Raw genomic sequence first — 118,186 nt, 5'->3', positions numbered from 1 at the left:
ATATTAAATAACGGGGATAGGAACAGCGCTCCTCCTACAGGCTACTCTGAAAAAAGATGCTTCTGGAGACTAAAGGCTTTTCTAAATAAGATTACTGAAAACTATTAAACCCACCCCTATAAAATAAATTAGTCAGGCTAATTAACATCCTATTTATTGACGTTTTACCTCATGTATTTGTCTGTTAAATGTGCACTTTCTTTTTTACTGTATGCCCAGAGCAGAGAGCTGGATTGAGTAAAAACAGCACACATACTAACAGACAAAAACACAGTACTGTGAAAAGGGAGAAGGGAGTCTTTTGGCAAGAACTTGAGTGGCAGTGCTTAATTTAATTTATTGTTGCTGGACATCATGAGCCAACCTGAGGTCTTGGTGGGCTGTTTTAAAATTGCTTTTACATCAAATGTTGTAAAGTAGATAATTTCCTCTATTATTATAACCACATATAACCTCCACTGTACAACGAAAAGCACAAGTTCTTCATTTACCATGGAAGAAGGTAATAATGGATTAATAATAATGGATTGGATTTATATAGCGCTTTTCAAGGCACCCAAAGCGCTTTACAATACCACTATTCATTCATTCTCACATTCATACACTGGTAGGTAGTGTTATATACAGTTGACATCTTCTTGTCTGGTTAGAAATTCAACTTTGGGAAGATTAATTTTGGGAAGATTTTAAGTCTCGATACAATGCTACTCAGATCCTTGGACCTTTTTTGAGAGTGAATTTTTACCCTTTTATCTGATAAATGTTGAATAGATTTGGAATTATGACACGGGCATTATGGAAACTGTATAGACTTTGCCTTGTAGGGCAGAGATTCTGTAAAATATGAGCTGAGTTGTCTCTCTGAGATGCTGCAAGAGTAAAATATCCACACATTGTGAACCGTAGCACCCCTCCCATCTTTTCTCCCCAAGGAAAAGACCAAACAATCGGAAAGCCATGTATAGATGCTTACCTAACTGAATTTATTCATGACGTTCCGGTGGAAAGTCAAGGGAATAAATCACTTCTTTCTAAGAAACCGTTCTCTTCTGGTCCCCATCTCCCTTCATTTCTCAGGAGTTTTCACTCAAAGCAACAAGAACTTGTGGAGACAAAAACAGAGGAAAGCAGAGGGGGGGAGAGAAACGGCACAATTCACTGCCCCAGGAGGTGTAAACTCAAAGTACAATATGTTTGCTCAGTGGTGCGTTAGGAGAAAGATGCCGGTAACGCTTCTTTGAGTGGACATAATCACCTAGATGTAGAGCATTCAGATATAAGAAAAAGACAAATAGCTCAAGAGTCTTCAGTTGCTAGGCAAGATCACCATACAAGCCAGCATTTCAAGTCCATCCATCCATCCATCTATCGATCCATCCATCTTTGATATATTTGATGGTCACACTCTGTTAAAAAGAAAAGAAGTTTTGTCTCAGTCGTGGGAATGCTCCATTAAGACACCACACTTGTACCACAGATTCAAACTTGGCTAAATCTACGTCATTACAACCCACCACTAATCCTTGATCATTGTGCCTCAATGCTGTTAAATCTTTGGCATCTGAAAAGCCAAATGTTTGAAACATTTAGGGGTCTTTGTCACAGTAAACGTTTTCCTCACTCCATCTGGGTTGGAGCAGGGTTCAGAGGCCATCTGGCTGACTCTGGCTAAACCCCCTTTCCTTGATGCGCGGTGTCCAATAGTATATAACTTCCAATTGCCAGTTAGGAGGAATCTGAAATGCATGATTAAGCCTGTGAGAAGCCATCTGTGTGACCGCCTCATCTGTTCTGCCCTGCACTGGATCCAATTACCACAAGAGGATGGAGAGGCTGGTGTATTTAAACACAGATTGTGGGTGACGGGAAGGAATGAAGAGAGAGAGTGCAGGTCTTCAGTGTGGCAACATGTAATCAAATGTATGTCAATGTGTGACTTGGTACCTGTCTAATAGGCAACATTCCCACAGTCTCCTTTCCATTCAAGGCTGACTCTCTTCTCAGTGTCTCCTTTGTTTTAAATCTCAGCCACTGTGTCAGCAGACATTGTGAGAATCGAACAAAATGCAAGTCTTTTTCTGAAAAAAGTGACACAGGATATGACCACAAAAATTAGACATATTTGTTACAAGTAATGGGAATAAATATTTGCTCACATCCTTCTTTCATTGTATTTTCCTCCCCACTGTTGTAGATAGACACACCAGTTGTACATTTTTCAGTCCATCTTTTCTCATGCATTATGTCATTAGAGGAGTAGGCTTCTCCTTCTGTGCTGCCAGTCTTCTACGTGAATTTCCTCCGGGACTTTGGTATAAGCTCTAACAAGCACAAAGGCAGGAACAGTATGCCAGCATGAAGGTCCCTGTAGGGCAATGGCGCCTGAGGTCATAAACAAAGAAAAAGTTGGTGTTTGCAGCCTAGAAAAAGAATAAAGAAAAGAAAAAACAACAACAACAACAGCGAGCTAATGTTAATACAGTGTCAGCTGAACAAAGTATCTCAGATGGGACACTCATGAGGCAAACAAACTTCCACATGCTCTTCAACACCAGTTATTGTCTGCCACAGACTGATACCAATGACCCATGTTGCAAAAATAACAACCAGTAAGTCTGTCAGTAACAGCTCAGATCAGGCCATAACAAATATACAACCAAACTGAAGAAATGAACATAAGCTGGTTCATCTTTAGGACAGTGAACTTTGTTTAAAATATTAAACTGTAAACTAAGAATTTCAACTTTGACCTGGATCCTCTGACGAGTAAACTTGCACCACACTGTTTTTAACATCACACATTGTAAGATTTTGCATGGCAATAATTAATCAATAGAGGGACCCCCAAATATTAATATCTTAATATATAATTAGAAATCTGAACTGAACTTTTTAGTAGAATAATAAAATTACTTTTTCAGTCCCCCAACATGGTGGTATTGAGGTTTTTTTTTCTGTTGAGGTCAATAGAAGTGATGGTCAGCATGGAGAAGGAGGCTTATCTATTGAGGATCTTTGGTGTTTTTTTTTCTTTTTCTGCAGACTGATTTCAGAGCACCATTTCGACTTTTACAGTAGAGTCATAAGACGGCTTGACGACAGATGTGACAACACACTAAACTGCCATCACATTAATTTATAGGAGTGTCGCTCTGCGAGGTGGTTACACAGTGGTGTTCTGTCAGAGCCAGCAGGGAAGCAATGTTTGTCCAGAGAAATATAAAAATAGACATTGATTAAAAACCAAAGCAAAAGTGATCGCTCTCCCCATATGAGTTATGTATTATATGCTTCTCATTGCCTGTTTGCACTGTCCTTTAAATTACTGCCATCTTGGAACGAAGGTTGCCTGTTGTCTCTGGAACCAGGAATAACTCTGCTTGCATCTGAATCCTTTGGAATGTGCAACTTTCTATTTAATGTCCATGTCCTGTTGCATGTTGTAGATAAAACTCTGGTCTTTGATGGGAGATTGATTGATTGAGACTGACGGAAAATCAGTAAAAATCTATGTGTTTGTGGAAACAGAGCTGACATTAGCAAGTAAAAGAATCCACTGTGATTTGTCATCTTAAGAGACAAGTTTTCTTATTGCTCCTTTTGCATGTTTGTATTAAAGTCTCGACAAAGGAGAGGAAGCAATTTCTGCTAACTTCACCGTTCCTGTTTAATAAAACAGGAAAGTTTTCTGAGAAGTCACTTTCGGATGAATGTACTAAATTAACCTATCTGCTTTGCTCATACAGCACCTATTTTTTAAAATTATTTTTTTATTGCCTTATAGATATGGACAGTTAACCAAGTTACACATTGCTCAATCCTTTTATTTCAACTGTGATTTGTAAAAATTATTATTTTTTAATCATTAATGATATATTTTAATATTATTTTAAAAAAAAAAGCATGTGTAGATCTGTTTTACTGAGCGGATTAAAATCTGTGTTTTTTGTTCATCGTCTCTAGTTTCCTTTCTGTAAATTGACCACACAACACTGGACACTGAAGGAAATTGAATGATAATGGCGGAAAAGCTTCCTGACTTTGTGGTAAAGAAGTTACCAGTTATCGCTGTATAAAAACTAACTTTTTGATTTGCGTTCTTCTCAATTGGGAGCTCTGCTCAGGAAAGAAACTGCTGACTTGCACCATCATTTGCTCTGAGAGGTTGACACAGAATTGGGAGTTCAGCAATATGACTTGCTTGCAAGTCAACAGCTCAACTTGAATAAGATTCCCATGAATAACCCATCAGCAGAAGCCATGGTATGAACAAATCTCTTCCTCAAACTTCCCTCTTTGCAGAGTCAGGGTGAAACCTGGAGGCAAGACACGAGGAATGACTCACCTTCTTTGCTTTTACTGTAACCTGGAACTGAACTTCAGGTAGTTTCCTCTCTCGCTTCTTCCACAGTTGCGTGTCAAAGGCCCTTGAGAGATCAAATGTACTGGTGAAAGAAGTAGTATCAGAAGAAGAAGTGAGAAAAAGAAGATATATTTTAGATGATATTGTGTGTGTGTGCATATGAGTATCAAGAAAAGAGGTAAAGGGAGACAGCAGGGCTCTGGCTTTCATCATCAGTGTTGAGGTGAAGAATGTTGGAAGGGCCATGAATGTTGTTTGTCTTGACAAACAAGCCAATGATAGGTGCCGGTAATCACGTTTCCTTTATTGTTTTCTGTCACACTCTGCTTCTTTCTCTCTCTTTCTGCCTGCCCTCTGAAAATCACTGACTGTTCATGTACAGCGGGTCGTCTAGACTCAACACCCTGCTCACTAAGTGAAATACTGCATCAAAAAAAAGATGGAGTTACTTTTTACTTATTTGTTTTTAAACTGCAATAGAAAGATCAACCTTCAATAGACATATTAATGTGGACTTCCGCTGACCTTTTTATCATTTGCTTTTGAACGAATCCTAAAATATAACATGCATCCAGCTTGGCGCTTGACTGTAGCTGCTCTCTGTGTGTCTCTGCTTTTTCTTGACAGTCTGTGTAGGCGAGCTCCATTTACAGCTGTAATCCACTGTCAGATTAAAAGAGTAAAAATCCCTCATGATGAGAAAAACAACAAAGGTCTTTTCTTCGGTCTGACAAAAACGACAACTGGGAGCCGTAGTGAGGGAAGAGACGGAGAAAACTGATGCAGCGTTACTGTGACTGGCTTTGCTGCACTGCAGTGCAGTACATAGATGTAGTATATAGATGGGTTTATTTTTACGAGAATAATACATCTTTAGTACTTTTAACTAGTAAAGTAGTTTAACGCAGCGGTCCCCAACCCCCGGGCCTCGGACCGGTACCGGTCCGTGAGTCGTTTGGAACCGGGCCGCGAGAGTAGAGGCTCAGGTGTGAAATGTATGGTTTTCAGGGTTTTTATCGGTTTTTAGCGTTATTTTGTCATCGTTTTTATCGTTAACTCAGTTTTCCTTGGTCTTTTCACACGTATTATGAATAAATCTTCTTTTTTTTCGGTACCGGTACTAGTTTTATTTTGTTGTATTTATCCGCGACACCTTAAAGGCCGGTCCGTGAAAATATTGTCGGGCATAAACCGGTCTGTGGCGCAAAAAAGATTGGAGACCGCTGGTTTAACGTTCTGGACGTGCATATAATAGTTTCTAACATAAACCACCATATGGAAGACAGAAGACATGCAGGCCTTTAGTACACTTTCCCGTAACACACAGTTCTGCTCACGCCATGCACTTTCTTTTGGTAGTATGTGAATTGTACCACAGAAATGCTGCCTTAAATTGAACATGGTGTGTTATGAACTTACCTGAAATTGTGTTTGCAATGTTTCACTGAGATTTCATGCTAGTTTCTGTATCTTGGTGTGACTCTTACCACACAGCTGCTTCCATAGATGAGAGTTTAACATAGATGAAGAGCTGCTGTGGTTACAGTTGTTTTTGGAATATCTAGGAGGGAAGAAATTTCCCAAACTGACTTGTTGCAACGGTGGCATCCTGTTCCAGTTCAAACTTTAAAAGTGAGCTCTTTAGAATGAAACATTCATTCAAACACTTTTTGCTATGCACCAAGATAAGGAAAAAAAATCCACCACTGTCCTCATAGAGCACTTCAGGTAGCCATGCTTGTAAGTGTGGATGCACTTTCTACTCAAAATAGCAAGTTGAAAACATGCAATTTAAGAAAAAGATGTGGTTTATAAAAGGTTTACAAATAGTATAAAATGAGAAATATGAACTTGTCTTCATGTAGTTGGTTTCTGAGATACGCTCAAGGGGTCTTTTGGTGCCCCAGTTTCAAGTTGGTGTCACATTTTAACTGACCCGTAAGTCTGCACATCGCTGTAAACGGTGTGAAGGGGTGTATTTTAATCCAAATCACAATCTGTTCCTAGCCCCAACTAAGTAGTTTTGATGTCAAATGTGAAATGAAAGTACACAGCAATGAAAATAGGTTTTTTTGAAAATCAAGTACAGGAGGGTTGTACAGTGTTTCTGAATTTTCTCTGGTTGCTTTTATGTTACGGTTCTCCTGCAGTCTCTGTATTGGTTGTGTGCATCGAATGTGTATCAGTGCTACAGCAATGACTCTTATTTATTTGAAATGTAGAAAGAAAGAAGAGGTGATCAGCGCAATGAAGTGGCAGAAAAAACAAATTCAGACCATTAATCATGACAGCTGATCGCAGTCTGCAAGGCAAACATCTCAAATTGCTTTCCTGTCCCAGACAATCTCATTAACACTGGTCTCCTTTTTCTGTCAGTCTTTTTCTCCTTCTTTCAGCATCTTCCTTTCCCCCCTTGTTCTACTTTCTTATGTGACTTGGAAAGAAGAACCCACTTGTACTAAAATACTATAAATCACTGTCAGTGTAGTTTTTAATGAGTAATTACACATGCAAGCGAAACTTTGAGTGTCATCTGCCTCAATGCTAATAAGATGTCCGAGTACAGAAAATAGAGCAGGTGTTAACAAGAAGAAAGCTTTGATTTAAAACACACACACACACACACACACACACACACACACACACACACACACACACACACACACACACACACACACACACACACACACACACACACACACACACACACACACACAGGATGACCTAGAAAAAGACAAAGCTTGCCATGATTCAGAGAGCACCGCAGGTCAAAGCAAGGCCTAAAGCAAACAAAAAAACAGCACAATTTGACCGCATTAAATGTTAATCAAACTAAGGCAACGAGGTGAATTAAGTGAAACTAGATTTACTTTGAAGGGTAATTTCCTGAAACTAGGTGACAGTACAATTGCAGCACAGCGCAAAATGGAGAAGAACCAGGGTTACTACTTTTATTAGCTAGAGTAATAGAGTACTTAGATGTGGGTGACCTTGAGAAAAAAACACACATCACATCAGCTTGGTAAGGTGCTGTGTCTAAAGGAGCCTATTTCACAGAAGCTGCTTGTGTGCATGGGTAACATACAAATCACAAATGGAGGCTATAACATGTCAATGTTCAAAAATCAATTTGCTGACAAATTAAATTTGCAAATACACGGCTGTGTTTGTGTAGGCTGAAAGTCTGAAGGTGTAATGGGCATAAAAAGCTCTCTGAAAGCCATATTTTTAAGAAACAGGAAAAAAAAGTATGTATGTAGAGAAGAGGCCAGAAGAGACAACAGTGAGTGTTTACAGCCATCTGTAAAACATGGCAGCGGCTCTGTCATGGTTTGGGGCTGCAATTCAACAAGTGGTTTAAGGCAACGGTCCCCAACCTCTTTTGCACCACACACCGGTTTAATGTCCAACAATATTTCCACTGACCGGCCTTTAAGGTGTCACGGATAAATACACCAAAATAAAATGATACGACCAAGACAAAAACTGTGGTATTTTGTAAATATAATAATAAATGCAAATTCACTGTGTTACTGTGTAACCTTATTAGCAGCGTCCTCCTGAAATGTGCCAACAACACTGAGAGTAACATCCTCCTCTCTGCCCCTTAATGCTCTGTGGTCACTATGGTAACGTGTAAATATTTCTTTCAAAATAAGACACACAACTACAACACGGGAAAAGACCCAGGGAAACCGAGTTAACGATAAAAACAGTGAAAATCATAAATTCCCCACCAGAGCCTCAACTCTTGCGGGCCGGTACCAAACGACTCACGGACCAGTACCAGTCCGTGGCCTGGGGTTGGGGACTGCTGGTTTAAGGGATCCTGTCAAAATTTCTGGAATGTGCAGTCAGATTTTGAGCCACCATGCAATACCATCTGGAAAGCATTTGAATGCAGCAGTTTAATTTTCCAGAATGATCCCAAACACATTTCCATAGAAAAATGCGCAGTGGAACACTATCAGTCATTGACTGGCCTCCCCAGAGCCTGGACCTTAACATGACTAAAGCAGTGTGAGATCATTTTAACAGAGGACAGAAAAAAGGCATCCAACATCCAGAGAAGAGCTCTGAATGTCCTTTATGATGCCTGAAGAACTATTCCTGAAGATTGTTTAAGGAAGTTACAAGAAAGTTCAGAGTTTTTTGAAGAATAAATGTGGTCATACCAAATATTGATTTTCAAGCTGGTTATAAATGCACAGTCTATGTTATTGCCTTATACATTTTCATTTTATAGTTCCACATTTTTTGATAAATTGCTCCACCTATTTCCCATTTTCCTCAGAAAATATAAAGAAATGAGGAGTTGCCCAAGGCTTTAGTGCAGCATGTGTCTTATTACTTTTAGTAAGTTATAGTTTGCTCACAATAATATCTCTACTGCAAATACCGTGGAGAAGAAAAAGCACACAAATATGCACCAAGACTGATAACTCCATGCAGTATCACACATATTGGACAGAAAATATAATTTTGTTTATCTAGTGGAAATGTGGTTTTGGTTGCTACTAAAGAAGTACAGTCAAAAGTTAACGACTAAACATAAATGTCCCGGTAACTGAGACACCAAGAAATGCATGAGCTGTAACCATATCGTCATTTTCCTGATTACTTTCCATGAAAAATGATGTACAGGATGGCTTGTACTGTGCAATGGAGCGTGCCTGGGATACACGAACCCCCACTGTGAATCACTTTACTTTTACATTTACCCTCCTGCACAGAGGCTTGTCTTACAAGCAACACATCTCTGGGAAAAGTGTTCCTATATCCTATCTGGCAATTCAAGTAATGGAAGCAGAGATAGAGGGAGGACAGAAATGAATTTAAAACAGGCAGCTTTCTGTTTCACAAGTGTTCAAGGAAAAAGTTTACCACCGTTCATCCCTTTCCAATGCAAATTCTTTCTTCATAATATATCACAAAAAACAAACAAACAAACAAAAAAAATAAATGGTTGCAGCAGAAAAAGTAAGTATCACACTTTTCTTGCTTCTGGAACTGCAATACACACTTACTAAAAGAAAAACAATGAGCAGCTGACACATCGCCATCTGCCAAATTAGTATGGCAACCAGTTGCAACAATCTTAGACATCATGTAAGTTAAAAAACAAAACAAAAAACAAAATATGGAGAAAATGTAGGAGCTTGAGGAATACTTCCAAAAACAACTGCCTCTCCACCCAATTAGCTTGTATTGCTAAAAGTCATCATCTTTGCAAAGTCGCTGACAGTCTGCAGGCTCGTGAATCGTGAAGAAACAAACCTTAAAATGCAAATCACTGTCCTCATGTGGAGGAAGGAGGAACGAGCTTCAGAGCCATGAAAAAGAAGACTCGACTGGAATGAGACCGGCTCTAAACTAACTACATTCAATTTGGAGGCTAGGTTCTATTTTTACGTCCTCTAGCTACAACATGTCTCCAAAGTTTTCAAGGACTTAATTTTCACAAAGGAATGAATGAGAGCAGTAATAACCCTGGTTACACGTGGATCCTGTATGACAGCCGCATTCAGTCATTCAGATTGCCTGAGCCTTCAGGTGTTTTCACACCAGCAGCTCTGCTCTTGCTGGTAACTGTGGGAGCAATTCAAGATTGAAAAATGCCAGCCAGTCTTGCAGTGGGAAATTGGCGCAGTGACAAGAGGTGTTTTATGACTTCATATATGTTCAAAGTGTTACCTACTAACTGATCACAAAGAAAGAAGAGGAGTGATAACATAAGCATAACCAGCTAATGCAGCAGATCATGTAGTAAAATGACTACAAAGAAGCACGGGAGTCAAACTTATTTTACATTATAGTTCACATACAGCCCAGCTTCATTCATTAAGTGGAAAGGAAAGCTTAAGTAAAGAGTAAACCCAACACCCCATGAAGAAAACAACTCCAAATTATTCTCCTTACTTGAAGTGTAAAGAACTTAAATAGAATCCGTCACACGACTAAGAAAGAAAAGTGCAATTTCAGCAATAATTTTTATTGTGTGTAAAAGACAGAAATTTCACTGTAAATAGTGAAAAACTGGGAGCTTTAAAAACAAACAAACAAACAAACAAACAAACAAACAAACAAACAAACAAAAACGGGGACGATGATAACAAAAACCCCCCCAAAACAAAAACTGCCCACATGATTTATTATTATCGAATATTGTATTTATTACTTACTTTGGTCTATGGCATACCATGGTCTATGTCTTTGTCAGTTAGCGGCACAAAGATTTATTTTCCACAGCCTTACACTGGACACCGTGAACTCCCTAGAAACAGCCTTTTTAAAAGCTCGATGTCGACTTTTATCCTACATCTAATTCCTAATTAGAACCACAAAAAACTCCTCAAAAAACTAAATTTTGAGTTGGTTTTGTAGTCAATTTCCTTTGTTTTCATAATTGTGATTTTATATATATTTTCTCTTCCAGTAAAGACAGTGGTTCTGAATCAGTTAAGGTGCTAAAGACATTTGGTGACGATAATTCATGATGTGATTCTCCTGTTCCACCACATCCCAAAGATACTCTATTAGATTGAGGTCTGGTGCCTGTGGAGGTATTTTGAGTAGAGTGAACTCATTGTCATGTTCAAGAAACCAGTTTGAGATGATCTGAGCTTTGTGATATTGTGTGTTATCCTTTTTTGCATACCCTGTTTGTAATGAGTGGCTGTTTGAGTTACTGTTGCCTTATGTATGTGTGCATTTCAATAAAAGGAAGGAAAAATATATATAAACATCAACTTAATTTTTTAGGTCCTTGAGAAATTACCTATGAAACTGTGAGAGCCATGCCATTCAGAAATCTGATATGAAGTCACTCACTCATAATAACATTCATAAACCATGGGACTTGAATGCTCAACCACAGACCAAGTAAAAGTTCAAAAGTGACGACTTTACTGGTAGAAAGAAAATGGGTTCAGTACACTGGTGTTCAGTCAAGCAAGGCAAATTGAACCAAAGGGAACAGGCAGAAACTAGGAGAATAAAAACAGGGTCAAGTGAAAAAGGAGAGAGCATGCTGGAACACTCGACGCACGGTACAAAGATGATGTGGCACAGAATAAATGCACACAGGACGGAGGGCCACACATTAGCTAAACGTGGGGAAAAACAGGAGGGCTGTTTTTTTGGTACTCAAACTGGACAAGAAAAGTCCAGGAAAACATGAAGAAAAATACACAACTTAGAACTTACCTAATGTAAAGCACTTAATTGCAGAATTTGTGCTTGTTGATTGTTATTTTAGTCATTGTTATGGTAATTGATGAAGCTGTGGCAAAGGCACTCAAGTTTTCATTACTCGCACTTTACTCTCAGAGATAGTTGCTCCTTATCATCAGTACTTGATACATTTGAGATTGTTTAACTGAGCTTTCCAACAGCCTGAGGACATTTTCCAATATCTTGAAGTACAAGTAATAAGAGAGTAAATTCCAGCCCGAAGCAGCTCCAGCGGTGTTCTTATTATGTTTGTTTGAACCCATTTTCAGCCGTTTTTAGAGCCTTTATTTCTTTGATCCTTGTTGTAATTATGACAGCGGATTCATCGATTTGTCACGGGGAATGTCTTTTTGTTTGTAATTCCCATTTTTGTCTTTGCGAGACAAATCAATCTGGGATTTCATTTCTTTTTATGGGCACACAACCTTTTACGGGCTGTTTTTTTTTTGCCAGTGCTGACTGTATTTGGGTGTAAAGTCAATTTTGAGTGACGTCTGTGTTGATATCCATGGATGCATTGGTATTTTTGTGTGTTGACGCACATTGCTTGATGCATATTTGGCTCACGCATTTGTTGCTGGATATGTGACCTCCTTGTCGTTGCAATATTAAAGGACTGACAAAAGTTTTCAGAGTGAATTAAAGTAGCTGTTTGACTTGTAAATCAAACACTGCACAGTTTGCACACATAAACAGATACATTCAGTTGTCTGAGGTGATCCTTACAGCTGTATTTCTATTCTCTTGAGTGAGACAGCAGAAAGGATCTGTTGTTTTCTTTCAGTTGCAGCTTGTCCAGAGTTCAGAGTGTCTACAAACAAAACCCAGAGCTGTAAACACAAAGCCACACTGACTGAGAGCTATCTCATTAATTGGAAAGTTTTGGTGACCTGTCATTCTGTTTTGCACAAACTCACATGGGAGAATCAAAGCAAAGTTTGATAGACAGGAACTCATAATCTGTAGTGGGAGGATTTGTTTATCTTGACTGGTGTTCTGACCAGCAGAGAGCCAAAAGGTGAAATACCAGGATAAGAACATTAGTCTCCAATAGAACCAGACAGTATCCATCACAAATACGAGAAAAGCAGGGAAGATATTGAAATATACAGAAATGTTGGACAGGGAAAGAAACCAAAAGCACAGTTTAAAGAGATGTGATCTTTAATGGCTTCTCCATCCATCTTCTTCCACTTATACTTTTCAGGGTTATGGGGGCCTGGAGCTTATCCTATCTACCACAGGACAAGAAGCAAGGTAAAACCTGGATAGGCTCCCAGTCTCACACTCACATCTATTGGCAATTCAGAATCACTAATTAACCTCAATAACTGAACTGTGGGAGGAAGCCAGAGAACCCAGTGGGAACAACAGACAGGCCCCAGCCACACGGTGGATTTGAACCCAGGACCTTCTTGCTTTGAGGCAAAGGTGCTAACCATCATATCATCCATCTTCTTAATTGTCTTTTCAATTCATGGTCATTGGTCAAGAGTCAGGATGCAACTTGGCCAGGTCAACATGCAGATAGCAGGCCAGCATATTTAAACCTTCTGTCTTGTTAATTGTTCAACTGATCTCCTTCAAACTTAGCAGGTGTATGTTTCTGGGTTCTCCTGTGTCACTCTCTCTGAACCGGCACTGTAATTTTAAAAGACAGAAAATGGTAATTTCTATAAAAACCATGAAGGAAAGTGTGGATGTTCAGGTTCTCATGTCTGGTGCAGAGAGAAATTCTTGGACTCCTATGTGGGATTAACAAAATAACCACGCCACGAATGCAGAGCACAACATAGAAGAGCTGCCTCAAGAGGCTACGAGTCAGCGGTAGAAATACACCTAAAGGGCAAAGGTCACTCTTTCGAGGGTGCCAATGTTCACATTTTGGATCGAGAAGGCAGAATGTTTGAAAGGGCAGAAAAGGACGCCATCTTTGTCCACTCCTAGCACATCATTGAACACAGGTGGTGGCTTACGACACCAACTAACAGTCACCTGAACAGCTCACAGTTGTCTCACCCTTAACCCCTGGTGATTGGTAATTACCCACATCTTTTTCGCACTTGCTCATATGATAAAGCACATGATCAATACCAGGTCAACGACCATCTCCGAAGGGGTTTAAAACTTTAAACTGTTTATCGGAACAGCTGCTTCTGAGTGTTGCATCAAAACACAGAAAACCGGCATTTGCATCTTCATTAATGCCAGTATTTTTAACCATGTATCCGCTCTATTTTGATTTTGGAAAGAAATGATGCAGGTTGAGGTATGTTCAATTACTCCACCATATATAGACAGCAAGAAATTCATTTTTAATCACCCTTTGATCTTTTTAAGGAGCCGTTCCCCTTTCTAATCCCTGGAATTTAAAGGTTAAGTTTGGTTCACCATGGAACATCCTTTTTTCCAGATTTCTTTTAAGGATGATGTTAACATAATCTCACAGTCGTCCACATTTGCATTTCACAGATTGCATCAGTCTCATTTTGGCCTTTAAAGTGTCAAAATCTGGCTGCAAAATGCTAATTGCTGTTGTAGGCAATTTGATTGAAATTAGGTTGATTTTTTTTTGTGATTTCTCAGAGGTTTTCCCAGTTTGATAACACAGGACAAAGCTTTCATCTGACAGCAGTGTGGGTGTGATAGCCATCAAGTCACCATACAACAAGCTTTAAGTCAGCATGGTGGCCAAATAATCAGGTGGAAGAGAAGTGTGGGAAGAAGAAGAAGCAGCCCACATTCACCTCTGTGGCGACCATAACCAGCTGTTACATAACTGCCTCTTTCGATCGCCTTACAGTTTCCAGAGAACGACGAGTTTACCACAAATCAGACGCATCGTGTTCATGATAGATTGAAGTTTAAAACGATCACACTTGGTGAAAACACAGTCTGAGTCTGCCGCTCTGGGTTGTTTAGCATGTAATTAATAAGAAGCTGAATAAAACAACTAGTCACTGGGGTTATCACTGTTTGTCCGGTGAGAGGCTTTTCATCTTCACAGAACAAAATGTGCCACAGAGAATCCTCTGGTGTTAAAGGCCAAAGGAAATTTAAAAAAAGTAAAGCTCAGCTCTGCTATACTGCAGAGAGTCGTTTTATAATATCTTGAATGTTTATAGCATAAATTCTCATATTCATAATAGCAGTGCATGTTTGGGGTAAAACATCTCAGTTGAGGGCACGAACATTAAAATTCTCTTAAGCGTCTGTCTCCTATAGTGCACAAGGTTAACTGCCCTAAATATTTTTCCAGCTGACAGAGGCATACAGGTTCAGGCCCGGGGCAGCTTTGAGGTTTCCGTGGGAAAAAGAGGGAAGCTTTCAGCTGCTATTATCACTCTTCACTGAAGATTTTTACAAGGATTCACAAAGTCATTCTCAGCAGAATCACAAAAACATTGTTACCTTTATAAAATGATCTCTTCGGTCTCACAAAGGTAGACAATACAAAGCACATAAAAAGGATATTTTAAGGCTGCTTCACTGAAGTGCTAATTGCATGCTTTTACTGGCAAAATAAAAAACAAAGCAACAACAAAAACCCCAAATAAAAGGCAGATAAAAAACATACTATATTGTGTATGACAGGCTAGATGCTCTTTAGCAGCATCCGTGTTTGCTTCTTTCCCCACTTTTATTAGAAAATGTGGTGGGACTTTATAATACAACTAAGGTTGTAATTTGACTTAAAGTGTATTTTATCTGCAATTACAATGTAATTAAACTTTCCTACAAATGCTTACTGATAGATTCACTAGAAAACGGGATTAGAGATTCAAGTTTTTATAGTGAAGAAGAAATAATAATAATATTTGTTCTGTCTTGAAAATTGTATTGCAATTATGCATTCTTGTGGTTTGCATGATGGATTGTTGACTATTCAGTTACATTCTCTTAATATATATACAAATGTGATAAGGACTGTTCTGTCTTTCCATCTTATAATAAAAAATTTAACTTATCCTGACAAGTTAGAAGCTTTAGTCACTCCACAATATGCCCTGTCTGCCTAAAATACTGCGTATTAACAGAATAAGTTGTATTTGTTTTACACTAAAATACAACTACTTAAATAATTCATCCTATGTTAAATCATATTCTAATACATCTACCAGTAAACATTTGTAGATAAATGTAATGATATTGTAATTTCAGATTTAATACAATCAAATTCAATTTAATTCTAGGGGAATTACACTGTTACTGGTGAGATGTATTATACAGTCCCATATTGTCAATAACACACAGCTGTAGATTTTTCTTAAAACAAAAACCACAAACTGTTTAATTTCATAAGAAAAAAATCTCTAAGACTAAAGACTAATTGGCTGGTTTTACAAATGTTTGTGGCTCCCAAAGGACTAATTTACAATATGTATTGCAGAAGGTCTGTGATCGAGTTAAAAGATAAAAAGCATCATAGAGGATGTTTTTCCATCAATATAAGTATTTACCATAAATTCAATAGGACTGTAGGTGTTGCAAAGCTGCCTTTAAAAGGCTGTATCAGCTCCTGTTACTGAAAATTTTGTGGGTTTTGCTGTGGACAATAAAACCATTATGTGAATGATGGTTTTATTGTTGCATGTGATAAAAAAATAGAAAAGGGAGTATTTGACTAGAGAAACCAACTCTCAGCAGTGTTGTGAGGCTGCTGAGCTCACCTCTCCCTGAATAGCTCACTCCTGCTCTAGTAGGTAATCAGAGCACATGAGATCAGGACATTCACTTAGTACACAAAAACATGAACACATAAATAAGCCTTTTCCCTGCAAAATTTCAAAACAAAAAGAGACGATGGCAAAGAAAAACTCTTATTCTCCTTTATATTTGAATCCACGTCCTGCAGCACTGCACACATTTTTAATAAGATGTCATCTATTTCTTTCCATGATGTCCACAGATCAGCAGTCAGTTAATTTCCTGTAGGGTGTGGTGTAAACAACACACACACACACACACACACACACACACACACACACACACACACACACACACACACACACACACACACACACACACACACACACACACACACACACACACACATTGGAGAATCATATAAACAGAAGAAAATCTGAGAACAGGCATCTACTTTCTATATGCAATGCTGCACTAAGTTATACTGTATGTGCAGTATCAAATCCATAAAGCCTGCTGAGTGAATGCAGAACAACCTGCAGCGTAGTTACCATTCAAGGATTATTGAAATTTTTTTTCCATCTTCTCTCCCTACATTGCATTTTAAACTGTGGTAAAGGCTTGGAGTTATCTGTAAACATAACCCAGTCAATATATACACATATTCACTCTTAATTTTTGCTTTGCTTTTGGTCTCCACCAGCTCCAGAGGGAAAAGTTTGGCTCCTGAGCAGCTAAATATGACTCTGTGCTTGCATGCTATGTTAACCAAACCATTACAGTTGTGAACTGTGAAGCAAAAGCTACATATAAATTATATGAGATGTAAAATTCTTTGCATTTTTATTAACATAAACAACAATGGGCCCTTTGTTTGTCTATCAAAATAAAACTTAAATATTTAGCAGGCACTTACCATAAGAGGGATTTTAGCAGGTGTGGGGGAACCCTAAGATCAGGTGTCATAATGAGCTACAGTAAGTCCTATAATAGCCTGTATCATGAAGCTGTAATCAGCTGATCTTTGCTGCTACACTGATAGTCACAGCAGTGGATTTAGCCAACTGAATTCAACAAGATACAAGCATTTGTTTTACAAGCTATTTCCCAGCCCCTATACACTATGAAGCTATTATAAAAGTATTTGGGCAGTGAATCTAATCAATATCATCACTTTAAATGGATATCTGCTGCCCTTGATGTAACCTAATGTTAACCAAACTAACCAATTTAACATGCACTCCTGCACCACTGTGATTAGTAGACTTACAGTATTTTCATTCAAAGCTTGAATCACATAAAATAAGCATACCTCTATTTGGCCTGCAAGATGTTTCAGTAAAATATGATTCAGAAATACATCATTTATAGATCCCATATCTGATTTGAAAAGAATCAGGACAGTAAGATTTAAATTTCCAGTTTAGCAAATGTCAGTTCTTGAGCAGTGCTGACCTTTGAAAATAATCTCATCTTCTTCTCTCTCTCTCTCTCTCTCTCTTTTTTTTTTTACATCTTTCTCCAGCTCTTAATGCCACACATTGTTTTGTTTTTTCTCTCTCTCCCTGTGGAAAACAGCAGCTGTACATTAGCTAAAAGACACATTTTGTGATTAACTGTGCAGAAACGATTCGTGTGTTTGGTGATATTTGTTGAGCTGCCTTTAAAAGTTTTGTTTTTCAATGACCTGCAACCTAAAACAAGCTCTCTCCTCTTCTGTATCACTTGCTAGATGCTAAAATACAGTAACCACAACTTTACGTCAGCATCATGAACGCATCACAAGGATGAAGAAACTGATGCATTAAAGGTATAAGCAGGTAATGGGATGACGTTATTTTTTTTATTCATGAACAGGTATCTCCATGCCATTACTGGAAGCAGCGCCGGGGTACAGCACATGAAAAATGAATTCATTCAACAGTAATTTGCATTAACCTGCCTATCAGATTTAATTGCTCATTATCTGAAACACCGTTCTGGATCATTCCAGACCACTTTAACCCCTGGTTACAGCAGCTGCACAAGCTGCTCCAAAAGCTATTCTTTGATTTGGCACCTCAGGCTTTTTCATGCTTTTTTAAAAAAACAAAACAAACAAACAACTTTGCTTCATGAAACATTTATGAACTCACAAAAGCAGCAAGTAAACTTCATACTCAATATAAAAGCAAGCATTAAGGAATATGTGCATGTGTACAGTATATTAAATATTACTGTGGCAGATGTCTGCTCTGCTGTTGATCAAACATTTATGCTTGTTTTCCAAAAAAACCCCCAAAAACCGCAACAACATTAAAGTGGCTTTAGACAAATAATAATTTAGAAGGTAATGACATTACACCTAATGTACAAAATGGCAAATAATGCATTTTAGCTGCAATAATGTTTCACATCAAACATACAGAAGTAAGCCATACCCCCATACTCCAATCTGATCAGACAGAGCAATAGATCTGCTAAACCAGGATATTGTTAATGAAACTGCTCTTAATTGAAGCCAAGCATCAAACCTGACCAGTCTATTGTCTTTCTGTCTATCTTTCATTCAGCAATCAAAAGCATTAAGTAAAGCCTCTTAATTTATACCACTTCAATCAGGGTGAACTCCAAAGCAATCATTATTATTTACTTTTCATTATTCTTTTTTTATTTCAGTTATTCATTATTCTTTCCTACACTCGGTGCTCATACATGTACATGTGTGTGGACAGAATTATGGTCTGTAATCTCTTTTGTGATTACTCATGTACACTGATCATCATGTTCCATATTTATTCATCTGAGCTGGTTAAACTGCAATTAATTTGAACAACATCAATTATATAAAACAGGTTATATTTTAAAATAATGCAAGAAAGTAGACTTGGAACTTTTTCCAGCTGCTGCTGTAGCTGGTTTGGTCAACTTTGTGTTCACTTGCAGTGGGATTAGCAACTGTTTTTCTGTATTTTTATTTTTATACAACCTTAGCTTCACTCCCACCCTCACAACACTTTGCTTTGGTATTTGCGCCAGTGTCCAGTATATGTTGCTTATATACACCAGTCTCACCCATTGCAAGATCTTTATACACCAAGTTCTTGCCAAGCACAACACACACACTTGATCCTAATTCTCGTGCCTTTCAAAAATTCCACTTTGATTTGATGCTGAGTTGTGCTTTCAGTTTTATTGGACACCTTTTTCCAAACTCATTTTGAATTTCAACTTTATCATTTTTATTGACTTCTAAAAACAGCATTGTGTCCTGAGGTCTGTACAAAAATGTAGGATTTCGTCTTATCCTGTTAACTTCAGGGTAACCCCAAATTTCTCTACACTAGGAGATGGTTCACATGTTACTCTAGTATATCTACTTGGCAGGGTGACAGAGTGTAGAACAAACCTGATGACACTACAAACTCACAGAAAGCTCAACAGACGTTACGAGCAGCAGCCACTGTAACCACAGTATAAGACACTCTGTGGGAACTTTTTGACAGCACCCACTGTGGATCTGCTGATGGAGCTGTAGAGGTCAAACAACACCCCCTGCATTTGTTCAAAGTACACATGAACCACTAGTTTAGTGACAGGAACAATGTGTTGTACATTGACAGCTTTATATTTTGTTAAAAGAAAAGAAAGAAAACAAAGCAAAACCTATGTTTACCAACGAGTGTGCCGAATTTTGAAGTCATAATTGATTCCTGTCTTAAAACAAAAATCTTTACATATGACAAATATGTAAAGATTACATGTACATTAACACAAAAAGAGAGGATAGTATTTGCTGAAACAAACTGTTCATTACAGCTTCAGTCTCAGTTTTTCTTGCTTTTTTGCATGGGGAATTCACCAAAACACTTGTTGATTATAATTATTAATTGTCTGGTATAGTATGTAGCTATGTTTAGAAGTAGGCAACACTTTATTTATCATTATTAAGCAAAATCATCTAATCATGTCCAGCAAGTATAGCTGTGGAGATGGGTGTTAGATTATTTTGAAACCCTGACAATTCTGGCACAACTGCTTTGAATATTCCATCACTATTTTTTCCCTAGCAACCAAATCTTTGTATTATGTCCAGTAATAGTAGACAACTCTTGAACAATATGCACAAGACATCATGGCCAAATGATTGAGGGTCTTTAATGACCTACAGTGAATTAAAGTATAACATGAATGTTATTAGAAAGAACAAATACTTCACAAATGTACATGACTATCTCCCAGCAGTTTATATCAGCACATTAATGGCTAATTCCTTTGTGATAAAGCATCCTATATATATTCTTTTGAGTCATGAATGCAAAAGAATAGATGAGTATTATTTTTAGTACTGTTATATTTTATCATATATTTACAAGTTCACTGAACATGAAAAATATGGGACAATATAACTGTGCAGTCAGTCAGTGAGGAAAGTTGGAGACCTTCGTGTCTGCTTCTATCAAGCGTCATAAATTTTGAGCCAGTTCTGATTGCTCAGCTCATGGCCCACAAAACTTGTTGAAATATTGAGATGTGCTCATTCAGTGAATAAGTCACACTGTCTCACTGGCGGTTAAAATCTTCAGCCTTGCATGACAAACCTGCCACAGATATAACTAATGACTGCTGCCTACCGGAGGCCCGAAGTCCTTTATCATTAGAGTGCTTCTCTGTTAACCCCGGATTTTCTTACTGGAAGCTGTTCTGTTTTGAAGCACACAGTTTTAAAAATTCATAGTATCTTGGAATAATTAATCGAAAGTTAAACATTCTCATGGAAAGGCTGGATTAAACGGCACAAAAAATCGCGTGCTTCTAACTGTTATTATAATGATTTCATAATATACAATAATAAAAGACACTTCAGTGGTCAACAGTGATATTCCTTTTACTAAAGGGCTTTATTAAAATTGTCTAAGCAATCATTATCATAAGTATATCCTATATCCTATTATGCTAATTAAACATATGAGTTGATGACAAAATTAATATTTTAACTTATTTTACAAATACACAATTAAATATTGTAGATTATACACTCACCAGATATTTTAGTTGGTATACCTTACTAATATGAAGTACCCATCAAAAACATGCTTATGCACTGTTCCAAAAAATAGTAATGTCAAAGTATCTTACTGTATATTTTACAATTTTGTACTGTCTTTCTAGAATATCATAAAATTTACATAAGTAGACTGTGATTTTACATGTCAAAGGTAAAATAACATAACATCACTGTAAATATAGTAGAACACAATTTACTTGTTTTTTAAATATATTTTTTTGTACATATTTAGATTGTAAAAATACATTCAGAAATGTATCATAATTTCACAAATATTTGTCTGTTATGTGAGAGAATGATCTGTTAAATTCAAATGTAATACTATGGAAAAATATATAAAATGATCTAACATTAATGAGAATAATCAATAATTAAAGGAGTATTTGAATTATAATTTTGCTGAAAATGTCATGTCATCTAGGTCTGATTCAATAATTCAGAAGTAACAAGCGAAAATATAATTAATAGGAATAAAAACTAAAAAAAACATACAAAACATTGCACGGCCACGCTGTGCTAATTATATATTTTAAAAAATAAATGTAGAGGTAGGAATTGATTGATTTGAAAGATTGAACTGTTGAATTCAAATGTAATGCTATGGAAAAGTATATAACACGATTCCTATAAGCTTGTGTTACATCACATAAGTATTATTATTTTTGCTGTTTAGGGTGATTGTGGCTCAAGAGTCTGGAGTTCTCCTTGTGATCAGAAGGTTGCCGGTTCGAGCCCCGGCTCGGACACCCTCGGTCGTTGTGTCCGTGGTCAAGACTCTTCACCTACTGGTGATGGCCAGAGGGGCCGATGGTGCGATATGGCAGCCTTTCCTCTGTCAGTTTGTCCCAGGGCATGCAATCCATTATTATTCAAACCAACTGTTAACTATATATTTCTGCACATTTACGTATTATGATTCATATTGCCACATTCATTGACTTTGTTTATAGGTGATTTCATTGTTTGATCACGTTAAAATGTTCCTAATTTAATGTTAAAAGCACTTGGAAAAGGCAGAATCCCATGTAAAATTAGCACAACAAACTCTATTTTCATTACTGAAAATAACTGTATTTCTATGGGACGGTTATTTTCTGTTATTTTACGGTAGTATTTTGGCATACCATACCAAATCGCCCCAGCTGCTGAAAACGGTAATATTCCGGCAGCTGGGGCGATTTGGTATGTGTGGAGGTCATATGAGTACAGTGAACTCATTTTAATGTTCAATAAACCTTTTTGGGATGATTTGGGCTGTGTGATGTGCTGAAATGCTTGGGTGGTATATGTATGTGTGTTTAAATCGTCCTATATACTGATCTACTTAGATTAAAGGAAAGTTCACAGATTAACCAATATAAAGTGTGAAATGCTGATTATGGACAGTTATTTGGACATTACTTCCAGTAGTGTTAATTATCACTTTGCATTTAAAGTACTTAAATTTTAATCAGTGAGCATCCACCTCACTTTTATGCTTGCTGAAGCACACATTTCTATTACAGTTGAGAAATAAAAGCAGGGAGAAAAAAGTGTGTAACTGGTGATGTAAAGATTAAAACAGGTGATTCACACATACGTCGACAGTGCTTCAAGATAAAGTGCCAAACACTGAGCAAAATGCAATTGCTTCCAGTCTGTGCAGGGTTGTATGTACTGCCAAAGATGCAAAAACAGCAAGTTACAAACAAAACATGATGCATTACTTAGCTTCGACAGCTACTTGTAGCAGAAGCGGGTCTGAACAATGAGGTAACATGTTGTCAGTATAACAAATGGTGAAACTCCAGTAGCTTGCAGGTTTAATGTTCAGATAAGTAAATAGAAGTACAGATACCACAGATGTACATTTAAAAATGAAACTGAAGTCCAAAACTTGTACTTCAGCTGAGGGAAAATAGCAGCTAACAGCAAATAGACAGAGTGACAGCTGTACAGTGTGATAAGCATATCCACTTCAGGCAAATTATTGTTTAATGGATTAATGCATTGAATATTTATTATCCTCGATTAAGAAGTGATGTGATCCAGTTGAAAAGTTGTATGTTTGCAATTAGGGTTAAAAAATACACAAGTATCAACTTGTACTCAGAGCAGTACCAGACCAGGAGCATTAAAACGTAGGCTGCAACCAGAGCCGACCGCATGTTAGAGAGAATATCTGTAAATTTCTTGGCAAGCCAACCAGTAGTTGTCAAAATAATTTGAGCCATGTAACTCTCCTGGGAGAACTAGACAAAAACTCACAGCTGCACTGAAATATGTAGGTTTCATTCTCCAGGGACTACAAATGTACAGTGTGTGTGTCTTAGCTCACCAATCAGATAGTTGTTGATACTGTTGTTTGGCTGGACAGACCAAGGGACAAACTGAGTCTCACCACATTCACAAAATTGTGTGATTAGCTATATTACAGCCACATCTTATTGGTCACAGCACTCATTCAGCAGCTTAGTGACAGTGAAGGATCAGGTATTTGAAAGAATAAAAATGAAAGCAATAGGAGCAGTGAGAGGCAAACTGTGTTGACATCAATACATCTCATCTAGAGGGAATGGAGTTGGTGGTCTCTCTGTCACTTCAGGCGTGCAATATGGGATGTGTTTCCACAGACAAGACACTAATGAGTTTTCTGTCACCATATAGATTATAAATAACTGGAAAATTAACCAAGCCTTTCTAAGGTGATGAAGGACGTGATTTTTTTATGGACTTGAGTGAGAGTAAGAGGTTGGTTATTTGGTCTCACTGGCTTTGACATGAAGTGTTGTTGCTGTGCTAAAAGAAATTGCATGTCTCTGAAAACTTCACCCATATTTGGTCTGTATAAAGTCTTGTTGCTATTGTGGAAATTAAAGCACCAAAACACTAGCTCAATTGTATTTTGAGGACTCGCACACAGCCAGACACCTTTATCTCTTAGAAACTTTCCACTCCAAGTTATGCATGACTGTACAGTAAATCCTAGTGAGGTTCTTTCCCCCTCACTTTGCCCCGGGATAATGCTGTTTCCACATGGCTCACCTGTCTGATTTGGTTAGCTCTGGCGAGTCCACTCTCTCATATACCCATACATTCATGTGCACACACATGCCCACACAGTGCACTAAGAGAGCTCCTTACAGCTCTCTTGTGTGGTGGAAACGATCGAATCAGGATCAGATCATTAATCCTTACGCCTGATGCCAGTGAAAGCCCCGGAACTTGAGTCTTCACTCACGGTCTGTCAGTTTAAATCCTACCAAGCATACCGACCTTTAAATGCTGACTAGACAAAGGTTTGGACGTAAGCACGGCCTGGAGTTCATGTTAAAAGTCATCATAGTGGAACGTGTTGCAGTGCTGACCTGAACAATATGTGAGTGATAGTGAGCTCCATGGTTTGTCTACTGCATCTCTGCTGCAGCTGTAAACCTACCCTTATGTAAGAGGACACGCAACTGATTCTTGAACCCTTCTTACAGGTCAAAACATCTCAGCTCTAGCACCATGTTGTGAAATAAAATAATAATATGAAAAAACTGAAATTCAGCCCCGAGAAAACCTTTAATCCAAAAGTCAATTGTCCAATCATAGTAATTATACACAAGGATTCTTGCTACTCATCAAGTATGCATGGGTCTGTGCAAGAAGGCTTGTTTACAACATTTTCAAATTTAGGACTGAAAAATTACATCCAGGGTGAGAGGTTGGTGTCTTTTGGGATTGTTTTGAGGCTGGCTAATAATACAAGCATAAAAAATTCTGTGCTTCAAGTTTAGTGAGCGAAATTATACTGTTTTATTTTTATGGCACTTCACGCTAATGAGCAGGTACTTGTATCTGTCTAATGTCACACAGTCAAAGAATGCAGAGAAAAGGTGATGGCTTAAATTCAGGCTTTATAATGTCTCTGAGCAGACCATTACATGGAGTAATGCTCTCTGTCTGTTTTCTTTAATACCCAATCAAAATCTTAGTACTTAGAGTACAAGACCATGGATGTTACCTGTATTTCATGAAACACAAATTGGGGAAAAAAAGTAAAAAAACAACAACTGCATAATAATCTACTCCTGATAATTTTCTGAGCTGTTTATATGTCATTAACATTTGAAAAACAAGCAGTTGTAAGTAGGGTGGAACAGTCTGTTATGACAGATGTTCAGACACCTTTAAAAAAAAAGGGTGAAACTGTTTTATATCCAAGTATGAAGGCATCAGAGTTTTAGTTTATTTCGGGACCAGTTAAACTTCACAAATACATTTGATATCTATACTCACCAGCCACTTTATTATGTACACTTGCTGAGATTTTCCCACAAAACAATTTCTAAGATTTAAAGGTCATGATTTCAAGCAAACAAACAAACAAACAAACAGAGAGCTGCAGTTTTCTTGGCAATAAATCTTTGTTGGTGAAAGAAGCCAGACTGCTAACACTAACCCCAATTCAGTTCAATTTAATTCAATTTATGTTGCACCGCATCAAAACAGCCGTCACCTCAAGGCACTTTATATTGTAAGATAGAGACCTACAATAATACATACTGTAGAGTACATGGCCACTCATTATAACATGCAGATACATGTCTCTGAACACACATCCCTCCTGTCAGCTAAGAACACGATAGTGAAGCTACAGTTCACATTGGCTCACCAAAATCAGACAACAGAATATTAGAAAAAATATTACCTGGTCTAATGAGTCTCAGTTTTTGCTATGACATTCAGATGTTAGGGTCAGAATTTGTATCAATAGTTCACATTCACACATCCTGTCTCCTTTTATTGTAGTTTGAAATAAGCATTTGTCATCGAACGTACACCAGGAAGAGCAGAATGAAACTCACAGGTCAAAGTTTGCATTTTTGGAGGGAGTGGGCATCTATGACTTCTGGAGATACAATGTTAATGATACACACGTGGTTACAGTTGGGTTGTTCATGTTCACTGCCCTGATTGCTTGCGTGTGCTTGTGTGTGTCAGCTAATGCCTTTGTCAGCAGCTGTTCATTTTGTCCATGTGCAGCACTAGCTGAGCGGTGGGTGCTTGACATTTAAGCAAACAATCTGCTCTCAATAAACACTCAGCTTGTGGTGTTTTATGCTTTGTGGTGTTTTATGGAGCGACCGTGGCTCAGGGGGTTGGGAAGTGTATCTGTAACCGGAAGGTCGCCGGTTCGATCCCCGGGCTCTCTGTCCTGGTCGTTGTGTCCTTGGGCAAGACACTTTACCCTACTTGCCTACTGGTGTCGGCCAGAGGGGCCGATGGCGCGATATGGCAGCCTCGCTTCTGTCAGTATGCCCCAGGGCAGCTGTGGCTACAACTGTAGCTGCCTTCCCCAGTGTGTGAGAGTGAATGAATAGTGGCATTGTAAAGCGCTTTGGGTGCCTTGAAAAGTGCTATATAAATCCAATCCATTATTATGTGTTTTATGCTCCAAAGTTACAAATGAGCCTAAATTAGTATCTTTTCAGATTGCGGTTCCATCTGTGCAATGTGTATTTTATTTAGGTGGATTTTTGTAAACTGAATAATATTTACTAATTTAAAGAGTACCAGAACAGAAACCTTGCACAAATACTACCTGCCCTTATTATAACCTTGCCTACATCATATTCAGTGTGGTGATGTACAGAGATAAATTTGTGTCATCACCCAAAAACAAAAGGCTACCTGACTATAACGCTGAGCTCGAAGGGCATCTTTACAGACTGCAAAGTTCACTGTGTCATGCTCATTAATACAAATCCACAGCATCTCCTCTTTAGCCTGGAATTAATGCTACCCATCATTTTTGAAAAGAAAGAACAATTTGTATTTGTCAGACTACAGATCAGTGAAATGAGCTCTGCTGATTATTCAAATTCCAGTCCAACGTTAATTCCAGGCTTAAACAAAAATTGCTGAATGCCATCTAAATGCAATCAACTGTGCTTTCCAGTGAAACATGCTCTAAAATGATTCATGAATCTGTGCTCTCGTCTGCAAGTTTCCAAGTAGCCTTATCTTAATATCAATTACTAATTAGAAAAAGTCTTTTGCACCAACATCCTATGCAAATCTTACTTGTGCTTTGAGATAATACTATAGCTTCATAAACCAGCAGATCAGAGCTGGAACTCAAAAAATGAAATGATCTTCTGCAGCTGCAGATGTTTAGCATGCTAAACTATGTAGGCTTGATTTACTGTCTCTTACATAAATATAAACAAGAGCAAATTTAGTTTTCTTTCTAAATTATCCTCTTTTTCAAAATTCAGCATTCCTTTGCCCTTGGAAAAGCCTGTAATCTCCCCTTGAGACATGCCTGCATAAAGAAATTTTGCTGATCGTAGTTCAGTGCAAAGGATAGATGATTTTAATTCCACTCAGATACAGAACACAGTAAACATATTGGCTTTTTATATTTACTTTTCTGTCCGGCTTTCCACTTTGACTTTACTTCAGGTTATGTTAACTAACCGAGCAAATGTTTAGTCAGCAAAATGAGATTAGCCAAATTAAAAAGGTTTTCTCCTCCCATTTAAATCAGAAAAACCACCTCGTAAGGCCTCACCCAGTGTGGGCCATTCAAGGTTCTTATCTAAATCAGTCATTATGGTGCCATTGTGTTGCCTAGCAACTGACTTAAATGACCTGTTTATAAGCCTCCATACACTCATAGAACTCCATTAAAGCATCCTAATGTATAAATTTCAAAATAAAATCTAATTTACATTCACAAATATTACGCATTCTTAGCAGTAATTGCCTTGTTACATTTGTCAGTGTGATTAAATATATCAGTTTGCCAGCAACACAAACAGGCCAAACAATACTGTAGCATGATGAAGTGCTACTTAATATAACATAGCATTACACGAACCACTATAACATAAAATACTGTATTTCCAGGACAGCACTGATTCATAAAAACACATTCAGAATTCAGAGTAAGCACTGAACTGTAGCAAGTTCTGATTTTAAATTTTGTGAAACATACATGTGGCAACTTTAACAGGACACCTGAGGGGTAAATCACATTGTACATCATCAACTAAAATATTACCTTTGTACCGATTATTTAAAATAAGATTCAAAACATGCAAAGACTGAGCGATCTCAGAAAAAAAAGGAAGCCTCGTTTGTTTTTAGAAAAAGCCACTCCTTTTATCAGATAAGAAAAAACTCAACCGTTGTTTCTCTACAATTGTGTGAATTCGTGTCATAAATGTTTTAAAAAGGTCTAAAACTACTGTAGCAATTTAGCAAATGACTTGCAAAGAGGAGCAGCAAAAACACTGTAAGTGCAAAGGTGCATGTCTAACAGAACTTTACTAAAGGTTTGCTGATTTTTAAAGTAGTCTGTTAGTCATAAAAACAGCAGCAATAGTCTGTTTTTATACAGGGAGTGAGATTGTTCTCTTTGGCATCACTAAAGTACTACTTAGCCTAGTCTCAAACCAGTGTTTGTTTTTGGTCTTTTGTGGAATTTCGTAATCATAAGAAACATAAATCATCTTCAGTCTGATTCTTTTTAGTCTCATTCAAAAACAAGTACTGACACAGAAACAGCCACAGAAAGAAGTGCAAACAGGCTCAAATCCTAATTTTGTACCCAGGTACACTGAAGTGCACGCTTCACTACACCAGTTTGCAGAGTGTAACCTCCTGTCACGGGCAGTTTGACTCAGAGGTACAACTGTGGATCCAATTTCACATGGCGTTCCCCACTAATAGTGATACACAAGCACTATTATGATGATCAGTACTTATTATGCTTTTTTTACAATGTACCAGTACAAATACACTTTGACATTAGTGAACGATGGTGCCAGAGCTTTAAAGCCCTCAGTATAAAATATGATACAATGTGACAGCTGGACACAGCGGGCAAATAAAAAGTAAAACGTTATTATATAAAACGTATTAAAGTATTTAAATGTGAAAATGTCAAAGAATTATTAGTAATCCGAGTTTGAACTGCAAGATTAAAATTTAATGAGAGGGCAGCTTTAATAAGACTACGCTATTTTTCACCTCAGAGGTGGGTGGGGGTGGTGTGGGTGATGTTAAGTTTTCCTGTCAGTGAAGTTTATATCAGGTCAAGTATTTCTGGACTTAGCAACATCTTGTGCCTTTTCCTTGCAGCTCACAACTGACGTCACCACTACACAAAGGAATGTAAATAGAGCTCTGGAAACAAGGCAAGAAGCACAAAAACCTCCTCCGTAAATCATTTCAAATAGTTGCCTCTGAATGTAAATAAACAAAGCAGCCCCTTATAACCAATATGCATGCGTATACTTTAACAAAATTAAGTTATTATTATAAAAATGATCACTGAAGGACTTGATAGCTGTAGCTCAGGTGGCAGAGCAGATCAGCCACTAACCAGAAGGTCGGTGGTTCGATCCCAGGCTGCTCCAGTCTGCATGCCAAATATCCTTGGGCAAGATTCTAACCCCATGTTGCTCTCCGATGCATCCATCGGAATGTGTATGAATGTTAGATACTTAGAAGTGCTTGCGTGAATGGGTGAATGAATTAGTTGTATAAAGCGCTTTGAGTGCTCAGACAGAGTAGAAAAGCGCTATATAAGAACCAGTCCATTTACCATAGCTTTGATCACAGTTGTGAAAAAGCGACGTGTCTTTACAAGCACCATCTTTTAGTGCTGTAGAGCATAGTTCTGCTTCTGCAAGCAGTTACATATATTTTTATCTTCAATTTAATTCTCTGCATATTCTGGTTCAACTGTGATAGACTGGTGACCTTTCCAGGGTACCGAGGCTTTCACCCTATGACAGCAGAGATAGACTCCAGACTGCCCTGCAAGTCTGAGATTGATGGATGCATGGACTGATTGGTGGATGGAAGGACAAATAAAACAAATAAAGTCAAAAGAAAAAAAATAGGCCTGCTAACGTCACAGCAAAGGCACAACTTTAATAATAACAATAATAATAATCATGGATTGCATTTATATAGCGCTTTTCGAGACCCTCAAAGCGCTTTACAATTCCACTATTCATTCACTCTCACATTCACACACTGGTGGACTTTAAGAGGCCTGATCTGTTTGCCAGTTTGATTCTGTCTCTTGTGTCATTGTCTAGAATCAGGTTTAGAGGCAATAGTCTAAACAAAGTAATCCAGATCTCTGAACCCTGGTCTGGATCCCAGTGTGTTTCCAAGCCAGAGGGCATGCATAATCCCTCTGGTGCAGTCTTTGTGTGACTTGTGATCTCCTTCCAGTTGGATTCCCTGAAATAAATTCCAAGGAGGTGATATCCTGGTCAGATGCCTAAACCATTTTAGTGGATTCCTTAAAATTTGAAGCAGGAGCTATTCTACTCTGGGCTCCCTCTACTATAACTACTTCTCACTGTGTCCCTGGCTGTGAGCCTATAGACCATGTACAGATGAATGTACAGACAGCCTTGTTTTTTCAGTCACAACTTAGAGCTCACGACCACATTGATAGTAGGAATGTAAATAGACTGGCATTTTGCTTCTTCCTCCACATAGACTGAAAATTCCAACTTACTGATTGTGTGTTTTCCATGTCTGCCTTCAGTTATAATTTGGATCTCCAGCTACTTGAAGTCCTTAATGTTGGGGCAACATTTCTCCTTCCACATCAGCCGACCACTGTTACACAGCCAAGATGGACAGTTCTCCTTCTAAAGTCAAGGTTTTATTTAAACCACTCCACTCCAACAGTGAAATTCAGGAAACTACATGAGGTGACCCCTTGAGTGTGTTTTCATGTACATGTAAGCACACTTAGTGGATCAGACTATACACAATGCTAATATTTAGCGGCCGACTTTAAGTACGTAATGAGAAAAAGCAAAACTACCTAAAAGCTTTAGTATCTCTGCTATGAAGTTTACATGATAACACTTGGCCGTTTAAGTTTGGTTGTATGTGTCTGGGACTTTTAAGTTCAAGGGCTCTGCAGCTCTGAAGATGGATGACGACAAAGGCAATATGCACATGGGTGTCAGCTGCAGTCTGATGACTGGAGCGAATGCAAGACAGATTGTCACCACACTGTATTAACCCTCACCTAGACACTGCTTCTGTATCCTGTTCAATTTACAGGAGGCAGTAAAGTTGTTTTCTTCTTCTTTAAGTTCAGGGCTAGGTTGAAAATAAGTTAGGAGGCAGTCTGTATGCATGGCTTACATTTACTGAAGGTTTGGATTACAAAGAGATGCTTCTGGGAGTACATATTTTACAGTGTGCAGTGTGCTTAATATGGGCAAGCATGCAATTCTTATAAATAACTGCACTGCAAAAAGTGAAAGAAGATGAATGGATGTTTGCCCTAAAAATATTACATTTTCTTCATATCTGGCATTCTCAAACTGATCTAAAGTTGCCTTTTTTCTTGATGTCATGTAGTGCTGGCCCATTGCATCATACCACATGCAGGGTCTGCCAAGTCTTTTCCCTGGAGCTCTGTCCTCTGGATAGCTGAGCTTTTTCAAAGTGCTTGCATTTCATTGCCTACCTATGTATGTACTCAATCTAAATGAAGAAAGTGTGCAAGACTGGGGCCACTATTACATCTTATTTATGCAAAAGTTGTGGAAATAGAATTTACACAAAAACCCAGCTACCAAATCGATACTTAAGAGTATCAAAGATGTCAGCTCAAAAGGAGATATGGTTCTTAAATCTATAAATGTGAATATAAATGAGTAATTACAGTATTCTGTAATTCCCTGGTAATGCACTGTTGGCCCGGCATGTAGCTAACAGCAGGGATGGGCAAATTAATCATCACATGCCTCCTAAGTTTATTCTTTCTGATCTTGCAATCAATGGAAAATGTAATAGAGCAAGGGAGACATGAAATTAATAAGGACGTGGTTGATTTATGGCATTAGGACAAACAGAATTAAAAAAATAAATCTGGGATGAAAATTGTTTGAAATTACAGCATAAAAGTAATTAAAATTCAGACATCAAACAAAATATACAGTGGGGAAAAATATAAATAGAAACCACATGACTGCAGAAATTACCTGTGTTTTGAATGCCACAAACCTTAGTTTTTCCAGTGACACATATCCAACAACAGCTTCCATCCCCAATGGGACAATTTCTCTCTTCACATTGGGATGGCTGTAGCTCAGGAGGCATAGCAGATAATCGAGCTGGAAGGTTTGTGATTTGATCCCTGGCTGCTCCAGTCTACATGCCAAATATCCCTGGGAATGATACTAACCCCAAGTTGCTCTCCAATGCATTCACTGGTGTTTGAATGGTAGCTGGAAAACACTTAAACATAGAAAAAAAGTGCTGGTGTGAATGAGTTGTATAGAGCTTAGAAAATACAAGCACCACATTGTGTTGATCTCATTGTATTGATATAAACTACTCAGTTCCCAATCATATTAGGTATCCTTTTTATTCTTGCTGCAGTCTCCTTGTCATGTTTGATATCACATCCTCTGGCATGCTCCACTGTGGTGCTTCGGCCTGTCGTGCAACTCTTGATTTTTGTAAACTAGTGCTGTGGCCCCGGCAGCTGGGTTGAAGAGATGAGTGTATGATTATGTAATCTTTTACTGTTGTTTTAATATATTTCAGTACAGAAGCTTAGACATTAATAGTTATACAGAGGGAAAGTTATACAGAGTTTGCAAACTCTAGACGTTGTGGTAAATACTTCAATAAATAGAAGCAACCATTATGGAGTTGATCAGACTACAGGAAGAAGTTGTGTGCCAAACTATTGGCAGAGTTTCGGTGTTTTTTAACCCCCACAGTTACGTAACTTTTCCTCAAACCATCCAGGAAAAAACTCACCAGCATATGAACCATGAAAACTGCACATCATCTGCAACTGTCATGTGCTTTTAAGCTAAATCAGTGGTAAATTGAATTTATAAAGCACAGTATTGGTAATCTGTCCACAAAAAACTGCTGCAGCAGTTATGTTAATAAATAATATTTTAATGTATTCCAACACCTGCTCTTTCATGCCAAACACAAATCAGGAAAAGGCCTCTAGTTTCAGCTACTAATCTATATAAACAGTCTTTTTTAGCACTTCCAAATACTGTTTTCGACTACATGAGCTGACCTTTATTTTGACAATTTCTGTTCAGGTGGATTGTAAAAAACACATGTTTATTTAAAGTTTTTAGTGTACTTCAATATTAGCTACTATATGTGAAAATAAAACCTTCAGATTCTGTGTGAACATAGACTAAACAAAATATTAGCCCCAGCCAGTTCTTAGTTTAGAAATTGGAATGCAGAGATATATTTTTAGAAAATTAATTCAGAGATTTTATTAGTAACAGATAAAGTGCCAAATTATACAAAATGCCAGTTAGTGCCAATTCTACTTGGGCAGAGTTGAAATCGTGTTCTGGCACGATCTGGCATTCATTAATCTTTGGTCTCAGTCCACTGAATACTTCATCAGGAGAAGAGGAGAGTTTTGTCTGCATGATATCATGTACCAGGGGATTCGGTCCCAGTTTAAGAGGACCAAGGTTCTGACAAACGGCTGATGAAAGACTGTGGCCTGAGCATTGACAGCTGTCAGCGGTGTGGCTCTGAACAGCATCAGGGTCTTGAACTCAATCTAAGGCACCACAGGAAGGCTAAGGAGCAAAAGTTCCACCTCTTTCTTCTTGTTCTCTGATCATACTAAGGATGTGGATGACATTTCAACTAAAGTCTAGCAAAATCTTTACATTTTTGATGTGATAATAAAATTAACAAGCATAACCAGATTGCCTGAGCATAGCAGTCAAATTCCTTCCATTTTTGCCGCTTATCAGGATTTGGGTTGCAGGTGCAACAGTCTAAGCCAGGGGTCTCGAACTCCAGTCCTCGAGGGCCGCTGTCCTGAAGCTTTTCCATGTGTCCCTGTTGCAACACGCCTGAGTAAAATTAGTAAAATTAGCAAGAGTATAGAACTTGACTGCATGCTGAAGTGGCAACCCCTAACCCTACTCAAGTAAATTTAAGTTAATGTAAGTGTTTGAGAAAAATATACTTCTAAAAGTACTTTTATTGCACCATGTTCATTCACTCATGAGCTGCTGTAACATGAATCCAATGGCTGAATCACCACCACAGCATGCAGTTAAGGTCTATAAAGTCTTGCTAATGACCTACTGATTGTATTCAGGCGTGTTGCAACAGGGACACCTGACCTCCCTCTGTCAGCCCACTTCTTCCAGTTCATCCAAGGGGACACCTGGTGCCACCAACCTTCTGATTAGTGGATGACCTGCTCTGACTTCTGATCCACAGCCATCCCAGCGATCCCTTCAGTGTTCTTCTGGGTCTGCCCCGGGGCTTCCTCTCGGTAGGACATGCCCAAAAACACCTCACCCAGGAGACGCCCTGGAGGCATTCTAGTCAGATGCTTGAACCACCTCAACTAGCTTCTTTTGATATAAAGGAGCCAGTCAATGGTATTTTATGTTAACTATTAATACACTTTTAGACTAAATAGTTATTCTTTCACATAGCCTGGCAGTCACACATCATAATAACAGTATGTCTGTAACTGGCCAGTATTTACCGCACACATTCTATGCTATTTGTTATTTGCTGTGTTCATGTTCCTGGCTTCATCTCTTCAGCTCTCGTGCTCCCGTTCGTCCTCCAAGTCTTGTCCCTCAATTTTTCTCTCTGTATGGCATTCATTTCAGCTGCCACATCAGTTGCAGAGAAGGATCTGCTTCATACATCACAGTGACTCAATGGCTATCACTGCTGTTTCACAGAAGTCCTACTCAAGGGTGAGCAGGACCCATCTGCATGGAGTTTGTATGTTCTCTCACGCTTTCTTAGCTTTTGCACAGAATCTCAGGTTTCTCCCAGTAATATAAAGCTAAATAAAATAACTACTATGACATAAATGAATGCTAGATGTAGACACGCTCTGGCAAAAGAATCCAAACCTCAAGAACAGTATTTTCAAGCAAAAGAAAAGAGATACAAAAACTAATTATCACTTGAAGACTTCTGAGTTGAAATCTACAAAGGCGAAGCAATGCCATCCTGCTTTCTTATTAATATCACAGTGAGTACTGTCAGGCTCAAAGGGTATTCAAAACAGATGCTTTTGGACACTCATTTACCACAATCTATGCAACTTTTAATATTTAAACTACAATGATATGTAAAGGTATTCACTGGATACACTGGTTTTCATAAACGTGCTTCCTTGTGCGTCAATATTAAAAACCACTGAGGTATGCTAATCAGCTGTAGAGCCCTTTTCATCACCAGCAGCTTGAAGCAGAGCCAGTGACAGTTCTCTCATCCTGGCTCATCAGCTACTAATGCAACAGAAGATAGCTCTTCTTCCACCGTCAGTAGCCTTCCCACCAGATGCCAACAATGAAAAACCCTCCAACTAGTGCTCTCACATAAAATGCATGCATGCCAAGTTCTGTGAAGTACAATCAAAGTCCTTACAGTAAGATCTCCTGCTTTAATGATCCACCTCCACCTTCACCCATCCAAGTTTTTCCTTTTGATCAAAGATGTATTATTTTGGGGGCTTTAATGCATAGCTGGCGTGACAGACCATAGGCTATTCTTTAGTGATTTTTTGTCATTTTTGAGATTTGAGGCTATTCATAAAATATTCAGAGCTGTAGCCCTGCAGATCTAACAACACTTAAGCGATGACATGTCATGATTATTATACAGGATGTTCTGGTCATTTTAGTTAGAAGAAAAGCCTCTGAAGGAGGAGAATAGGATTCAAGGTTCAACGTATTGTTTATCACACTGCTAATACACACTGCTAATAACACACTGCTCTCTCCTGTCACAGCTGACATTTGACTAACAGATGGAGAAAGAGTGAAAAGGTCACAGCCCTATTTCATTTTCCATCTTTTATCTGTCACCCTCTTTAGTTCTGCTTCCTTTTTTCACTATTCCTTTGTTACTTCATCATTTTTTTGTGTGTTTGTTAGTTTTTCTCTGTACAAACTTTCACTCCTTACTTTCTTTATCTCCATACCTGTACAGTGAGGCTCACTAGAATGGGCTGAAATGTCACAACACATCAGTAGTGAGTCATGCGCCTCACATTGGGGATAAGCACGCTTCCAAGAGTTTGCCATGAGCTGGGCGGCCTTGAGGGTTTGACTTTGTGCCACGGGTGCCGCGGCACACTGACAGCTAAATTAGTTTAATTTCTCTGTCAAATTGTTTCTTTCAAACGTCTTGAGAAGGTAATGAAACTTTGAATTTGATGTCGTACAAAACAGATTATGGTTTTAGTGTCTTGTGCAGCAGGTAATTTCAGCCAACAATAATTTAACTTAACTTTCATCTTGCTTTCCATGATGTGATGGCATTTAAAAAAAAAAAAATCTCAGACAGTACGGTACACGCCACTGGTAAATTGGGTTTGTGCATAATTTTGGCCTCTGTGCTGTGGAATAATGGCAGGAGTCCCCCTAATTTATGTAAAAAAAGTCATCTTTAGTGTTATTTCTGTTTGAAAAAGTTTCCCCCAACACATTTATCACCTTCTGTTCTCACCCTTCCTGATGCATCCAGTTACTGGAGTGAGTGGCTGTGGGAGGCACAGTCCTCCATCACAGGCAGGTATATGCTCACTCAGTAAGCCTTATCACTAATTCAGCAGGATCAAAGGTTATCCACTCAGCACCTATTATTACAATGACACCCTGTTTGTTAGCAGTGCAGTGTCAGGCCAGTGGGAGAGACTTTGATGGCTGTCATTGTGGAGCACTCTTTACCTTTCCTCCACCCCTGCAACTATCACTAATCATTCCTTTCCCTTCAATTAGCTAGTTTGTTTGCACCCAGCAATAGTTTCCAGTGAGCACAGCAACTTAAACACACATCCTCCTCTGAGTAGTCATAAATATCCAGTATTACTCGCACAGTATGTAAATATAATAAAGGTTGTAAGGTGTTTTACATTTTGAAATCACATAAAGTTAAATGCAGGTCACTTATAAATTCTCACTCTGACTGCAGGTGTGTGCATGCCAGATGGAGTTGCTTTACCACTTGGAAACAGAGTGTGGAGGGCTACCTGGAAACGTGTAATCTGGTGGTTTTGTCTGACATTATTAGCCAGTTCTGGATCTGAGTGTTCCTTTTGTTTCCAAAATGAAGCAAAGTTAGAGGCGCCACTGAAATTTGGAAATAGTCTGAATTCTTTCAGCTCCAATTAAATGGCAAGCGTGGCTGCTCTCCCAGGTGTTTAACATCCAGGCATCCATAAAAAAGAGGATTCACAAGGTGTAGCAGAGTTAGACGTTAGCAGGAAGTTAGCTACGTGCTTCCTAGCTAATGATTATATAACATTTTAGTGTGACACTCACATCCCGTTGAAGCACTGAAGAAGACCTGTGAGGTCTTCCCCTTCCTTCCGTCAAGCTCAACCTGTTGCTGTTGATTGGCTCTGACTACCCCCAGTTCCAGACTCCAGTGGAGCCTGGATATCTGGGTCCACAAGGAGGACCAGCTGCACTTTAGGCACAACTTGGTTGGACTCGGCAGGGTTTTAAATGTGCTATATAAATAAATTCTGATTTGATTTGTAAGAGTAGACAAGTATATCTGTGAAATTCAGAAGTGGATGCAGGCTATGTTAGCAAACTCACCGCAGCAGACATGGTGACTAATGTCAGCACCTGATATATACTGCACCACTTGGTTCATCACAATGGCAAGGACTGCATCGTCTTCAGTAGCTCATTTGCACACAGTGGTACTAGCCATCTCCTCCCTTGTCCTTTGTTGGGCTCTATGCTCCTGGATATGTTACTTTCGGAAGTGGATCCCTTTGATGGATCCCATCGTGATCCATCAGTGCTATGCAAGGTCATCTTCTGTGGACGGATCACCATAATCCCCGATCCACAGCTACCTGATCCCGGTGCTTTCAGTTCCTTCCAGGACTTACTGAAAGCTTACGTTCTAGCCATCTATAGGGCAGCTGCTGATTTGACACCCATGACAGAGGACTACAGGCAAGCGGAGCTAGCACTCCTCTGGAAGCAGTGGTGCAGCCAGCCAGTCATTCCCAAGCACTGTCATTGTCCATGCTCGCCAGCATGGACAATGACTCATTCCTGATGGGACTGTTTCATCGCAAGATGCAGAAAGCCATTCGAATTATAATCTGATCAAGGTACCTACTTTAAAGGTGGCAACTCTGAACTCCAGGAGCCTCATCAGACTTCCAGCACTCCCACCGATTTTTTTTTCCAGCCTACTGGCTGACCAAATTAAGTGAATTGCACCTTTGCTACGCAAAGTTGGGGTCATCTCTACGAAAGGCCAGCCAGTTATCTGTAGTCATAATGTAGCCACATCTATAGAGAAAATAAATAAGCATACAGCAGCTGGTTGGCCAATCACCATTGATTCAAAGCATTCTCTGCACAAATCAGATGACATGATTCCATCTGTTAATCAGGTACAGGCTTTGGCGCAAAGAGTTTTGTCGGAGCTACTTGCGGGGACAGTTGGCATAGATTTACTGAGTTAGTGAAGCTTCTTTAACAGAAACCACACCATCACTCCATCACATGGCATACACCCTCTTACTGCACTCCACAGCCACACACTTATATTTTGGATGTGTAACTGGTTCCTGTTCAATAAATGAATAAAATAGAGCTGTGTAATTGGATGTGGATTCATTAGGTATCATCGATCTGATCTTATCCTGCAGACCTCTTGAGGTTGGAGATGACTAGAGTCGCCTTATCATTGTCACGGCTCAGCGGCACGAGGGAACAGGGATGGACACAGGTGCAGAAACCAACCCGGAAGCGAGGTGACAGAGAACAAATTATTTATTTCCGCCCACAGGTAAACAAAGGTAAAAAACAAAGTGACGCCACCACACTAGTGGCGCGTAGGATTCGTCGGTGAATAATGAGGGTGACCTAGACACCTCTAGGAGACGGCTGAACAGCGGGGGCAGCGGGGAGGTAGAAACAGGACTAGGTAGGGACCGGGGGCACTGGAATAAGAGGAGATCACGATCAGAGGGATCCAGCAGACAACCAACAATCCTCCACCGTTGAATTGAATTGCCTTACTTGGTTTCAGATGGAGGGGACAGGTGGAGCGGAAAGCCCGGAAGCGGTCGAGGTGTGGGGAGGCAGGCAGGTGAGCGGTGGGCCGGCAGGCCACGTTGTGTAAGCAGCAGGCGGCCCAGGTCCAGGAGGACGGGAGGGAGGGGAACGAGATCTCCACTCCGGGTGCTATCTCTGAGGACAAGAAAAAACAGGTGAGTCATCACACGGCGTCAGGACAAGGTTTATGATGCTCCACTGAACTACCATGGGGATAGCAGATACTCAGGCGATGAATGGTTGAGAGCGCAGGTCTGATATACCGCTGGCACGATTGCTCACAGGTGGTCAGCCAGGGAGGGGCAACCGGACTCCGCCTAAAGGAGGAGGAGCCGCTGTCTGAGACCTGCAGGTGCCCAACCAGACCATGACAATCATTCTCCCATGCATTGTCATGGAGGTCAACTTCATCAGTGATATTCTCCATTACATCAAGTATTTATGAAAATCTGAAATGTACAGCTCTACTATATTTATTCGCTATGAAGGAGTTATGATCCCAATGTTGACGTCCACACTGAATTCTTTTGGGTGTTTACATTTTTCTTTTAAAGCTGTTTGGACTAAGAATGTTGCAAAGTATCCAGCTCTCATAAAAAAATAAATAAATCAGTTTTATAGATAAATACTGTACCGTAGCTGAAACTTTAAAAATAAATAGAAGGCTACAATGTAGAAGATGAAGTCTAACATGAACCAAAGGAGCATCAGTGCAACAGGAGGTGGCCTAAGGGGAAACTGACAGACCAGCAAACCTAATTAGTCAGACCGTTTCAAAAGCTAATTAGATACCTAGTGAATTTATGTTTTCAATTTCAATAATCAAAAGCATGCAAACACTAATTTCTTAACCAAGTGTTTTGCATTAAATATTCAGCTCAGTATAACACTGACATTTATTTCCTTGATATCAATTATTCCCTTAGTCTCTATTTTCTACTCTTCTGAGCCCATCTGTCCCCTTAGGACACAAGTAGAGCAAGAGTGAGAGAGAACTCCTCAGCTGCAGCCGATGGCCAAGGTTTCCTTCCAAACCAGAAAATACAAGGAGGTTGATTTTACTGTTGGCAGGTTGCTGGAGGTGGAATAAGGCTCCCAGCCCACATGCTCAGCATCGTCTTTGGAAGTTGACGGAGAATAGGGGCTGCAAGCAAGCCAGTGAAGTCAGCTGCCGCCCTCAGTGACAGGATATGAAACCAAGCTCGTATTACTGCTAGCACAATGCAGGAGGAGCAGGAATAATAATACAAGCCCTTGGTATTATCAGCAGAATGTGGATGTGACTGAGCCCCAGAGGTGTAGCTGGCAACAGCAAAACAGTTTAGCATAATGAAATTAGATAAGCATTGCTGAAAGAGGTTACATCTTATGAATATATTTAAATTGCTCTATTATGCTTTTCAAACCCCTGTGAATTGTTTCTAACTGTGAAAAAACAAAATATGTATCAAATGTTTCTAAAGCAAATATGACTCAGAGTCACAAAGCAATCCAAAACTGCTGACTATGCAGTTGATATGGTATATGGTAAGTACCGCTGCTCTGTGTATGGACATGCTGCATGTTGTAATAAACAGAACTATAACCCGCATAAAAATTGGTGATCGGTCTCTGTTCCCTCATACTAGAAGAAAAGCCAACAACAAACCTGAGTATGATAGCGAACGGAGGATTTTACCTTCAAACAGAGTGCTCTTGCTCACAAGGTCTGACATCTTGCTGCTCCAAATTCAATGACTTCTTAGTCTCCAGGGTTATCGCTGTCTCAACATCAATTTTATCATTTGCACTACAGCCTGAACCCTTTTTAGTTGTTCCTTTGAAAGTTGGAGCTTCGTTGTTACAGTATCTCTGTCTTTAAGATGTGCTTCATCCCAGCGGCTCTTACCTGGATACTGTTTTGCAGCACACTGTTAAAGACATCTTTAACTTTAAGAAAAACTACAACCATAATAAACTGCACGAGTGCGGAGAAACGTTTGCAGCAAATAGAAAACCAAGACTGCTAAGGAGTAACTATTGAATTCTTTAAATGGGAAGTGAAACCTGTGACAAGAATCCTCATAAATAAAGTTAAGTCTACTCAAAAGTACTTTAAGTACTACTTTTTAAGTTGCCCATCTCTTTTTTATTCATCTAGCTGTCTGCACAAGACTGCTTTCTTATTGTTCAAGTTTATTTACTCAGAAAGTGCAGGATTGGAGAAAAAAAATGATTTAATAATGAACAAACTTTTTGCTGTTGTTCACATTTCCTGTTTCCAATAGAATGATTTGACTATTTTTATGCTGCAGCAAGCAATCACTGTCTTATTCTGTTGTTTCTCTGATATCCATTAACATTTAACTACTGGTTTGGCAATGGGTCAAGGGTAAAGGGGGTTTTACGTTGTGATGCTGTTGTTACTGGTGAGAAGTTGAAGTGGTGTACATTTTGTGCTTCCTGTTATAAATACCACCAACAACACAAGCCCTACCGGTTTCTATAACATTGTTCAATTAGCAAAACTCACTCAGAGATGCCTTTTTCAATTGAGCTGGAAAGCATGTGCAGCAGGTTAGGGTGATTAAGGATAGAGCTGGAAAAGTACAAAAGATGATAGAAGGAGCACTTTGAGAAGCTAGTTAATGAATAAAATGAGAGAGAGACAGAGAGCAAGAGAGAAAGGGATGGATGGAGGAAAGTTAGTGAATAATAAAGTGTAGTATTAGTAAGGAGGAAGTGAGGGCACCTATAAAGAATATAAAAAGTGGAAATTGACTGGTCCAGATGACATACCCGTGGAGGCATGGAGATCTCTAGGAAAGAGGACAGTAGAGTTTTTAACCAGAAGAGAGGATGCTTCAGGAATAGAGAAAGAGTTCTGATTTTCAACAACAAGGTTGAAGTGCAGAGTTGTACTAACTACACAGGGATGAAGCTGATGAGCCAGAAGAAAGAGTTGCTAAAGCTAGTTTAATAAAAGAGATGACAATCTGCGAGCAGCAGTATGGCTTCATGCTGAGAAAGAGCACTACGGTGCACAGACAGTGTACAACAGAGGCTAAGAAAAGTGTGCAGGCAGGTGGAGTGAGTGGAGATGAGTGTTGGGTGATTTGTGAGTGAAGGACAGCAGCACGAGTGAAATAAAAGGTTTACAAGTCGGTAATGAGACCTACTATGATGAATGATTTGGTGAAAATGGCAGTGACAAAAAGACAGTAGCGGTGGGAGATCTGAAGATCACTTTTGCACCAGGATGGAGAGAATTAGAAACGAGAACATCAGTGGGACGGCTAAGGTTGAGCAGTTTGGAGACAAAGTTGGAGAGACAAGGCTGAGATGCTTTAGTCATGTGGAGATGAAAGATAGTGGATACTCTGGACAAAGGATGTCAAAGATGAAGCGGCCAGGGAGGAGGGAAAAATGGAAGACCACGGATAAGATTTATAAATGTTGTAAAGAGGATATGCACAGAGCTCGTGTGACAGAGGAGGATGTGAGGGTGAGATAAAGGCAGATGATCTGCTGTGACAACCCCAAAAGGAGCACCTATAAGATGGCTTTTCTAACCTAAATAATTCCAACAGGCTAATCTAGCCTAGTGACCCAGTCTAATGAGTTCTTCAGAATAAACATTGGTGACATGACATCTCTCAATTCACATTTCTCAGGGAAGCACTTAAAGCTATACACTGCAACTGGTGAGGATAATCTAGACCAATTGCATATTTTTTTTAAAGCTATGGACCTTTCTGAACAAATTACATATCTCTTTAATCTTCTGTAGTTTTCCCTCAGGTCTGGAAATCTGCAATTTTAGTCTCTCCGCAGAAGGGTGGTGATGAAAGTCCTGGAGTCATTAGTTAATATTCAACTCAAATCACACCTCTCAGGAGATTCTGTTAAGTCCAGTGGTCTTAGAGCTAAACTTTGAAATGTCACTGCTATTACTTTGGGATATATATTACATTCACTAATGATATTTTGTGTTGCCCTCTTTAATACAAGCATTTGAAACAAATTGTTGGAAGTCTGCTAGTCCTATAGAACAAAATGGGTTCTGTAATTTTTGCCATTGTGAAGACTTAGTAGTGGGTTCAATTTACAACTTGCATGTTGTTTTAATATATATTGCAAACTGTAGTACAAGGATAATTTATACAGAAATAGAGCTCAGTTTTTTGTGTCCCCAGATTTATTACCGGTCACACTTGCATATTTGATTTTTGTATTAAAAGAACCCTAAATGGAAACTTGCCATTATGATGTATATCACTTTCTCATTTAACTGGTCATAGACCTTATTGGCTATTACTCAAAGTTTAGCTTCAGACTATAGTAAAAAAATATGTACATAGTCACTGTAACTTCACCCACCCGTAGTGTCCTGTTATGTAGCCTCAAGCTGAGCGTTTTCTGCTTTGATCACCTTTGTATTTTCAAACCAGTTGTGACAAACTGGAATGGATCTGTAAAAACAGATACTTGTGATGGTCAGTTCATTAACCACTCAACATACTGGTTATAATCCACCAGTTAACCAGTCGCTTGATAAGTCATGAGATCAACTCCATCACAAACATTAAAAGCGGCATTTTTGATACCCTGCAAAGAGGGAAATGGCTGCACAAAAACAAACACTGTGGTCCTTTAAACTGACAAAAAGCCATAGAATGACCTGCAGGTATTCAATCGCCTCCACAGCCTCCATTGTTGTGTTGTGTTTGTGTCGCATACAAATTACTTCACAGGACTTTCAGCCGTGCTGCTACGAAGACCCCACACACATTGAGGTGATACTCAGTTGTAATGGAAAATGACCCAAACTGTTGAGAGTATAGTCGAGCCAAGATTAAATTGAATAAATACTAGTGGAAAAGAGGCAAGAGTCTCATCATTAGTGTTGTCAGGAAGGGAAAGTACACATCAAGCATGTCATCTATATCCACTGTCATTTCTTTTAACCCAAGTTGTATCATTTCCCTTACTAGTGACATCAAAAAATGTAGTTTGGTATTATTCCCAGCTAGAATCAGAGCAAGGATGCAAAGCTGACATCTTAAATGTCCTTTTCGACTCTTTTTGAAAATCTCAGCTTTTGGTAGAATTCACATGTACAAAGTAAGCCTTGTGACCTTGGTCTTGGCCTTATCTTCTTTATGAAGGGGTCGATATTGTTTCTCTTATACAAGGTACAAGTCCCTGCTGGATGCCACTGAGAAATGTCAATACTAAGCAGTATTGGAGACTCCTTTCAAGATCACAAGGCTAACCCTGAACTCATGTAAGAGCCTGTCATCAGCTCTTGGTGAATTGAGCTGTGTGATACAAATACAGATAGTTTATGACTTTATTGCACACTGATCAATGTAAGCATCATTCCTCAACAGGATCCATTCATTTGATTAGGTGTGTCTGTTGTAGTTAGATGAAAGTACAGCGTTGTGTGTTCAGAGAACAGTGTGTAATACTGCCCATGACACCTGATTCTCCTACACTAGAATGAGGAGGTAAGAAGGTTTCAGCTTAAGGCTGTAAATAGTGGTAAATAGTAAACAACCTCAGAAGATTAGGAGGTTAAGAAACTCCATAATATAGCCCGCTCACCTCCAAGTATTAAATTGCTGGTAAAATTGTCTCATGTTCTGATTTAACCAACTAATCACTACATTCGAAAATATTTAATCTCCTTTTATTTAATTTTATTAATCACATATTTTCAAAACACTGAACCCATGTAAATTTGAACACCGTGACTGTGACTGTTGCTTACTTATTTATTCAGTAGTTAATTTTTAAAATCTGTTTAATTTTTATTATTATTATATTTTTACTTATTTATAAGAGAATGGTCACTATGATAAACACAATGACATCTATGCAAGATAAAAGTTACTAATCCCTGAAAATAAGAAAATCTTGGTATAAGTCAGTTCCTTTGACCAATTTTCAAGTGCAAATTACTTCAGGTGTCATGTTTGAAGCTAATCCACCTCGGCTGTCACCTCCTGCCCTGAATACTCAAGTATTCTTCTTAATTTAAGTGTCCTCTGATGTGATTTAAGATTCCAGGATCGAACAACCATTTCCGCACCTGACTCTCAGGCAACAATACCTCCATTACAGCACTGACAGCACAGTTTAAAAGTCACCACAGTAATTTAGGGCAATTAGATATTTTCTTGATGGGCTTGTCTTCCCTTTGTAACACAATGTCTGACAGTATGTGGTTTAAAAAAACATGCTAACCCTTACTATATAATCCCTTTATCAGCCGGTGAACACTGTGAAGGTCATGCTTTTTTGACTTTTCTAGTGCATTCAATACCATCAGCCCGACTGTCTTGGGTGAAAAGCTGAGAGCGATGCAGGTGGATACCTCTCGTAACCTGGAATGTAAATTACTTACAATTACCTTACAGAGTGAACACAATATGTCCGTCTTCAATGCTGATACTTGTGTCTAACAAGGCGATCAGCAACTTGGAACCGTTCTCTCCCCTTTGCTATTCACACTCTACACCACAGACTTCAGCCACTGCACAGAGACCCGCCATGTTCAGAAGTTTTCTGATGATTCTGCAGTGGATGAATCAGTGAGGGTGATGAGACAGAGTACCGGGCTGTGGTGGACTCCTTTGTCATATGGTGTGCACAGAATCATCTGCAGCTCAGCATGACAAAGACCAAGGAAATCATTGTTGACTTTAGGAGGACCAGGAAACAAGTGCTTCACTCCAGTGGGTCAATGTGGACCATGTGGAGGACTATAAATACCTGGGAGCACACATTGACAATACACTGGACTGGATTAAAAACACCACTGTACTGTACAACTCCTCCATCTAAAGCTCAAGTACACACTGCAGTAGCTGCACACCCTCAGTACTGCATCCTCTAGAGACAAAATTACAAAGTGAATATAATAAAAGACACATCAATGTCTATTATTTAAATATTTAACTATATATATTTAATTTTGTATACTTGCACATTTATAATTAGAGCTATTTTGTTAGATTTTATAACTTTGTAATAAACTGTATTATTTTCTTTAGTTTAGTTAAACAAAATTATCTTGGAGCAACTGTGACCACACAATTTCCCCTGGGATTAATAAAATATTCCGATTCTGATTCTTTACACGTGTCTAGTGTGATTTAGCTTTTTATCACCCCTTTTCATCTCAGCTCATAGGGCACTAGCATTATTGGTGGTTTTAAGACTTTTCACCAGCATTGATGTAAAAGTTAATCTTACTTATGACCTTTAAAAGGACTAATTTTAGTGCAGTACCTTCAGTTGCTTAAAGAGGAGCCTAAAGCTGTACGATAGACACAGGAATAGATATAAGTATAAATGGAACATTTATACTTATATCTGGCTGTACTTGTATTTGCAAGCCTTCACAATTGCCAACAAAAACACAATTTGACCAATAGAGCAAACAAACAAGACTATATTTAAGATATATATTTTGTGCTTAACAAGCACTTATGGCTGGTAGACACTTTACCGTAAACTGTGTACACATACTGGGAGAGCCAGTGTGTTTTGGACCTAAAAAGGCTGAACACATGGACTAACAATGATTAGAAGGCATTTTATTGGAAAAATACTCATGTATGAGAATGAGATAGATCTTCAGGGATGGAGCAAGCAGGCTGATAAGGACAGCCAATAAGAGTGAGCCAAGCAGAGCCTGCAGAAAGGCAGACCGAAAACTAGGCGATGAGGTGGTCAAGCTAAGAGAGTTAAATTAATTCAGAGCAAAAACCCAACTAGCAAACTTTAAGAAGGGCCTTAGTATCTCCACCACTGCAGCAGGCAGAAAGATCTAGCTGAGAATGTCTGATGAACCAAGGGTGAAATAATGCAGAAGAACAGGCTTAATAATCAAAAGTGTTCACATTTTTTGGTGGGGAGAAATTTGTAAGCACCAGTCCTACAACACATAAGCTGAATGTTGTAGAAGTGAATAGAAAAAGATAAGCTATAAAATCAAAAACTGAGCTGAAAGATGCTGTGGCTCACTACAGTTTAATCCACCATGTTTAAATGTTCAGTCATGCTGGTACCAAGTTATCTGCCTTCCACAGTCAAGAGGACATGAATCCAACAGAAAAGTCTATCTGTCATCACATTGTTGGATTAGAGAGTTCAGAGACTGTGCAGCGGTGTTCAGATACAACTTAAACTTACACTTCAAACTGAGCAGGTCGCCCTATAATAGCAAATATCAACTCAGTGCAAGCATCATCTCTGGAGACTCTAACTAAGTTTTATAGAGGACACTATTTCAAAGAATTTTTGAATATATACAAGTTTTTTTGAGATTATAAGTGTGTCATTTTCTTGTAGGTCTCAGTCTTAAGCACATTAGTATGGTTTGAAAAGAATAAAAACAATACAACACATGAACTCTAATGTAAACTGCGAAGAATGAACTAGCAAAAAATGCAAGTACAGACTTGTGTATATGAAATGTCCCCTGTGTTGTGACATTACAGGGAATCTGCCGCCTTCAAAGTTATTAAATGATTCTTCTTCCTTTTCTTAATAATAATAATGATAAATAAAATGCACAACGCTGCCAGTACTTTTAATACAGCAAGCTCACAAAAGCTCTGCTCTCCTCCAGAGAAGCAGCTGTCAGACAGGAGAGAAAACACAGCTCCTCCACTCTTACTAAATGATATCATCCATTTACCAATGACGACTGGATTGCCCTGAGCTAAATGAACTTCAGAGGTGATATTACTTTATACAATGAATAATATCCCATTTTAATTGCCACCACCATCAGCTGTATATCAGACAGCCTGAAAATCAAGCCCTTAACTGACTAAAGCCACATCACATCAGTTATTTTGTGCTGCACTACATCAAAGTGATTCTTGTCTTGATGCCTAATTAAATGAAAGGCAGATGTGAGTAACAGACCCTCCAGGTTCATGCATGTGTGACCTGGTGGTATGAACTCCATAATGATGACAGTATGCGATAGACCAAGGACATTTTCAGCTTTCATATTACATAATCCATGCCTGAGTTGAGACTCCTCCTAAATAAAAGGAAATCTCTGTGAGCTGAGAGGAAAAGTCTTTGACTGATTGTCTGCTCTTTTTTTCTCCTGCTCTCTTGAAAGTCAGCAGTAAATGTCCTCCTCGTTTAGAAGCCCTTTAAGATTATTGTTTTCCTTTTATTGGCTGTCAGGCTCTGTGAAGTGCCGGTGACTTGTCCTGGGTGGCATGCTGCTCTTCGACCAAATTCAGCTGGCATATTCCCCAGCCTTCTGCAACCCTAACTTTGATAAGCAGTTAAGAAAAAGAATGGACCTCATCAGTTGAGAAGTTGGAAATGGGAAAGGGAATTGAACCACTCACTCCTGATAGTCACTGGCACTCTAACCACTCAGCTCCGGGTCACCTGATTCTTAGTGGCAGCATTGTGAACAAAAGAGCAAATTTAATTTAAACAACACTAAGAGTTTTCAGCTACACTAGAAAATCTGCCAGCTTGCTAGAAATTAATTAATTTAATTTTAAAATTAAGTCATCAAAAAATGAAAATAAAAGACTAAAATTTTCACCAAATAAAAATTAAATGAAATTACCCAGATTATTGCATTTCAATTTCAGTCTTGACCAAAACTGTGGATATTTGTGGGTATTTACTCAGATTCTGATAAATTTGTGCGTGCTCATGTGGTGGAAAGGTTATGAAACTGCATAAACAAAAAAAAATCTGCGTTCTTATTCTCAATGTACAATGGCCCACATCTAAATCTTGTATGACTGGGTAGCTCTGAGGGGCTTATACTGTAAGTATTCTTTTTTTTTATGGTGGAGGCATAGAGTACAAGCGTGGATAAAGCATATGCATTATTAAACTGTACAGTGTTAGAGGGTACAGACACTACATGAATTATGTACTATATTATTTGAGCTTCAGTCTTCTCTCACTCTTTTCTGCTTCTACCTACATGCAGGAGCTTTGGGCAGATATCGCCTATGTTTAATGTGGAGTCAAAACAATGCTGAAGGACACAACATCCAGTCTTGTTTATTTCACAATACTATTCGTAGCTGTTAGATAAATGTCTTAATGTCTTTTTCATTAAAAAACGATTTATCATTGCAAGTTATCCAGTATTATCACACTTTTTGAAAACTGAATGAAATTCAGTTTAATATTAAACCTGTTTATGTTTGATTGTTGAAATGTTGACATGATGTGTGGTAGCAGAAATCGCTGCTTTTTCAACAGGCTGAATCAGGTAACACTTCAGTGTCTTAAGAAGATTAGGTTGAAAGCTTGTGAACTTTACAAAATTAAGTGATTTGATGGCCACTCACTGTAACAGTTATTTGTAATAGAAAGAAAAAAAGTGGTATTTTAATGGCAGTGGCAGAGGCAGGTGATTTTATAGCGGAAGGTTTTTCCAAGGCAAATCGCTGTAGCAGTGTTAAACGACGGATTCCTTATATTAGCCGCTTTTTTACTCTACCTGAGCACTCAAAGTACTTTCTACAACTTGCCTCCTTCTCCCATTCATAAAAACCATTTTTCTATGCTTTTTGCTAAGTGCTTTCTAGCCTACATTAACACACATTCATAATGCATGATGCAGTGGAGAGTAACTTGGGGTTCATATCTCACCCAAGAAAATTTGGCATGAAGACTGGAGCAACCAGGGGTCAAATCACCAACCTTTTGATTAGTAAAAGACCTGCTACACCCACCCAAGGCCAGTCAGTGGTCACTCAGGCCTCTCATTTGTTATGCAGTGATGACTGCCACAGTGCAGTGATGACTGCTCTGCCACCTGTAGCTCAGGTGGCAGAGCAGGTCAGCCACTAATCAGAAGGTCGGTGGTTCGATCCCAGGCTGCCTCCTGGCTGCATGCCAAATATCCTTGGGCAAGATACTAACCCCATGTTTCCCTACTGGTGGTGGTCAGAGGACCTGGTGGCGCCAGTGTCCGGCAGCCTCGCCTCTGTCAGTGCGCCCCAGGGCAGCTGTGGCTACAACGTAGCTTGCCATTGGCAGTGTGTGAATGGGTGAATGACTGAATGTAGTGTAAAGCGCTTTGGGGTCCTTAGGGACTGAGTAAAGCGCTATACAAATGTAGGCCATTTACATAGAAGTACACTAAAAGTATGTTGTAGAGAAACAGCTTGTTAAAATAGTTACTGGATATAAAACCAATTTTAGGACTATGTTGATGTCACGATGTGGTTATAGGGACTCAAACGCAGAGCGGTTAGATGTCTCCAAAATGCAGTTTATTTACAGTTCCAGTGCACAATATATATGCAGTGAAGGGAATCCAAAACTCCAGGGAATCACAGGGTAGCTCTCTCACACTCGCTCACGTCTTCTGCCCACACTCACACACGTTCACACGGCAGGGAGGTCGCAGGTCCGGGGGGTAAGGTCTGAAGCAGAAGAGAAGGGAAGTCACAAACTAATCACAAATCACGACGCACAAGTCCACAGGAGCTGTGAGAACACTAACGTCAGTAGTACAATCATCCAGCGACGAGAGGATCTGTGTTCCAGCCTCAAATAGTGCTCCCGGTGATGACAGGTGATTGTTGTCAGGTGTGTGGGCCAAGGGCGGGAGCCCACAGTGAGCTCCGCCCAGGCAGAGAGGGAGAGAACCGAAACAGCAAATGTAGCCTTGTGGGGCCGACCGGGCAGGCACAGAGACCATGACAGTTGATTTATAGAGTGCCCAGTAGGGAAGCCTGGCTGTAGCCATTTCTCAGTTTTGAATGGTCAGAATTCATGTAGGAACTATCTCTTTAAAAGTAGACATACAAATACAACCATATCTAATATAAAATATAAACAAAAAAATAAACAAACAAACGGCCGGAATAATTATAACATAATTTCCACTCTTGAGTGAGTTTTAGTTTGGGGTTCAATGTGGGGTTCAATGGGTTCAATGTGACACTGAAGATGTAATGCAGCATCTATAATCATGTTTTATTGCTAAGGCTGAGTGTGTTGTAGAAAGGCTGCAGTGAGAAGGATGTAGAGGTGAACTTGGTGTTTGTCCCTGTCTCATTCTCCTGACAAGCCTGGGACTTTGGGATCTAGGGTAAAGAGAAGGCGCTGTCTCATTTCCACTTTTGCTCTATATCATAACACAATACCTCGAGAGTTGTGGGGAAAAAAGAAAAGAAAGGACCCTATACAGTTCCACGGATTTCCACATCATTGTATAATGTAGTTTCATTCCGGCTTATATAGATTCGACAGAAAGTAGGGCAAACTGATGAGTGCGGAGCAGAGGGCAGCCTTGCCCACATACTTCCACTACGTACATGGACTCTGATGAATCAGAAACTGCAGATATGCAGTATGTATGTACACTCATCCATGTACTTGCATATGTAAAAGTGATCTGCATACTGAACAGACAGAACAAAACAAAAAGAAGCTCATCTGATTGTTTCATCTTATGTCAGGGCAGCGCATTAATATGTTAATGACGAAATCTTTGGTGCATTTATATATCGGAAGAGAAGAGAAGAGAAGAGAAGAGACTGCCTTAAACACATCATCATTTGTGTTCCTGTTGGTTTTTCCTCTTCAGAAAATTCTCCCCCAGGTTTCCCAGCTGAGGTTTTATCAGGTTTCAGCTTATATCCAGGTGGTTAAATGCCCTTCTGGCAGTGCTTCTTAACACCTTGCTTAGCTTTGCCTTTCCACTCCCCCACAAGATAGAGTGGACTGTGAAGACCTAGCATCTAACCCTGAATGGCATAAAACCACATGTCCAGCTGTTGTTGCAGTAAAGTTCATAGTGTGCAAATTTCCTTTGAAGACCTCTTCAGATGCTCAACCACAGGGACTTTATGTTCAAGCAGAAGCTGTTTCAATCCATCAGTGTACCTGATATTACAATGACAGCTCACAATGCCCTTATCTTAGATAGCTTTCATCTATCTATCTATATTGATTGATAGATTGATCACTTCTTTAAAAGGCTCTTATTGCATATAGCGTTCTACCAAACATGCATGCAGCATCTGTAACATGCAATTAGGATTGTGGGAGAATAGTATACATGGCACATTCAGACATTCACAGTAAAGTGTGCTTTTTACATCCTTTGCTTTTATTTTGACACTTTTAAAGTGTGAACCCTGAACACAAAAACACACTTACAACACACCTGCCAATATAACTATCCCCTATTTTTCACAGCCATTCCATGCCATTATATCACATTACACCACATTCTTCCTGTTTGAACTCACATCTGTCCATGGCTCACCTCCTGCCTCAGTCTTGCCCGTTCTGTGCTCTCTGACTGCTGAAAGCCTGCATTTCAACCTACATTCGCTTGTGCATCAGTATTGGTTACATTTTTCTGTTAAGATAAAAAACAAGTAGATAAAACACACTGAGCTCTGACATACACTAATCTCATAAAGTACATTTGAATAAATTTGAAGAAACTGGCATCCTGTCACATCACATAATCTCAAAGCCTCACCTTCATTATTTTTACCAGGCAACAACCTGCTGTAGTCAGCACCTCACCAGCAATGATGTGCACTCTCGTTGCATCATACCTTTTTCCTCCTGAAAAAAGCTGTTTTGAATTTTATATATGAAAGGGATCAGTGGTTCTGTCTTTACTCTCTTTCCCCTCCTTTATCCTGTCAGAAAGCTTCTGATTGTGTTTCGCCAGTTTTCTTTAATCTCCCAGGGATGAGATATTATTTTCACTGTCTAACACTCTGGAGGGAATCTGTCAACTCACCCCCTCCAACATGCATGTGTGAACACATTTTTTCATCACGTGCATGTTCATACTCACTACATCTTTCACCGTTCAAGTGTATGAGGCCACCGACAGCGGGCTCTCTTTTCACAGCTCCGTGGGTTTCACGGCCTATGACGATGCTTTGCTCCCTGCAGCATCAGCGGGGTACCGGAGATAAGAATTACTACATGAGGTTACAGCCACTATTAACTGTGGTTGACAGACCGAACCAGGGTTTGGACTGGCGAAGATCATTACACAGCTCTGCAGGCAGAGATGTGAAATGGAGGGGAGGTGTTAATAAAATCCCAGAAAAAACTCTAAGTTAAAAAGCTGTTTTAGACAAATTTTAATCAAATTCTGAAGTTGATAGAAGCTTGGATCACATTCACAACATAAACAAACAGAACTGAAATTGATTGAAACCACAGTGAGACTAACTTGTCTAAAAAGTGTCTGTGATCTTGGTGTTTTCACATCTTCACAAACCAACAGCATCAAAGGGAAAACAAACCAGAGTTCGATTCAAACGGACTAAACAACGCACGTGTAAAAGTGTTTGAAAAAACAAACAAACCTAGATTGGACTAAATCGTCAATAACCTCATCCTCCATCAGTGAAAAGAACACAGATGGTTTCTTGGAACTCACTGAAAAACTGGGGATGTTGCACACTTACAGTAATCGTCGATCATAAAGTATGCTCTTTCCAAGTTTATGCTACTTTTGGATTCTAGTGCCAACCTTTAGTGACATGTTATAATAATATAATAAAGGTATTGACCTCACGGTGAACTAGAAATTCAGGTATGGAGTCAGTCACACAGGAAATGCAAATCTCTTTAATCTGTAATCATTTCCATATTCTTATTTTTTTAAATCCACATTGAATGGTGACAATGATCCCATAACTCTCTAAGTCCTTAGCTAATAACGCCTGTGAATATGCTACCAGACATCCTTCTGGTGTGGAGGTGACATACATATTTGCACAGTATTACCTTATTACTGAGTGATGGGTGTCTATTTATTTGATTGTATATTTTTTATGAAATGGTGGATATATGTTATTAATGCCTCCTGGGTTTTAGCCTTTACCATAAGAAGTGCTCCGTAATCCTTTAAAAAAAGTAAAGAAAATCCAGATTAAACCACATTAAATCAATGCTCAAAAATACAGCTACAGTACATTGCTGGGTATTGTTTTAATTCAGTGTGTGATTGTTGTTGCCCCGCTCCTCTAAACTCTGTTAAATATTTTTAAGTCAAAGCAAAACTTTTGTGTTCATAAATGTGTGTTTACACTTTACTTGCTTTGTTGTTTGGTGGCTTTCATATTCATGTATTTATTACTTCCAGGCTGGACTACTGTAAATCATTATTATCAGGTTGCTCTAAAATTCCCCAAAAAGCAACATAACTAAGGGAGGGTTTAGGGCCACCTGATCCAGCCCTAGCTATAAGCTTTATCGGGAAAGGAAAGCTTAAGCGTAATCTTAAAAGTAGAGAGAGTGTCTGTTTCCCAAATCTGAGAAGCCAATATAGGAGAAATATGCTGTCTTTCTAATCCCTGTCAGTATCCTCTCTGCAGCATTCTGGACCAACTGAAGGCATTGGCCTATAGGATGCGGGGGCTTCCCATATTCCCATCTTGTTCACTCATCTCTTTTCACTCTCCATGTGTTTATACACCACTCTGCATTTAATAATTAGTTATTATTAATCTCTGGCTCCCAACCAGTTGCTACAGATGGCTTCCCCTCCTTGAGCCTTGTTCCGCCAGATGTTTCTTCCTGTTAAAAGGGAGTTTTTCCTTACTACTGTCGCCAGGTGTTTGCTCATAGAGGGTCCTCTTCTCTCGTCGTTTTCTCTCTATTTTAGTAGAGCCTTTATCTTACAATATAAAGCACCTTGAGGAAACTGTTGTTGTAATTTGGCACTGTGTAAATAATTAAAATCAACATCAATAGGTTATCTCTTGATTAGTTAAAAATGACTTTTTATTATTATTATTTTTATTACAGTTTATTTAAAATAAACTGCCATCTTTCTTACACTCTTACATGCTGTAACATACAGCAGGCCTGTAAAAAACCTCAGACAAACAGCTCTCACTTTAAAAGTGTGATTCATGACTCAAGCACCACGTTTTTTATCTTCAGGTTTACAAGCCAGATTACAGCAAAATCAATGCAAATAATTGTCTTCAGACTCAACAAAAGAAGCTGCGTGTTCATTGTAAAACGGTCTTCACACTTATGGCTGAATGGGTTTCAATAATTTAGTTGCATACAAGGATAACTGGAATGGTAATGCACGCTCGCGCTTGAAAAAATGGTGAGGAAAGAACACACACACTCTCTTTCTGGCACTTGACATCACTTGACCTTTTGACTCATAACTGCAGGTGGAATAATGCATTGGAGTAATCATACTCTGATCAATAACACAACATGATTTAGAACACAGGTCATGATATGTACCGTGTTTATTTGGAAATCAATGTAACTCAGTGAAATGAATGAACTGGCTTAACCTCGTGTCATGTGGTCCTGACAGCTCTTTAACCATGTTTCAGTTTTGTTGTTTTGCTTTTTATTTCTGGGTAAATAATGGATGTATTCAAACAGACGGAATGCTTCCAATTATTCCCCTCTGTACTCGTCACTAAATGGTATAAATACAAGTATTAGGAATATGAGGTGTCTGTTTGTCACATACGAAAACAAGTTCTCTTAATGAAAAATTAATTGCCTTCTGTTATCTGCTGGTCTTACAACACATAATGAAAAGGTGTTGTGCAAATTTTACCAGCTGTGACGTGTGTGTGTGTGTGTGTGTGTGTGTCATGACAGCAAACCTGAATACAAGCAGGAACAACCACAAATCCACTACTTCATCAGGTGTTTATATTTTTGTCTGATGGTCACTCTTAATCCTTTTATTTTATTAATCTTATTCATTGTATATCTTATTGTTTATTATACTCATGTTTTAATATTTAATATATACACTGATTTATTTATCTTCTTTTTCATTTATGTATTTATTTTATTTATATTAATTTTATTGTATGCTTAATGTATGGTTTTTAACTGCTATCTCTGTTTTATTATTGGAAAGCACTTTGGTCAACTTTGTTGTTTTTAAAGTGCTATATAAATAAAGTTGGATTGGATTGTCTGCTAAGCAGCTAAAACTGACGAAATGTGATAAAACAGTGAACATGAGCTGTTTGGAGACAGCTTATAACAAAGCTTTTTAAGAATATGGAAAGCAACAGTGCATGTTAAGTGAAAGGATATAAAACTGTTCACACAGTCCAGTCACTTCAATTTTTACGAAATAAAGTGATCATTAGGCTAAATTATAACATTTTATGATGCTGATTGGTTACCAAAAGTCTTCTGTGTTGTTCCGACAAATGTTCTCATACTTTGTGCTAAGTAGCATCAAATGAGACATAAGACTGTCATGCATTGTTAAACGCAGACACTATACTGTATCTATCCATTTGAAGACAAAAACCTGTTTTGAATGTCATAAACAAATTTCAACCAGAGCTAAGTACATGCTTTTTGGCCAAGTTAGAAGCTAGGAGGCTAACTGCCTATGTTTTGCACTGCTTTTTGGCTAAATAGTGTGTTATATCTTCTATATCCATGAATGCACGGGGCATTTGCTCTAGTACATGAGACATAAGTTTTGTAATCAGACAGTAAACGTGAGGCTTTATACGGACATCCAAAACCCTGCCAATTTATAGCTAGGCTGCTAGCCATAGCTTGCTAATGCTGTCACTAGCAAAGAACGATCTGAAGGCACCTCATTTTTCTTTCTTGTTCTTATGTGGAGTTTATGTTGTGCTGGCTGCCTGGTTATTTCTTGTCATTAATGATTAATGCTCTCCTAGGATATTAGTGTTGTTCACTGCTGACACTGTAATGGAGTGAAACAGGCACTAAGGTAAGACATTTGGAACCAAGAGTAAACATTAGTTACATTTCAATCCATTCACACATTGTTTCAAAAAAAGTAAATAAAATAAAATAAGTTAGTATGTTTTCTTTGAAGTCATGGGAACCCTGTGTATATGATTTTAGGGCTTACAGAGTCTGCTTATCACCACCCTTATGTGCATGAGGACCACATAGCAAAATGTCATCCCTTTCCCTTCTAACGCCTGGGGCATAATGGTGAGCCTCTCTGTTTTCCTTTCATGTGCATACTCATTCCAGTTCTGCTCATTTACTCTGGATGCTCTTACTTTGTTGTACTTTGAGGCCAGACTCCTATCCATGCAATGCCATAAAAAATGATTAATTGCTCCAAGCTCTCATTTTACATTCTCTGTTACACATAAAGCAATACTGCAAGCCGGATATACCTCTGAGTTACCACTGAATCCCACAGGCAATTTGTTGTGTATCTTGACCAGTGACTGTAAAAGACAGTCATTGATCTTGACCTATTAACAATGCCTCAAATAGATGAGCTGTTGACCTTGTAAGACCTACTGTGCCTTACACTTTCCACTTCTGATCCACTTCTTTAATTCAGCTGTGTTTCAGATAGATTTAAGTGTTTCAGGAGTCTGAAATGTATCAGGTTTAATGCTCTGAGACACAAATTGCCCAACAAACCATTATATATGTTTTTACTTTCTATAGCTTTCTAAAATCAACAATTCACTATCTCGCCTTAACACTAATTTTCCTCTGTGTTTAGGTAACTATGTGCATGCGAGACTCTGTTATTGTCACTGTTAAATATTTATGGGGGTTTTTATATACAGTTACTCCATTGTCACAGGGGAATTGTGACTCTAGCTGAGGGGTGGCCAATCTCAGTCCACGAGGGCCGGTGTCCCTGCAGGTTTTAGATCTCACCTTGGGTCAACACACCTGAATCACATGATTAGTTCGTTACCAGGCCTCTGGAGAACTTCAGGACATGTTGAGGAGCTAATTTAGCCATTTAAATCAGCTGTGTTGTTTCGAGGACACATCTAAAACCTGCAGGGTGCTCTAGCTGGAACTAAACCAGCAATTTGATTCCAGCCAACCTGTACCTGTTAATTACTACACCACTGGAATGCATGCATGATTTTCTCAGTGTCTCACTTTGTTGTGGAGGTATTCTGGCCCACTGTTTTTTTCAACATTGCTTCAGTTTTATTGAGATTTATGGACATTTATTTATGCACAGCACAATCAAGTTTCAGCTACAGCATTTCAGTCAGGTTAAGATCTGGACTTTGACTAGTCCCTCGATTTTTTTTCTCTTTTCAGCCATTCAGATTGGCTCCTGTACAAACCTATAGCTGTCAGGGAGACCCCCTCACATTATAGCTCTGATAGTTTTCTGCACCGATGAGTTCATGGTTGACTCAGAGACTGCAAGGTGCCCGGGTCCTGTGGCTGTAAAAACAAGCACAAGTCATCACCACTCCACCAGCTGGTGTTATGTATTATTGCCAAACATCTCCACATTGAATTTGTCTGTCCAAAGCAGATTGTTCCAGAAGTCCTGTGATTTGTTCAGAACTTTGCGAACCATTTTCATTTTAAAGAGAAGTTTTGCTTTCTCCTGGCAACCCATCAAAATGAGCCATACTTGTTCAATCTTTTTTTAAATTTTACTGTCAAGAGTCTGAAATGCAGCTCTTGGCCTTTTTGCAGTTTCTCTGAGCATTGTATGAATTTGCTGGGATGTCAACTCCTGTAAAGACTGTGATATTATGTTAACACACAACTGAACCACACTTGATCAGTTAATCTAGCACTTTTAATTTTAGCACCCAGTACTTATCCTGTTAGTTCCTATGGAATTAGCAACCGTACATTCTTGCTGCTTAGGTTTCAACAGGACTGCATATGAAATTATTCTTAAGCAACTTATGTTGATGTTTAATGCAGGAACCTACAAGCAGCCTTAAAGTCACAGCACATTGTTATATCTGCCCATTAGATGCATTTCAGAAATAAACTCTTTGTCAGTAGAAAAATTGCAGATATACAGTATTTACCAACCAGGAAAATAAGGTCGTGTTGACCTACTATAGCACAAACTATTACAAAGACAGTCTTCAGTACTTTAGCAGGAGTCTATGTCTGCGTCTCTTCTCTTGTGTGTGATCTTAGATTAAAGTTGAAGCTCAAACTTTTCCTTGAAAGGCTGAAAGAAAGCGCCATCAAACTTTGTGTAATAGAAATGTCTTTTTAAAGCTGACGCTTTCTTCTCAGAACTTGTGTCGGTACTTCATTTGAATGGAACTTTAAAAAAAACCCCTCTTTGATCGCTTATGTCTTTTGTATTGTATGGTAACCTTATTTTCATCACCTTGACTCATACAGATCACAGTGGCTTTGTAAAAAGAAAAGGCTCACGAACATAAACGAGTTTGAATTTTAGCCTTACTTTGTTAAAGGGAAACCAAACAATTCTGAATCTTGGCTTTCATCAGCAAGTATAAAGCAGTTCCCATTACCGCTGTGCATCAGATAATCAGTTAATTTCATGCAGGACTAAACAGATATGTAACACTAAAGCAGCATGGTGATACTGAATACAGATTAAGCAAGATGTCATTATCATCACTGGGAACATGAGCCATTAGTTTGGTGACAGTATGCTGGTTCGCCCAACTTACTTGTGCCTGATTAAACTAGCATAGTTAAAAGGAAGCAAACGAATCAGGCAGTGGAAAACAGCTTTGTTGCTGTGATTCTCTGAGGATTACCAACTAAATGGTCCTGAAAGCAATTTCACTTTGCTAAATTGTTTAGAAATTACACTCACTTGTTTGCTCTCTAGTTAGAGCACTGTCACTTAAAAACAATAAACACATAAAATGCCCACCAAAAGCAATAGGTGTTTTATTTATAAGTTACTACCGAAGCTAAGCGAATATGCTCAAAGCTTTATAACACTGCCTTCCTGCAGGGGAAAAACGTTTATAATGTTTATAACTTAAAAATGTTTTCCATTCCCAGTTACTCGGTGGTACAGTGGTTTACACTCACAAAGTGAGGTATAGCCATCCTAGGATCAATGCAGACAAACCCCACAAAGATGTAACACAGTGTAAGTGGCTGTCCCATTTTGCTGCAGTTATTCAGTGGCATATTTATATGCAGATTGGAGACATTCAAACCTTCTGTTTAACTGTTGGCACATGTAAACAACCTATACTGTTTGCAGTAATCTGAAAATATGCCAGATAGGACAAAAGAAGGGAATAAAGCCTTTGGTTTGCCACAATGTAATCAGGTTGCAGTGTAATCTGCATGCATTAGGCTAATGCAGCACATGTAAATTATGGCATGTCGGCACCTGCTAAGGTGGTGAAAAATGAAATGAAAATAGTTTTATAAACACATTTTTGTGAATTGTTTGTGTAATGGGGTCCTTAGGGACTAGTAAAGCGCTATTCAAATACAGACCATTTAATGTAAGATTAGGTTCTCAAACTAGCTACCATGTTAATACTCCTTTAAATTTGGGAAAAGACATCCTGAAAAACGTGTTTACCCAGTCAGGTGTAAAAACCTGTTAATTATCTATTGTGATTCTGCTGGGTGGACTTTTTGTTTAGAGACCCAAAAGAAAGGCGAAGGAAAGAGACAAAGTCAGCATTTACTTTTAATAAGTCCAGGGAGCAAACAAAGACCAAAGCATGGAAATCCAAAATATCCGAAATCACCACACAACAGAGGAAGACTGAGATAATATAAACGAGAGGGGTGGAGGAAAGAGGTTAAAACTGAAAACTAGATAATGAGCCAGAGGAAGTAAAGTTACATAAGATAAACATTAGATGAACATTAGAAGTCAGTAAGTGAGGCCAGTATCTGATGGATGCTAAGATGCTAGATTTAGTTTTTGTTTTGCTAAGTTTTATTAGTTTTTATTATCATTATGACAGTAGCATGGTGAGGAACTCTTGTATACTTTTCAAGAGAAAATTATTCACGTACTCATCAAATTTTAATGCAGTGGGAAATTATGGTTGTACATATCAACCACCTACTCAGCATGTCTTCTCCAGGATGTCTGTCTCAGAGATGAGCAAATTAGGTGGTGAGGAGCAAAATGTACGTTCCACTAATTCCCATCTCATATTGCTTCATTTGATTGCTTTTGCAATGTGGAACAGATGCTGACCTTTAGTCACATACACATTTCACACACATGTGTGCTGTCATTAAGCTTGCTTCAACAGGAATCTTGATTATGCAGATTCAATATTATAAACTCTTAGCCTTTGTTAATGCGGCTGCGTTGGTCATGAAGTTCACCTGCTGATGGTTAATAGTGTTTACAAGGCTAATATTGGCAATCTGCCTCCTGAATTCATGTAGGTGGAGGCTGATGAAGTGAAATAGGTCTAATAGGGTAAACATGACCGTTCTGTTACCTAAAGTACTGTTCAGCTAGTAAATAGAGCGAGATTAGTGTTTAAATTCACTTCTATACACTGCATTAATACTGGGAGAAGTGGGAGATCAAAGGTTTTATGAAGTCTGTGGTCTGGTAATTCTTTTTTTTAAGTTCAGATAACAAATGGCTGGAGTAATTAAAGATCAGTGTGTAGGCCAGAGGGAGGATGGCACTGTGCTGCAAGCAGGCTGGCATAAGGTAATATATGGAGCAGCTGATCAGGAGGAGTCACTCCTGTGGGGAACCTCACTCAACTCTTTGGCTGCCCTGATTTTGAGAAATAAGGAGGACTGTAAATCTGGGGACTGCAGTATGAAAGAAGGAAGATGAGAAAATAAAGAACAGAGAGGCTGGAAGAGAGTTCAGAATGAGTGGAAAAGACAGAGACTTATTATTGTATATTTGTTATTTGCCTTTGTTCTGGTTTTTATCTGTCTCTTAAAAATGTGTTTCATCTCTCAGCCAAATTATGATTTTAAATTGTTTCATTGTTTTATATCCAGTACTTGGCCATTGTTAACCAATAATCAGAACATTGCCGTTGCATATTAATTGAACCTATTATTATAAGCTAAACTTACAAAGGCACTTACAGATTTTGATTTGTATTTCACCCGAGCATAGCATGTAGAGTCCACAGCACATCAAAGAACCCAGATCTGTGACACAGCATTATCAAGACCCCACCAGTAAGGAATATACTTTTTCCTCACATGTCCATCACTCTTACTCTCGTCTGGATTATTTTTTGGTCAGCAGCTCACTGCTGAGCGACATTTCAGACACTGAGATTCACCCTATAGCTGTCAGCGATCATGGTCCTGTATCTTTAACACTAATGCACTAGAATAATACTACGCCAAGAAAAAGCTGGAGATTTAATATATCACTACTTAAAGATGAAGACTTTATTAAATATTTTAAAAAAGAGTGGACTTCATATTTAGACTATAATGACACTCCCGAAACATCAGCTTCTGTTCTATGGGAAGCAGGGAAAGCTGTGATGAGAGGTAAAATAATTTCTTTCTCATCACATAAAAAGAAAAAAGAAAACAGGAATTAGAAAAAAACATCAAATCACTAGAAGAAGCCTACGCGTCCCACCAAGATCAGGAAACATTGAACAAAATACGCAAAACAAAACTAGAATTAAATGAGATAATTGATAAAAAAAGAAAATTCTTAGTACAAAGACTACGCTTACAAAATTATGAACATGGTAATAAATCCGGTCAATTTCTAGCAAACCAGCTAAAAATAAATAAAGAAAAAACAACTATATGTGCTGTTCAAGATTCATCTGGGAACACAATATATGAACCGATACAAATAAACAACATTTTCAGGGATTTCTATAAAACATTGTATTCACCACAAATAAACCAATTTAAAAAAGAAATTGATCAGTTTTGGACAACATAACTCTTCCAAAATTATTAGACACTAGAGCAATGGCACTGGATTCACCACTGACACCAAGTGAACTCCAGGAAGCCCTGATAAGTATGCCCAATAATAAGGCTCCAGGTCCAGTCGGCTTTCCTGCAGAATTCTACAAAGAATTCTGGACGATTCTAGCACCAGTTTTCTACAGAACGTTGTTGGAAATTAAAAAAAAGAGCAGACTTCCATCAAATATGAATTCTGCAAACATTAATCTCCTGCTAAAACCAGGCAAAGACCCTGTATATCCCTCAAGCTATCGTCCAATATCCCTTATAAATGTAGACCTTAAAATAATCTGCAAAGCTCTCTCAAAGAGACTGGAGAAAATAACCCTCCTCTTAATTCATCCTGACCAAACTGGTTTCATAAAAGGTAGGCACTCATCAACAAATACACATAGATTACTTAATTTGATAGACTACTCATACAGTAAAAACCCAGAAACTACAATATTCTCTTTAGACGCAGAAAAAGCATTTGACAGAGTTAACTGGAAATTTCTATTTGCAACTTTACGCAAATTTGGTTTTGGATCCTCTTTCATAAACTGGTTAAAGATATTATATAATTCCCCAACAGCTTGTGTCAGAACAAATGACCAGACATCCTCCAGCTTCTGTCTCTTGAGGGGCACCAGGCAGGGATGCCCACTCTCCCCTTCACTGTTTGCAATTTTTATTGAACCACTAGCAGCAGCAATTAGACAGAATTCAGTAATTAAGGGCATAAAATGCAAGAACGTGGAACATAAAATCAGCCTTTATGCGGATGATGTGTTACTCTTTCTCCAAAATTCACAAACCAATATCTCTGGGGTGATTGAATTGATAAACTCTTTTGCAAGAATATCAGATTACTCAATTAACTGGTCAAAATCTAGTCCTACTGATTAATTGCTCCCTCCATAATTCCTCTTCTACACCACTGCAATCGGGAAATATAAAATATTTAGGTATTAATGTTTCTCCCAAGCTTGCAGATCTAACTAAATTAAACCATATCCCACTTTTAAAGAAGGTAGAAGATGATCTGGCTAGATGGAAATGTCTACCCATATCACTCATGGGAAGGGTTGCCGCTATAAAAATGATGGTCTTACCAAAAATAAATTATTTATTCTCAATGATCCCAACTAAACCGCCACAAGATTGGTTCAGATCTCTAGATTCATGTATGTCCAAATTCCTTTGGAAAAATAAACCCCCACGTATAAGCTTAAAAACACTACAAAAGACCAAGGATAAAGGAGGACTAGAACTGCCTAACTTTCAGCACTACTTCTTAGCCAACAGGCTTCAGTTTATCTCAGGATGGCTAAAACATACCCTCTTAGATGAACCTTGGCTAGATGTAGAACAAGCACTTTGCAATAATCTAGAGATCTCAGACCTACCATTTATCAGCTCAAACATCCAACGACATGAATGCTTTAAAAGCATCAACATCAGCTCTTCTCTGACAGCATGGTGGGAGTTTCTAAAATTGACGGCGTCTTCATTAATCCCATGCAAACGTACACCTATCTGGAACAACCCTGACATATTACAAAACAATAATATGATAAACTTTTCAGATTTGCCAGGAGAATAACCTCCTCCTAAACATCAGCAAGACTAAGGAGCTGATCGTGGACTTCACTACAAAGCAGGCGAGGAATTACAAACCCCTCATCATCAGTGGCACGCCAGTGGAGAGAGTGGACAGTTTCCGATACCTGGGTGTCCACATCACTCAGGACCTGTCATGGTCCTGTCACATCAACACCCTGGTTAAGAAAGCCCGTCAGCGTCTCTTCTTCCTCAGAAGACTTAGAGACTTCCATCTGCCACTGAAGGTGCTCAAGAACTTCTACTCCTGCACCATCGAGAGCATCCTGACGGCAAACATCTGCACCAGGTTTGGGAACAGCACCAAGCAGGACAGACGAGATCTGCAAAGGGTGGTGCGCTCGGCAGAACGCATCATTCAATCAGAGCTCCCTGACCTGCTGTCCATCTACACCAAGCGGTGCAAGTCCAAAGCTAGGAAGATTATGATGGATCTCTCCCATCCCAACAATGGACTCTTCTCACTGTTGAGGTCTGGGAAGCGCTTCCGCTCCCTTAAGGCCAAAACAGAGAGAATGAGGAGGAGCTTCTTCCCCCAGGCTATTCGGCGCCTGAACCAGGTGTAGGACTGGACTCTCCCAAACACGTTACTATAAGACTGGACTCTCACACACGTCACCACACATTTCCTATAATCCTATAATTCCTATAATTTATAATCCTTATCTTTATAATCTCTTCTGCTATTTGCACATTCTTTACTGTAAATTCCTAAGTTAATTTGTAAATTTTTGTAGTAAACTGTAAATTGTAAATGTAAAACTTTTCTTCTGTCATTTAATGGTCGGGCATTGTACAGCTACAAGCATTTCACCCCCATGTCATACTGTGTATGGTTGTGTGTGTGTGACAAATAAAATTTGAATTTGAATTTGAGATTGGAGTGGTAAAGGAATCAAATATTTAGAACATATACTAGAAGGAACAGAATTTATTTCATTTGACGGGCTAGTTACACAATATGGGATCAACAAGAAAAGATTTTTAGAATATCAACAAATTAAATCCATAGTAAAAAAGAAATTTAAACCGGGTCAAGTTGAACTACAAACACCACCAAGTGTGGTTCAATTTCTTACTCTTAAAACCCCCAAATTACTATCCAAAATATACAGAATGCTTTCTAAAACAGATGAATCAATATCACTTCCTATTGCAAAATGGGAAGTGGATTTATCAGTTAACTTAGACCTAAACTTCTGGTTTCAGAATTGCTTAAAAACCTTTCATCTAATTAGAAATCCCAGTCTTCAATTAATTCAATACAAAATACTACATAGAGTGCACTATACATGTCACGGTTTGCCGGGGCAAGCCGTGTGGAATATGAAATAGGACCCAAAATGCGGCAGCTCTGGTGCAGATGAGTGTTTATTTACAGGGGTGTGAGTACAAACAGCGGTGGCGACAAAACATGAAACCAGAAACCTAAACTGGGTAAACTAATAAGACAAACCAGAATGAGGATGCAGGGAGGTCCGGAGAAATACATACAGGGAGAGCGAGGGGAAACAACACAGACGAACCAGCGATTACCAAGACAGAAAATACAACTTAAATACACTCAGAGAACACAGGGAGATTACACACAGGTGGGAGACACAGCTGGGAGTGATTAACATGACGAGACCAGGGAGGCAAACTGAAAACACTCACATAAGACGCAGACCTTCACAATAAAACAGGAACACACGGGGGGGAACAGGGTAAACACCAATTAGAGAACAGAACCAAAATCGCGAAGAGAAAACACAAAATGCTGGGTCAAAAGGACCCAGGATCATGACAGTACCCCCCCCCCTCAAAGGCTGGCCCCAGACAGCCCAACAAGAAACAAAACAGCCAGAAAAAACAGAAAACAACCCGACCAGGGCGGGCAGCGGGGGCCCAGGAAGGAGGGCTCGAAGCAAAACAAAACCGGAGCACCAGAAGGCCAAAAGACAAAAACAAAAAACGAGTCCAAAACCAAAAGAAACGAAGCACACCAGAACACAGGAAAAAACAGAGTCCAAAACAGAAGAGTTCAGGGGGCCGACAGCACAGGAGTCCAAAACAGTTCAGGGGGCCGGCCAAGGGGCCGACAGCACAGGAGTCCAAAACAGTTCAGGGGGCCGACCGTGCGGACGGCAACAGCGGCGACGTGGACACAGTTCGGGGGGCCGGCCGTGCGGAAGACAACGGCGGCCACTCAGGCGAAGAGGGTCCGGGGGCCGGCCGTGCGGAAGGCAACGGCGGCCACTCAGGCGAAGAGGGTCCGGGGGCCGGCCGTGCGGAAGGCAACGGCGGCGACGAGGGAGACGACGGAGCAGTTCAGGGGGCCGACTCAGGCGACTCAGCAACAGCGGCGACTCAGGCGATGGCAATCCGGACCAGGCGAGGCTGCAGAGGTCGGACTAGGCGAAGCACAGGCTGAAGCTGGACCAGGCGAAGCACAGGCAGAGGCCGGACCAGGCGAAGCACAGGCAGAGGCCGGACCAGGCGAGGCTGAAGGCTCTGAGGCCGGACCAGGCGAGGCTGAAGGCTCTGAGGCTGGGCCAGGCGAGGCTGAAGACACGGAGGCTGGGCCAGGCGAGGCTGAAGACACGGAGGCTGGGCCAGGCGAGGCTGAAGGCCCTGGAGCTGCAGCAGGCGAGGATGATGATGGAGCTACAGCAGGCGGCTGGACGGGCTGAACGGGCCCCTCGGACCCTCCAGCGGAGGCAGGAGGCTGAATGGGCCCCTCGGACCCTCCAGCGGAGGCAGGAGGCTGAACGGGCCCCTCGGACCCTCCAGCGGAGACAGGAGGCTGAACGGGCCCCTCGGACCCTCCAGCGGAGACAGGAGACGAAGGCCGGAGCGGTCCCTCGGACCCTCCAGCGGAGACAGGAGACGAAGGCCGGAGCGGTCTCTCGGACCCCCCAGCGGAGACTAGAGACGAAGGCCGGAGCGGTCCTACAGACCCTCCAGCAGAAGTCACCACTAAGCCAGCAGTCATGGAGTCCTCTGGCAAACACGAAGGCAACTGGCGATGCACTGAGCACTGGCTCTGCCCAGGCAACGCTGACATGGTGCAGTTCTCAGGTGGCTGCATAAACTTCAGGGGTCCAGAATCAGCCGGGGACTGAGACCTAGCCTCTGGGGAAGCCCTGGAGCGGCAAACTGTGCCAATGGCGGCTGAACCATGAAAAGCACCTTGAGGTGAAATTAGACTTTCTCCCTGCATGGAGTGAATGAGTGAAACCGGTGATACTGGAGCCAGAGCTACGGGTAGCGGGGGCACTGGAGCTACTGGGGCCTGCGCTACAGGCGGCACTGGAGCTACTGGGGCCTGCGCTACGGGTGGCACTGGAGACTGAACTGAGGGTGGCACTGGAGACTGAACTGAGGGTGGCACTGGAGACTGAACTGAGGGTGGCACTGGAGACTGAACTGAAGGGGACACTGGAGACTGAACTGAAGGGGACACTGGAGACTGAACTGAAGGAGGCACAGGAGACTGAACTGAAGGAGGCACAGGAGACTGAACTGAAGGAGGCACAGGAGACTGAGCTGAGAGGAGCACTGGCTGCGGGGGAGCTAACCGAGCTGAGAGTGGCTGCGGGGGAGCTAACCGAGCTGAGAGTGGCTGCGGGGGAGCTAACCGAGCTGAGAGTGGCTGTGGGGAGAAAAGCCTGCATGGTCGGAGGAAGCGACTGCAGAAGCCATGGCAGGCCAGAAAAGAGCCGTTGTAGCCGACTTTCCACGGCACGACGAAGCTCCTCTGGAGGGTTCTCCAGCCATAGCCCGAGGAGAATCTCCACATTGTACGCAATGTCGTCCTGGAGCTCCTCGGACGGATTCACTGCCGCTGGGTCCATGGTGGCTGGTTCGTACTGTCACGGTTTGCCGGGGCAAGCCGTGTGGAATATGAAATAGGACCCAAAATGCGGCAGCTCTGGTGCAGATGAGTGTTTATTTACAGGGGTGTGAGTACAAACAGCGGTGGCGACAAAACATGAAACCAGAAACCTAAACTGGGTAAACTAATAAGACAAACCAGAATGAGGATGCAGGGAGGTCCGGAGAAATACATACAGGGAGAGCGAAGGGAAAGAACACAGACGAACCAGCGATTACCAAGACAGAAAATACAACTTAAATACACTCAGAGAACACAGGGAGATTACACACAGGTGGGAGACACAGCTGGGAGTGATTAACATGACGAGACCAGGGAGGCAAACTGAAAACACTCACATAAGACGCAGACCTTCACAATAAAACAGGAACACACGGGGGGGAACAGGGTAAACACCAATTAGAGAACAGAACCAAAATCGCGAAGAGAAAACACAAAACGCTGGGTCAAAAGGACCCAGGATCATGACAATACAGGTCATCGGATGTTCAAGATGGGCTTTACGTCTACCAACAACTGCTCACACTGCCAAACCAATTCACCGGACAATTATATCCACGCTCTTTGGTTCTGTCCACCAGTTCAGAAGTTTTGGCGCGAGATATGTGAAGACTTATCAAAGTGTCTGAAATGTAACATTCCAACTTCCCCCTTAGTGTGTTTGTTGGGCAGCTTAGATAATGTCACTTCAGAAAAGAATATAGCCCATATGGTTTTCACTGCCCTATGCATAGCCAAGAAAACAGTCCTCATGAACTGGAAAAATAAAAATAATCTTAATTCTAACCAATATAGAAATTATCTATTAGATTACATTAGTCTTGATACAGCCTCTGCCACCACATCAGATCAATTGCTCTGGGCTCCTTTGATCAGTTCCATCACCTAGTGGGGGTGGGGGGTCATAGTTTGGTCCCGCCTTCACTGTTGTGATTGGTGTGGGGGTAGGGACAGGCTTAGGGCGTCAGGGGGTTCCCCGGAGGCATCTTTCTTGGGGGGTTCAACCCGGGGTAGCGGTAATGTCCAATTAGGGGCTCTGTTGGCTCTCAGGTGACGGTTTCCTCGTGGCTACGTGCAGCGGGGCTAGGGGAGGGTCTGTGCTGACGGACGTGGGTTACTGACCTGGTAGCCTGGCTGCCCCTGGGTGGGTCCGGGATGGGCGTGAGGTTCTGGGGACGCTCCGTCTCTGGGCTGGGGCCTTGGCCGGGCCTCGGGGGCTTGGGTCCTGGTTGGTGTGTTGCCGGGGTTGTGGGCGGGTGGGTACATAGGGGGCCCAGCCCTGGCGCAGGGTGCCGCCGGTGCGTCGAGCCACCTGGGGGGCTCTTCAACTGGTGAGGGAGGTTGTCACACCTTGCAGGAGCTTTCCTCTCTTCAGGAACTCTCTCTGCAGGAGGGGGAGATACAGGAGAGGTGGAGGAAGATCTCAGCCTGGGCGTCTATTGTCTTATGTAGTCTGGAAGATGAGTGGATGGTGGGGTGGGTGCAGTTTTCTCTGTGGTGGGGTTGGGTGGACTGTCCCGGGCTCTGTGGGGCCGAGCGGCGCTGCTGCACTGGGCCCCGGTCTGGATGGGCCTGGGCCCCCTTTCCCTGGCGGGTCGCGGAGTATGGGGGTGCCTACTGGGGTCAGCCGGGGAGCTGGCCCCAGGGAGGGGTCACTTGCCCCTCTCCTCCTTCCATCTCAGCTGCCCCCTCCCCTCCATCCACAACCACCACCATGCAGGCTTGAGTAGGGTATCACAGGGTGCCAAGGAGCTCCCCCCCCCCCCCCCTTCCCCTCGTCCCTTCTGGCTGCTCTGCTCAATTTTATCACACAGACATCACATTCACACTCTCATTCACATACTATAGCAGCTTGGGTGGGCACTTCAAAGACCACAGTACACTCACCCTGGCGTCGTGCCCATCTCATTTAAATACACGTAGACTGAGGGCTAGCAGGAGGGACAGCGTTACCTGCTGCTCTCTGCAAGTAGCCCACCCTCTGGTTTAATGCACTTAGAACACACATGCATCAGCACTACAATGAGCGGGTGGAGGGAGGTTTGGAGTCTTCTCTCACCCCCGTTCTCTGCGGCCTGCTGGAGCGGGGGGGTAGAAGGAGGAGTTGGCCGTCCGACTGCGGTCTGGAGTGTGGGGCCTCCCTGCTGCTGCGGAGTCGGGGCAGTCTGCCTCTCCCCACCGCAGGGAAAAGGGTAACACCACCTGGGTCTGGGTGCAGTTCCCCCTCCAGGGGCAAGGGTACCTAGACCCGGTTCGTAGAGTACGCTTGGGGAGTGTGATCGTGTGTACAGCGTCTCTTTATGTCTGTCTCCACGTTGGTTGAGTGTGGAGTAAGTGCATATGAGAGCATGAGGGTGGGGATGGATGTTTGTATCTGTGTGTGCCTGTATGTATGTGTCTATATGTCAGGTTGGGTATCAGACGCCACCTCTCTGGGGACATCTCAGGCCCTCCAAGGTTTGGAGGCCTATCTCCCCCCACCACCACTTCCCCTGCCAGTGGCGGACTCCCTCAGACATCGGTGCATTGGTGGTTCTTTGTGTCTGTGTCTGGCGCGTCACTGCAACTCCCCCTGGCTTCTGCTCGGTGGCTGCTGAGTGACCCCTCATCTGGGACTCTCCTCAGCTCTTTCTGGGACAGTGGTGCGGCTGCCCCTCTGTTGGTCTTCCTTGGTCTCTTGTGTTCTGGGGGCCTCTGGATGTCTGGAGTTTTGATCTCCTCCAAACCTGCTTCATGCCCTGGAGGACGGGGCTGTGGCCCCCCCACACCCTCTAGCAGATCATTACATGAAGGAACCTTTAAAAAAAACAAAAACAAGCGCGTCCATGCTCACAGGTGTACACACGGGTGATCACACACAAAAACTACACCCTTTTTGGCTCCTACCCCAAAGCACACTGTGTTCTGTTGATCTTATGTGCTGCACAATAATGTTTAATATTTAGTATTTACTGTCATATTCCCATATATCATTGTGATGTTGTTTATTCTATTACTCTTGTTCTCTTCTGCTTGTTTTCTTTTTTCTTTCTCAACAGGTGATCCAGGTGATCGATAGATGCATTTTTTTTATTATTTTTTTCTGCCCATTCTGTTGGTTTTTGTTTTTTGCCCTTCTCCCCCGTCCCTCTTCTCAGCTGTTTCTCTTTCCCTCTTTCTTTCTCCCCTTCTTTCCTCCAGTCAAGTCTGTCCCGTATTCAGCAAGTGAAAATAAAATAAACAATAAAAGGTGAATCAAATGGACCATTACGGCAAGGCTGGGATGGTCAATTTGGTAAAGTAAATCCGTTGGGCATCTTTCTTTGCCTTTAGACAACAATTCTGATGGCAAAAGAGCCAAACGGGACAGGCAAAAAAAAAAAAAAAAGCATTATCAAGACCCAGAAACAGTTACAGTTGACTGAAGTCAAAGCCTCCGTTGTTGGTTTAACAGTGAATCCAGGCAGAAAACTGTGTATTAATCTAGTTTTGGAGTGTTTACAGCAGTGTGCATTCATGAATAGGGGTTCTTTACCCTGAGTCTGGTGTTGAGGGTAAAATTCTTGAATGACTTAACTCTTGAGGTGCATCTTGGTTGTACTGCTTCAAGTAATCAGCTTGTCCGGATTATCACACAGTGTAAACATCACACAGTAATAGGAATGAAGGAAGTGGGCAATTACTGTAGCAAGACACCCATGGTGTCTTGCATAAAGACAGTTGCAATCAGAACAGTCAGTATAAGCCAAAGGGAAGGATTTTTTCATAGATTTCTGTGTAGGTTTCTGTCTAAAACAGTTGATTTAACAGTTTTTGACTTTGCTGACTCGTCTCAGCAGAGTGATTAATGATTTATTGTTTAAAAGTTGGGAGAATCCTCTTTTTCAGGTAGCAGCAGCTGACGTCAGCTTTAATTAATGTCAGCTCCAGAATGACTGCAGAATGTCCAAAGAAACTTCTTAAACCTTTCGTTGAGCACAACGCATCTCTTCACTGTCCATATGCTCAGTATGTTCCAAACACTGCTATTTTCAGCAAATGTAACAAAACAAACTTCTTCCAAATTACAATGATTGACATTGACTGCTAAGGTTTGGGATTTTCAAGAACATTGGCTTAATTTATGCTCTGACTCTGAGTTTTTTAAGTTTGTATTGGTGTGGGGGACTGTATGGTTTATGTTGTTATGTGGTAATTATGAGACAATGCATTTCAGGTCATTTTACAGAACATGAAAGTAATGTATCGAGTAGTGTAAGAGTTACTTTTGTTGATGAGAAATTAAGTAATGTACTCCATTTCTTTTAACAAAAGAATAGAGTAAAGTGTAATGCACTTACTTTTGGAAGTAACAATCCCAACACTGTTGAGCAATGATGTGGCATGCTGCCGCTCACAAGCTGTTTGTCTCTTTCTCCATACTTTTCTCTTCCCATTATTAAGGTATTAATCTTCATTTTATCTGTCCAGAAATGTACTTTACTAGAATTGTGCAGGCTAGTTTAGATGTTTTCTGGCAACGTATAATCATACATTCCAGCCTTGAATGTAACCAGTGGAATGCACTTTGCCGTAAATCCTCTATCTTTACATTCAAGACTGCACTGGTTTGCACTGATATTGGCTGATGCTTTCTTGACATGGTTCGATGTTGCAAAGGAGTTTTTTTAATCAGAAACAATTCATTCATTTTAGTTGTCTTCTGTACTCTGTCAAATCCTTTGGTCTTGTGCTTTCCTTCTCTTTAAGAAATGCCTGATTGTTGATTGTTTAACTACTCCTAAGACTTTTTTCGATCTTGCCAAAAGGTTGATTTCGGATTTTTCAGCCTATTTTTGGCTTCCTTCACTTGCATCTTCTTGGACTTCATATTGGCAGTTCCAGTGAAAAGCTACCAAAATCAAGCTCCAGATCTTTTTATGGTCTTGGTGAAATTGCCTGTCAGTCAATCATCAAATTAATTTTGAGCCTCTCAAAACACTATGTATAAAAGTGGCAGCAATACCAAAGCAATTGTTGTTAAACGCTTTGAATTAAAGGTTAAAGTCTACACTTCAGTCACATCTTAACTGTGCCTTTTAAGGTGCGCTGCAGTGGTGTTGAGAGACATTGTCCAAATACCTGTGGACCAAACTTAACAAATACTTATATAACATGAAAGTCTAGCACAGATCAGATAGAGGATGAAGTCATTACACTTTATCACAGCTGACTGAAAAACAACATTTTCCAGACTGCTGTAAATCTAAAAGTAGTTCCATCTGGAATAAATGTAATATAAAAGTGACACAGACTGTCAAGGATACAGGGCAGGTTGTTGTTAACACCATATGACAGATGATCAAAAAGAACATGTGACTCATGTAAATGCACTCAGTGATGGAGGGCTGTTTAATAAACCAAGATTACCAAATAAAAAAGTAGTCAGAAAAAGCTGCTTCACGAAGAAGGATTACATAATTGGGACATGACCATGGAAACCCCATCTCTCCAAGCTAACCCTCACCTGTGGTTAATTTTTGAGCTTAGCATTCACTAGCTTACATTGTTTACAGAATCTATGTTTGGCTGCTCCTTTGATTTAAATAAGTTATGTTCTGATATTTATAATCTGTCCTCAAACTGGAGGATGAGGTTAAGGTCAACCATAGTATTGAACCATCAGCTACGACCACATGGGGAACAACAACAACATAACCCCTTTCATGGACTTTCACGTCTTATAAATGCTCATTTTCACAATGGATTTTTGATATCATTTTTATCTTTGGCCCTGCGACATTCTGATGGCTTCTCCAAGTGTAGCCCGTCTATCACAGCTGGGTAAGCTTACTCAACTTATGACGATATGATAGTGGAGCCCTTCTTCTGTGACCCTGAACTGGATAAGTGGAAGAGGATGAATGGATCCATCGTTATATTTTGGGGGTAAAATAAAACCCACACCGTGAACATTGAACCTGTGCCTGTACATGTCGTGGTCTTGAAATCAGAGTTTTGACTTTTGTAGGTTCATGATTTCTTTTGGGTTTTGACATTTCACTCATTGTCCTTTTTTTAAAGCAAAGAAACTTGCACACTTAAATCTCTCTGTTGGATTTAGAATTAATCTGAAGTCATTTAGCAATATTTTATTAATTAACTCACTTTCTTGCTATAAAATAAATTACCGCACCGGTGTCCAGATGAGTACTTTAGGATGTTTACACATCCTATCCTATTGTACACAGTCATTCATAAGTAAAATCACACGATGATGTGAGTAAAACCAGTGCACTCCTTTTATATTTTATTTCTGCATCATGTGTAATGTGTACAGTTTGGGTTTCCATGTCAGTTTTCTTCATTATGAATTGATGGTTTCCGTAATTTATAGTCAGTTCTCAAATCTGATGTGAATTTGTTTGATATCATCAGCTTTGAAATAGATTTATTAAACAGATTCATTGACATACTGTGCTTTTTCCCTCATAACCTATTCTATAAAATATGATGAAGAGATGTCAGAAACAACTTGTTTGTCCCTTCCCTTCAAAAGCAGTGAAAAGCAAACCAATGACTGACGGGCAATATAATGTGTTATTACTAAGCTGTCCCTTTGCCCATGTTAGCTTGTCCTTGAAATGTAGAGCCTGACTGGGTGGTAAAGTTCAGTTTTTTCTTTCATGTTTCTTTATGTCAAAAGAATGAAAAATGTAGATTTCCGCACCGCAGAGCGGAACAGACAGGCTGAAGAAAACAGTCAAAACCACCTGAACATGTCGCTTGTTTGTAGACCTTTTAAAGGGTTCCTTAAACGTTTTCACTCTATCATTGGCAACTTTATGGCAAGAAAAACAGGTTTGACAGGTGTAGCTGGAGGGATTTTTCCATCTGACTTTCTTGATTTCCACATTCCTGGTAAGTTTTCAGCAGTCAGAATTTTAATGTCTCTTGCTGGGTTTGTACCAATAGTAAATTGCTACTTCTGGGACAGGGCTCAGAGCCCGGCTCTTACTTGTATTCCCCCTAGTCACCTAAACATCACACAAAGGAGAGGGATCCAAAACAAGAGAGGTAGTTGTGCAGTTGTGATTTCCTGATTTAGGGAAGGGAAGGTTGGGAAGACTGAAAAGCAGCATCGGCCACATAATGAAAAGGAATGGATGCAGAAGCAGATTGATATTTTTCTACAGTCGTTTCTTGTTTTTCTCTTACAGTATCAGGTCATGTTAGGTAACTGATGCTTGATCTCACAGCAATATGTTTTGTTATTGATAAATAAATGTAATAATTTGCTTTCTTTTTAGACTCATTCCCAAAGCGACATGCCTTTCTTCTTTCTTTCCATCTTGTCTATATGTCATTCTCCGTTTCCCCGGCTGGTCTGTCTTTCCATCCGTCATAGCCAGCGTGCTTGTGGGCTCGTGCACGTGCATCATCGTATTCTGGCTAAATGCTAAGAGGCACTTGCAGATTAAGAAAATTGCATCGGAACAATAGTCTATAATAGACTTTAGCTGCATGCTGCCGGGGGGTGACACCCCTATTATACAGACAAGTGGAGCAAGTCGCAGGGCTGTGTCAGCACAACAGAACTGCTCAGAGGAAAAGCCCCGCCACCAAAAACAGAAATAGAGGTGCCATGTGTAGAGATATGGAATGCAAATATGTTTTCTCAGGCAGAGTCCAGAAGGTGCAGAGTCAATTTTTTCTTTCTGCAAAAGGTGAAATGTGTTCTCTTCCAATAAAATGCATCAGCTTTCAGTACTTCAATGTACTTAGAAACTCTAATTTGCCGCCTGCATTAAAGGCAAATATTCAGCATTTAAATGATGACTACTACTTAAGTGGTTTAATCATTAATCTTGTGCAAGATTTTCTTTCCCTATTTACAGCTTTAATTACATTTTTAAAGCTATAATTGCATCATTAATAGCTTAAATGAAGTCACCTTCTTGATAAGATAAGCTTACGTCTTTGTGACCTTGAATGTGATAAGCTGCTCAGAAAACTGATGAATGGATGCATATTACATTTTCTATGAGGCATCTCAACCTTTAATAAAAACCTAATTTACCTCATTTTTATTGAGCATTAAAACAGCTGCTTTTAAGATTTAGGAGCTATTAGTCACAGCGGTGGCTGCTAACCACTATTAATTTTATTCTTGACCAGGGTAGGTAGCATTAATAATAACTTTGGACCTTCTACATTGGGAGACTATATTTCAATAAAAAAGTTTTTTTAAGAAATGAATTTAAAAACTAATTAAAAAATTAATACTTTATAAAGCAATATCATGCCTCATTTAGTTCTAGTAATATGACATTATTAATAAGCTGGCAAAAAAAATTACACATGAATAATTTGAAATTAAATAAGAATCAAAACAATTAGTGGTATTAGAACATACAGAGAGGTCTAAATTTTGACAGTATGAACAACTATTAGCCAAACTCTTGGTTTTTCTCAGCATGATGTGCAGTCCCAAAAAAATGTAGAGGATACTGGACAAGTGGAAAATAAAAGAAGTGTCAGGCCTAAAAAACACTATCTAATAGAGCAAAACAACAGTGTCTGAAAGTTGTGCCCTTAAGACCTGACACAGGACCTGAAAGACTGATCAAGGCCAGTTCAGTTTTACGATTCACTGAAGACTCATCAGAAATGTAAGGGTGGCCAAGAAGCCATTCTTAAAGGAGAAAAACTGGGTGAAAATGCTGAAGTATGCCAAATTACACAAGAAATGGTCTCAAAACTTGACATTTTTGGTTCAAACCACTGTCAGTATGTACAGAGGAGGTCAGGACACGGGTACAGCAGTGAGTGTCTACAGCCATCTGTAAAACACGGTGGAGGCTCTGTCATGGTTTGCTGCTGCATTTCAGCCAGTGGTGTTGGGAATCTTTAAAAAATGGAAATATGAATACAGAAAAGTAGAGTCAGCTCCAATATTCAACACCACACATTACTGAAAGAGTGTGGCATCATCTTGACTGAAAATGGACCAAAAGGCAGCCGACATCAGTATTGAAGAGTAAAGTTGGTCATATCAAATTCTTACTTTTAAGCAAGTTAGAGTTGTCATGTATGCTGTATTTACATCATTTATATTTGCATAATAAATTACTGGACTAATTTCCATCTATCCCAGCAAAAAATGTGCAGGTATTGCATATGAATTGTAAAATACCAAGAAATTTGTGCAAAATCTGTGTTATTCTAGCATAATCGTACAATGTTCAAAAAGATTCTTGGGATCTTAGGAAAGACTGACTTTGCCTTTCTTGTGTCCTTCATTACATTTTCATTGCAGCAGTTGTGAAACAAAACCATGAGAGTAAAAAATTCTTTGGTCTTAAATAGTTCTTGCAAAGCTTTAAGGTGTGTTTTGGATCATTATCCTACTGTAGCAATAATCCCCCAACAAACCAGTGAATGAAGAATGTCTCTGTCATTCTTTGTTGGCCACAGTGGAGCCAGTGAGCGAAGGTGTAGGCAAGTCATCTTCAGAAAGGTTAAACTAGTACTTTCCCCCCCGAAAAAGTGATTTAGAGTCAACTACTCATCTGCTGAAACTCCTTAAAGACACCCTGGACAAAAATTCTGAACTCTGTATCTGTGATGAAGTAGTTTGGATGAAGTTCTGAAATGTGATCTCAGACTTTTGAAACAAATTATATACATGAGTAGAGTCATAAACATAGTAGGCTGCAGGGAGAACAAATTGCATAATACTTCAGACTTTTGAGTGGATTACTGCATCAGCTCAAGCATGTATACTGTCAAATTCTCATCATTGGAAATGGAATGAATGTATGTGTTAGACCCTGATCTATAGCTACCTTTTAAAACCTGAACAATGATTAAATATGATTAAGAGGACTTCAGTGATTGACTTTAATGTTAGCAGGTATCTATAGCTATAGAAACAAGGTCAGCATGTAGATAAATAGCAGACATTGTATCTGCAGCTGCACTTACTGCTTCTAAAATCAAACTTATGGTCACAGACTCAATGAAATGATACATTTTCATTCCTCTTACACAAGACTGTTTACAGTTGTCCATGGAAAAGCAGTCTGTCCTCCTGCTGTAATGGTCTCTGTCACAGAACACATCATAGAAGTTGTCAAACAAGTTAAGAGAGAGCAAAGAAACACTGACATGCTCTTTCGTCGTGAGATGTCCCAGATTTTGTGTCAGTTGTCTGTTAAATCGGGAACTATGCTTCTAAATCTGAATTTCCACCCCTTCTTTGTCAGCTAGGGTCTTTTTCATGCTGAACTCATGGAGTCTGATCTCCGTGATCAGATGTTTAATATCAGTTAGGGTCAGGAGTCATGTTGTGCTCAGTGAACATAAGGCAAGGTATTTATTTTGTCATTATATGCAACTAAATTCCTTAAACTTACATTTCCCTTTACTCCAAAACTCGGGTCTTTTATTCAAATCACTGAGTATGTTTAAAGTTGATGTTCTTTTCAGACAACTTTATATACTCAAACAATACCAGACCTCCTCATGAAAGATGTAGGAAGAGAAGGAGCATCTCCGTGAAGGAAAATACCAAGTTAATGACACAGTGGAGATTTAAGCTGATCGCTACACGAAGAAATCTTTTGTAACTGGGAATGTTTTCAAGAAGCATTGGAGTGCAAATCAAATTGTAGGAGGAAGAAAATATTTGTACAAGCCTAAAATAGATCATCTTATCATACATAACAAGAGGAGAAACAAAGGCTGTAAGATTTACATTAATCTCATGCACACTGTAAGAGTGTCTGTGCATGTGTTCATGCGTGTAAGCATGTGAATGCTTGAGTTCAGTTATTTCTGTTTATTGTTTTCCTGCTGGCCATCCAACATGTTTATGTTGTCCCTCACAGGCTTCTTGGCACTGCTTCACCTCAGATGCTATTAACTCCCTCTGAGCACAGCTATTTATCATATGTAATATTTTCACTTTCCTTTTACTTTTTAATCAAAGGGTTGGATCCCATGCTGAGAGGCTTATTCAACTGTGAAACAAGGTCCTGTCATCCCCAGCTAACCATACGCATTCTTAACAGAGTGAGCTGCTTGCTGACAAATGAGTTCGGCTTGCACAGCGAGAAGACAGGCTGCTGAAAATAAAGGAAGGAACAAGAACAAGAAAGGAAAACAATACTTTATATACAAATGAATTGCTTCTTCATTTATCATATGCCAGTCTTTTCATGTTGCAGCATGGTTGCAGGGCTTAAAAAAGACAGTCTGTTTAAAATATTACTGATTACTGATTATATTACTTCATATGTTACAAGTGAGGGGAAAAATGCCTTCTACATTGATCAGCTACAACATTAAAACCACTGACAGCTGCAGTGAATAACCTTAATTATCTCATTACAATGGCACCTGTCAAGAGATGGGATATATTGGGTAGCGAGCAAACAGTCAGGTCTTGTATATCACTGGGGGCAGAAAAATGGGCACGGCTTAGGATCTGAATGACTTTGACAAGAGGCCAAACTTTAATGGCTACATGACTGGGTCACAGCATTTCAAAAACAGGTCTTACAGCAGTGGTCAAAAGTTTACATAAAGTCATGATGAGTGTGAATGTTATGGTAACTTGGAGCTTTTGATTTCTCTTTTCTTTTTTCAGGATAGAATGACTTTCAAAAACAATAATTGGGTGCACAAATTTGAATTTATTTAGATTTTTTTATGGTCAAAAGGGCCAAAAATATACATACAGACTGTCTATATAAATACATCCCCACTAATATTTGGTTAAATGTCCCTCAACGAGCTTTTGGATGGATATTTGACCACTCTTCTTGGCACTCTTTGAGTTCATTACCACCCAGGAGCCACTAAGGCTCAACCTTGCCATATTGCTGGCTAGTCCATTAAACTTGATTTTGGAGTTTGAAAGATTTTCTGAAATTTGCTGCTGCTCTCATGGACGAGCAGAATGCTTTCTGGAGAAAAGTGTTGTGGTCATATAAGAGAAAGACTGAACTATTTGGCCACAGTGACACGATGTATGTTCGGAGGAGTTAAGGTGAGATTTTCAAACCTAACAACACAGTACCAGCTGTCAAGCATGGTGGTGGCAGTATCGTGTTGTGGGGCTGTTTTGCTGTCAGTGGTACTGGTACACTGTGGAAAGTGGATGGAATAATGAAGAAGGAGTACTACCTCCAAGTTCTTCAACTTGAACTCAACTCAACAGCTTGTCAGTTGACAAGGTGACAACTATTGTCTGTTCAAACAAGACAATGATCCCAAATTTATATCAAGACTGGTTTTGGAACAGGTAAAGCAGACATTAATCTTCTGGATTTGCCTTTCCAAAGAAGCGACCTCAACCCTACTGACATTTTGTGGACTATGCTTGACAGCCAGGTCTGTGCCAGGAAACAACCAATATAAATGAATCTTAACACATCCTCCAAGAAGAGTGGTCAAATATCCAGCAATAATTATGCAAGACACATCTGTTAGAGGTGCATGTTTATATTAGAGCATATAAAGATAGAGAAAATCGAAAATTATTTCAAACGTATGTGCACAATTCTTGGTTTTTAAAGGCATTAACGATATATGACATACAATCGATCCACTCTGGAAACAAAAATAACAATTCAGACAAACCATTAAAAGCTTCAAATGACCATGAGATTCAAGCCCATGATGAATGTATGTACATGTCTGACTCTGACTGTATGTAGGAATCTAAAGAGGGGTAACCAGTGAACCACTGACATATTCATGTGTGCCCAAAACTCACTAAAGGACATGGAGAGCAAAAACTGGCCCAAACTGCTCTGTGGAGCACGGTCTTGAGGTTAAATAATAAAATGGAAGAAAGCAAAGTGGCAGAAATAGTAAGATGCTCTGAGTGCTGGCAAACCACAGTTCCTAAAACTCATGTGTATATTTATTTGCATATATGATTTTAAATTTATATCATATTTGCTAAATCACGCATTCTTTATTAATTTATTTCTTTAAAAAATGTATTATTCAATTTATTTCATCACACTGATGATGTAGAAGTCTCAAAAACTCTCAAAAACCCATATCAAATATGATAAACTGATAAACTTGGCTTTAAAGGGTTAAAAATGTCTTCAAATTACTTTAAATCAACACTCTGTGAATTTGCATTTTCTCACATGTAACACATAACAGGTAACAGTCTTCTTAAAATGCAGTCTTACCACAGAAAATGCACGTTTTGGTTTAGGGGAGGGTGCGCCTGTGAAGATCATGCAGACACCCGGACATTAATTCGCTGGCTGTGAATTTACTGGACAATTACCAGCTGTGTTGTCACACGCCAGCCGTTAGAACATCACACTGAATTTGTAAACGCGAGCAGGCAAATTAAAATTTAAAATAATTTAAGTCATGATTTGAATGACTTGGACAGTTGCATTTTCACACATACTTCTGCAGATGAATATTTGGACAAGTTAAGAACTATATTGTAACCATAGTATTATCCTCCGGTGTTATGGGTAGAGTATTGTTTTATCATGGAGGTGCCTTTGGTTTACCTCATCACAAACCCAATTTGGCTTGGCTGGGTAGATGCTGTTACAGTCTGTTTTACCTTCCATGCACACACACAAAGCAGTCTGCTCTGGTGAAGCCTACCCGGACCAATGGAGCTCATACAACTGATAAAAGCAAATAAGGGTATTTGGTTAGGCTTGCTGCACATTCTGGCATGGCTGTATCTGCTGGCATTGCCCTGGTGCGTGGTCGCCAGGTTTCAGGGGCCTACATCATGGAAAAGCGAGGTGATTAGAAAATATGCTAATCATCTCCTCACGGAGGAAAATGGAGGAAGCAGCCTTCCCAGTTTATACCGCCAAATTCTGTAATAGCTCTCGTCAAAATACTAGGGAGGCAAACTCTACAGATAGTTTCAAGAATTCCAGTCCTACCTGCTGAGTTCAGGCACATTTAGTATTTTGGAAGATACAGACCATGTACATCATTACTACACTGGTCTTCTACTTCAGTTACTTCTGTTACTTAGTAATACTGCTTTTATGACTGTGTGGGTGTGTATGTATTTAATTATTTCTGATGGGCTGCTTGTTTTGCTGCTTTAACTTGTAAGTATCTTTGTTTCCTATTATGTTTTCATGCCCGTGAAGCCCTTTGAACCTCTTTATGGAATATAGGGCTGTACAAATAAAATTTAAGGGAATTGAACATTTTATGTGCTACATTTTTATATATTTGATATGTTCTTGTTCTATAATTCAACAATGAGCTTGTTATCAGCAACAGTACAATTGCAAGCAACAAAGGCCTTTCTGTGAAGTCCATGACTGATCAGTTTTGAAAAGTTCTTGCACTGTGAAGAAACACAGGCCTCAAAGTTATTAAAAAAAGATGGCGACATTAGTATTCTGTGAAGAAGATAGTGCAAACATCTTTCTGAAAATGAATGAGCTTGTTGACGCTCTCAGTGAATAATACCAAACCCTGCAGCTGACACTCTTCTGCCAGTCTGATATCTGCTGTTGTAGCTGCTTCAAAGAACACGCTGTTGTCTTGAGTTTGCAGAATTTGTGGACTCAGTAAGAATTTTGTCTTTTGTTGGTAGGAGTATTTCAAATGTTTTATTTATACTTATTTATTGTCAGTAAATCTCATGAGAAACACACCAGAAATATGTTAGACTGTCTCTCATACTCTCTGACTTCCCTGCCTTGCCTCTGGCACCTCATCCAAAAGCATAAATCTTTATAGACGTCACAGATATACAGTATAGTGTTTTTTGTTATTTTCTAAGGGAGAATTTTTTCTTAAAAAGTTTCCAATTTTCCAAATAAATATGGCTTTAGTTGTCGATACTGATAAATCTACAGCAAAGCGTAACCTGACTCTGCAGCTCCCCTTGGCATTACAGAACTTAGTAAATTTCATCCAATTGATTGTCTGTCTGGCCCACTATCATTACGGTTCACTCTTAATGCTCCTTTTGTGTTGTTTTTGGCTAACAGCCAGTATCAACAACTTAGTGATACTGGCTGGCAGAGGGGAATTGTGCAGCTAAATAACTAGATATTTTCCTGGGAAGATTGAAAAGACCAAAATCAGAGCTGAAAGAGGTAATTCAGGTGACCATAACACCTCCAATGTATATCGAGACTGGTGGTGTTACAGAGATTGGTGACAATCTCGACTAAAGTCCTTTATACACCTTTTGTGTATTAAAAATATTTCTGTGACTCACCTATTCTTATTGCTGCCTTTCACACAGGTCAATTTGTCATTTTTTGGATCAAGCTCCATTTAAGCTCGAGTAAAGCAACACTATTTTACTTTAGACACTATGCTGCTCTGGATCAATTGGCTTTCTAAATTACTTCCTCTGCCTCCTCAGATGTGGTCCCAACTCTGCCAACCACAGCTCAAATGCCCCTTTGACATCCTGAAATATGTACAAAAGCTGCCGTGATCCAGCTCCAACTCCTGGATCAAAGCATGAAATTCTCACAGCTGATTTTTTCTCTTGAGATTTGAGGAACCAGGAATCTCAGTTTCTTCCTTTTCTTGTTTAGAAACATCAGGAGCACCTCATCCTTGCTTTATGTCAGCTCCTTTTTTTGTTCTGGTGCATTTTTGAGGATGTTTCTTTCTTTCTTTTTTTTTTGCAAATTCCAAACCCTGTTCTGATTTTTTGGAATTTTATATCCTTTTTTGCAATAACTTGCTGCCTGATCCTTAATTTCAGCATATTTTATTTCACTCTTGTTCATGAGTGATGGGAGAAAGGAGTGGGAGATTGGTGCTGTGGCTGCAGTGATGCAGATGCTGTACTGGTCCTTCATGGTGAAGAGAGAGCTGAGTGTAAAAGCAAAGCTCTCAATTTACCGGTCGATCTAGGTCCCTACCCTCACCTATGGTCACGAGCTGTGGGAAGTGACCAAAAGAACAAGATCACGTATACAAGCGGCAGAAACGGGCTTCCTCCGAAGGGTGGCTGGCCTCTCCCTTAGAGAATAGGGTGAGAAGTTTGGCCATCCGGGAGGGGCTCAGAGTAGAGCCGCTGCTCCTCCACATCGAAAGGAGCCAGTTGAGGTGGTTCGGGCATCTGAAAAGGATGCCTCCTGGGCGCCTCCTGGGTGAGGTGGTCCGGGTATGTACCACCAGAAGGAGGCCCCAGGACATGCTGGAGAGCTTATATCTGTCGACTGGCCTGGGAACGCCTTGATGTTCCCTGGGAATAGCTGGAGGAGGTAGCTGGGGAGAGGGAGGTCTGGGCTTCTCTGCTTAGGCTGCTGCTGACCCAGCCCCAGATAAGCGGAAGAAGATGGATGGATGGATAAAGATATAATTATACTGTACTTAAATTTAGGTAATGTGTAACTTATGTCAAATAAGTAAGACCGCATGTCAATAATGTGTTCAGATCATGCCGTTTTCTTCCAGTTACAAAAATAGATTTAAAGCACCAATTTTTAAGAGTGTATAGCTACAAGCTCCAGGAGCCTACAGTGTAATGCAAAGGGAATATGCATTAAAAACAACATCACTCTATTGGGACTGAAAGTTTGTCTGAGAGGGTTACTGTGGTAAATGACCTTGAGGTCACTAAAATCAATCTTTGTAGCATTAATGTGCTCGGGAATGTCATGGCAATCACCCTGTCAAAGTGAGAAGTTGGCCTTTTGGCCTTAAGAAAGTGCAAGTGGAAAACTAATTGAGTTCCTAAAATGAACAGGAGAGATCCTCTGGGGACACAGCTGGATAATGAATGCTGAAATCTTTCTCTCATATTTTAAGCGCCTATCGTGAAACAAAAGTGACTCACTTCACTATTGAATTTATCTCTGGAAATCCTGCCTGCATATAAAACAAGCATTTTGTTTAAACACCAGTTCCTGTTTGCAGTAATCTTTTACCACGAGGGATGCGTTTTTGCTTTGTGAGTGTGATAATAATACAATTATATTTTTGTTCTGCACTTTGCCAAAGGGAGGGGGGGCACTTTTAATCTTTTATGTGTTTAAATTGGAGATGCAATAAAGATTTCTGGTTCCTTCTTGGTGGATCTCCAGAAGGCTAATGTGCGCTAATATATCACTCCATAAAGATATGACAGGATTTATTACATGCTTACTGTTACCACATGGTGCTACTTGAATCTTAAAGAGACACAGAAATTATAATTAAAATGTAGCCTACTTGTATGTAGTACCTATATTTGTAATTTGGATGTCTTTTTATACTTAGTGCATGTGATATTAAAAGTGTATTTAACATATTCAAAAAACAAACAACCGACAAAAAAATACATTGTTAGTATGACCTTTTAATGAGGGACAGTTTAAGGAATTAAATTTGTATATTCTTGTATTTAGATTTTTGTAGCATGCTTGCTTTTACTGATTTGTGAGCTGAAGAACCTACTAACCCATTTCCTCCTGTTCTAAAATTTGATGTCAGATATAGATTACTTTTATTACAGCCACGAAACTGTGATTTCTGTTTTAAATATGGGAAAACACTAACCCCAAGTGTGTCTAATGGCATCAAAATATACAGTACTATGATAAATCTTCGAGTCAACCCTCGTTTCTTTATACTTTTCTTCCAATGAGCCAGACTTTCTCATATGTAAAGTGGTGTCGGTCAATAGTTTTCCAGACTTTCTGAAGGTCTTAGCTGCTTTTTCACTCATTTTCAGTCCTTTCCTTGTACCGGACCATTTTCAGAGGAATGTTTTTTGTTTATTAAGCCACTTAACACTGACCTGCAAATAGGATTTTTGCACCAGCAAAGTGATTAACAAAGTGTTGTTAGCTGAAAACTTAGTCTCAGCATGGTGTTCAATGTTGTAAAAAAATGAGGAAACTGGAATCATGGAGGAAAAATGAAGGGGTAGGCCTACAAAAACTCTACACAGCAGATGAGCAGTACCTGAAAGTCGAGTCATTAGGAAAGGGGGAAAAAAATCTAGCAAAGCTCCGAGAGATGCATTTGGACCTTCAGTTGCTCGATCTACTGTTCATATCATGGTGGACAGGTGGTAGGATGGTCTCAGTGTAAAGAAGCCATTCTTCATGCAGGAACAGGGAGAAAAGACTGGGGTATGCCAAATTATCTAAGAACTGTACTACAAAAAAGGACCAACAGATCTTATGAAGTGACAAATGTTTGCTTCAAATCATTTACACTGTACAGAGGAGCTCTTGAGAAAGGTGAAAAGGCCATCTCTGAAGGCTCTGTCATTCTTGGGGCTGCATTTGAGCTTGAGGTGTTGGGGATCTTCTCAAAATTGAATTTTATAAACAGAAAAGTACAGGCAGATTTAAGTGACTGTGCAATGCCACCTGTAAAGTATGTGATTGGCCCCATCTTCACATATCAGCATGGCAATGATCTCAAACACACTGTCACTGAATTAAACGTAAACCTCGATAGAAAAAACACACAATGGGACTCTATCGGTCATGGTTTCGGCTCCCCAACATTATTACTGCAGTATGGGATTATCCAGACAGAGAACAGAATAAAAGGCAGCCAGCATCCAAAGAGGAGCTTTGTCCTTCAGGAAGTCTGACGATGTATTACTGAAGGCTACTTAAAGAAATTAAAAATAAGCTTGACTAAGAGAGTTCAGGCCTTTCTAAAGAATACAGGTGGTACCAAATATTGATTTTCAAGCTCTCTTATTTGCCTTATATAGTGTTTTTCCATGTTTGGTTGCACATGGTCCAATATGTAACTGCATCTGTTACCCATTTGCCTAGCAAAATATAAAAAAACCAAGTCGCGCCTCAAGGATTTTGCACCAACAACTATGTACCTCATCTTTGCTATAACAACAGTTTAAGGCCACTAATACTCTCCAGTTATGGAGAAGTATTCCACTCACACCAAAACACACCATCAGTTTTCATTGCTCTGTGTTTCAGAGAGATGATAAAATCAAAGTAAAAATTAAAATTCAGTTTTAAAGCTGAGCAGCTTTTTGTTCTGTGTAAAACATCGCATAAATCCTTTATGTACAAATGTGAGCCTACAAGCTCAAGTGATATGCTTCATTTCTTCCTTAACATTTAATGTAGATGAAGAGTCTGCTAATTTGCTTTCAAAGAGCTGGTATTGATTCAATTAAAGATAAAACATACAGAAGATGGGAGAGAAACAGCAGTGCACTCAAAGTACTTAATGAACTAACAAGGCTGTTCTTTGGGTGAATTAGTTTGGCTCATGTAAAATTATGTCGTTCCTACAATTTATCATGTAATTCTTTTGAGGCTAAATCCTTGATGTCAGAAGAAACCACAACTCTAACATGACGTGCTTAAGCAAGATGCAAATTTAAAGAGAAACCAGTTGCTAACAGGCAGATACTTTTACTATATTCTCAATAGCAGCCTGTATCACACCTTTGTTTAAAAATAATGTGACCACCTAGCATTGCTCCTTGGGGGCACTCTTCAATTTCAGCTAAGCTGTCAAAGTCCAAGTCACGCAACCTACTCTTAATGTATGTGGCCTCTTTGGCTGCTCGTTTTCTCTACAGTCTCTGAATCAATCCAAGCACAAGTTTCCCTCGAGGTCCAAATAATTTCCTTATGGCAGTTGCTTATTTCTCATTACTGACATCTGTGCTGAATTCCACTAAAGTTCCCAGGAGTTGGCAATGCCAATATAAAAATGGATGAGATGTGGATATATGATGAATAACGCTTTCAGCATACCTCCACTTTTGGAAGTTCACTGCAAACTGGTAAACCAAGTTTCTGCAAACTCATCACTGCACAGCCACGCTCAAGAGGGTATCTGAACTGCATGCTGCAGCTGTCCACACCAGTTTAAAGTTTTATTTTGATAGAAATCACACGCTGCTCAGGTAATCTGTTGATGCCCCATGTGGAAAACAAAGCAAAAACAGTACCATACGTAAATATATAAGACCTCATGCTTGTACCAGTTTTCACCATCAGATTTTTAACATCCTTTAAAATGATAGTAATATAGTATTTGTTTGTGGTGTAAAGTGTAAGCAAGTGATGATGTGAGAGTGATTTGTGAATTATGCATGCCCTCAACTATACTCCCTTTATGTCCTGTTTTACTCTACAAGAAATAATTTACAAAATAAACATGTTAAATTCAGTGACACATGAAATGAGCACTTTTAATGATAGCATGATTGGTAAACTGCTTCCTGTGCTAATAAAGCCAGTCAAAAATAGATCAGTGTTCTTCTAACAGACTTGTATGCAATCACATTGAATTCAAACCAGGGGATTGGACCTCCGGCTGTGTATGAGAAAAAATACAGGTTTAAGGTATTGGCTTCACTTTTCAGACGCAGAAGCCAATTCTGTCTCTTTTATATACCTCTTGCTTTTAGCATGCTTCCAAATAGACTGTCTCAGTGTCTGTTTTCATTCCCAGTGAGATGCTCCAGCCCACACTCCTTTCTGGAAGAGCTTGGTGAATGACAGAGAGAAGTAACCAATTGGAAAGGCACAGCACATTTAGTTGACTGCATCGCAGCTGATCAGGCACAAATAAATCATCCTGTCATTTCCATCTTCCTCAGCGACTGATCATTTTCAATATAAATACAGCCGTTGACATCACAGCCTTTGTTTTATCCTGATTTTGTTAGAAGAGGTTGCAATAATAAAATTGGGGTTTTAGCAGTGCAAAGGAGCGACGCGAAAAACTGTCATGTAAGTCAGAACAGGTTATCTTGTAGTTAATGGTGATATTTTCTGACAACCAAGACAGGAAAATATGCCAATGAGATGAGCTTTATTGGGAATTTAGCTCTACTGAAATAAGGTACTGTATGTTATATGCAAACATAGAAGATAGAAACACAGAAAGCTACGAGCTGAGAAAAACAAAAACTGTCAAGAATATAAGCTTTTATGTGCTCAGGTGTGTCTGTGAAGGTTCTCAGTCATCCAGGTCATCGTAGTCAATCTTTTTGAGCTTGCAATCTTTTCTTTGCAAGCTCCTTTGACTGCTCAGGTGTGGTGCCTCTAAATGCGATCAACTTTGTGCAAACTTGAGAAAAAAAAGTCTTCTGATTCTGGTGTGTTTCCAAAATGAGAATCGTTTTCCATGTAACAATCATGAATTTTGAGTTCCATTTGAAGGTAAGTAGTAAATAGACTGGTACCTAAATAATGCCTTTCTACTCAGCTGAGCACTCAAAGTGCTCTCCCCAGTCACACATATTCATGCAGTGCTTTTATTTACTTTTCTAACTTTTGCAAACACACTCACACTCCGATGGATGCCTTAAGGTCACCTCAGGGTTCAATATCTTTCCCAAGGCTCTACCACTTAAGCCACAGTCCTCCCAACTAGATTGTAGCGTAATCTACACCATGCACTCACCTAGAGGCAGCAAGGCTATGAATACTTCGAGCTTGACAACTATTGGTTCTGATAAAAATCTTAGGGGCTCGTAAAGCTGGACCATCTTCCAGTTTGTGTGTATGGTACAAGAATGTAAAGAGTAAGAAGCAACAAATTGCAATAGCTTTGATTGGACACCTCTGAGTTAATCTAGAAAGAAACAAACTGAAAGCATATGCATTTTCACAAGATGATTTAAACAAAGTGTATCACTCTTTCAAGAACACCCAAGGCTCCCAAGAATGTGCTTTTCTTCAATTTTAAATGAACCTCAAATATACTTGGTGGGTTTTTTGTAAATAGCAACGTTTAGTAGCAAAATAGTTTTGTTCAGGTACAGTACAAAATAATTTTATATGATGTTATATGACAAAGCATGTAAAAAGTGAATTCAAACTTACAGTGAGGGTTATATTTTTATTGTAAATTGGGAGGCCAACGCATGCTGCATCAGTCTTGCACAGAGCTTTAAAAATCATCCAATTTTGATTAAGGCAATACATGCAACTGGAATGCCAGCATATAAGAATGCTCTTACAATTTTAGTCCTTAAAGAGCTTGGTGGAAATGTGAGTCTTTAATTTAGCCCATATGTGGATTTTCTCTTTATTTTCTCCAAAGTAATATTGTTTACTCTGTGATGCCGTCTTGGACCCTACACCCGGTCTGGAGCACCTCTAGCCAATGCTGTAACACTAACGGGGCGGACCGTCTAATGAATTACTTGGAAACGCGCCTGTGCTTGCAGCGGGTAAATTCGCTCTCAGTGCAGCCATGCAGCCAGTCTCAACTAAACCTTCTTAAAACGCAGGTTTGAATGCAACTTGTTGACGTTTCTCTAATCTTCCCGGTGGAGAATCGTTCGCATCAGATCCAGGAAGTCCCCGTGTCTTCCACCGGGAGGGTTAATAATTACTGGAGACACCCCACAACGATCTGCATCCTTGCGCATACAACGAAGGTTCGCCGGTACAGCAGTTTTCACACTTTTCAGACATAGTGGGGATTTAACTCTGGTAATAAAAAAAAGAGAGCAGCTTTGCCAGTGACTGTGAAGAAGTCGTTGAAAGTGTGAGAAAGTGTCAAATATCAGATTTGAACGCTGACCACACGACCGCCTTAACTGTGTTTATACCCACACGAAGGATCTGCCTTTCAGATAAGAGTTGAAGGACCCTCAGCGCGCACAGCAGCAACATCTACAGAAGCAGATGCACTTTTAGTATAACCAGTCTGAGTTCCGACTGTTTGTACTGGACGTGCGTAAATAAAGGACGCCTCCAAAGACATTCCGGGATAGCTTTTATTCTTTTCTCCAAAAACGAAAGACTGAATATCAACAGACGAAGAACATCCACGGTACGTTTTGTTGTCTTTCTTTCTTTCTTTCTTTCTTTCTTTCTTTCTTTCTTTCTTTCTTTCTTTCTTTCTTTCTTTCTTTCTTTCTTTCTTTCTTACATAACCTCTGGGTAGACCGGTGACTGTTTCTTACCAATACGCATGGATCTGAGTGCGCAGAGCCGATGATTCAAAGACATCTAGTAAAGTTTATGTTTCTAAGTACAAAAAGAACTAACACAAAGACACAAGTAAAAGGGGGTACGCAATAAAAATTAAACCGCTCAGCGGAGAATTCTAAAATAATATATACAAAAGATACGACGAAGTGTGATAAGGTCACTGGCGCAGTTTACGTCCCTTTAGGATTATTTTAAGCGACACGGTAGGAAATGAAGAAATTTAAAGTAGGCTACAATAAGGCAACAATATGCTATAGACTAAATATAGAAGTCCCTTTGAGAAACCAATGCGATCTTAACATGAGCGATAAGACGTAAGAGATGTGAGATGAGAAAAGAACAAAAAACAAAACGCACATGTAGAAAACCTGCATGAACCTGCATGAACCTGCATGAAGCTCCAGTGTGCCAAAAACGGATTCACAGGGCGAGTAAGCCTGATCTTGTCGGTCTCAGCTGAAGGTTGTTGCAGCGTTTAAAGGCAAAAAACACAGTTTTGTTCAGGGAAATCAAGAAAACCCCAAAGACCTTTTAGCTCCCTAATAAATATCATTGATGTTGCAGAGTTATTCTTTTTAAACAATGGTAGCATTTATTTGCTGGACCTGACTTCATTTATTTATTTATGTAGAACGCTCTTTAAAGCTTCTTAAGTACGAGGCTCAAACCTACAGATCTCATGTATTACAGAGCATACGCTGCAGTGGGGGGACACATTTGAAAACATGTTGTACTTTGGTATCTGTAGAAGGTTTGAGTACGACATTTAAATTAATTTCCGCCTCAACAACTGTTAAGGTGGATTAGTGAGCAGCAAAGTCAATTAGTCAATTTCAAGTTGGAAAAATAGACCTGTGTGCTCTGTTGCAGTCCCCCCCCCCCCCCCCCCCTTTATTAGAACACTGATGTGAGAGATGATAAACAAAATGAAAGAGATTCACCACCACAGCGTTCTGATGAAATGTGTCTTTCAGCACAGAATGTAGCCCCATTTCACCACAGAGAGACACTCTCACACATGTGGAGTTTCCACTCTCACGTTCACCCTCACACCATTTTCTCCCCCATCCCCTCACAGTCAAGCAGAAATGTGACACACACACACACACACACACACACACACACACACACACCAGGAGACACACACAGACTCATCGGTGCACATACACCTTAACTATCAGGGTGTGACTGAAGATGAAGAACTGAATCCACCATCTATTTATAACCAGGCATTGCTTAATAACACTGAATAGAAAAACAGAAAAAATTGAAGATTATTATATTTTTAAATGAGTAGCTTTACCGTATTGTGATAAAAGATTTTTCTCCTATTATTTCAGGCAGGAGACGAGCACAGACGGGCACAGACAACTCATTTGCAGTTTTTTAGGCATTATATAAAATTCTGGTTTATCAGTTCATGTTGCACGAGTGCAGATGTTTAATCTCCTCTTAAATTTAGAGAATATAGAAATTCAAGAATCACTGGCTGCTTTATGCCTCACTTGTTGGAGTCACATTAATTTTTCACCTATAAAATATTGAGCTATAATATATTGTGAGGTATGAGGACTTAAGTGAACGTTGTTTGTTTTGTGTGTCAGTTTCAGGTTGAATATTTATTGTGGGAAGTAAATATGCCCCCTTTTTTTTAGCTTATAGTGGCATTTTGATGAATATTGTCTTTTCATGTATAACACAGGATAGAAGAGCGGGATGGGCATCTGCTTTGGCTTTAAACTTTAGCAAAACATCTCATATGCAGCCATCCGTGTTACTGTATAATTATGTGTTAGCTTAAAAATCATCCATGCACATTTTTATCAAGCTCTTGGAGCATCACTAGCTAAAGCTAGAGCTGATGAAACCAGCTCTAGCTGTCATTTGATATGGCCACTGGATACAAATGAGAACTCTGTCTTTGTCTACCTCTGAGATCACGAGGTGAATGGTCCACCACTTTCAGTGTTAACTTTATATTTGCTGTGAAAGAATGTAAAGGTGTAGTAATGGTAACTAAGAGAGACAAGCCTTATTAAATGTTTAACTGTAAAATCTAGGATTATATAATGAAATGAAAGTCAGTAGAGAGGAACCCAGTGAGACGCCAACAGCTTATTTCTCTCAGCTTCTTCTTTCTGGCACAGGGATTACCAAAAGATATGGACAGCAAAGCACAGTAATGAAGTAAATGACTGAGTCTTCCAGTGCATGTGAGTAACCACCTGAAGGTAACTACTTCAGCTGCTTCCCAGAGCTGAACATTTGAGAACTATAGAGCTATGGTTCACACTTTTAGTATGTAATATAATGCAAACTTTATTGTCCCAACATGTACTTTTCCAAGACACAAAAACACTGGAAGCATAGTGTCATCCTTACATAGTTTGTTCTGCAGTCCACTGTACTGTGCAGCACAAGTGCTGGCTGACTAGCAGGATTACAGCTAAGCAGATGGTGCAGCAAGCAGTGTCTGTGAAGAAGAGTTCACCATTTGGCTCTAAAGCACTCCATCCTGAGAACATATTTTTGCTAAAACTCCTGCAAATGTCAGGGGAAGCTATGTTCATTTGATTATTGCTTCTCTACCAAAGAACTGTCAGTGCCAATGTAATGACTGCTACTGACTGTCTGTGCTATCACTCATCCATCTCATCTCAGGATGAGCCCTCATGCCTTAGTCATTAAGTAGCTCAACTTCTGACATAAAGGAGAGCTAACTACTGGCAGATAGAATGTATTTCCCAAGCACTGTGAGACACGATCAGTCAGTCTGATAGCAGGTCTCAGTGGAGCATAACTTACAGACCAATGCATTAATGCTCTAAGCATAATGAATTTGTCACTGTGTGAGTCCATCGACTGTATATAAAAGGAGAGCGGAGTACCTTACTGCGAATGTAGCAACTTGTCAATCACAAGGCTGCACAGTGCTTTATTGTCTTTGATTATCAAAAGCCGACAATAGCAGAAATAAAAACTATAGTAACACAATGATAAAGCTTTAATTGTATAGCACTTTTCAAAAAATAGTTACAAAGGTGTTTTACAGAACACATTAACTGACTCAGGGCTGTGGGGTGACACTATGACACCTGTCATAGTGTGAGAGACTGGATACGTACTACACGTGTCACCAATTTGTTACATGGTTAACACAGAGATAGACAACCTTTCATAATCACATTTACACCTACAGCCAATCTAACCCCATATGCATTGGGGTTAGATTACCCAGAGAGAGCCCACTCAGACAGTGGGAGAACATGTAAGCACTACACTGGGCAGCTGTGGCTACAATGTAGCTTGCCATCACCAGTGTGTGAATGTGTGTGTGAATGGGTGAATGACTGAATATAGTGTAAAGCACTTTGGGGTCCTTAGGGACTGAGTAAAGCGCTATACAAATGCAGGCCATTTTACACAGAAGGCCCCGGACTGGATTCAAACTGGTATGCAGTTTGGTACTGGGTGACTGTACTAACCACCACACCATCATGGTGCCTGTTAAAAAAAGAAAACAACAAGAAAAATAAATAATACAAGGCTAGATAAAATATGTGAGTAATATGACAGGTATAAGACTTGAGACAAACAAAACTTATGGGGAGAGATTTTAGTGAAGCATTAAATCTCGTAATAATAAAATTAAATTTCAGCTGTGATCGGTGGAAAGGCCATCACAGCAGTCTTGATGACAGAAACGGGGAGTGCTGCTTGTCAAAGAGGGCTCCATTACATTAGGGTGGAAATGTTATTAAAAAAACACACGCATGCACACACATGCACAAATATAGGCTATATTTAGCAGATATTTAATATCAGCTATATATTATTGCTGAATTACCAGCGAACCACTCAAAAGTGAAATATTACATATAATTAAACTACTAGTTTAATTATATTTTATTAGTAACACAAAACAGAGAACAGATCAGTTGGGAAAGCTGTAGGAACTGTCATCAGATACATAAATATGCAAAGTGAGTCAGCATGTTGTAAGCACAGTAATCTAAGTGTCATAGAGGTGTTATAGGAAACATTTTTATCTGATGGAAAAAATTACTCAGACAAACTGACTGATTTAGCAAAGCAGCTGATTGGTTTGAGAGATCACATTGTCTGATTGTTTTGCAGTAAATAAGACAACAATGTAAGGTGGTGAGTTAGCTGCTGCAGTATTTTAACTACAGACTATGTTTTTAAAAGCTGTGAAAAGTTTAAAGAAACAGACCCACAAGTCAAAATCAGGTGTTGATCTCTAAGAAGAAAAATGAGCAGACTTTGTTAGATAAAACGTGCCACCTCACAGTCGCCATTCAAGCTAAAGAGTAGAATTGAATCATTTCATATTTGAGTTCTGTGATTTGCCAGGAAGGTATATAGTATTAATTCAATTCAATTTTATTTATATAGCGCCAAATCACAACAAAAGTCGCCTCAAGGCGCTTCATAGATACAGAGAAAAACCCAACAATCATATGACCCCCTATGAGCAAGCACTTTGGCGACAGTGGGAAGGAAAAACTCCCTTTTAACAGGAAGAAACCTCCGGCAGAACCAGACTCAGGGAGGGGCGGGGCCATCTGCTGCAACCGGTTGGGGTGAGAGAAGGAAGACAGGATAAAAGACATGCTGTGGAAGAGAGACAGAGGTTAATAACAGATATGATTCAATGCAGAGAGGTCTATTAACACATAGTGAGTGAGAAAGGTGACTGGAAAGGAAAAACTCAATGCATCATGGGAATCCCCGGCAGCCTATGTCTATTGCAGCATAACTAAGGGAGGATTCAGGGTCACCTGGTCCAGCCCTAACTGTATGCTTTAGCAAAGAGGAAAGTTTTAAGCCTAATCTTGAAAGTAGAGATAGTGTCTGTCTCCCGAATCCAAACTGGAAGCTGGTTCCACAGAAGAGGGGGCTGAAAACTGAAGGCTCTCCCTCCCATTCTACTTTTAAATACTCTAGGAACAACAAGTAGGCCTGCAGAGTGAGAGCGAAGTGCTCTAATAGGGTGATATGGTACTACAAGGTCATTAAGATGGGGCCTGATTATTTAAGACCTTATTAGAAACCTTGAATTGTAAGAACTCTTGGAAAAAAACAAGGTCCTAGGACTCTTATGCCATCATTAAAAGACCCTTACTCTTATAATACCTTTATTAATACTACTGCAGTAATAGTTTAAAAAAAAGCGAGGCTGAAGTGCAGAGCTAGTGTTGCATGTTATTGCATGAGCACCGAAACAGCTTCACATTCTTATACTGAGTTTAGTTAAACAAAAATGGCGGTCACACAATGAAGGTTACATACATTACACTTCTGTTCGTGCTTCCGCTCATTAAGTCCAGAAGAAGTGAACAAGTCACTGATCGCAGCGTGCAGCAAAAGGTTGAATGAACTGCACTCAGACAGTTTCAGGCTGAAATGGACTGCTGATGGCCTATAATGAAAACAGTTGTGAACACCCTGTCAGCAGTCCAGAAGACAGTGGTCCGTTGAGGATGTCATTTATGAAAATATGCAGTTTTCGATATTCGAATATATCAGGACCGCTCACCCAAATATTTTGTGAGAAAAAAAAAACGTTTTCATAGGACTCTATACAGTCCTGTCATAAGCTAAGTACATCTCATTAATCAGTAGCTTGCAGAACCACCTTTAGCACCAATAACTTTTTCTGTATGACTTTCTCAGTCTTTTGAAATTGCTTCAGTTCATTGAGGTTTGCAGTCATTCAATTATGCACACTCTCTTGAGATCCCATCACAGCATCGTAATTATCCTGAACTCTGAACTTTAACTCGAACATTGTAGCACCTTAATTGTTTTGTTTGTGCATGGCATTGTCCTGTTGTGTGACCCAGTTTTGGCTAAGCTTTAGCTGTTGGACAGATTTCCTCATATTTGACTCTAGAATATTTTGCTGTACAGATGAGTTCTTTTTTGATTTAGGCACTGCAAAGAATCTGGGTCCTGTGGCTGCAAAACAAGCCCAAATCATCACCCCTCCGCCGCCGTGCTTGAGAATCGTTATACGGTATAAGGTGTGTTTATTTTTTGCTAAACATGGTGCAGTATATTATGACCAAACATCTCCACTTTAGTCTAACCTGTCCATACTGCCATGTTCTTTTTAGAGAGGCGAGGCTTTCGTTTGGAAACAAGCCATGCTTTTTTTAGTGTCTTTCCAATTGTGCCGTCATGACCTTTAAAATTTAACATACTAACTGGGGCCTGTAGAGTCTCAAACGTAACATTTGTTTTGTTTTAGTTTCTCTGAGTATTACACAGTCTGACCTTTGGATAAATTTGCTTTGATATCCACTCCTGTGAAGATTGTGGCACAAACCTGAATGGTCCAAACTACCAAGCTGCAAAAAACTTGTGCCTTTAGAGAGGTGGTCACACTTGCTGATGATTAAAAAATACAGTGCATGTTACTAGCAGCACAATGCTACTACTTAACCTCTTAATTCCTAATTCCGAAGCACGAGTGGTGCACTTAGTGTTTCCAATTACTGCACAGAGAGCTGTGAAAACTTTCTTTTTCACATATTGGCTGACCTAACAGACACGTGTCCACATTTATTCAGATATTCTTCCTTACTACTTTGATTTATCAACTCCAGGATCCAATATGAGTCTTGTTTTGAGTTTACGTGCCGTGCTAGCTTTCTATTTCAGTTCCTCAAGTGTCAAAACATGAAAACAGCCAAATGGAAGTTAGAAGTAACAGTGCAGTTTGTTAAACTATGCTGAAAAAATCTATTTTCATTTCTACAGATAGAAGTTATTCTAAGTCAGTCTTCATTTCATGGTACGGGTCGCTTCTTTCATTAAATCCTCTTGTTAGTTTTCATGCTGCTGGGTTTTCGCTTTACACTGGAATTAAAGCAACCCAGAACATTAATGCTGTATCACTGGTAATCCTGCTGGATTTACAGGCGAGATTATTTGAAAGGGAACGCAATCAGTGTGAGATTTTTTTCACTCAGGAAATGACACGCCTCTGTCAGTCTGTCCTCTTTTTCTGTTTATCGTTTTCCACATCATTTCTCCAGCAGCGGAGACAACCCACCACGTTGTTTCAGGCCTTGCAATGTTGTTCAAGTTTTTTTTTTTTTTTTCATGATGATTTCTAACCTCAGTCACCCAAAGTTTATGTCTGTTTTCAGTCTGTTTTCCTGGCTCTCTTTCCAGGCCCTTGATTTCAAATATTTTCTGGTCTTGACTCTTTTGCTTTCCTCACTTCCTCCCGGCCTTGTATTTTTTTCATTGCTGTATCCCTCCTCCTTCAACTAATCTGCAGTCAGGCTGTCGGTATAATTAGAGCTGATTCCTAGGGTTGGGCCCTCCAGATGAAAGCTGTAATTTTAAACCATGAGAATTTGTCACTTGCTATGAAAATGACTGCAGGGGTCATGTTTGATTTCACAGAAAGCTGCACTCCCTGCTCTCACAGCAGCAACCTATCAGGCCATTAGTGGTCAGTGTTTCAAGATGGACTACTTCTTGAAAGATGTCTATTTCCGTTACTTCAGCAGCTCAGGGAAATAGTTAGCTCACATTATCTCAGAGCCTGTAATTTGCTGACTGAAAGCTTCTAAGTTAAAAATGTCAAACAAGTGTAACATAATACACTGTAGAAAAACAGTTTTTAGGTTCACTTAAAATTTTCCTTTTGCTTGAAATTTAAAAAGACAATTTAGGGTAGGAGGAGGACCAGAAAAGTTTAAATATTAGTAGTTTTACATGTTACTTGCTATAATAAAAATATTTTTAATGATATTCAAGCCATAATATGACTATAATAGCTCAAATAATGAAATTCTATGTGTTTTGGCTTCTACAGGGAAAATTCATTTTTGCATGTTAATAATGCAGAAATACAACAACAAGGGCAGACTGACTGCTTTAAATTTATTTATAGGTCCAAACCAATCTAATAGAATAGATCCAAACAGATATATGTGACAAGCATAATTTAAGAGAATTTACAAGCTTTCTTGTACTTTGAATTTTTACTTAGATACAAACAAAATGTCATAGCGGTCCAAAATCAGCTGGAAGACGCTTACCTTTGACTTCTTTCAGCTGCTCACTTGCCACAAGTGATCACCCCAGTGGGTAGCTTGTACACAGAGATGCTCCTCCTGATGTAACCCCAAAGGGGAATTGTGCTTCTGGAGACACTTGCACCACTAAGCTTATGAAGAGAAAAAATCATATTAAGCAGAACTGAGTTCAACTGATGTGGCCCAATCCAAGTTGTAATGTTGCACCTTGGGAATGGCAAATTAATTTCCTGTCTTAATTCCCAAGTAACACAAAAAATGGGTCACATTAGCATTTATGTTAATTCACGTATTCCACAAAGTCCAGCTCAGCTGATAGCCTTCAACGTATCCAAATGTATCCTTTTAAAGATGCTTTAGCCTTCCCACAGGGCAAGCTGCAAGTCTGCAAGCTGCTTTGCAACCCCCCTTCCATTCAAGCTCTGCCTTTCATGCAGCTGCAGACTTAATCATTAGGTATCATATTCTGTGTGCAGATGAAATGGCAAAGAGGAGTGCTCTTCCTTTCGTGTGCATATGCGAAATGCAGAAGTTCAGGGAGGTAAAGCCAAATATAAACAAATAATATAAACAAACGCCTTAACGCCCACTCACATCCTGGGCCATTCGACCTCAATAAATCACATGATAGGGTGGGGCTAGGTTTCACAGTGGGTTCACCCAAAACCTTGGCTGATTGTGACCCACACCCGTTTTCACACCTTGGCTCGTGTGATTAGGTAGATAGAGACACTCCATAGGGCTTCAAATCTAGGAGTCTCCACCAACTGTGCTTAGAGCTGAAGAAGCTTCTTGGATGAGAGGTGAAACGTCTTCAAGAATACTTAAAGAAGTCCAGACGTTTTTCTTTTCAAGCTCCTTAGACAACGATGACCTGGATGTCTGAGAACCTTCACAGACACATTTTTTAATTTTTTGCTAACACGTGACTGAAATTTCACCACAAACACAGCATAATGGATAATCTTATACGGCATTAATATAATGATGAAAACACACAAACACACCTTCTCATGAGCAGGTGGCACTCCTGAGGCTAAAATCAACTCCATAAGATTGCATGTTTGAGACAGTTTTTCATTTGGAGAATAAACTTGGAATAAGACTGAAGATTTAATTGTGTTAATGTCATTTTGATATTTAAAGAAATGTTTTTGCAGATTTTTTTAAGTTTAATGATTTAGCTGAAAATGTGTTAATTGACACCATCTTTCTGTTAGAAACGTTACTCAAGTTTTGCTCAAAACTTCTTCTAAATTAGATAGTCAAGATGTCAGACTATACTGATCCTTTTACTTACAAATAGGCTTACACACATATTTTCTGGGGTTCTGCAATGCTCTATGGATCCATCCAGTTTAATTGACAATAAAATCGATATGCCATCTCTGTGAGAGCTACAGCTGTCTGGGTTTACTCACCAACTAACCGTTACCGCTCCTTTTTAGGCGCACTCCGAAACCATTGTTTTGCTGTCAAAAAGTTTATTTTTCTGCTATTTTTAAACACACCACAACTTGACCATTAAAAAAACTTTATGTACATTATAGGCATGTGTTGAGAGGCTTAAAAAACAATGAAGAGTAAACAAAATGACAAGCTATAGTGTAATAAGAATGAAAGGGATTGCAGCTTTTGGATGAATACGTCTGTAACAAAGCAGCATCACAAAGTCTGAATTCAGTAAATCAGTAGTCACATAAAGTAACACGAAAATAAATCTTTTTTTTTGACATTAGGTGTAATGTAAACATTGTTTCCCTTGCTAAGTACTGTACATTACTATTTGTATTCTCTGTCATGTTTCCCATAGTATTAGGTTATACTTTAGTATTTGGAGTTATGGTCTATCTTTGGCTCTCTTTGCTTTTTTTGCCTCATCCATTTTTTGTCACTATAGGAAGACTAAACCTACTATAGGCTTTCATGTTGTCCTCTTCAGTATCAAACATCCGCTGTTGTCTCCTGGATGGATCGTTGATCCTAACCTCTGGTGAATCACTACCTCTTTACTTTTATGACTCATATACACAGTCTAACACAAAAGATAAAGATAAAAGCACTCCTGTTTGTCACCGTCAGGTGATATGAAATCCAGCTTTAGTACTTCCTCTTGCACTCTCTGTGTGTGTCTGTAACACACACACACACACACACACACACACACACACACACACACACACACACACACACTGCAAATTATACTGTTGTTACAATTATCTAGACAATTTTATTTATTTCATTTTTTTTTATGCCCAAGGTAACAGGCAAAGTGAATAACACTGATTATCTCTTCATCCTGGCACCTGTTAGTGGGTGGGATACATTAGGGAGCAAGTGAACATTTTATCCTTTTGACAAGGGCCAAATTATGATGGTTGGATGACTGGGTCAGAGCTTCTCCAAAACTATAGCTCTTGTGGTGTGTTCCTGGTCTGCATTAGTCAGTACTTATCAAAAGTGGTCCAAAAGAGGAATGGTGAGGAACCAGTGACAGGGTCATGGGTGGCCAAGGCTTACTGATCCAAGATACAAGCTTTTGTAGTTCAAATTGCCCAAAAAGTTACTGCTGGTTCTGATAGAACGATGTCAGAATGCACAGAGTATTGCAGTTTGTTGTGTATAAGGCTGCATTGCTGCAGACCAGTCAGGGTCCCATCTGTCCACTACCAAAACCACCAACAATGGACATGTGAGCATCAGAACTGGACCATGGAGCAATGGAAGAAGGTGGCCTGATCTCATGAAGCATGTTTTACAACATGTGGATGTGTGTGTGTGTGTGTGTGTGTGTGTGTGTGTGTGTGTGTGTGTGTGTGTGTGTGTGTAGCTTACCTGGGGAAGTCTTGGCACCAGGATGCACTGTGGGAGAAAGACAAGCGTGCAAAGGCATTGTGAAACTTTGGGCAATATTCCGCTGGGAAGCCTTGGATCCTGCCATCCATGTGGATGTTACTGTGACACGTGCAACCTTTCTAAGCATTGTTGCAGACCAAGTGCACCCTTTCATGGAAACATTATTCTCTGATAGCCTCTTTTAGCAGGATAATGAGGCCTGCCACAAAGCAAAAATGGTTCAAGAATGGTTTGAAGAGGACAATAATGTACTTGAGGTGTTGACTTGACCTCAAAATTCCCCAGATCTCATTCCAATTGAGCGTCTATGGGATGTGCTGAACAAGCAAGTCTGTGGACTATGGGGGCTCCACTCCCCAACTTACAAGACTTAAAGGATCTGTTCCTAACATCTTTCTGCCGAATACGACATCATACCTTCGGGGGTTGAGTGGAGCCCATGGGTCAGGCCTGTTTTGGCAGCAAAAGGGGGACCAACACATTATTAGGCTGGTGATCCTAATATTATGCCTCATTGTTGTGGCCAGACTGCTTTGAGCTGATAGAAAGGCAACAGTAGCTCAAATAATAATTTTTACAAAGTATTTAGAAGATTACACTGTGTGGTCTGTGAGCTAAGGATAGGAAACTGAGACTATAATTTACTTGGGCTGACCAAAATTGGGAAATTGATTGAAGATTGGAAAAGTGTTGCCTGATCTGGCGAGTTTCAGCCTCTGCTGCATCATTCACAGGGTAGGATCAAACTTTGGTATAAACAACATGAAAGCATCGAGCCATCCTGCTTTATATCAGTGTTATGTCATTGATGTGCAATCGACAAACCAAGTGTGTGACACTACCATGGAAATATATACCACACTCTCTGAGGAATGTTTCTGACACCCTACTGAATCAGTGCCACAAATTCAGTTAGTTCTGAAAGCAAAAGGGGATCCACCCTGGTACTAGCAAGGCTGGAGTATACATTAAACTATAGTAAATTATTTATATTCACAGGACATTAGCTTGTCTTTATAGCCAGGCACAGGTACTACCAGTGCACTTCACAAAATTCGAATATACCAAAAGTTTTCTCAGTCTCAGTGTTCCTCCTACAGCATCCTATAACATTTGCATTCTGATAATCTCTGCACCGTGTTATTTTTTGGGCCAGCTTTCAATGAAGGGCATCTAAGCTGTCCCAGATTTACACTCGTCCTGTTCCACTTTCAAAGGGTCACGTACATTGTATTACTGGTGCGAAGACTGTCTGCGTGTTGATAAAGTTTATTTTGTGCAGAAATGAGGAGAGTACAAAAGTCAGAATTTTCTTTTTTAAACCAGTTTTATGAAGCTGCTATGCAGCCTGTTAAAACTAACCATTTGGATGCCTTTAATTTATAGGAATGAATTTTCTACCATCTGTCACTTTCCTTCTCAGCTACTGTAATATGTCCTGAAGTAGACACAGAAAACTATCACAATACCGCGGGTTAACCTCCTCTTCTTTCCACACTTTCTAGTCATTTTCTGGCACCACAAATCAACATGAAGCTCCTTCAGTGTCCTCTAGTGCCAGTTCACTCCAAGGACTGTGTGGTCCTTGGAGTGAACTGTGTGGGTTATGTTTTTTTTAATCTCTCTCTCTCTCTCTCTCTCTCTCTCTCTCTCTCTCTCTCTAAACACACACACACACAGATATATATATATATATATCGTGTCCCACTGATCTATAACTCTGTTACTGTTCTGCACTAAGCTGCTAAAAGACAGTTTTTCCTTACACCTGTTGCAAAGAGGTGGCTCATATAGGAGATCACTGGATATGCATAAACAATTTTTGCCTGTGTGCTGACTATAATGATAGGAAACAGCATCCAAATGCATTGGCAGCACACGCTTGGCTAGAACACAGTTAAAAGGCAGTTCACCTACTCAGATCAAATGAACAATGATTATTGTTTGAAGCCAGGCACGTAGGTTTGAGGAGTGAAATCGAGGAACATAAAATGTATATTTCTTGTATTTAAATTAATCAGGGAAGTTCTTAATTCATGCATTTATTCATTTTTGACTTTCATTATTGTGCACAAGAAAACACTGACTGATGCTAAATTATGAAATCTTTAACAACAAGTGCATAGCTGTTATGTGTACACCTTCTAGGTCTGTGTGTTTTTGTGTTCGTGTCATTGTGCCAGGAACTTAATAAATTTAACTGAGATCAGAATGGCGTTGTCTGATCTATTCAGAGATGGGCAGTAACGCGTTACTTGTAACGCGTTACTGTAATCTGATTACTTTTTTCAAGTAACGAGTAAAGTAAGGGATTACTATTGCAAAAATGGTAATTAGATTACCGTTACTTTCCCGTAGGAACGCTGCGTTACTGCATTACTAAAACCGTGATTTTTTGCGAGAATGTCTCACGACAGTGACGTAAGCGAGTGCGACGTTCGTGACAACAGCTGTGTGCAGATCAACAGTGGATCACATATCGATTGTGGGAGAGAGTATGAGCGTGCAGCGTTTAAAGCGTGGAAGTACTGACCTTACTTTGAGTTTGATTCCATAAAAAGTGACAAAAACATTAGCGTCCATTGTGCGTGGGAAGAAAACTTCTTTTTACAGCGAAAAAACCCCTAAACTTCCGAGCAAGCACCGAGTAGCTACGACGTAATGGGAAACTCACAGACCGCGGCACACCTGCACCAGGGTAAACCTCCGCCTACCGCACTCCTGCTTTACAGGTGAAAATAGAGCAACAGGACCGCTGAGTCTTTGACTTTATTTATTTTCTGCTGTGTTTTACTTGCATCTATTTGAAAGACTGAGTGTAAACACAAAAAATATTTTATTTTATGTGCTGGAATGTGTAGAAAAAAGGTTTAAATGTTAAACTAATTTATTCAAGTCAGAGAATGTTGCTTATAGTTTAATTTTTACTTGATGCATAAAGTTAAAAGATTAAAACTAATAAAACAAGTTAAAAAAGAGACTTTTCCATTTGATTACATTTTGTATGATGGATTATGTAGAAAAAGTAGAATTGGGCTGAAAGATCTATCACTTTATCACCTATTCAGGTTGTAAATCGTGTTTTAAAAAAGTAACTAAGTAACTAAGTAATTAATTACTTTTGAAAATAAGTAATCAGTAAAGTAACTGGATTACTTTTTTGGGGAAGTAATCAGTAATTAGTTACTGATTACTTTTTTCAACTAACTTGACCAACACTGGATCTATTAGTACTGAGTACTGATACAGTAATGTAGCAACACTCAGCAACTACTCATGGGTCAGATCGTCAACATTGTGACAGGATTTGTGGCTGGTGCAATCCCACTGTAAGATGATTTCTACCCTTGAGAAGGTTTCTTATTTAAGAAATGTTATACTGATTTAATGTGTATTTGTGATGCAAAAATCAAAGTTACTTTTGGTTTTACTCATGCCAGCAGCAGTAGCTTAGCCATGCTTACTGTTTTCAGGTCATAGTAGCTGGTGTGATTATATCAACATTTGTAATCAAATTAGGCAATCTCTCATCTGAATGGTCTGGGAATAACTGTGGTTGCTGGACAGTTTCCATGCATGTCCTGCAGCAATAAACTTTACCGCTGCATCTGTGAAACCAAATGTCCACCTACGCCAGAACTGATAGTAAATGGTCTTTAAGCTCTGGTCTCTCGTCTAATGTAGTACAAGCAAGTCCAGAGGATTCACAACAATAGAGTGGACAGCAAATCTTCTACCCACTGCACGATCCAACCAGGGCCCTGTTTCAGGAAGCCGGTTTAGAAAACTCAGAGTGAAAAACGATACGCAGGGTTGAGTAACCCCGAACTGTCCAACTCGGAATATTCGGTTTCAGAAAGGCTGATAACAATTAGTTCAGTCAACGCGGAGTTGCTTTAACCCCAAGTGAAGCGCGCGGACGAGGATACATAAAGCCCTGATAAGCGGAGCACAGATTAAGCGAGTCACCATGGAGACGGAGGGAAAGAAGGCGCAGTCAATGTATTTTACAGCGCTTGAGGCCGAAATTCTGATGGCAGCATATGCCGATAACATGCAAATTTCTCAGAAAAAAAGTAACACAGCCTCAGCTGCAAAACAAAGGGAGCATGCATGGGAAAACATAGCCGACAGAGTCAATGCGTGAGTGTTAATATAAACATTGATCGAGGGATTTCCACCCATTTAACACGTTATTTTATCATATGTTATTTTATTTGTTATTTTATACATTTTATTTTGTGATGTGATGTGAGCGCAGGTGCAACCCAACAGGCCCCAAACGTTCCTGGCAGCAAGTAAAAATGAAATATAAAAATACAGTCCAAACAGGTGAGGTGTAATATTATTATGAGCCATAGTGCTTGGTCTGTTTGTCCCATGTAAATCAGCAGTTAGAGGCTACATTAATTTTCTTTCTGTAAGCACTTATTGAAATTATCTGAGCACATTACAAGTACATATTTGCTTACTCTGTATGCTCAAATGTGGCCCGTTATAGCCAACAGAAAAAAAGCGGAGGCCCGAAAAACAGGGGGGGGGTCCTCCACCACCACCACTCACAGAGGCTGAGCAGTTGGCCCTCAGCCAAAACAGTGGGCGCCCTGTGGCCGAAGGCATCTCTGCGGGGACATCCTCTGAGGCAATAACCCCGCAAGACACAAGTGCCTACATAGGGGGTAAATTCAAAATAATACATGATGTGCATACATCCTTTCTTCACAGTCACCTTTGCAGTGCTACTCATACATTTGATAAACTCTTTACCATAATGGATTATTTTGTAGTGAAATTATTTTCCGACTGATTTTGCCTTCCCTCAGTCTTGGTTGTCTTTGAGAGCATAATGACAATGAAGTGTAAGGTGCTTGGTATGTTTGTTAATTGCCATTTGGTCCCTTGTAAGTTATAAGTGACCTGTATGAACCTCATATTCTATCAGTTGATGGTGATGGTGTACTGCATCTGGTGCAGCCTCCTGTTGAGCCAGACCAACATGCAGTTGTGAGTACTCTTAATACTCCACAGATTATATGAGTTTACAGTAGAACAGCAATGTTGTTTATTTCTTTACTACAGGAAAATAATGAAGAAACATTGACAGCTGTTACAGAGGAGGAAGCAACAGAGACACTCTATGAGGTGTACATCTTTTAATACTTTGTGTACAGGAAACACAGGCGACCAATAAAGCCAGTTGAACAAAAAATCTGTTTATTCTTCTTTCAACATGTTGAGGTGATGGGTCAAAGGAAATGATTGTGACATATGGTGTCTCTGACTGCGCTTCCATCTTGTATGTCCGTGGGAGGGTCAGGATGTTCATGGTTTGGATCACTGCTGATGTCTGGTTCAGAAGGACAGTGTTCTCCTCTAATTGTGGCAATGTTGTGAAGAATCACACATGCCACAATAATGTCACATGCCCTTTCTGGGGTGACCCTGAGTCTTTGCAGGCACTGGAACCGGGCCTTAAGCATTCCGATAGTCATTTCAATTCTGGCTCTTGTCCTGCAATTAGCCAGATTATATCGCTGCTGTGGGCCCGGTTCAGGGTCAGGGGTAAGCAAATAGGGTAAACATGGATACCCCCTATCACCAAGCAAGTAGCCAGTGAACTCTCCTAAGACAGAAGGGTACACTTCAGTTCAAATGTCCCTGAAGCAATTGGTCTTTATATATTTTAAAGTATTCTCAACTCACCATGTCCAAATTTTGTGCTCAGTGTACATTCACGGAATATTTGTGAGTCATGAACAGAGCCTGGCCACTTGGCTTCCACATTTGTGATAATGTTGGCAGCATCACATATGATCTTCACAGTGCAGAGAACACAAATTAGCATCCATTACTATAATGAAATAATTTGTTAGTTTGAAATGCTACAGGGAACTATGTACCTGTACATTAATGCTGTGGAAAGACTTCCTGTTCACATAGTCTCCTTCATTTACTAAAGGAGCAATGATTGGAATGTGAGTGCCATCTATACAGCCAATCACGCCTGGGAACCCTGAAAATAAATGTGCAATTTAAGTAGTAGTCCAAGTATCACCACATCATACATTAAGTTTTGGTCATCCTGATACCTGCAATTTTGTGGCATCCCTCTTTGATGAATCTTGTGGGTCTATGACCGGGGAACACCACAAACGAGTACAGGAGACGTTTCAGTGCAACTGTAACATTCCTGACTGCCCGACAGACGGTAGCCTTGGAAACGTGCTCAGCGTAACCAATATTATACAGAAAGCTCCCGTTTGCAAGAAACCGAAGTGCAATACAAATAATATGCAATGAACTGAGAGCATGTCCGCGATGTGTCACATGCGTAATATATGGCCTGAGGATGTTATCCAAATAACTTATAGATTGTGCTGAACAACGGTAACGTTCGCACAGAAAATCATCAGGAAATGATAAAATGTCCAAACGCGCTCTGATCACTCTCTCCCGGCGGAGAGCTCTGCGGAGAATTTGGGCTTCACGATCTACTGGCTCTTCAAGGAAGTGGCACGCCATGTCCGACACTTCCTACTGTCAGGTTTCCGACAAAGGGGCGGAGACAGTCAGGGTTAGTTGTAGTAAACCTGCTAGGGGGCAGGTTAGCTTCACGGCGTGTGTCGTCATAGTGACTCACTCAGGCTGCAGCTGAACTCGCTTTGTGAAACCGAAAACCCAGAGTTTTCGTTAACTCAGGGTATACTTACTCAGTTTTTCCACTAAACCGGCTTCCTGAAACAGGGCCCTGTTCCTTAAACCCAAATAAAGGTCTCTTTCAACCCAGTATCACAGCAGACATGTAACAGACAAGCCAAATGAAAGTAATCATGGGAAAGCATCTAAACAGACATTACTAACACATTTGCGTGTAAATACATATTAGCCACCTATCTTAATAGATTCTTGCATTGATGGATCCTAGAATGGACTTCATACCCTTCTTTGTCACTAGCGACTTCTTGGCCTTAAATATATCATCTGCCCCTGCTGGTACATATACGTCTGCATGCCTGTCCTTTTCACGACTTGGAGAGGCAAAGCTTGAAATTGAAATGGTGGACCTGGTCTGTTACATGCTTTGCGGTGACATTGGGTTGACTATTTCCAGCTATGTGCTCGGACAAGTTCAGTTCAATTCAATTCAGTTTTATTTATATAGCAACAAATCACAACACTCACCTCAAGGTGTTTTATATTGTAAGGTAAAGACAAGTAGTAGAAAGAAACCCGAACAATCTGACCACCCTCTATGAGCAATCACTTGGTATCAGTAGGCAGGAAAAACTTCCTTTTGACTGGAAGAAACCTCAGGGTAAAGGAGGGACAATCATCTGCTGGGCTAAGAGAGGGAGGCAGGACGAAAGAGACACAAGTACAAATTTGGTCATTGTCTAGAGTTCGTGTGCGATGCACCTCTACAGATACTGCAGATGCTGTCTCAGAATGTATCATTTTACACCATCACTGGGTTCCCAGATGTCTTTCTCTGTTGGCATAAATTGAGAAAGACATAACCCTCATAAGCCCACCACACATTCATCATCATCATCATCATCAACTTTATTTATAAAGCACTTTAAAACAACCACAGCTGACACAAAGTGCTGTACATTGGAACTGTAAAATAAAATTACATGAGATATAAATAAAAAACAAATAAAAGAAGAGTGAAATCATTAATTAAATAACTACTGCATTAAAAAAGAAACTAAGTCTCACTGAGGTTAAAAGCCAAAGAATAAAAGTGGGTTTTAAGACGTGATTTAAAAGTGGACAGTGAAGGGGCCTCTCTAACATGCATGGGCAAATTATTCCATAATTTTGGAGCCACAATAGAGAAGGCCCTGTCCCCTCTGAGCTTCCTCCTGGATCTCGGTACCTCCAGGAGCAGCTGGTCAGCTGACCTGAGAGACCGACAGGGTATGTGGGGATGAAGAAGCTCAGAGAGGTAAGGCGGGGCAAGACTGTGTAGACATTTAAAAACAAACATAAGAATTTTAAAATTAACTCTAAAAGACACAGGCAGCCAGTGCAGAGAGGCCAGCACGGGGGTTATATGCTCTCTTTTTCGAGTTCCTGTTAGGAGTCGTGCAGCCGCATTTTGAACCAGCTGCAGACGTGAGAGCAATGACTGACTGACCCCCACATAAAGTGAGTTACAGTAGTCCAGGCGGGAAGACATACACATAGCACATCCATGCTCACCTACCATTTAGTGCATGCTTGAGTAAACACTAGACATTAGCTGACAGCAAAGGTAGCAATGGCTCTGCCTCTTGGTTAAATCAATTTGTCTATCTACACTGGGCCATACGTCATATGCAGGCCTGCTGCATTTGGAGGGTATTACCCTTTCACCCAGACCAACAACCAGCCTGCCTCACATGCTGCAGCATCTGCTTGGACTTAACTCAAGCCTGAAATTAATAAATTTCTGATTTGTGAATGGCATGTGGAGCAATGGCTCCAACTGGGCAGAGATGCGGTATTGTGGGTGCTTCAGTTCTGCTTTTTGTCACACCCACATGAGTAATTTTAACTTTTTTTTTTGCTTTTTATTATTGCAATCTTGAGATGTTGTTCCCACTAAGTTTTTTAAAGGATGATAAATGCACATTTCAGCTTAGCATCAGGCCTTACTGCATTAGACCTTCAATTTCAAAGCCAGATGTAGACATAATCGCTTTCACACAAACAGTATAGAGCTAATTTTAGGCAAGGTCTGGTCTTGATTGAAAATCTTCCCCTCTTATCCATTCATTATGAATCTCATTAAGTCATTGTGCTGTAAACCAGGCCCTTAGGAGATAAGCTTTGTCCTTCACTTGTCTGATGTGTAAACAGATAAGCTGTTTAATCATCTATCATACATGCTACTAGCACATGTGTTTGTGAGTGTGTAGGTGTGGGGGTGACATTCACTAGAAACATATTAGAGTATAGCAGCTTGCATCAGGGATAAGTGAATGAATAATTCAGCGTTGTCCACAACAGTCTTATTGCAGCCTCACTCTGTGGTGCATTCAGTATTACAACACTAGGAGTAAGCGTCATTACCAGACACTCTCCGCACGAATCAGTCACTTCTGTGCTGATGCAATGAAGCACTGGGATGACTCCAAAGTAGTCATGCTGTGTGAGCTGTGTGATGTTTCACTCAGCACCTCTGACACATGTGCACATCGTGGTTTTTTTGGTGATATTTTATGTGTACTATGAATAACAATATCTTGAGCTACTCTCATACACAAGGATGACAGCGCTGTGTTTGTATGCACATCTGGGAATGAATCTCCACTCCTGTCTCTGTGTTAACCATGGTCACTGTTGTTGTTCTTCTTCACCGTGTTACTGTTTACGCTGCTGTGTGGACACTGAGTGATGATGATAGGCAGAATGCATATGCAGTAAAGCCAGAAGGAGCCATCCTAACGACTCAGTATGACGGTTTTAACAGTGGCTGCTTAGTTGTGGATCATGCATGAATCAGACCTAAAAAACAAAACAAAAATTTGATGTAACCCACTTGGATTTATAGCCAAGGCTTTTGTAAAAATTATTATTTTAGTTTTCTAATTATTAAGCAGCTGGCTTATGCTTGTAGCAACGCTCACCCTGGGGTTAAAAAACGAAAGGCAAAAATGTTCAAAACCAGCAAGTACTTACCTTCACAGTACCTTTTAATAAGGATTATTTTAAATGAAGCTGCAGTGAAGATTAGCAGGGCTTGGTTACCATTCCTTGTGTGTCTGACTCAGTTTTAGTAATAAGCTTGTATGTACAGTGAGTACTCTGTGCCCTTTTCTTGGCTGTTTAAGTGTACACGTCTTTGATGGAGGAAAGCCAGTAGTCGACTGACCTCTCAGCTATTCGAATGTCATGGTCCAGGTTTGGAGCAAAACAAAGCAAGCACGAAGAATTTGTATTGTATGATGTGAGGGAACTTTAAATAAATTATCTCAGTTTACACTAGCTGCCTTGGAGTGAAAGGAGGATCCCACAGGAGGAGATGAATGAAGTAACTACAGGCAAGAAGACTGATGACTACCCGGGCCCTGAAACGGGCTAAAGGGTTTGATCAATGAATGGATGAATTAAAACTCTTATACTTGCTAAGCAGTCCATAGGACACTTATAATGACAAAAAATGAACCACAGACCAATGAATATCAAAGCTGTCTCCACGTTTAATAGCGGTCACAGCAGAAAAATATAGAAGGTTAAGTCACTATAAGGAAGGGATGAGATGTCTTTGTCTTTAATTTAAAAAAGAAAAACAGTGGCAACTAATGTGGTTAGTACATGGTTATTAACAGTTGTTAACATGTTCACACATCTTTTCTACGTACTCTGACTAGTATTATTTTTATTTTTTAAAACAAAACTTTTAATACATTAATATATCTATGGTTTTGTACAGTAAATATTTGTTTGACCTGCTCCCCTCAGGCAGGAGGCTCTGGTCCATTCGCACCAGAACCTCTCGTCACAAGAACAGTTTCTTCCCCTCTGCTGTTGGACACATGAACAATAACCACATGATTGTCCCCGCCACTAACATATGACCCTACGCTGTGTAACTGCATCATTTCATGTTTGGCACTGATCACCACCTGCACTCATGTATATATCTTTCTACGTAGCACTCATAATTCTTATTCTCATGTATATATCTCATGTATATCTCATGCAAATATCTTTCTTTCTACATAGCACTTTAATTCTTATTGTCTGCACTGAAGCACCGCAGCAATTTCCTAATGTTGTAAACCTCAACATCTGGCAATAAACCCATTCTGATTTCTGATTTCTGATTTCTGATATACAGTAGAAAACAATTCATTTATTAAACTTACTCTTGCTAAGAAGGCATCACGGCTATGTCGCCTCACATCAACGCTAAGAGAATATCCATGATGTTGAATCAACTTTCATTTTGGAACTGTTACCGAACTATACTACGATTAGATGCTGAGACAAGGCTGCCAGCTGATGGTTATTTGCCATCAAAATAGTAGTCCTCATCCCCAACCAATCACTACAGATGGATCCCCCTCCCTGAGCTTGCTTCAGAGTTTTCTTCCTGTTTAATGGGAGTTTTTCCTTTCCACTGTTGCCAAGTGTTTGCTGTAGGGGATTGTGTGATTGTTGGGGTTTTTCTTTCTAATATTGTCTTTATCATACAATACACAGCACCTTGATTGTTGTTTCTTGTGTTGTTTAGATGTTTTAGGTTGTTTGAACTTTTTTTATTTTTTCATAGGGGTCTAACCAGCTACAGTAGTAAATCCGCAAGTACGCCATTCCACATAGCTAACTGTGACACATTTACTGTTGTGCTGCGGCATTCGTTGAAATGTTGTTAAAGAGACACCATCAGTTACAGGAAAGAGAAACTGATTAGTAATGTATTTTCCTATTTTCCCATCAGAGGTAGAAAGACACAACACAGGAACTTCAGATTAGAGTCAGCTGACCTTTATTGTCTCAGTGTTTGGATATGATTCACTTTGAGTTATGCTGCCTGTGGAGCTCTGTGGAAGTCAGCGCTGGTTGTTAGATACACCATTCTAGTCTTGTTTGGAACACCTTAATAAATATTAGATGCACTGCCAATAAATTTGGTCATTCGTGGTCCTCAGATGATGGTTGTTTTTAGCTAAATGTCTCAATAACAACTGGTTTGATTGTCCTGAAATTTGTGTTCATCTAATTTAATGAGTGAACAGTTTTTGTTTTACCTGATGGTTCTTAAGAAAACAGCACATATGAGAGCAAACACTGCAAAAACAAACCTTTATAAATTGTACTGAGGATGAATTATAAAAATGGTCATGGCCGCTTGAGAGTTTGCAAATGAATGCATCAAGACTGGTGAGACTGGCACCGAGACACCAAGAATGTTTCCTTTGCTACTTAATATGCCAATTTATTGTCACAGCCCAAGCACAATAATCCCTCTCAAGAGCCCAGCTGCCAATCAACACTTCACTTAATGGAGGTGATTTGTGGAGTTGTATCAGGAACAAACATACACTTGGAAATCGGTCTTAACAGCAATAATGTGCAAGCTGAAGGATGTGTTAAATGTGAAAAGGCAAACATTTGTAATTAGCGTGGCAAACGCAGTTGTTTGTTTTCCAGCCACCACATTCCTTAACGCTTCGAAATCACTTCAAAGCTGGTTGATGTGTGAAAAATGAAATCAACAAAATCCCTAAAAATAATTAACAACTTTGTAGACTTTGTTCTGCTAGTAACTCCTCTCCCTAATCATTTCATGTTTAAATGAATAAAACCCACTTCCCACACAAAACTCAGCTGAGATTTTACAATGTGGCTTTTTCACAGTACCTGACAAGAATAAAGATTTACATGACAATTTGCCACATACGCTATAAGTGGTAAGTAAATCATGCTGTTGCTCTTCAATAATAAATGAAAGCAAACGTGATACATGGATGGAAAGCTGGAGGGTTGTGATTAGCAGACATTTGAAGTTTTCGTTCCTTCCGGGACATAACGCCACTTTTCCACATTTCAGTTCCTATCTCTTTTGTTGTATTTGAAATTGAGTCAGCTTCCATCGTGTGATAATGTTCTGTTACTGTTGCCTGGAAGAAATATTTCCCTTTGTACCGCTACACTCCAATTTCCCATCTCCCTTCAGAGTAATGTGAATAAAAAAGTAAATACTTTAAAAAGTATTGACTTTTGAAGAAACTTTTTTCATTTTTTCCATGAAATATTCATTTGTGCTGCAATTATTGGAGAGAGAATATCGTTTTTATGTAGTTGTTGACAATTTAGTCTTACAACTACACAACAGGAGTGTGGGTGTTAATCCATGGATCAAGTCACGATACTCCTTTCAGAAATCACAGTTGAGTTTGCAGTTTATTCACATGCGGTGATTCCAGGTGGTTTGTCTGTGTATGTCTCTGTTCATATAAATAATATGGTGCACAGGATGATGCACTGCAAAATACAACATTTCTAATCATTTTTCTCTCATTTGTCTCACCTAGGAAGAAAATGCCTCGGAAGAAGCTGGATGAAAATCTGACAAAACCTCGCAATCTTTACGGACTCTACAAGTGAACATCTGTCTGACAGGCGATGCTGTGAGAAGAGAGATATGGATGTTGAAGAATTACCCATGAGCTACATTTATAAGTTTTTCCTTGGTTTGATGCTGATCCTGTAACTGTAGTGCTTTGGCTTCCCAACATCATTAGAAATAGGGAGCAAAGCCAAGTTACAGTCAGAACCTGACTAAGCTTTCTTGTGGACTTCAGAAAAGATAAGGGAGAGAGAGAGAGAGCAAGCAAACCTTTGTATCTGTTGTCATCATCTTCCTACGCACAGTTCCCCGGTTTGCTTTATTGAAAAGGAGGAGCCCATTAAAGCATTTGATAGATAGGAAAAGCTTGGTCTGAAGGTGTGGTTGCTGGCTGGCTGCTAGTTGGAGATGAGATAAGAGCGTGGGGAAACGAGAGAGACAAGACGTGCCTTTCTGACGGGAGATGAATACAAATTAGGATTATGCCCTCCTGCAGCTACACCAGTTAAGCGAATCAATACTGAAGTGGAGAAATGGTCAAATTCGTCTCTGATTCATGCCAACTAATCATCAGTATCATTAGTTCTAAACCAAAACTGTGGAATGAGTTGTTTGCTAACGGTTAATATGAAATAATTCTTTTGAATAAAAGGGTTGATGAATTAAGGAGAGATCCGTTTACAAATGCGGTTTCAAAAAAGTTAGAAAAAAGAACATTAAAAGACGGACTTCTGGTCAAAACCATCAGTGCCACACCATCATGGCCTTTTTCAGTGTTACACCTGAACTGATCCGTGTACAGTTGTAGATTATAGATATGAGACTGGATTCAAAGCAGGTTTAACAGAGTGGAGGCGCGATGGAGCTGGACAACAGCTCACTGGACTACTTCATTAGAAACTTCACAGAGATTCCTAACACCACTACAGCACCACCCTGGAGCGAGGCCACACTCCTCGGTTTCCAGGTCTCTCTGTCTGCTCTGTTAGCCATTGTCACCTTGGCTACTGTCCTTTCAAATGCCTTTGTCATCGCCACCATCTTTCTGACCAGGAAGCTCCACACACCTGCCAACTTCCTAATTGGCTCCCTCGCCGTCACAGACCTGTTGGTTTCCATTTTAGTCATGCCAATTAGCATTGTGTACACTGTCAGCAAGACCTGGTCGCTGGGGCAGATTGTTTGTGACATCTGGCTGTCATCTGATATCACATTCTGCACCGCCTCCATCTTGCACCTGTGTGTAATTGCGCTGGATCGCTATTGGGCTATCACGCACGCGCTGGAGTACTCAAAGCGCCGCACCATGCGCCGTGCAGGGATCATGGTTGGGGTGGTGTGGGTGATATCTATATCGATTTCCATGCCTCCACTTTTCTGGCGGCAGGCCAAAGCCCATGAGGAGCTTACAGAGTGTATGGTGAATACAGATCAGATCTCTTACACCCTATACTCCACCTTCGGCGCCTTCTACGTTCCCACAGTGCTTCTCATCATCCTCTACGGTCGGATTTACGTTGCAGCCCGCTCTCGCATTTTTAAGACACCGTCGTCGTCTGGGAAGCGTTTCACCACAGCGCAGCTAATCCAGACCTCTGCAGGGTCCTCTCTCTGTTCTCTTAATTCCTCCTCCCACCACGAAGCACACCTACACTCTGGCAATGTGGGAGGTGTGGGAGGAGGAGGGGGAGGGTCACCTCTGTTCATGAACAGCGTGAAAGTCAAGCTGGCAGACAACGTGCTGGAGAGGAAACGTCTGTGTGCAGCACGGGAGAGGAAAGCAACCAAGACACTGGGCATCATCCTGGGCGCGTTCATTGTCTGTTGGCTTCCCTTCTTTGTTGGCACGCTTGTCATGGCGATATGCAAAGAGTGCTGGTTTGATCCAGTGCTGTTTGACATCTTTACATGGCTGGGATACCTGAACTCCCTCATCAACCCTGTCATCTACACCGTCTTCAACGACGAATTCAAGCAGGCTTTCCAAAAGCTCATCAAATTCAGACGGTGCTCCTGAAAAAAAGACAAGCGTGGATTAAAACTGGCATATCCAGTGAAAAAAAATGGAGCGAAAAAGGCAAAACAAAAACAATAGATAATAGTCAGAGTGGAACTACTGTGCAAAAAATGTACCATGTTGATAAATGTGATTTTTTTAAAAATACATTAAATATCTGTGCATAGACCTTTAGATACCTACAGTATTTCAATTATAAAGACTTGTGCATGCATCCTACAAAAGACCCCCCCACCCCCACCTTTCCAGACATTGCGATGTGCCAGAATTCCCACACCTAAGACGAACTAAAAAAGAAGTTTGGGAAATCTATTTAATATGAGAGAGACATCATTGTTATTTCTTGGAGCAAGAAAAGCTTCTACACAGATAAGGACCAGAGTGACTGTTTGGAAGGAGCAAACTCTGAGCGACTGAATTCAATCGAGCCAAAAAAGAAAAGCCATGAAATGTATGTTGTCTTCATCTCTGTGTCACACTGTACGCTGCTTCTCCTATGTACTGTAAAGTTTCTGTGGAACAGTAAAGTACTTAGAAAGACTCCAACTTCTAAAGGCTCAGAAAAGCTTTGTCCATGTATGCAAGTGTGCATTAAATGTGTGTGCTGGTGGTGGGAGCTCTGTGCACGCGCATGTGAGTAAAGGTAGACGTGTTTGAAGAAGAAGTGAGGGTTTTGAAAAGGAAACTGCATTTCAAGTCCAAATATTAATTCAGGTTTTTGTGATGGATTACACGTGCTTCATTTC

General features: G+C 39.9%; 1 protein-coding gene across 3 annotated transcripts; it reads left to right on the top strand.

The window, feature by feature from the left end:
• The first annotated feature begins 56,559 nt into the window (after positions 1-56,559).
• On the top strand, positions 56,560-117,981 carry htr1d (5-hydroxytryptamine (serotonin) receptor 1D, G protein-coupled). 3 transcript variants are annotated; one of them, XM_026152717.1, is made up of 2 exons: positions 56,560-57,352; positions 115,389-117,981. In XM_026152717.1, exon 2 carries the CDS (start codon positions 116,283-116,285, stop codon positions 117,438-117,440), a length of 1,158 nt encoding a protein of 385 aa, XP_026008502.1. In that variant the 5' UTR covers positions 56,560-57,352; positions 115,389-116,282; the 3' UTR covers positions 117,441-117,981. The 3 variants fall into 3 exon arrangements, with proteins under 3 accessions (XP_026008502.1, XP_026008499.1, XP_026008500.1); XM_026152714.1 differs by lacking the exon at positions 56,560-57,352 and adding an exon at positions 90,519-91,262; XM_026152715.1 differs by lacking the exon at positions 56,560-57,352 and adding an exon at positions 97,408-97,470.
• The last annotated feature ends 205 nt before the right edge of the window (positions 117,982-118,186 follow it).

The sequence above is a fragment of the Astatotilapia calliptera genome, chromosome 19 (assembly GCF_900246225.1).
Source record: "Astatotilapia calliptera chromosome 19, fAstCal1.2, whole genome shotgun sequence".
NCBI lineage: Eukaryota > Metazoa > Chordata > Actinopteri > Cichliformes > Cichlidae > Astatotilapia > Astatotilapia calliptera.
Note: the sequence above shows the minus strand (reverse complement) of the source record. Positions and strands in the feature narration are given on the sequence as shown.

Bases quoted from the DNA above. Each gene is read 5' to 3' on its own strand.
- htr1d (XM_026152717.1), top strand. From the start codon at position 116,283: ATGGAGCTGGACAACAGCTCACTGGACTACTTCATTAGAAACTTCACA.